At 39.2% G+C, this 131,089-nt stretch overlaps 2 protein-coding genes across 6 annotated transcripts; one reads left to right on the top strand and one right to left on the bottom strand.

The window, feature by feature from the left end:
- Window positions 1–17,698: 17,698 nt before the first annotated feature.
- On the bottom strand, window positions 17,699–89,637 carry LOC129775756 (GAS2-like protein pickled eggs). 5 transcript variants are annotated; one of them, XM_055780829.1, is made up of 12 exons: window positions 89,547–89,637; window positions 88,915–89,030; window positions 66,386–66,873; window positions 48,193–48,389; window positions 47,427–47,545; window positions 44,373–44,620; window positions 37,465–37,572; window positions 36,839–37,026; window positions 31,690–31,849; window positions 31,237–31,627; window positions 30,101–31,162; window positions 17,699–18,334 (listed from the first exon to the last, which is right to left on the bottom strand). In XM_055780829.1, the coding sequence occupies exons 3-11, from the start codon at window positions 66,557–66,559 to the stop codon at window positions 30,174–30,176; spliced, it is 2,574 nt and encodes an 857-aa protein (XP_055636804.1). In that variant the 5' UTR covers window positions 66,560–66,873; window positions 88,915–89,030; window positions 89,547–89,637; the 3' UTR covers window positions 17,699–18,334; window positions 30,101–30,173. The 5 variants fall into 5 exon arrangements, with proteins under 5 accessions (XP_055636804.1, XP_055636803.1, XP_055636805.1 ...); XM_055780828.1 differs by having other exon boundaries at window positions 88,915–89,108; window positions 89,547–89,628; XM_055780830.1 differs by having other exon boundaries at window positions 89,530–89,548.
- Window positions 27,701–28,243, top strand: LOC129773828 (uncharacterized). Its single transcript, XM_055777482.1, has one exon. The coding sequence runs from the start codon at window positions 27,701–27,703 to the stop codon at window positions 28,241–28,243; it is 543 nt and encodes a 180-aa protein (XP_055633457.1).
- Window positions 89,638–131,089: the final 41,452 nt, after the last annotated feature.

Here is a 131,089-nt window from a genome sequence, read left to right on the forward strand (position 1 = left end):
GATCTAGAATAATAAATATATATAATAAAATCATGATGGGGTTTTTCCACCTTTAGGGTATCCGTATACTAAGAGCCCCCGCATACTACAGACTTTCTGTCAACCAACAGTTTGGTCGGATAGGCCTTCTGGTGCAAAAACCGACCCAATTGAATCGGCGTAATGTGCGCACATGCATACCTCTCCGTACTGATTAAGAAGCCGAACAAACTATCGGCCGACAAATCAGTCTGCAGTCTGCGGGGGCTCTAATACACAGCATTTGACAGCGTCAAACAAGTCCGGGTCGCAAATGCAATTTGCGACCATAAAAAAATAATGAATTAAAATTTACTTTTATATTTCGAATATGTATTCTATGCAATACAGTATTACGTAATATTGAACTGGAATTGTGTCTGACGATAATTTTATATTATAATGGCGAGTTTTGTAAATGTTGTGTGCTGTGAAATATATAGCCAAATGGTTAAGAGAGCGTTTTGTTTTAAGTAATCGAATAACTTAAGAATATCCATTCAAATTTTAAGATTGCACAACTGCTTTCTTTAAATTTTCGCGAATTTGACGATTGTTTCGAGTTAAATATGATTAGCGAATGGGCGCACCTTGTTATATAGATCTGCCTTGAGCTCACCGAGTAGTTTGATAGTTGGGCAATGACAGCTAAATTTGCGACACATCTTGGCTCGAGGCAGGGGATAGTAACTTCAAGCAAAAAAGTGGGACCGATTCGAGATTGCTTTTATGTAAACAATGAACTTTTTTTACACTCTAAAAATCGCACCGACTTGCACTGACAACTGAATGATATTGTCAATTTGTGCGAGATGCCTCAAAACAGCTGGGAATAAATATTGTTTATATACAGTAAGTTACATTTAATTCGACGTTTAGATTATTGGACAGACCTGTAATGTGACACGTTTAATTGGACATTTTTGTAAACATCGAGTTCGGGGCCCAAATTATTACAGTTGCTACCAGACAGCCACATTACAGTTGCTACCAGACGTCGACACTGTACCACTCACATTGTCAATGTTCAATCACAGGCCAAAATCGCCTCCAAAGCGAAACTGAGTGGTGCATCGGCATGCCGTATTAAATTTAAATTACTGTATTATATTGTTATTAATTTTTGCATCATAAGCAACGAACACACATTTATTTTCCACTTGCAACAGTATTCACGATGATTGGATGGATGGATATACGACTTCTACATGCATATAGTACGACTATTGTCATGCGTATATACGATTTACTACAGACAACAACAAAAAAAAACCAATGGCGGAAAACGTTCTTGATAATTATGATGATTATTATAGATTTTTATAAATTCATGTATGTTTGGAATATTACGTTAAAAATTATTTTTAGGTCCAAATATTTCCGGTTTCAAGAAAAGTGAAAGTTAAAGATGCTTTTTTTTATTTTTAACTTTTAAGAACGAAAGATTATCTGTTTATCGGTCTTTTGCGTGTTGATAAGCATAGTTACAAAAATAAATTAGTTCAACTTCGTCATTCAATTGCACTTAACTCAAAACTGTAAACATGAAATTATGAACTTGACAAACCAAGCTGCCAAGTATGTCAACCCAACAAACATTAAATCGTATAACTATCGTATACAGAGCATCGAATATCTGATATTTTGGGTGGTATATGATGCGCCCAAATAGCATATACAGTAAGTTACCTCTAATCCTCGACATACCGAGGCACTACTCAGTGTCGCATTAGAGGTGATCAGTCTTCGGAAAGCAACGCGGTGCTGATGTGCAACTTTTTGTTTTTCACCCAGTTGAACTCTCACTCCTTGCGCACACCTGCGCCCGGACGAATCAACGCGCACCGAAACAAAGTTGAAATGTTTACTTTCAACACCGTTCGCTTTAGCGTAAGAACACACTGGACGGCTTCCCCGCGCGGATTTTGCAATGACAGACCGTCGTGGGGCCTCGATAATGGAATGTGAATGAGATAAAACACACAAGGCGGAGCGGGTACGGCCGGTTCTAAAGTCACTGTTGTAAGGTTCCTCATTCTCTGCGGTGGCTCGATGGAGATGATGCGCCGCAACGGTTTTGTGATAGTATTAGTGTTTATGCGGTGCACATGAAGCAAGGTAATAGTTAATGTACTATCGGTGAGCCAATACGTGAAAATCACTCTGCGGTCATGTAGCTGCGGATTCTCGAATACTACCCAAATTATCGAGAAATGCAATATTTCAGACGTGTGCGATCAACTTCTTTCTCCATCTCGCTCAGGTAAACATCCCTCTTCCGTTTTCCACCATTCTGTCTTTATATACCTTCCCTCTAATCCGCTTACTGTCCAAACAGTTGTACCTTGTACCATAGACTCGTCTTGCATCCGTCTATAAAAATATGATAATGGCCGCTATTGAAGCCGTCGAAAGCCGCTGAATGTGTTTTTCATCGAGCTCCTGCTGCGACTTGTCATTGCGAGAATCGCGCGGGAGAGCCGTCTAGTGTGTTTCCACGCTTAAAGTTCGAACATCCTTTCTGCACCGTATCCTTACACCGGTGTATATGTCCAAATTTAAACTACGCTCGAATCTTGTTTGTCTGCTTTGCTTTCTCTGTAGAGGCGGTTCGTATGGGGACGCGTTGTTATTTTTATGCTTTGATTAGAAGCGGGCGCTAGAATTTGATGTGTATGTGTGTGTGTGTATATAGAATGAGACGCGCATCACACAAATGAGAAGAAATGTTTAGTATCTGAGTTCTGCGCCGGGTACATTTTGCGCTGTCGTGCTTATTCTATTTTGGCTCTTCGCACCAAAATAGAATAAGAGTTTTCTTTGAGTGCGCGCTGATGAGAATTAAACTTAAGCCGGGTTCAGACGGTGCGAGTAAGCATACGAGTCGGTCTAGTCAGTTACTGCAGTGCAGCTACTCACACCGTGTGAACACATCATGCCAGTTATTGTCATGTGTGATCCGGCGTGCGAGCTACTTCAAAGTTTTTTGAATTTACTCGCACTTGCATGCTTCACAACGTCAAAAACAGAATTTAGCGTTCGAATCAGTGATGCCAAATGTAATGAAATGTCTCTATTTTTAAGATATTTGAAAATATGTGAAGATATTTATAGACTTGAAAATTATTGGAAAAACAAATAAAACCCTCATAGTTTCTAAACGAAATAATTGTTATTTCGTTTTGCACGCTGGCGGGGCACGCTTTCTTTTTGAGATAGTTTTCTTGAGAATCTCTAATATAGAATCATTATCAGATCACAACTTACAAAAAAAAGTATTGTTCTAAGAAACAGAATACATATTCGATTTAAAAAAGTACATTTTCATTCATTATTAAAATTTTTGAAGCGTATCTATTGCACCTGCAAATCGACTATCATTTTCATTTCACAAAATAAATAAAATTAAAAAAAAAAATCTTTTAGACTACCATTTATAACATCACATCCTTTCGGAATTATCTGAGCTATGGATGTTTTCGAGATTCTAAAAAATATCGACAACAATCCCAACGATATTCCAAAACAAAGGCACATCAATGTCATTTCTAATTTAACTCTTGCAGGTACAGCATCCCTCATGACTGTATCTTGGCGTTGTATTCGTGGAGCAATTAAATCCAACAGTTTTTTCACTTGTTCAGGTGTTATTACCAACACTGCTCTGTAATCTCGGGGATCCTCATCGTAGAGTTCCTTCAATATTGTATTTGTTGCTCCTTTTCTTTGCATCTAATTCCTGGCCCGAATCCTTTTCTCTTTCTGCTTTTTCGGATAGTACCTTCAGTTCAAAGAAATTCAGCACAAAGTATGTATTTTTAAACACGATCAGCGTTTGTTTTGCTATAAAATTGTGTGATGATACATTCAACTGAAAACCTAAGATGAAAACTGCCAATAAAGAAGTCGATTTTGGACCAATCATTTGACAAATTCGGACCTGATTGCTGTTTCTGACTATTTGATGGACATTTGAAAAGTCGCCTGGCATCCCTGGTAAACCCGTGCCGTAGTATCTAGTTTCTCGCCAGCAGCTCACACTGTGTGAACGGACAAGGCGAGTCAACCAATTGTCAAGCGAGTCCACCGGGTCAGTAGCTGCTCATTGTCAAGTCAGCTACTAGCAACGTATAAATGGGCCTTTAAGCCGGGTTCAGACGGTGCGAGTAAGCATACGAGTCGGTCTAGTCAGTTACTGCAGTGCAGCTACTCACACCGTGTGAACACATCATGCCAGTTATTGTCATGTGTGATCCGGCGTGCGAGCTACTTCAAAGTTTTTTGAATTTACTCGCACTTGCATGCTTCACAACGTCAAAAACAGAATTTAGCGTTCGAATCAGTGATGCCAAATGTAATGAAATGTCTCAATTTTTAAGATATTTGAAAATATGTGAAGATATTTATAGACTTGAAAATTATTGGAAAAACAAATAAAACCCTCATAGTTTCTAAACGAAATAATTGTTATTTCGTTTTGCACGCTGGCGGGGCACGCTTTCTTTTTGAGATAGTTTTCTTGAGAATCTCTAATATAGAATCATTATCAGATCACAACTTACAAAAAAAAGTATTGTTCTAAGAAACAGAATACATATTCGATTTAAAAAAGTACATTTTCATTCATTATTAAAATTTTTGAAGCGTATTTATTGCACCTGCAAATCGACTATCATTTTCATTTCACAAAATAAATAAAATTAAAAAAAAAATCTTTTAGACTACCATTTATAACATCACATCCTTTCGGAATTATCTGAGCTATGGATGTTTTCGAGATTCTAAAAAATATCGACAACAATCCCAACGATATTCCAAAACAAAGGCACATCAATGTCATTTCTAATTTAACTCTTGCAGGTACAGCATCCCTCATGACTGTATCTTGGCGTTGTATTCGTGGAGCAATTAAATCCAACAGTTTTTTCACTTGTTCAGGTGTTATTATCAACACTGCTCTGTAATCTCGGGGATCCTCATCGTAGAGTTCCTTCAATATTGTATTTGTTGCTCCTTTTCTTTGCATCTAATTCCTGGCCCGAATCCTTTTCTCTTTCTGCTTTTTCGGATAGTACCTTCAGTTCAAAGAAATTCAGCACAAAGTATGTATTTTTAAACACGATCAGCGTTTGTTTTGCTATAAAATTGTGTGATGATACATTCAACTGAAAACCTAAGATGAAAACTGCCAATAAAGAAGTCGATTTTGGACCAATCATTTGACAAATTCGGACCTGATTGCTGTTTCTGACTATTTGATGGACATTTGAAAAGTCGCCTGGCATCCCTGGTAAACCCGTGCCGTAGTATCTAGTTTCTCGCCAGCAGCTCACACTGTGTGAACGGACAAGGCGAGTCAACCAATTGTCAAGCGAGTCCACCGGGTCAGTAGCTGCTCATTGTCAAGTCAGCTACTAGCAACGTATAAATGGGCCTTTAAGCGCAGCGCTGAGTTTGTTTTCTGAAGACTGCAGGGTTGCGAGAACAATACACTAATTGGTCATATGTCGCAATTCGTTTCTTTATATCAATGCACGCATTGCACTGAGAGGCGTCTTCCGTGCACCACCATCAAAGACGAATGAACTCTCTGAGTTTCAAGTGTCTTTAATTCACAAGAAGAAGAAGAAGAAGTGCATCGCCATTAAACAAGCATCAAACACGCGTCTAACAGATGTGCACAGTTGCAGTGCTAAAAATGAAACATCGCGAGAATGACCGTTTATGAAAAATCGTTTCTCGACTCTCAACAAAGTTTCTAAGTTCAAAGTTTTGCGCAATGAAAACAAGCTACACACAAAAAACCAAACACTGATGTTTAGAAGCGACCTATAATCATTTGTACTCTCTTTTTTCGATTGCTTTGCCATAACTCAGATGATTGTGTTAATTGCAATGTCAGATGCACTTCAAGGGAAATATTCGCTAGCGTTCACAGCTCGAGGGGAAACATTAAACACAAAACGAGCAGAATAAGCGACTTTTGTTGTTTCGGGCACATAAATATTCTGAGAATTTTCCTAAGAGAAGATGCAATACTTATACGCTAGCGACAGCTTACTTACTATGCAAGGGTGGAGTTAATTTCTCTTTTTGCTATCCCCCTTCGTTGTTTCTGTTCTAGCGGCTGCATAAGTTACCCGTTATAGACTGCTCTGTTCGGGAAAGCACACAAATGGACAAAACAAATGTATGGAAAAATGGGAATGCTTCCAATTCAATTTCAATCATATACAGACTATGGGATTGTAATGCATAGCATATCAAACAAAAAAAATCTTAGAAAGTTTCCAATTCGATTGGTATACAAAACGTTGAAATCCGTTCGTAGCAAAAATAGTTATTAACGTTAACTTTATTTCATAAAAACGTGACCTGTTTTCTGATTTGGCACCCCTAATGTAAGACGTAGTCCTACGTCAAAAATCTAAAATTGGAGGTGATATATATACATCTAAGACACATTACTTGTATGATGTGTATAACTGGCATATACATATGAAATTGGAGGCCATATACATGTATATGGGGTATATGATGTAATATAAACGATAATTATACGATTTATTTTTTTCCATGATGTATGTATATCGCCTCCACGTTTGCATGTATGGGCTGGCTAGGCGCATCATATACATGTAATTTATATTAATCATACTTGTATGTTTGTGAATATAATCCTAAAAATAAAATCATTACACTAAACCTTCGTTTCAATCAACTTATACAGTAACCAAATCACGCAATAAACATCAACATCATAAACATCACTCTTATCAATATTTGTTTCAAATTTAAAAATGTGCTTAACTCCAGTTATGTTGACAACTTTTATGCATTCAATTAAATCGTTCGATAAATCATATATAAACATAAACATTCCTACCTTTCATCCTTCATTAAACACCTCGTAGTAGAAATCTGTCAATATGCATACACTCTACTACGAAACATAGTGGAAAAAATTATATTCGTCGATGTAAACAAGCGGTGAAAAAGGAGACACTTTTCGACGAGTGATTTGTATGAAGTTCCACTGCCGTGCTCGAGGATCATATCACGGCAGTGGAACTTCATACAAATCACTCGTCGAAAAGTGTCTCCTTTTTCACCGCTTGTTTACATCGACGAATATATTTTTTTCCACTATGTTTCGTAGGAGAGTGTATGCATATTGACAGATTTCTACTACGAGGTGTTTAATGAAGCATGAAAGGTGGGAATGTTTATGTTTATATATGATTCGTCGTATGATTTAATTGAATGCATAAAAGTTGTCAACAAAACTGGAGTTAAGCACATTTTTAAATTTGAACAAATATTGATAAGAGATTCCCAGCAATCCTTGATGTTTATTGCGTGATTTGATTACTGTATAAGTTCGAAATGAAGGTTTAATGTAATGTAATTTTATTTTGAAGATTATATTCACAAACATACAAGTATGATTAATATAAATTGCATGTATATGATGCGCCTAGCATGCAAACGTGGAGTCGATATACATACACCCTAGGAAAAAATAAATCGTATAGTTATCGTTTATATTACATCATATACCCCATATACATGTATATGGCCTCCAATTTCATATGCATATGCCAGTTATACACATCATACAAGTAATGTGTCTTGAATGTATGTATATCGCCTCCAATTTTATATTTTTGACGTAGGACTACGTCTTACATTAAGGGTGCCAAATCAAATAACAGGTCACGTTTTTATGAAGTAAAGTTAACGTTAATAACTATTTTTGCTACGAACGAATTTAAACGATTTGCATACCAATCGAATTGGAATTTTTCTAAGATTTGTTTGACTTTGATTACAATCCCATGGTCTGTCTATGGTTTTAATTGATGAAAATTGGAAGCATTCCCATTTTCCCATACATTTGTTCTGTCCATTTGTCTGCTTTCCCGAACAGAGCAGTCAATAACGGGTAACTTATGCAGCCGCTAGAATAGAAACAACGAAGGGGGATAGCGAAAAGAGAATATTTGCGAAGTAAACTCCATCCTTGCATAGTAAGTAAGCTGTCGCTAGCGTACAAGTATTGCATCTTCTCTGAAGAAAATTCTCAGAATCTTCCTGTGCCCGAAGCAACAAAGCTCGCATATTCAGCTCGTTTTGTGTTTTATGTTTCCCCTCTAGCTGTGAACGCTAGCGAATATTTCACTTGAAGTGCATTTGGCATTGCACTTAACACAACCATCCTTTTAGCCAACCAACCAACTTTTAGTTGCCATTCGTATTTGGTCTCGTGCGCATTGGCTCTGTCCTCCTAGCTTTGTTGACGGTTTTGACCGAGAATCGAGAAACGATTTTTCATAAACGGTGATTCTCGCGATGTTTCATTTTTAGCACTGCAACTGTGTGCATCTATTAGACGCGTGTGTGATGCTTGTTGAATGGCGATGCACTTCTTCTTCTTATTCTTCTTTTGAATTATAGAGACTTGAAACTCAGAGAGTTCATTCGTCTCTGATGGCGATGCACGGAAGATGCCTCTCGTTAATATTCAGTGCAATGCGTGCATTGATATAAAGAAACAAATTGCGACATATGACCAATTAGTGCATTATTCTCGCAAAGGCAAAAAAGGATCGTTGCTTATCGATGATTAATTCCTATTTGTACAAACATAAATGTTTATAAATGTTCTATATACATACAAAAATGGTGATTCCCCGGACTGAACATTTTACTTTAATATATTCCGCCATTTTTTTTATGTCAGTGATGAACCGTATATTCGTATGACAACAGACTTATTATGTTATTCGGTATTGCTCAATAACCTTGCATGCACAGTAAGTTACCTCTAATGCGACATTTAGTTAATTGGGATACAAATAATTGGACATTTTCATCTCTAATGGGATATTTTTGTAAACATCGAGTCTGGGACCCAAAGTATGGCCCAGATTGAAAGTCGCCACCAGACGTCGACATTGTCCCACTATCATCGTGAATGTCCAATTATAGGCCAATCACGTCTAATACGACACTGAGTAGTGCCTTGGTATGTCGAAGATTAGAGGTAACTTACTGTATATGCTTTTTGGGCGCATCATATACCACCCAAAATATCAGATATTCGATGCTCTATATACAATAGTTATACGATTTAATGTTTGTTGGGTTGGCATTCTTGGCAGCTTGGTTTGTCAAGTTCATAATCTCATGTTTACAGTTTTGAGTTAAGTGCAATTGAATGACGAAGTTGAACTAATTTATTTTTGTCACTATGTATATCAGAACGCAAAAGACCGGCAAACAGATAATCTTTCGTTTTTTTTTTTTTTTTTATCCAAAATATATATTTTTATTAAGGCTCATATGGCGTCAGCCTAACGGGGCCGGGAGTTCAATATTTCGACAATGTTTGCTTACAACTATGTTAGTAATATGTAACCGATTACTCGCGGTTGGCTCGAGGTTAGTATTACAAGTGTTCTCATAATTGGTATGTTGCAGTCTTCGATGCTCTGTACGTGTGCCCGACATGGGATACCTCCTATTGGGATGCAGCTGACCATTAATCAGCAACGCCCCCTAGTCTGTACCCCATATCTAGCGTGGTGCGTCTTTCTCGACTCGAGGAATCCAGGATAGAATGGTCACTAGCCGGCGCAATCATCAGCTCGTGTAGAGTTGTCATAAGCGGTACAACCTTTGGCTCTTGTTGAATGATCAGTGGACTGCACAACCTTTGGCCCGTGTATCTGTAAAGAGTGTGTGTATGTATTGCCGCGACTAAGTAAAAGTTTATCGTTTGGATAGGAGGGATATGAAACGGGGACACAACGAAGGAAACATCATTAAACGTTGACATCGGCGTTTCTGAGGAACAGGTACAGATGAAGCAGAAGATCAGGATCACAGCTACCTAAGATATCCCGGACGGGGATCTCCGATTGTCTGCCTTGTGCTCTCAGTGCTCTAGAGAGCTGAGCGCGAGCAGCATGGAACCGGATACACGACCAGACAATATGCTCGATGTCGTGGTAGCCATCGCCACAATCACAAAGATTGTTTGCTGCGAGCCCAATGCGATAGAGATGCGCGTTTAGGTTGTAGTGATTGGACATAAGCCGAGATATCACGCGAATGAAATCACGACCTACATTCAATCCCTTGAACCATGCATTCGTCGAGACCTTAGGGATAATCGTGTGAAACCAACGACCGAACTCATCAACACTCCACATGCGCTGCCAACTTACGAGCGTATACTGACGAGGAATGTGGAAAAATTCATTATAAGCAATTTGCCTTTCAAAAAGTGTGCCTTCTAAAGCGCCCACCTTAGCTAGCGAGTCCGCTTTCTCATTCCCCGGAATCGAGCAATGAGAGGGAACCCATGCTAAGGTAATCTTGAATAATTTTTCGACCAAAACACTCAATAGTTGTCTTATTCTTGTTAGGAAATAAGATGAGCATTTATCAACTTTCATTGAGCGGATTGCCTCTATTGAGCTGAGACTGTCTGAAAAAATAAAATAGTGGTCGATGGGCAATGTTTCAATGATCCCTAATTCGTAATATATCGCACCCAGTTCAGCGACATACACGGAACAAGGATCTTTGAGTTTGAAAGAGGCACTGGAATTTTCATTGAAGATGCCGAAGCCAGTGGACCCGTTTATGAATGAACCGTCAGTAAAGAACATTTTATCAGATCTAACTTTCCCATATTCTGCCGAAAATATCGGCGGAATAGAATCGGAGCGTAGGTGATCTGGGATTCCATGGATTTTTTGTCGCATGGACAGATCAAAAATGACAGATGAATTGCAGAAGTATGGGAAGCAAACTTGGTTGGAGATGCCTGGTGAAGGGTGCACGTCGTGGGTAAGGTACTCATGGTATAAAGACATAAAACTTGACTGAGGAGTCAGTTGGAGTAGATTTTCGAAGTTATCAATCACCAATGGATTCATGATCTTGCAACGGATGAGAAATCTGTAGGATAATTCTGTGAACCGAAGAGTAAGCGGGGGTACTCCTGCCAAAACTTCGAGACTCATCGTATGTGTCGAATGCAAACACCCCATGGCTATACGCAAGCAACGATATTGTATTCTCTCCAGCTTGAGAATATGAATCCTGGCAGCTGATCGGAAGCAAAAACTGCCATATTCTAACACTGATAATATCGTTGTTTTGTACAACTGAATGAGGTCTCCTGGATGGGCATCCCACCATGTTCCGGTAATTGTTTGGAGAAAATTGATTCTTTGCTGGCATTTCTGTTTCAAATACGCAATGTGTCTCCCCCAGGTACACTTAGAATCAAAATATACACCCAGGTATTTGAAAAACATAGAGTGTTGGATCGTTTTGCCGGTTAGGTGAAGCTGGAATTGGGCGGGTTCGTGCTTCCTAGAAAAAACGACCATTTCAGTTTTCTCCGTAGAGAATTCGATACCCAGCTTGAGGGCCCACGTGAACAGATTGTTCAGGGTATCTTGCAACGACTTTTGCAGAACGACGGGATTAGTACCCGTGATGGAAATAACTCCATCGTCTGCAAGTTGTCTCAGCGTGCAGTCTCTAGTTAGACAATCATCCATATCATTGACGTAAAAACTGTACAAGAGGGGGCTTAGGCAGGAGCCTTGTGGTAGGCCCATAAAACTGTAACGAGAAGATTTCGAGCTGCCATGAGAGAAAATCATGTGCTTTTCTGACAGTAAATTGTACAGGAAATTATTGAGAATTGGTGAAAGTCCACGATTATGAAGCTTCTCTGAGAGAATTTCCATGGAAACTGAATCAAATGCCCCTTTGATATCGAGAAAAACGGAAGCCATTTGTTCTTTGCGAGCAAATGCGATTTGGATTTCAGAAGATAGCAGCGCGAGACAATCATTTGTCCCTTTACCTCGGCGGAAGCCAAACTGCGTATTTGACAGCAAATTGTTCGTTTCGACCCACTTGTCCAAACGAAGTAGAATCATTTTCTCTAACAATTTACGAATACAGGATAACATTGCAATCGGCCTATATGAGTTGTGATCGCAAGCTGGCTTGTTGGGTTTCCGTATGGCTATCACTCTCACTTGTCTCCAGTCATGCGGGACAATAGTCAGCTCCAGAAACTTGTTGAACAAGTTCAGCAAACGCTGTTTTGCCAAGTCGGGAAGATTCTTCAACAAGTTGAATTTAATCTTGTCCGACTCCGGAGCTGAATTGTTACATGAGAGAAGAGCAATGGAGAATTCCACCATCGAAAAATTCTCATAATCGCTTTGAAGTGGAATGTCGCGTTCGACGTTTTGTGCAGGAACGGTGTCGGGGCAAACCTTCCTTGCAAAGTTAAAAATCCAACGGTCAGAGTATTCCTCACTTTCGTTTGTATGGTTCCAGCCACGCATTTTCCTAGCCGTATTCCAAAGAGTGCTCATAGCGGTCTCCCTTGACAAACCATTGACGAACTTCCGCCAATATCCACGCTTTTTTGCTTTAATCAAACGTTTTAGTTTGGCTTCTAGAGCTTGGTACTTTAGAAACCATTCCACTAATCCAGTTTTCCTGAATTTTTTGAAAGCGGATGATTTTTCAAGGTAGACCTTTGAACACTCCTTGTCCCACCAAAGTGATGGAGGACGACGTCGGAAAGTGATAGCCGGTACACGTTTCTTTTGAGCTTGAAGTGCGCTTTCGTAAATCAAACTCGATATAAAGTTATACTATTCGAGTGGAGGAAATTCATGCATTGAAACAATTGCTTCAGATATTATTTCCGCAAATGTTCTCCAGTCAATATTCTTCGTGAGGTCATACGAAATATTGACTGACTCACGAAAGCTTGATTCATTAGCGATCGATAAAATTATTGGTAGGTGATCACTACCGTGGGGATCTTGGATTACCTTCCACATGCAATCCAGGGATAACGAAGAAGAGCATAGAGATATGTCTAGCATGCTTGCCCGTGCAGGAGGGTTGGCTATTCTGGTTGCTTCCCCAGTATTCAAAACTGTCAATTTGAAGTTGTCGCACAGATCATAAATCAAAGTGGCACGGTTGTCATCGTAGAGTGATCCCCATGCTGTTCCATGGGAGTTGAAATCACCTAAAATTAACCGCGGCCCCGGCATTGCCTCCATAGTATCAAAGAACTGATGGCGGCCTACCGTAGTTCTGGGAGGGATATATATCGAAGCAATGCAGAGGTCTTTGCCATTGATTTGTGTCTGGCAAGCAACAGCTTCAATGCCTGTCATCGATGGGAGAGTGACTCTATAGAAGGAGTGACATTTTTTAATCCCCAATAGTACGCCACCAAACGAGTCATTTCGATCGAGGCGAATAATGTTGAAATCGTGGAAATTCAGCTCATTGGCTGAAGAAAGCCATGTTTCACAGAGAGAAAATACATCACAGTTAGAGCTGTGAACTAAAAATTTAAACTGATCTAGTTTAGGAATGATGCTTCTGCAATTCCACTGTATTACAGTGGTCAAATCCTTGACCTCTTGCCCTGAATCAGGCATCGAGGGAAATGAACGCTGCCAAAAAACCACATTTTTCTTTCAAAAATGTTCTCACAATCGGAAGCAAACATAATACTATGCTTTTAAGAGGGTCGTTTATATTTAAAGCATTTAAAATGTTGTCCACCAGGTCAGAAAGCGCAAGCAAGCCAGATTGTGGCTGTTGCCTCGACCGCGAAAAAGGAGCAGACGTGTTGGGTGCTGCTCCGGGAAGTGCTGAGGACCCCTGGTGCGTAGAAGAACCGCTTAAACCAGGAGGTACTTGCTTCGGTCTATTCTCAGCACGTTCGATTCGAGTTTTTATTCCAACTTGGGAAGTTTCGGTTTTCTTTCTGGGGAGTGATGGAAAAGAAGTAATTTTTCTTTTCCTGATGGCACCCTGCGATGTACCGGAACTTCCTGCATTGGGAGCGTCAGCAACAGGCTCGTCGTTCTGCAGAATGGAGTAGGGATTGTCCTGAGTCGTTGGAACGGGACTCTTAAGCATTTCTGCATAAGTCCGCTTGGAACGTTCTTTTAAGGAACGCTTGATTTTTTCCCCTCGTTGTATGTACACCGGGCATTGAGTAAGATCATGAGGAGTCCCGCCGCAATGAAGACACTTGCGCTCTTTCGGGCAAGGATTCTCATCATGGCTCTCTCCACAATCTGCGCAACGTTTTTTGTTGCAACAATAGGCGGCCGTGTGACCGAGTTGCATACATTTGTTGCATTTCATTACCCGGGGTACAAACAACCGAACAGGTAAACGAAGTGCACCTATTGCAACGTAGTTTGGAAGGGCGGAACCCTCAAATGTCACACGAAAAGAGTTTGTCCGATTGAGAACTCTTTTGTCATTTTTAAGTGACACAGATTTCAGTCGATCGCATGCAAGAATCTTCACACTTTTAAGTGAAGAGTTCTTGAAGCGACCGACACCATCGAGTATCTCTTTTCGAGTCAAACCCTTTTCGTTTATTACACCGTCTATTTCAACGTTGCAACAGGGTACGTATACGCGATACTCGATCGCAAAGAGATCACAGCGCGTTATTTCATTCGCTTGGGTTCTGCTGGAGACGACAACTCGTAATTTGTCTGGCCCCATCCGAGTAATCTCGGTAACTTCGGAAAATTTCTGTGTCAACTCTTTTGAGATGCGAATGACGTTAAGAGGTTTGGATTTTCGTCTAAAGTATACGCCTTTGGCGCCATCAGGGTATTCTTTTAGACGAAAATCCTGCTTCTCGTCTTTTTCCTCATCTTCAGAGCTTTCTATTTCGTATACAGAATTTTCCTCCTCATCTTCTGTTTCATCCTCCTGCTCTTCAGGAGGAGGTTCATTATCTGATATATTCTTTGGCGTGGGTGGGGGATCCTCCCCGCCCTCTGCCATATTAATAAAAACGAAGAAGTAGACAACTGTTCGATATGAACAGAATATAATAATTTGGAAAATATAAATTAGTTAAAAGAAATTATATTTCTATATTAGTTATTGTTGAAAATTTTATTTATTTCAATTTTTGTTATTATGTGTAATTTGAAAATGAAAAAAGTTCCAATAAAAGTTCAACGGTGATGTAAGAAATGAACACCCCTAATGCCAACGCTTGCCGATATGATAAACAATGGTATAAATCGAGCACAGAAGCTATACAGAATGATGGAAGAGGTAAGAGGAAAATAAACTTCTACTTGCCCCGCTGCTGTGTAGCGTGTGTGATGATGTGACTTGCTGCCGGATTGTCTCGATAGCGCACCACTTTTTATGAGCTTTACTCGCTCGCAGCGCACCAGATGAAAAAATACACACTAGAAACGGATGTAAAAAAACACTTGTATCGGATCAAATATAGGTTCGACCGATCTGCTTGCGAGTTGTCGAAGCAATCAATTAATCTTTCGTTTTTAAAAGTTAAAAATAAAAAATAGCAACTTTAACTTTCACTTTTCTCGAAACCGGAAATATTCGGACTTAAAAATATTTTTTAACGTAATATTCCAAACATACATGCATTTACAAAAATCTATAATAATTATTATAATTATCAGGAACGTTTTCCGCTATTGGTTTTTTTGGTTGTGTGTAGTAAATCGTATATACGCATGACAATAATCGTACTAGATACATGTATAAGTCGTATATTCATCCATCCAATCATCGTGAATACTGTTGCAAGTGGGAAATAAATGTGTGTTCGTTGCTAACGATGCGAACATAAATAACAATATAATACAGTAATTTAAATTTAATACGACATGCCGAGGCAGCGACTCAGTGTCGCTTTGGAAGCGATTTTGGCCTGTAATTGAACATTGGCGATGTGAGTGGTACAGTGTGAACGTCTGGTGGCAACTTTAATGTGACGCCATAATTTGGGCCCCAAACTCGATGTTTACAAAAATGTTCAATAAGAGATAAAAATGTCCAATTAAACGTGTCACATTACAGGTCTGTCCAATTATCTAAACGTCGCTTTAAATGTAACTTACTGTATATATAAACAATATTTATTCCCAGCTATTTTGAGGCATCTCGCACTAATTGACAATATCATTCAGTTGTCAGTGCAAGTCGGTGCAATTTTTAGAGTGTAAAAAAAGTTCACTGTTTACATAAAAGCAATCTCTAATCGGTCCCACTTTTTTGCTTGAAGTTACTATCCCCTGATCATATCCTCTTGGCCGGGGCCTGGTTTTTCGCATTTTATACGAATTTATATACATGATGTATACTTTGATCAACATTATATACGATTGTGATCCGATCCAATTATATACTACTTAAAGCTTGAGTCATTCATATACCACCCAGCAAACAATAAATCGTATAAATTTTGCACATGCTAGGTCGCATAGGGGAACTGGGGGGAATGTCACCCTAAGGAACATGCCCATTCCATTTCCGTTCTTCGAAGAATATTATAGCTCAACTTAATGAAGTTCAAGATAGTAAGCGGTTTTATTATGAAAATTGAAAATAGTACATTTTTCATTATTAGAAAAAAGGTTGAAAAATCGAACATTTGTTTAGTGAGGAGGTAGGAGGTAGTGAGGAGTGACCACTTTTTCCACCTGTGTGTTTCAATCATCATTGGAATAGTAGGTATATGTATGAAATTCACCTATTCACCTAGAATCGTAATTGAAATTTTCTCATACGTACAAAAACGTAGTAGGAAACACATAAGGCTTTTCAAAATGAGGCTTGGTTTTGGTTGGGTGGCATATTTTTCCTGGGTCAAAACCACAAAAGGGACCCCTTTAGAAGCAGAAGGTGATAAACTATATTAGCTTTTGAAAACAGAACATTTCCAGTAGTAATCCTCCACTGACCACTTTGCCCCCCAAACAACGAAATGCGAAATATGCTAAATGATCGCTGAAATTGAACAAAATAGCTGCTCACCTCCTCTAGAACATGTGAACAGTCGTCCAAATAGTTGATTTGTCGCAAATATCAGGTCAAATAAACTAAATTTTACTAGAAATTCCTTAAATTCGAAACGCACAAAACTACGGCCGAATGGCTACCGAGAGAGCGTTTTTTGTTTTTATTTATATCTTGCCATGCGACAGGTCCACTGTAGTACAGGCTGACTCAAAAGTCATGAAATTCTTCAAACATAAGATGACTATCAAAACGGTGTCAATAGTTATACTACCAAACAAGCAGTTGACCACTTTACCCCACGTGACCACATTACCCCCACTACCCCTATAAATTCATATCAAATCACAATAGTATGAAATATCAATCAAAGGATGCATTATGTGTATCCGAAATCGTATAAAACGCAAAAAAACGATTTTCTATATCATTGATGGATTAAGTCGTATATCGGTTTAACGATCACACTAGCATCGCGATATGCAGTGTTATATACGCACATTCTATTCATTTTTATATAGAATTGTCGGGTCAAATTGCATATCAGTGTAAAAAGTATCCATACCATACGGCTCTCTATATGCGTATAAAATATGGCATATACGTATATCGATATCGTGTATCTTTTGTGTGTATTAGCTAATTATATGCATCATATATCATCCAAATGTGTCTTGGATGTATGTTTATCGCCTCTAATTATGGCTATTCATACGATTTAATGTTGATGAGTTGTTTGTCACGAAAACCTGTTTTTCTCTTTTTGGAAGGACTTTCTTTCAATGAATGGTGCACATTTTCTGTAGCAGATAGTTTATTTCAATTTAGTATGTGTAGGATACAAACGCCCTTCGAAGGTTAAAAGTGATTTTTGCCATGTTAGGAATTTCTTTCCTATTTTTTTTCATACTGAAGTATTTGTTTGTAACTGTGACTATAAATATTTTTGGATTATATATGGCATTTTGTGTTCTTTGCATTCAAATTACACCAACGTGAATGATGTGGAATATAGTTTTATTTGTCTTCTATTGGTTTTCAAAGTTTTCTATGGAAGTGGATTATAAGAAATAGAGAGATGGAGAATATGTTCGTTTCGTTTAGTTGTTGAAAGTAAAATTGATTTTTTTTAGTGATATTGTTCTATCCAAAAATTTGTCGTCAACATAATTTGGTCGATAATCTTCTCGAACAGTTAGTAAGGAGCACCGTTAATAGTTTTTTTGTTTATAGACCTATAGAAGGAAATGCTTTTTTATTATATCAACTGAGGCACTATAACATAACGGTTTAGTATTCGTGTGTTTCTAAAGCTGCAAAGCATAACAATAATAAACATCGACTGTCTGGACCACAGTTGTAAGTTTTGTTTCCATTTTTTCATCATATTGCAATTGACCAAAGCGATGATCACTGGATAGCTTTTTGGAACCTGAAAAATAAACGAGTAAATTTATGTTTTTGTTTCCAAAAGAATTATTGAAATATTTGACTTGTTATGGCTTGTTAATGGTCAATTTTAGATGCCCGATACAGTAGTTATAAGGCTAAGTTTTGCGTGCTGTTGTTGAGGGTGCCAAAGAAAAATCACGTTTTTTTCGTACGGGACTTCCTGCGAAATGTTGATTTGCATGATAAAATGCACTATCCAAAACATTAGCTCAACCGGACCTTCATTTGTTAGTGTCGCAAACGTCAAAACTTGATTTTTTTGAAAACCGAAAAATCACCCAAGAGAGGAGAGTAGAGGAACCGCGGGTAGTATGGACAGGTGATTGATTTGTATAGTTACATTTTGAATTTCAGATTTCTGTTATTGAGAACACCTTCTACATGTTATTCTATATTATTTTAAGCCACAGTATATGGAATTGCAAGAAACTGCATCAAAGTTTTGGGAAACATGAGTTTCTAAAGATATAATTGAAGTTCTTCTTAACATGTCCGTTTTACCCTCACCTCCCCTACATCAAATCGAGGTTTTCAGAAAAAAAAAATTAAAATTGAAAAAAATGTCATAACATTGCTTGAAACGTCGAGAATTCGTCAGAAATCGACTTTTTGGTACTCGGTCGTTTTCCCATATGAAAAGTCGATTTTTGACAAAAAATTGTTTGAGATAACAGTAAATCTCGACATTTTATGTAATTTTAACATATTTGGTATCATCCATTATTTTAAAAACCCCGATTTAATGTACTCCCTTCCTCCTTGGGTGATTTTTCAGTTTTCAAAAATTTTATCAAACTTTTCGGTATTCCAGTCAATACTACGTAAAAGAAGATATTTCGTAGAACATTTTGCCATTTCAGTATCGTTGATTTATTTTTTAGAAAAACAAAAAAAGTTTTTTTTTCGTTCCTAAATGGATACTTCTAGGGTATGACATAATCCACTTGCGTAAATTTGTTTTACCGTGTTTCCTTCATCGATGCAACCAAGGCGGTATAATAAGGTGGAACGTTATGTCAGAATTGCTGTTCAGCCATTACTTGAGTTCGAATTGACAGCGGCCAAATGAACGGCTAGCGTTTCCGGGAAAGAGGATAACGAATGGCATGCAATGAAGAATGCATACCGCTATGTGTTTGTTTGTTTACGCTGTTGGCATCATTGTTGTGATTCTGTGACTGCTGCAAGTTATTGTCTTCATTGCTGTTTTACGGGACGTGAGGGCTGTTGCCGTTGCTGCTGGGATTGGCAATTCAGCGATTGCGGGAGCTGTGCTAGTGGGTATATGAAAGAGCCACTACCGGCGGGCTTGTATCGTACTGCTGCTAGTTCCATTCGCTTTGATCACACTAGTCGTTGACGACCCATTACGATTGAGTGAGCGCAACGGTACGGTTTGGATATCCAGGCATGTCGTTTCCCGACGACTGCTGCTTCAGCTGGAGACTCACCTGATCGTGCGGGACACAACAGCTAGTTCGATTGAAACCGGTCCAGCGTAGGTAATTGTTGGTGTGCAGAAAACGCTATGTAGCATAAAAATTGGACCTGGTTTGTTTATAAACAAAAATAGTCGCTGTCATTTTTCATCCCCTCTCGCATCTTCCATGCCTTATCCTCATACTGTCGAAAACGAACCACCTGTCAATTCCAGCTCCTTGGATGCAACCCTCGGTTTTGACAGCTGGTTCTTTACATCTGACACAGACATAATTTTCGTAGTTGTTTAGTCAACTTTTCGTGCATAGTGACGTGTTTTTGACGCTGAGGAAGCTTCCGGAAAATGGGTGAAAAGCAAATCTCAACGCAGGTCCGAAATATGATTGCGCGTGACTTCCAGTGTGAGAACTCTCAACGAAACATTGCTGGGACATATGGGATAAGACGTAGTGTGGTTCAGCTGATCATTCGGAAGCATCAGATGCTCGGCAGCGTGGCTGATCGAGTGGGAAGAGCACCGAACGTAAGACTGATGCAAGAACGGACACGCTAATCATCGAATCAGAAATTACCTAAGATTTGTTTGTTATGCTATATATTACAATTTTCTGGTGTGTAAACGGTTTAAATTGATGAAAACTTGAAGCATTTACATTTTCCCATACATTTGTTCTGTTCATTTGAGAGCTTCCCTATCCATGCCGTCAATAGCGAGCAACTTATCGCGCGAACAACGAAAGGGAATGATTCAAAGTCACCGTGAACAAAGAAAAGAAGAAGATTAAGAGCGAAGGAGAATATTTGCCTAGAGCATGAATATTGGATCTCGCTGAGGCAAATTTTCAGTATCGTTCAAGATACGAGACAATGAACATCGCTTTTTCTACTTTGTTTTGCGTCATCAGATGTCTTCGTTTTGGATTGAGCTGTGGACGCGATCAAATTACTTACTCGCTGATGTCTCTGGCGTTGCAATCATTACATCAAACTGATGCCATTCCATTAGGATTCTGAACTGAACAATTGTGTGGAGAGTCATGAAACTAAGCTATCATCGGCTCACAGCCACAAATTTGGAAAATGATTTTTATAAAAGTCCCCTATTGATCCGCAGTGACCAACGTGAGTCAGACGAAAAGTTCATCTTTGGTCCCCTAGCTCTGTCAGGGCTTAACGTTTTAAATAAGCCGGAAGAACTAGTGTATACTCGACAGGAAGAGGCAGAGTTGTTTGATGAAGTATCGTAAATGAAGCGCTGGGCGGTCTTACGGAACCTGAACCATGGCCGATGAAAAGATGTTTATCGGCGTGTTATTTTACTTTTTCGTGGCTTTGAGGGTCGTCTGTCTCTCTATTTTGGCCATTCGCCCAAAAGTTTTCTATCGGGCGCAGCTGAGGAATGTTGGGGAGGTTGGTGGTCTTCGCCACAATGTTTATCTCCAGCCGATCCATCCTCCAGTGATCTTTTGGCATAATGAGCTGATCCCAGGTTCGGCATAAAGACCACATCACCTTCCCAACTCCGACAAGCACTTCGTACTATATATCTCCCCATTCACCATATAACTAGAAAGAAGAGCGGCTTGGACATTCCCTTCAAGTCTGTCAGAGAAGGACCTTCTTCGAGAACTTGATGTGAATGATATATTCGACGTCATTGCTTACCTGGGGAACGTAAAGTACCCGGTCCCCTGCCATTCGTTGAATTCTAGAATCAAGTACGTCTCGTCTTTCATTATGAGTACGCAAAGAAGTTTTTCACTTATTTCGCCGGAAAGAAGAGTTCCACCAGCACCTCAAGCTACTCCGGTCTCGTCTGACGCTTCCGCATAAAAATGTCCATTTTGGCCAGATTCTTCTCCATCGTTTGGCCGGTTGTTTTGATCTCCCAGCTTAAGGAACGGCAAAGAGATGATATTGTAAATACCAGATCGGCTATATCTGGCGGACACAAGGTACCTCAGGATGTCCAACTCCTTCGCTGTGGGGTGGAGCTTGCAGTATGGAAAAATCATCAAGTTGCTTGACAGCCTTGAATCATTTTTGTTGTAGACTTAATAAACGTAAGATTTAAAGAAAATTTGTTCCTATAAATTATCTTTCATCGCTATTCGAAATTAGTTCATTTTTTTGATTGCATACGTCAACCCTAAAAACGATGAAAACTGAATTGGAATTTTCGAGTATTCCATTCGGTAATTTGTAGAAAATTGTAGAATTTGAATCGTGTTTGCCAGGCGTAAATACTCTGATTGAGCGAGTGATTTTCCGGCGTAAACAAAATCTAAACTACCGAAAAATCACAACTACGTGCCGATGATCAGAAAGAAATGATACTGATCAGTTTAGACTCGCTAAACTATGGTTTATGTTCACATAACGTATATACATAACGTTTTTTTGTGTCCCGCGTTAGACCTCTGACCATCTGGTCACTTCACCTATGTACAAATAGCATCTTCGCTACGCTGAAACCCCATTTGTATCTGCTCCTGCTATGATGGACGATTGTTTGGTGGTGCAAATTATGCAGCCGCGATAATAAATATAAACAAAGAGGGAGATATCGGAAGAGGAATATTTGCGTTGTTAACACTAGGTTTACTGGACGCGTCATTTTGACGTATTTCGAATTTTATAAGGAAAATTATGAGGTGTACCGGTAAGTTTCTTCGGTTTTACAAATGGCGTAACTTGATTATTATTCCACGCATAACCGCTAACAGGTCATGAGTAGTGATCCCCGATTTTTGAAATTAATCGTTCATCAGCTAATCGAATAGTTTTCAGCAGTTTGTTATTCGATACGATTAATCACCCCAAATAATCGATTAATCGATTAATCGTCAGACTGAGAGAAAGAATTAGTTAGACTAATATTTCCATTTGCTAGAAAGCTATATGGAACCAAAAAGTGTTCATTCCGCCTGAAAATCAATTATTATCTTTTACGCTCCCCTAAAGTCGTAAACGAAGCTTAATTCGCGTTGACGCCATTGAGCATCGTTTACGAACTTAGGGGAGCATGAAAGATAATGATTAATTTTCAGGATAAAACTGCAGCGGCCGTACGTTTTTTTCTCTCTGGGTTTGGATCGACTAATCAACGTAAATTATTCGTTCGCTTCGATTATTGGTTGTGCAGTATTCGTTCGATTAATAATCGATTTCTGTAGAAAATATTCGATTAATCGATTAATCGAATGATTATCGGGGATCACTAGTCATGGGTCCAGCCCGAGCCCCACGATAGATTTGAGATTCAGTTCGGCGTCGTTTTTTGTTTCGGAAAGTACGCCTGAACGCGAGCGGGAAAAGTTTGTTCCACGAAAGTTTTTTCGATTTATGACGCGATGGAATTGGCACGAATGGCAAAACTGACCAACTCAAATTATGAGTCATGGTCATTTTACCGGGAAAATCTGTGGAAACACGTCGATCCGGGAACTCCCCCGAATCTAGTCACGGTGGAATGGACTGTCGGGGATGAAAGGGCCTTGACCACGATCCAGTTGCTGGTGGAGGAAAGCCAGTTTCACATCATCCGTGAGAAGGAGACGGCGAAGCAGACGTGGGACGCGCTGAAGACGCATCACAGTAAGGTGGCGCTCGGGCAGAAAGTGACAACGGTAATACAGATCGGCAATCAAAAGTTCAGGACAGGCGACAGCATGGAGGCGTATCTCGAAACCATTGAGAAGTTATACACGCGGCTGGATAATTCCGGGCTGGAGGTGCAAGAGTGCATCAAAGTGGCACTCATTTTTCGGGGGCTTCCGCCATCGTTTCGGCCGCTAATCATGGCGGTAGAGGCGCGTGATGAGGCAAATCTCACGCTGGCGATGATGAAGGAGAAGCTGATCGACGAGACAGATAATCTTCACCAAGCACATAAGTCGGACAAGCAGGCTATGAAAGTGAATTCCAAATCGAAGATGCTCGTCTGTTATCACTGCGGAAAACCGGGTCATCGCAAAGTAGATTGCAAAGAGGCCGAGAAAGAGAGCGCAAAGAAGAGCGCGAAGAAAAAGCAAAACGAAAAGGCAAAACAAGTGGGCGAAAACGACCGTAATGGTTCGTTCACGTTTATGGTGAAAAGTGAACAATGCGGGCCGAGTTCTTGGGTCATAGATTCGGGCGCGACGTCTCATTTGACCAGTGATCGGAGTGTTTTCGTGCGGTTGGACAGTACTGTACGCCCAGTGATGTCAACAGCGGACGGAAAAGTGTTGCACACGTTGATTGTGGACAAAACATCAAAATCACCCTCAATGACGTGATTTTCGCCCCAGGACTGGAGGGCAGCTTGTTGTCCATAGGAAAACTGGCGACAAAAGGCGTACAAGCGAAGTTCGTCGGAGAAAAGTGTGAGTTAATGTTTGAAAACAGGGTGATAGTGACAGCGGACAAACTTTCTGGTCTCTATCGGCTAAACCGGGCAACCTGGCAAAATTCCTACTTGTGGAATAACATAAGCACAGCGATGAGTGCCTTCACACCTGGCACCGGAGACTGGGACATCGGGATCCGGAGGTGATCTCGAAAATAGTGTGCAAAGATCTTGCTTCCGGAATTCAAGTGAAATAGTACGGACTTCATGTGACGTGTGAATGCTGCGTTGAGGGAAAAATGTCACGTCCACCGTTTGTGGCCAATATAGAAAAACGATCCAAGAATGTGCTCGACATCGTGCACAGCGACATTTGTGGTCCCATGACGACAACTCCGGTTGGCTGCAAGTATTATATGACGATGATAGATGACCACAGCCGTTACAGCGTCGTGTACTTCCTCAAAGTAAAATCCGAAGCTGAGGAAAAAAATAGTATGTTCGCTTCGTGCAGAACCAGTTCGGAAGAAAACCGAAAATTATTTGTTCGGATCGTGGCGGGGAGTACACGTTTGAACACCGCCTCAAAAAGCGAGAAAAGCTAGACGTGAAATCTGATAAAATTATGTTCGTCGGGTACTCATCTGAGCACAAGGCGTACAGACTGCTGAACCCGAAATCCGGCAAGATTGTGGTGAGCCGGGATGTTAAATTCTCGGAGTTGATCACATGGAAAACACAGGATGACAAAACAGCTGATGCAGGACAAGCGATGGTGGAAGAGGAAACGATTCGCCTACAATCTACTAACGACGAATCCGATGATGAGTTCTACGGATTTGATGAGGATTTTGATGACGATGAGCCAGTCAAAGAGTCGGTTGAAAGGGTACGCGATCAAGAGCAGCAATCTGGAGAGGCGCTGCTTAGGAGGAGCAGCGCCTCCTCCTGAGGATAATTCGCCGGAATTACCAATTCCGGGTGGTACTAGACGTTTGACCAGATTAGGACGAGGCATTCCCGTAAGAAAAATATGAAGGTTCCATCGGAGTCCTGTGGATTCATCAGCAGAGCCGCGAACTTTTGCCGAGGCAGCGAGTAGCGTGGAAAGTACGCAGTGGAAGGCTGCCATGGAAGAGGAGATAACCGCCCATCAAAAGAACGGTACCTGGAAGCTAACCCTATTGCCACCAAACCGTCAGGAGTTCAGGATTGATTATGACCAGGTATACGCCCCAGTCGCGAAACAAATCACATTACGAGCTACGCTCACCCTAGCTAGCAAGAGACAGATGCTAGTGCGGCACATCGATATCAGAACGGATTACCTGTACGGCGAGTTGCAAGAAGAACTGTACATGCAGGAGCCTCCAGGGTACTGCACTGGTGAAGTAAAAGTTGTATACCGACTAATAAAGAGCTTGTACGGCCTCAAGCAGGCGTTCACGTTTGGAACAACCGCATCGACTAGGCGCTGAGGGGCATGGGTCTCAAGCGCTCGTGTTTATCAATGCGATCAATGTTTATATACCAGTGGTACGGTATGTGTGTGTCTTAATTTATGTTGATGACATTATCGTTGTATGTCATAATCTGAAAGAAAATGAATCGATCGTAAAGTTGCTGCGTCGGAGTTTCAAAGTTGTCGAACTCGATGGCATTAAATTCTTCTTGGGAATTCACGGAGGATAGCCACTACGTTCTGAGTCAGAAGTCGTACATTTCGGAAGTTTTTTTTCTCTATTATAGTGACTTTCAACACATTTTGGCTGGTTCGTCACTTTCACTTCCATTTTTGGAAGAATGTCGAGAGTGAGAATTGATCTCGTGACCTTGAGCGTGAGCGTGATCTCGAAAATAGTGTGCAAAGATCTTGCTTCCGGAATTCAAGTGAAATAGTACGGACTTCATGTGACGTGTGAATGCTGCGTTGAGGGAAAAATGTCACGTCCACCGTTTGTGGCCAATATAGAAAAACGATCCAAGAATGTGCTCGACATCGTGCACAGCGACATTTGTGGTCCCATGACGACAACTCCGGTTGGCTGCAAGTATTACATGACGATGATAGATGACCACAGCCGTTACAGCGTCGTGTACTTCCTCAAAGTAAAATCCGAAGCTGAGGAAAAAATTAGTATGTTCGCTTCGTGCAGAACCAGTTCGGAAGAAAACCGAAAATTATTTGTTCGGATCGTGGCGGGGAGTACACGTTTGAACACCGCCTCAAACACCGAGAAAAGCTAGACGTGAAATCTGATAAAATTATGTTCGCGGGTACTCATCTGAGCACAAGGCGTACAGACTGCTGAACCCGAAATCCGGCAAGATTGTGGTGAGCCGGGATGTTAAATTCTCGGAGTTGATCACATGGAAAACACAGGATGACAAAACAGCTGATGCAGGACAAGCGATGGTGGAAGAGGAAACGATTCGCCTACAATCTACTAACGACGAATCCGACGATGAGTTCTACGGATTTGATGAGGATTTTGATGACGATGAGCCAGTCAAAGAGTCGGTTGAAAGGGTACGCGATCAAGAGCAGCAATCTGGAGAGGCGCTGCTTAGGAGGAGCCTTTGGATGAGGATAATTCGCCGGAATTACCAATTCCGGGTGGTACTAGACGTTTGACCAGATTAGGACGAGGCATTCCCGTAAGAAAAATATGAAGGTTCCATCGGAGTCCTGTGGATTCATCAGCAGAGCCGCGAACTTTTGCCGAGGCAGCGAGTAGCGTGGAAAGTACGCAGTGGAAGGCTGCCATGGAAGAGGAGATAACCGCCCATCAAAAGAACGGTACCTGGAAGCTAACCCTATTGCCACCAAACCGTCAGGAGTTCAGGATTGATTATGACCAGGTATACGCCCCAGTCGCGAAACAAATCACATTACGAGCTGCGCTCACCCTAGCTAGACAGATGCTAGTGCGGCACATCGATATCAGAACGGATTACTTGTACGGCGAGTTGCAAGAAGAACTGTACATGCAGGAGCCTCCAGGGTACTGCACTGGCGAAGTAAAAGTTGTATACCGACTAATAAAGAGCTTGTAAGGTCTCAAGCAGGCGTTCACGTTTGGAACAACCGCATCGACTAGGCGCTGAGGGGCATGGGTCTCAAGCGCTCGTGTTTATCAATGCGATCAATGTTTATATACCAGAGGTACGGTATGTGTGTGTCTTAATTTATGTTGATGACAATATCGTTGTATGACATAATCTGAAAGAAAATTAATCGATCGTAAAGTTGCTGCGTCGGAGTTTCAAAGTTGTCGAACTCGATAGCATTAAATTCTTCTTGGGAATTCACGTAAGGAAGGAGGATAGCCACTAAGTTCTGAGTCAGAAGTCGTACATTTCGGAAGTTTTTTTTCTCTATTATAGTGACTTTCAACACATTTTGGCTGGTTCGTCACTTTCACTTCCATTTTTGGAAGAATGTCGAGAGTGAGAATTGAACTCGTGACCTTGAGCGTGAGAGGTACGGATGTTACCACTATGCCAGATTGACTCCACATTTCGAAAGTCCTGGCTCGATTTGGGATAACTCAGTGCAAGACATCGAAGATCCCGATGGCTACTAGCTTTCTACAACAACAGGAAGAGAAGAGTGAGACTTTTTCTAATACAGCTCTGTTTCAGAGTCTCATTGGAGCGTTGTTGTATATCGCTGTGAACACACGCCCGGATATTGCTATTGCAACGTTTATTCTCGAACGACGTGTAACGAAAGAAACATTAGAGGACTGGACCGAAAGAAACAAGGTGTTGCGCTACCTAAAAGGAACTATGAACTATGAGTTGCACCTAGACAGCGGAGAACAATTGAAATTCAAGTGCTTCGTTGATGCTGATGGGGCAGGCGAAGCTACTGATCGTAAGTCCAACACTGGTTTCATTTTCAAGCTGAGTGGCGGACATCTTGGATGTAGTTGCAGGAAGCAGAAACTAGTGGCGTTATCCAGCACCGAAGCAGAGTACGTGGCACTTGCGGAGCGTCTCCAGGAGCTTTTGTGGCTAGGCAAACTGATGGTGGATCTTTCGGAACCACTGCCGCAACCGATTGTGGTTTATGAGGACAACCAGAGCTGCATTGCATCTCACAGCAGCCGATAGGATTTCCCGCAGGTCGAAGCACATCGACACCAAATCTTGCTTTGTTAAGGACTTGGTTGCAGGAGGAATTGTTAAAATCAAATACTGCCCGACGGACCAAATGGAAGCTGACTTACTGACCAGCTACGATCGGCGATCGGTATGAAGTGCAACAACGTTGAGGAGTGTTGACTGCAGCACGCACCTGTAGTGAACAACCTTGTCGCATACAATGTTATTACATTGTCAACATAGCTGTTAAATAATGATATCTAGATCAACATGTCAAAAGGGTCAATGTAGATGAAGAGAATCGATCAAAGAAGATAGACCCTTTTGACATGTTGTTCTAGATATAATAAAATCCATTCCTAGTGATGTCTAAATTTTTCATTTATTCGATTATCGATTAATCGTTGGAACATTTTTCAATATTCGATTCATTCGAATAATTGTCTTTCAATATCCGATTAATCGAGCGAATATTTATTTCTTGTAATAATCACGTATCACGTTATCATACTGGTCGCGTGGTCTATCGGGTTGTCGATGTTAGATGGTTGCATAATCTGAAAATGCATTAACCTTGAGAAAGATTCCTTCTTCCATTAATCGCGATTACAGTGATAATTATTCATGTATTCATATTTTGATTTTAAATTATTCGATACAAACAAAATTACTCGATTATAATTTCAGATGTTCGATTATTCAAATTAATCGAACGATTAACCGACGTCTCTATCCATTCCAAGTTTTACGGTATAGAACAGTGATTTTCAACCGGTGGGGAATTCCCCCCTAGTGGGAAATTTGGTCATTAAAAGGGGGAATTGTGCAAGGGAATATTGCACATTTACTTCGCTTTGAAGATGGCAATGACTAGCAAAAATTGCTACAAAAACTTTATTGGATGCGTTAAAATTTGCGATCCTCGGCAAACATTTCATAATCTTAAATGTAATGTTCAATTGAACAACTTCGCAATGTTTGAAAGACTTTCGTCAGTGAATGGTGATGGAACAGACGACTAAACAGTTCGGAAGACCATAAAAAGGAAATTATACATCATTTTTCAAGAGTTTTTACAATAAGTTAAACTTGAAACATATTTTCATTGTATTGAAGAAACAGATATGAGCATGGTTTGAAATCCGTTCCGACTGGAAGTGACGAATGTTTCGGACCGATTTCAGAACAAACTCATCGATTTCAAACGATCGATTCTTAAACTGATATGCGGAATAAGCATCACGAGTGTTGTTGTCTTTTGCGTATTATTTATATGAATCTGGATTTCCTCCAATGCTTCTGATAGCAACACAACACCGTAACGGAATGGATATAGAAGATGACATGAGGTGTGCTTTTCTACAACGCCCTCAAGAATTACGATTTTGGCGGAAAACGTTCAAGCGCGGATGCGATACTAACATGACAGTTTTTTATATCTTTTTTGTAATCAGATACAAGTATAAAGTCAAAATTGTTGCAAATATAACTTGAAAACCGTTTGTATTCTATTCTATTTTTATTCTATTTTACTGATATACTACAGACTATCTTCCGAAATACTGATAGGGGGGAAGCACTGGGATTAATTTTCGTAAAGCGGGGATGTAGCACAAAAGGTTGAAAATCACTGGTATAGAAGATACGACCTTTTATTAGCTTTCCCTCAATCTATTACTGGCACGCATAACCGCTAACACTAATAACCTACTTTTACGTAGTATTGACTGGAATACCGAAAAAAAATTAAAAAACTTTAAATATTGGAACACTTTGATTTCAAATAGGGGTGATTTTTTTGTGCGTCTCCATAAATTATATATCATTTTTTCTCCGTAGAACACAAAACTATAGATATATACATACCTTATTATAATAATGATTGCACATATCAGCCATGTTTAGTGTTATGTATATTTAACGACTGATTGCGTCTATGTCAGTACAATCCTGTGTTGGAACGAACTGGTGCTGGAATTTTGGACATGCCTTTTTCCCGCCGTGGCGAGATTACCGACGGTATTTCCTTGCAATTGGCTCCTTCCGATGTGGTTGATACCGTAGAACTTCGCTTTGATTGAAGTTTGGGCGAACTGTTCGTGTTATGATCAACGATTCCATTGTTGTTCACCCAGGCAGTGGTGAAATCATCGTATTGATTTGTGATGCATGATGGCTGCTGCTGCTGTGGCTGCTGCTGTTGGTTGTCCGAATACTTGGACAGTAATTGCTTTACTTTTTCTATCATTTGCACATCGTTTTGGGCACCGGATGCTGCTTCCATCAATTGTTGAGCTAAGGCCGACGTGTAGCTACCTTTATTTGGTGATGTGTTCACCGAAGTGCTAACCGGTTTAATTCTTCTGCCATTTTTGTCACATTGTGGCGTTCTTGCCGGAGAGTTGCGAGATAATGTTGCTCCTGGTGGAACGGTTTTATTATCAAATGTTTCACTCGTGACTAACGGTTTTTGCTTTGCAGTCCTACCACTCCAAGTATTACTGTCTCTTTGATCGGACGTTTGATTATTTTTCCGCACGGATCGATAAGTCGGAATCTTCCGTGTCAAAGTGGATGCTTTATCATTTGTATTCACATTTTCAACATTTTTACGTCTTGGTGGTGTGGGGGACATTGGAATTTTACAAGCCACGCTTGATTTGGGCGTGGTGACTTCATTTGAATCGTACAAATTTTCAGAAAATTCAGTCTTTCTAAGTCCTGTACTGTTGGTAACATCGATTGTGATTTCATCATCTGTTATATACACACCCGACTTGCTAAAATTTGTTTCAACTGCTTGCGGCTCTACCTTCAATGCGGTGTCCTTTTCAGTGTCATCCGATTTTGTGGTCATTTCATCTGAGATGGTTGTCAAATCGTCGGTAGGCGTCGCTTGCGACTCGGAAGAATTTTGTTCGAGATGCGCTGAGCACGGAAAATGAAATGAAATGAAAGTTATTATTTTTTGTTCTGTTACTTTGATGAATACTTTCGCTTACCGCTAATTTCAGCATCTTCATTAGAAGCTTGGCTATGGAGCGATATACGCTTTTGAGTTTGAACAGCACCATTCGATTGCACTAAACCCAAACTGCGATATCCTTCATCGCTAATTTCGCTTCCATTATCACTAATGTTCTCATACTTATTACTTTTATCCTCACCAGTATACTCAGACTTTGCATCGGTTACAATAGCACCGTATCGATCACATTCAAAATGGACTGTGGCTTGCTGTAAAGTATTACTAGGGTTATTAGCGCCAACTTGTGCGCTAACTGAACCTGAATCCAATGAGTTTTGTTTTTTCTTCATTTCCAAACGACGGGGACTAGGCGACATAGAGCGACGTATTAACCTTGGAGAAGCGAGGTAACCCTTTTCTAACGTCTGAAAATATCGAAGCATTTAGTTCAAATTATCTCTCTCTCTTCGTGTTAGTAGCAACTTACGTTAGCTGGAGTTTCAGAGTTGTGGTTAATTTTCCGTTGAGTACTTGGACTACGACTACGGCTTCGAGTGTAGCCTTGCGGAGATAAAGTGCTACCAGTGCTCTCCACATATGGTGTTTGTCCGCCGTGTGCGGTTGATTTCCACGACGGAGTTGGTGATCTTTAATTGGAAGCATTATCGTTATTATTCATTATTATTATTTTGTGCGATTTTTAATTAAAAAAACAGGAAGTGGGTTATATCTATGGTATAACCGCAAGGGTGACGTAGGACTATCGTTGATTTAGAGATCATTTGTATGAAGTTGAATCTGAATTCATTCTGAATGAATGAATATTTGGAGAACTTCGAAAACGAGAGCGTTACGTTGGAGGCACAAGGTTTTATGCATCCAATATTGGATACGGAAATATCCTACTGATGGGGAAGAATAATCTTCAGAAGCTATCCTGTTGATTGCGATTGATTGAAAAATCACAAAACCTAATGTATTTGGTCATAGTGTTACATGGATAGAAAACATTAAAATAAACTCTTTCATATGAATGTAATTTTAAATTCCCAGAGGAACTGGCAGATTATTTTCAGTAACGATTAGATATTTCCACATTTTCCTCGATACTGGAAGCCCACCAGTGGTTAATGCTAACTCGATAACCATCTGTTAATAGCACTTGATTGAAACATATTTGGTCACAGTGTTACATGGATAGAAAACATTCAAATAAACTCTTTCACATGAATGTATTTTTAAATTCCTAGAGGAACTGGCAGATTATTTTCCGGATCTTTCTCGATCCAAACGGAAAGAATTCCGTGCGTGTATGTGTGTGTGTAGCGGCTGCTTCGAGATCTTCCCGGGGAACCGTTTGTAGCATCACTCTCCTCCTGATGGATTCCCTTCTGGCCTAAGGTGCACAAACAGGCTCTTGGTGACACCGTTCATCCGCGCTTTCATGATAAATGAAGAGCTTCACCACAACAGCGACAACATGCTCCAATCGCTATTCAATTAGAACTGAGTGGATTTCCGAGCGCCGCTCGCTTATATACCGATTGGTGATTTCAATAGCCTATTTTGAAAGCAAATTTAAGACTATTGAAACAAGTTTTTGGATCAGAAAGTAACAAGTATAGAACGCGTAGACATTTTATCTTTCGAATGAAGTGTTTATCATACCATTTCGTTCAGTTGTTTAGGAGCTATTAACACTCAAAATCTCGGTCTCCGGCGTAACGCTTTCGTTTTCGAAACTTTGATTTTACACCCCGGTATAGAAATGAAAGACGTAGTCCTACGTCAAAAAAACAAATGCAAATTGTTCTGGCGCTTCTCACCATCTGCCCCTCAAACTTCGGAACACGAGTAGAAGTTTTGTCGTGAGATCGATCTCACGGTCATGCAAGGCCTTTGGCTCGTGATTGAGATTCTTTTGAATCGTTTTATCCATATGTTGATGAAACTCATACTAGAACGGTTCTTTTCGATATTCATACCCAAGGTTGCAAAATCTCATAATCATTTTACTGACAGTGCAAGATGTCGACATAACATCGTATTCAATAATTTATCCACCTCAGTTCATGACAAATGAAACAAACAAAATTTCATGAAGTCGACATTCCCTCACGTTCAATCATTTCATTTTTGCATTATTTCTCACACTCATTCGTAAATTGATTCACTGATAATGAACACCCGAAATATTCGCATTCGTCTGATCAGTTGTAAGTGATTGAAACAAAAATTCATTCAGAGAAATATCATGCTAATGATATCGCATCAGATGTGTATACGCACGTTCCTATAGATGTGAGAATAAAACTCGTTTATTATTTTTATTTTTATGAAGATTTAATGCAACAAAATTGGATGACAATTACCATTTGATTTTTGGTCATCTGCCTAAATCAATCTTTTTTTTAAATTTCTTTCCAATTATAGGCTGAGCAAATAGCTTGTGGGAACGCTTTGTTCAGCTTGACCAACAAGATGTTTGTCAAGGTGTCCTCTGCAAGTTATGGTCGACGGTTGGATAGTACTAGACCAAGTACACTTAAGGCTTTCTCTATGGAGACTTGGTTTGATGGAGGAGACAACACAGCCATGGCCACTGCATAAAACTCTGAATGCGTTGTCTTACGGCTCACCCACTGATCCCAAACTTTATATTATGCTGTCAAAAAAAGTCCTGCGATATTTTTTTTGAATTTTCATTTGTTCATAAAATTAGTTACAATCATCTGTTTTAAGTCAAATATGCGCTGTTTTGTTCGATGACTTGTTCCCAACGAGATGCCAACTTCATAATACCCCTGTTATAGAAGCTCGCTTCCTTATTGGCAAAAAACTCAGATAGCCAATTTTCATAGGCCTCTTTTGTGGCTAACTTCTGTCTACCTAGCTCGTTCGCCATGGACAAAAACAGGTGGTAGTCACTTGGTGCAAGGTCCGGACTATACGGCGGATGCAAAAGAACCTCCCATCCGAGCTCCCGGAGCTTCTGGCGCGTCACCAAAGAAGTGTGTGGCCTGGCGTTGTCCTGATGGAAGACAATGCGGCCTCTGTTTATCAAAGATGTCCTCTTCTTCATGAGTGCTACCTTCAAGCGGTCCAGTTGTTGGCAGTACAGGTCCGAATCCGCAATTTTCGACGACAGGCCTTCCGGAGCGTGGCGCATCTTCGACGACCTCTGCACCAGAACGAAAACGTTGAAACCATCGTTGTGCGGTGGAAATGGAAACTGTATCGGGTCCATAGACTGCACAAATTTTATTGGCAGCTCGAGATGCATTTTTGCCTTTGTCATAGTAGTACTGTAAAATATGTCGGATTTTCTCTTTATTTTGCTCCCTATTTGCGACATTATAACTCACGAACGACTTAACCAAACAAGACACTGTCAAGGACTATATTATAGCGCGCAAAAATACCTTTCCAACAAGCTATAGTATGACTCGATACAATGAATACAACTAGAACTACGCGCGTACAACGACACCTCGCGGAAATACCGCAGGACTTTTTTGACAGCCTAATATTTGTGACTTTGACGTGGTTCTAAATCCAGCAACTGAAGCAGTTGTAAATATTTTGTTTGAGAAGGTTTGATGTCCACAGATCCACCGAACATCTCGGTAAGATATTCATCAAAATCATCGATACTGTGGCGTACGTCACACATGATCGAATATTATATGTTCACTATTATGTAAGACATCTGTATCACATGTCACACACAGACAATAATAACACATAATGAACTCCTATTGCCATTCCCATTGTAAATATATTTAGTTATGATAATACCACCAAACCGAACGGTTTATATTTTCTCCAATCCGAACAATACTGATTATCCGTTAGCGCGTTTACGCATTTCTTGGGGTAGAAGTACCCCACAACTGGTGATCCCGGCAAACGAAATATTGTGCGCTTACGCGAAATTTCTGAAACAGAATCGTGAACGCGATATATTCCTCCGAGAAGCAAGATCACCATGGTGAACAAACTCGGAAATGCGATAGGTAAAAGGTAAAAGGAGATAATCCAAATGTCAAGGGTATTTTTTTCGACGGAAATATCGAGGTGTACACTCGACCAAAGGAAAATTAAATCATAGTAGTAGTTTTGAAGATCAAGACCCAATAAGCAGCAAACACACACTTCTCTAGAAGACCAGCAGCAGCCCGAACCATTCCGCAAACATCCAACGAATTCACATTTACGACCTGAAGATATCTAATCGATACCTTATCGAAACCGGAGCAGACGTCTCTGTTATCCCAACGTCATCAAGAGAACGTTTCACACCAACATTGTCACACCAGCTTTTCGCCGCGAACGGTACTCGAATACAAACATTCGGTACCAAGCGCCTAACGGTTGATCTCGGCCTACGAAGATCATTTGTATGAGTATTTGTCATCGCCGACGTAAAACCACCGATCATCGGAGCCGATTTTCTCAAGCACTATGATTTACTCGTAGACCTTCGGAGAAACAAACTTATAGATAACCCGGAAAACTTCGTCCCGCCCAAAATTTGTTTTTTGTTATCAATACCTTCAAACATTAACGTTTTCTTACTATGAGCAAGTTCATGGGTCCAATCGCAGAACTGTTCATTGATTGATCTTCTATTCGACCCCCGTTGGATTTACCTTTTACTATAAAATTCCTAGTATTTCTAACAAAACTCATCATTATATTTAGACACAATTCTCGTTCAAGATTTTTCAACCACTTGCAAATATTTAACATGTTTCTCCGTTACATGGAATAAATTTTTTATACAGAAAATATGATAGAATTAAGACAGCCCTTAATCGGACAATTCTTTGCTCGAGTTCTGCTCTTATCAACACATTCGGCGTTACTCTTTTATTGGTATAGATAGAAGAAGATATAGGAGTGCGTTTCATCACATTAAAATCAATTTTCAATTTCGAACAAAGATCCATTTCGCTAGCGCAAACATCAAATGGACTAACAGCACTTGTCACTATGTAATTGTAGAACACGTGGGAATTTATTTTCCGAATTTTCCCTTTTTCCTTCAGAGTTTTCCGCAAATTTACAATTGTCATGTTTGGGTTGAATATTTTTGGTTGAAATATGTGTAATATTTTTATGAGACCCCCTTTCCATTCCAGAGGAGGGAGGGGTGTCATACCATTTTAGAAACATTTCTCATACTCAGAAACCCTCACATCTCAAATTGTGCTTGATTAGTTCTCGAGTTATGCAGAAGTTTGTGTTTCGTTTGTATGTTACGAAGTGCATATCGCACTAACCATCTTTTAATTGATTCCACTCTTTCGACACCGTTGTTGTAATGAGGAGTCCAAACTGCTGAACCATACTCTAAAATGGAACGAGATAGAGAGCAGTAGGGGTCTTTAAGGCAGTAGATGTCCGTGAAGTTTTTAGCAATCCTGAAAATGAACCCCAGAGTTCTGGACGCTTTATTAACCATGAACGAGATGTGCTGACCTAAACGCAATGTTTCAGTAAGCTTCCCGATGGTCGCTGGCACTTCAAATCGCATTTCTTAAGGGATACTGAAGCGGAGTTCATGGGCAGAGACACATATTCATCACATTGTAACAACAAAATAAAATATTATATCACTTAAGAGTATTTACCTATCATAAACCACTTGAGCCTTGTGCAGCTCGATACCGTTGTTAACATTGGTAGTTTTGGTTATCAGTCTCGCCGCTACCGATGAACGATGTTGTGCTTTGCATCGACAGGGATCATGTTTATCCAAATAATGTGCAAGCGTGTCCCATCCACCACCGACTCTAACCATCACGTGCGACCTAAGAATCTACAGTAACAAAGATGAAATACATACAACGTTAATAAGAAATGATGCTCATTGTAGGATAACCATGTATATTGTGAAGAAGAAGACGAATAGAATAATAAGTTTTTTTAATGAGTGATTTTACATTTTCTTCGTTTTCTAAACTCAAAAACGTTCAATTTCAAAATGAAAATTAGCAGCTTTCTCGCCGGTTGGATACCTGTTACGGCTCCTTCAGTCGAATAAACCGTGAATTATGACTTACGGCGAGCAGCGTTCTACAAGTGGACTGCTTTGTCTTATTCAAAGCTGATCCATTAGCCAGTATGATTGGTTACCATGGAGCGTAAATGAATGGCGCAACAGCCCTTAAAGTTGCAGTGGAGAACATTCCATATTTATTCAGTTGATGTGATATTTGTTTTTTGTGTTATAGTGTATGAGACATACGATACTTACCCTTACAAAAATCAATACTTTTGTATCACCAATGCGATATTTTCCCTCAGAAACTCGTATCATGGGGAACTGTGACGGGCACGTGCACTTTTCTACCAGATCTCGAACCTGTGGTGATAAATAAGAAATGAACGTATCTGTAGTATACCCAGTAATGTGAAAACTGTGTCTTATGTCAATTTTTTAGATCAATGATGGTCATTCTGAGGCCTGCGGGCCTTCTGAGGACGGAGGGCCGCCGTTGTTCATGTGACCCGTAGCCAAATATGGTGGAGGAAGAAACATGTCCCAACACGTTTCAAGGTTTCTTGTTCTGCTTCTATTATGGTATTAATTTAATGTGCGCTGTTTCACGGACAAAAAATACTCTCTTCTTCTCTCTGCTGGGCCGTTATGCCAGCTGACAGAAGAATCACAAAAGGTGGAGGGAATGAATTCGCGATGCAATATTTCTCTTCTCTTCAGGGACTGAACATACATATTTTCTGTAAATATTACCAATGATTGATACATTTTGCTACGCGGTATCGGTAACTTTGACGATTGTCATTACTGGCAACCGCAAAGAAAATGTAAACATAACATTATTAATCCAATTGTCGAGCTGATAATTGAGTCGAGTGAGACTACTTTTCTATATTGATTTCTCCACAGAAGAAGGTCGAATTAACCAAGATTCAGGATAGCAATCATCAAGACGAAGGTTCCGTTTCCACTGACGCTCCAACTCATTGTTGCAACGGTTGCATAGACCTGGTCTCACTTAATGCCGCCTGCACTGAAATTAATTTTCGTATAGATAGCACAGAATGACGCTCGAATGATACTAATTGACATCCACTAAATTCAATGGCAATGTACATTATTCTTATATGTGATGCTATGGAATACATATGGTTTTAATTTACAACTATTTTTTTGTGAGAATAGATTCTCAGTGTGTTTGTCCTTGTTATGACAGCCATTCGTGTTTAAAGAAGGCAGTGTCCTATTCCAGAAGACGAGACGAGCAAACGAGCGCTCGTCTCGTTTGTTTTCATATTCCAGAAGCCGAGCTCGACTAAAAATAGACGAGTAGCTCGTCTGGCTCGACGACCGTATGGCTGCGCTCGCCGAGGAATCAGTCGAATCGTCTAGTTTGTTTGATGTGTTTGTTCACCTTGTTGATTTAAAGTGACGGTATTCTTCTGTTCCGCCTTTATCTTCAAAAAACTGTTTCATGGCTAAACTAGTATTGCATAAGCAATGTATGTTTTCAACTGCAATCATCGAATTCAATTTAGTAATTGCAAGATTTTACTGATTTTCAAATGTGCCTTTTCCAAACAACACAACCAAATGTAAGCATTGAACTCATATCCTGGGATGTTAAATGACTGTTTTGAATATATTTAAACGTCACGTCACGAAATATTGAACGAAAATGAGTAATACAAAACAACTACTTTATTGGAAATACATACATGCATATAGGTTTCAAACTTTTCTTGATAAATCGTTGATTAGGTGAACAAACATTGTCCCCAAGAGATCCATAATAACAAAACGTCTGAGGGATGAAACTATATGCTCGAGAAAAAAATAGCAATAAAATCAAAAGATATATGAGGGGCTTAGAATGAAAGGGGTGTAAGTGATTTGATCGATTTCTCTACATCGACTCTCTCTTTTGGTCATAACTTAGCTACAAATACATTCCGAGCTGTATTTGAAAATGTGGAAGATAACTCAGAACCTCATCTATCGGATTGTATAGCAAACTTAAATTGAAACGTTTTTGCAGTTGAGTTAATAAGTAAATAAAAAGTTGATGAAGAGAAATCGATCAAGCCACTTACACCTCTTGCATTCTGAGCCCCTCATATGAAACTTATTCCTTTTTGTTGTTTTTTTTATATTTTGGCACAGAGAAGAAGTATCGATTGATTAATCTTAAAAATGTGTGTTTTTTTCTCAAAATAAAAACATCACATCACTGATCATACATACATTTCAATGAAACTCGTGTACCGGAATAGGATATTGTGCTCGTCTCGACGGTGAATGAAGCCGAGACGAGACGAATTGCTCGTCTCGTTTTCTGGAATACGGCCCATACTCTTCAAATTCCCAAGCTTTCAGCAGAGCTGTTACAGCTTTTCGAAGATTACTTTATTTCGAGCTCTGTAGTTTTGTTTTTAGTTAATTTATTTAAAAAACCATCAATACTCATCAGCCCGTGGTTACAGTGCATCGACTCTCGGGACCATAACAAAAAACGAACTTGTAAAAGATTTATCCGAATCCCCACTGATTATAGATGTCAATGAAATCTTCCAATAGATTTTCACATGGCAAGCAAGATACCGTAAGTTTACTTTTTTAGTTCCTCGAAATTACTACATGAAGCGGCCACTGTGTAACATTAATTCATTTGGTTCGAACCAGTTCTACTGGAAAACTCCATCGCTCTTGGAAAGAAGTAACACGGGAGAATTCTCTAACCAAAGTCAGAAACAGCTTGTAGGTATAATAACAGAATATAATCTAAGCCTTGGAATCAAAACTACGGAAAATCTATTAGACGAATACGCCTCATCAATTGTACATCTTTTCAAACATGAAAAAAGGTAACTAACAAACAAAAATGCATCAATTGCATAACAACAATCAACCTGCATGTTGAACCTTTTAATAAGGATGGACTGCTCATTTTCCGCACGAAGATCAAATGTTAAGTAACCATTTTGGTGATTCTTTCAGTAATCATATTTTATCCCGCGGTGTGGTGACAACCCGTCAACCCGTCTCGGATAAACAGATAAACAGGATTACATGTATCAGCTCAAAAGTAGTATAAAATATTCAAATAATATTCGCAAATGTTCATAAGTAATGTTTGTCAATGACGTCCGAATGTTATATTCTGCACAGAATAAGGGACTAAGCCACTATAATTCGAGTATACTCTATCTGAATGTATTACTTGTCCTTGAATCATAAGGATAACCATTCGTTGAAATTGGTGTCCTTGCTTAAACGGACTGATAACTCCAAAGGTAAATGTTCAAAAGTACTAAGAACTCACACGAAATGTATTGTTTGGAACATAAATCGTTTGTTATTTCTGTACAAATGCTCGATTTTGAGTGACGTACGAAGCGATATTCGTACCCCTTGCGGAACTTATCTTATACTATTGTAAAATCAATCTAAAATATTTACTCATATTCAGAAGATGCTATTTGCTTTTATCGTTTCTTCATCTTTCTCTTTCGATAATCACTGCCTTGCAGTAAGAATTTGCACTATTTTGCAATATCTACTAAAACAGGATCATTTGCACAAACTCTTAAAATACAAGGAATAAGAACACCAGAGGAATCTATTAATGCAGAACCACACAAGATGCAGGAATTTAAAAAAAACAAGCCCATTTATTTACATTTTACCATTAATTTACATAGTTAGAGTAATCTCAGTAGGACGGATGTCAGAAAAATAAAAAAAATGTATGTTCATAATATCATAAACAAACTTCTGTTCCGAAAGTCTAATGAATTATCATTAATGGAAAATGAAGATGATAAGGTATTAGTGATTATTGTATTAAGAGTAATATGTTATCTAGTTTAATAATAAATGTATCATGACATGCATTTTTGTATCTCTCTCGAATAACACGAGTAGGGAAGAAAAATGTTTCGGTTTTTTTACTTACTATAAAGGGTGTGTCACATCAAATTGCATCACGGAAAAAACGCTGTAGAAATTCGCCCAGTAGACCGATCCTTTTGAAAATTTTAGACGGTAAAATAAAAACTATTTAACAACTTTTGGCATTTTCTTTTTATTCATACTTCGAGCCCAAGCCCGTTTGCTCGCACCTTCCTCTTTACCCCGTCCATAAGGTTCTGTACAACGTCAGGTTGTAGTTTTTTTTGAACAGAAATCCATTTTCTCTTGAAGTCCGCCTCCGATTTGACAACTTTTGGGCTCTTCCGGAAGGCCTGCTTCATAATCGCTCCAACACGTCCTTTGAATAGTGGCACGAAACGAGATCCGGCCAGAAGATGGTCGGGCCCTCGTGCTGCTTCAATAGTGGTAGTAAGCGCTTCTGTAGGCACTCCTTAAGGTAAACCTGCCCGTTTACCGTGCCGGTCATCACGAACGGGGCGCTCCGCTTTCCGCAAGAGCAGATCGCTTGCCACACCATGTACTTTTTGGCAAACTTGGATAGTTTCTGCTTGCGAATCTCCTCCGGAACGCTGAATTTGTCCTCTGCGGAGAAGAACAACAGGCCCGGCAGCTGACGAAAGTCCGCTTTGACGTAGGTTTCGTCGTCCATTACCAGGCAATGCGGCTTCGTCAGCATTTCGGTGTACAGCTTCCGGGCTCGCGTCTTCCCCACCATGTTTTGCCTTTCGTCGCGGTTAGGAGCCTTCTACCTTGTATGTACGCAGGCCCTCCCGCTGCTTGGTCCGCTGGACGAATGAACTTGACAAATTCAGCTTATTGCCGACATCCCGGACCGAACTTCTCGGATCACGTCTAAACTGCTTAACTACGCGCTTGTGATCTTTTTCACTGACGGAGCATCCATTTTTGCCGTTCTTCACCTTCCGGTCGATGGTTAGGTTCTCGAAGTATCGTTTTAGTACTCTGCTGACCGTGGATTGGACGATTCCCAGCATTTTACCGATGTCCCGATGTGACAACTCCGGATTCTCGAAATGAGTGCACAGGATTAATTCACGACGCTCTTTTCCGTTCGACGACATTTTTCCAAATTTAAGAAAAATTGACAGTGAAGCATGGCCAACGTGATCTATACACTCTTATCTGATTATAAGCGAAAGCTGAAGATATAATTCCTAAAAATTAAATTTCTACAGCGTTTTTTCCATGATGCAATTTGATGTGACACACCCTTTAATCAGAGAAGTGAATAAGGTACACAATATTCATATAACTTCTGACGATAATAATATTTTGAGTTTCATGAAATAAAAAGAATCCGTTTTGAGTACGTGTAAGTAAATGAATCCATTATTATATGCAACCGCACATAAAATTTAATTCCATGAGCAAGATTAATGTAACTCATACGCGCGGCTAGATTGCAAAAATATATGTGTCATACAGATAAATCTGATATGAATTTTTTTTTCGGTGTGGATTTCGTCAGCTTCGTGGTATTTCCCGAATTTGTTTGGCTGATTTGGCTGATACACGCTGATCCTGGGAGAGAATAATCTATCGTCTATCGTAGCTGTTTGTAGTAATCATGGAGTACTTTTTCCTAATATGTAGCCGCGGATTAGACTCAATCGATGCAGGATCAGATGTCGGGCGGTACAATAGCCATGTCACAAGTTAATATGCAATGTACGAGGTCTGTACTCATATATATCACTTATGCTGACAAGTACGGCAATTTTGAATGTTCAGTTAGTTTTTGACAACTGCTTTCCTTACACGTGTTTTGGTTCATCTTTGATTTTTGCCTATTGCCTATCTCTAGAGAAATCCCTTCGTAGTGCTGAAGCAAAATCGGCTATGGCCTTGGAAATGCTTAATGGAATGGGATAGAGTGGACCACTCTATCTACAAGAGATGTCCAAAAGTATCAAGATTTTTGTATATACACGGATTACTTACATTCGATTTCAGTTGTTGACGTGCTCGGGCTCGGGCTTATTCAGGGGGTCGATTCAGGACCGCCCTTCCCCTAATAATACTTAATGTACTTCATAAAGCTAGTTTCAAATTCCAGTTCGCAGAAATTTGATTCCATAAAACCAAAATCGTTTTACTAGCATCCATCGCTTTCTGCGATGGATTAAAACCTTATCTAACTCGGATTAATGCATCCTATATTGTAACGATATGAATGCGTTAATCCGAATTAATGCAATCGTATCGTTACAATATAGAAGAACTGTTCCGACTCGCATAACTACAATCACTGTTGTATTCAATATATAGAAATACGAGTATTAAATAATCTTGTTACTAATCAATCAGAATAACAATTTATTCCAGAATAACAACATTCACCTACTGGATTTAGTGAAAATATTTCATACTAGCTATAACTGTCCAGACATGTTTGCAAATTACCTTTAGTTAATATATGCGTTTATCCATACATGGACGGGGGCCTGAAATAGCAAATACGCATGACCGCAACTGATCGAGCAGTTGCGTCAATTCTAAAATAGACTGCCTATAAACAGTTAATAAAATACAACTTACAACAATAACAACGTCATCCGTTTACATCAGTCTGGGTGGGTTTCGGTTTCGATTTTTGCTGAGTCTAGCTGAAATCTTATGAATAATTCATAATGTCGCAGACTATATCAGTGCGCGATTTTTATTGCAAAACTAAGCTAAGAGTAACGGCGTCAAAAGTGAACTCATATGAGGAAAGTAAGATAATGGCTGAAGCACAACTCGTCATCTATTGACCACTCACTTAATTTACATATTCGCTGCTAAAGCGAATGCGATTTTATAACCGATTTTGTAATATCAATGCGGAAACAATTGCGAATGAAAGCCTCATTACTAATAGCATTGGATTTCAATAAAAAAAATGTATTCAGTGGTTGAAGACAAACTTTAAAAAATACGAAATCCACTAAATTGATGTGGTACTCCAGAATGGAAGTTGATGCTCAAAGGTCCGCAATGCCTTCCGTGATAAAGGACATCTGGTTCCATTTGATGGATGAAAAGCGAAAGATCTTTCTCTCAACAACCAATAAAATAACGCATATACAACGTTATTGTAGTAAAAGCTGACCATACCCAATGTTGACTTGGTTCTATGGATTCATTTTGCAGAATACCATTTCCTGTACGGATATTTTTATTTACATCAATCTTATGTGTGTATTTACTTGCAAATTACTTGTACTCACCATTTCGTCCAAACTTTTCAAATCGTTGGTGACTATCTGTGGCTGTGGCCCATACATCATCATCGGTCCGTTTGGATCGTCTTCGTCCTCGCTGTCGGATTCGAACAGATTATCCTCGACACCAATCGCAACGGAATGAACATTGCCGTCGGTCTGGGTTCCACAGCCAATGCCATTCGCTTTGTTATCGGCAGCGATTTCCTTGTCGATTTGTCTCTCCATTTGCACCAGCATCGGGGCAAGCATGCCTGTTCAAATAATGATATTCTTCAAAAATCCATAATCAACAAACACAAATTGTAGTACATATTACTAGTTTGTTTAGATAATTTAGAAAATTAATCAAATAGGAACTGATTTCGAAGATTTTTTTGCAAACTTTTGGCGTTATCTGATTCTTAACCGTCCTGTACTCTCGCATACGGTTTCACAGGCCGATAATCAATAATTTTGTTTTGAGAAGGCTGAATTAAATGACTATTAAAACTGAATGAAGTTAAAAAAAAGTATTTTTTGACGTTTTTTCATTCAACTAGGGAAAGGGTGGTGAAGACGGACACCTTAAGTAAAAGTTGAACAAAAAACTTCGCAAAATTGATGTGTCCGGCATCTTTGAAAAAATGAGAAGAAGTCGGGAAAGACGGATACTCGAAAGGAAAGATGGACACTAACTGAAAAGTTATATTTTGAAATTCAAATTGATGTACTCAACAGGTTTTTGAGGTCTTCAAATAGGCCTTACAAATGATTGAACAAAAAGGCTTGATTAAAATCACCTAGAAGTTGTTGGTGATTTGGGATGTTGCAATTTAACGCAGTTGTGTTCACGAGGACCATCCCTTAACAGTTTTCTCCCATCCGCTGGTTCGTTCATGAATTCTGGTTGCCCTTTTGAACGTTGTTAGTGGCCAACTGTTAAAAAAGGAGGGGACAATCAAATTGTTTTCAAAACAACATGTTCGTCTTTCCCATCGGTGGAGTGTGCTTCTTTCCTGACTTGATTAGATAACAATATTTCTGGAGAAAAATCGAGAAAAATTACCACTGATTCGATAAAAAAGCAAGGAAAGTGATGGTGAAACACTCACGTAACGAAAACTACCCAAAAATACTTGTTAACAACAAGAACCTCATTTTCTGCAGACGAAAATTCACATCGAACCATTCTTTGCAGATCATTTTATGTTTCTATTTACAATTTAACAGAAGGCCAGCTAGGTGCACAAAGTTAGTGTCAAAAGTATTGATTGACATTGTTTTGCAAATTTGTACATCCTTCGAATTCCAAATAAAAATGTATTATTTATCAATAATACATGAGTGTCCGTCTTTCCCGACTTTCCCCTATACGTTTTTCTTGAAGGGGGTATTCTAGTGTAGAGACACGAATTTCGGAGGTTTTTCGAGATACGTAAAAATAAAATAAAGAATATTTTTGCTATCCATTACATAATTATTTGTTCATCAATCTTTTAACAATAAAATAAAAATTAGCGGAGAAAAAATATTCATAAATAGAATACTTAAGAGCTGATAAAGTGAGAGTGCTCAAAAAAAAGTTGTATCATGATGTACATGATTCCAGCCCTTCTGGTTATCTGAAACAAAAAATAATCGGACAGATTCTGAATCAGTACACCTATCGCTATCGCATGAACCTCGTACAAAACAAAACAAACAACAACAAAATGGCGGCCGTTTGAAAAACGAAATGTGATAATAACGCCTAAAAATACACGATAGCAATAGCTGTGACACCGTGCGCGAGTATACGAGTTATGATTTTGCGCGCGAATACAGAAGGGTTTATATGTTTATCAATCACATGCAAATATTGCACTTACACATCAATTGTATGATGAGGTGGATGGGTTATGTCTACGATATAACCGCGAGGTTGACGTGAGACTACCATTGGCTTAGTAATCATTTGTTTGTTTTGATCAAATTATTGATTGAATGAAACAATTTTCGAATTCAATTGTATTCAGCTTTGTATGTAAAGAATTTGAACAAATACCATATAAAATCACTTCATTCATTGTGTAGATTATGTTATTCGTTACAAGTAAATTTAATGACCGTCCTTTCACGTTTGGTATGATACGAAAATATGTGAACGGAAGAATTGTCAAACGAACATTGTATTTTACATTTCCTTATGCAATTATTGTCCTTGTTAGGGAAACACATTTCGGTGTGAACGCAAACGCCCCCGACTCGCATGTACTCTGGATTCTTTTTTACGCGATTTTTTGTGCGTTGTTTTATTCTGCGCGAGAGCGTTTGCGAGTTAGTTTGTGACGAGCGCGTGCCGGTGATGGAGCAATCTTTTTTTACGTGGTTCTCTCGAAATTATACGATTTTTATTCACGCGATTTGCTCGAAATTACGTGATTTTTTTGAAAGCGATTTCATTTTTTGCGCGCACGCATCAGTCGCGTGAAAAAGAATTCACTGTATTTGCAATATCGTTTTCCCAAGGCACCTTGGTTTTGAAGTCCGTGTTAGGAAAACACATTCCGGTGGGAACTAAAGTACCCCCAACTTGCATGTATTTGCAATGCCGATTTCCCCAGGCTCATTGGTTTTTAAGTCTGTGTTGGAGAAACCGTAAATCGGAACAATCAAAATGTGGCAGTTAGGGCGTTCAGATAACACTTGACATTTCAGAATTATTCAACTGTTTATCTCATGAAAATAACATTTTATCAATTGTGATGGATGCGTGAAATATTTCCGATTCATTGATGCAAACGATCTTTCCGATCTATTAAGAAATGTTCGAGTTATAAGCATTCATAATCTTTCATTTTTCATGCACGTTCTGTGTGTAGGTTTTCATTTTACCCTCCATAGATTCCGGTTAGACGTAGTTCCACATCAAAAAGACGGTAGCTTTGAGCCACCCTATATTTGTTATTTACACTGGTTGGTCCGTCAGTTCCATTTTATTTGAGATTCAAAATTTCCGCTACCATAGACATCAACCGTGAATTTGAATCCAAATTTGACCATAGTTTCTACAGTCATAATTTCCGAGCACAAACTTACCAAATTTAGCTCCCCGTCGAGCAACTTCCAAGAGACAAAGGATAACGTGTTTTTCGTTTTTTCGCATTATTAAATCGTCGGTTTCGAAAAGTAAACATTCGAATATTTGTAGACTTTTCCTGTAAATAAATGAATAAAAAGAGATTTTGTAATATGGGTGAAATTTTTGCTGTCGTGCTGTCGGACTATGTCCGCGATGACCCAAATTTGCTTCAGAGGGTCATAACTGGTGTGAATCATGGGTTCATGGGTTTATGGTTTATGGTTATGTTTATGTGGAAACTAAAGTTCAATTATAGAATTATCGAAGACGACCAAAACACGTTAAAGCAAAGCAGCTGTCAAAAATTAACTGAACGTTCAAAATGGCCTAAATTGTCGCCACGAAGAGTATACCCGCGGGATTTCAAAAGTCGCAATACTTTTTTCTTCGTTGTATGTTAATTATCGATTTGTATAAAGTTTTCTTAAGCCGAAATTTTCACCGAAAAAATCATTGGCAGTGGAAAACATCTGAGATTGTTTACGAGATGTGGACGACTACAAACAGTTATATTTCTGTACATTTGACTCGTCAAAACAAGGACTACGGCGAACGGTTCTAGTACGATTCCAAAGAAGGAAAGTACCGGATTTTCAAAGAGCAAACCCCACTATCTACAGCTTGGAATATACATAGATGAGCTAGATTATTTGAAAAACGAATAGAGTTTTGGATTACCTCTGAAGTGTTCATGACTTATTTCAATTTGGTATATATACCTACCGACACCATGCTATGAAATTCGAAACATTATCTCTGGCGAAGAATGTACCACTTTTGGCCGCTGGTAAAAAATGGACATTACCCATACTCAATATGGGGCCAGCCAGACCGGACGTCATCGATTTTGTCATGGATTTATTTCGTGCTTGTCTTCGTAAAAGATATTCTTCCGCTGCTCGCCGGACATTATTCGCGTGCTGTAATTATAAAAAAAGTAAGCAAAGAATTAAATATGTATAGTCAAATATATTTTCGAAATATTAATAAAGCACTATGAATGCTTGATCTAGGCACGCGATGTATACGAGGGCGATTCGATAAGTACTGAGCCTCACCGTCCGATGGTGTCTGTATCGCAAGAGAGATTACTTATCGTGTAGTATATTCTCGTAAACGGCTTGTTTTGATCGTGTATGGAAGCGTCCGCAGATTTCAGAAAAATTGAAAAAATGGAAACTCCACCGTAGCCACGGCCAAATTGGTCGAATTGCACTACTAACTGCTGCCCCATCCACCGTATTCTCCAGATTTGGCAACGTGCGTCTTTTTTTTTTGTTTCCAAACATGAAAAAGTCACTCGCCAGGCAGAAATTTGGGTCGAATGAGGAGGTCATCGCCGCCACGGAGGCCTAATTTGCAGACCTCAAGAAAACGTATTTTTCAGATAGATTAAAGAAGTTGGAGCATCGCTGGGTCAAGTGTATCGAGCTAAAAGGAGAGTGTGATGAGAAATAAATCGCCACGTTTCCAATTTTTCCACGTCCAAAAAAAAGAATGTTAGTATGATATTCACAGCCTGAAATGTCACCTCTATAGCGTGGTTTTCCTGTGGACCCATAACGGAATCCCGAAAATCGAATGTATTCAAAATCGTCGACCATACAGGTCGACGATTATTTGCGTGATCTATTGTGCGTCAAACGCTATCTTATCACGTACTTTTTAGTTCTTGATATATTTCACTACCTGTGGGCTCCATGGGCTGCCAGAAAGGGCAACCGGAAAGCACCTGTGCAACGGAACAAACCTACAATATATTTTGTGATTTATCGCATAGCGAATACTCAAATATTTCATAAATATCATCCCGACAATTTACCAATTTATGTGCCCTGATCCGAAGTGATACGTCTCACAGTAAGTGCGCTCAGCATCAGCGCACAATACCACATGCGCTGGGGTGAGTGGTCCAAAATCGATTTTTGTTCCCCACTGACAATTGAGAAGTATGTAGTTTCAATATTTTTGACGTAGAACTACGTCTCTCAGGAAGGGTGCCAAATCAGGAGACAGGTCACGTTTTTATGAAATAAAGGTAACGTTAACTATTTTCACTGTGAACGAATTCTCATGGTTTGCATACCAATCGAATCGGAAATTCTCTGAGATTTGTTTGATATGCTGTACATTACGATTCGCTAATCTCTTCCTTTTCTCATACATTTGTTCTGCCGATTTGTGTTCTGCTAACCCTACCCGTATTTCGAATGCTTATAACTCGAACTTTTCTCAACAGATCAGAAAGATGTTTACAACAATTGAATAACTGTAAAATATCAAGCGTTATCTAAACGCCCTAACTGCCAAGTTTTGTTTGGCCCGATTTACGGTTTCCCCAACACAAATCGATGTACCTGTGGAAATCCGCTTTGCAAATATACATGCAAGTCGGGGGCTTTTTTGTTCCCAACGAGCTATGTTTCCCTAACACGGACTTCAAAATTAATGTGCCTCGGGAGAATCCGCTTTGGACAATTCTTCCTTTCACATATTTTGGTAGTCCTAGGCATCATATAAAACGTAAAAGGACGTTCATCAAATTTATTTGTAACGAAGAACATAATCTATTACAAAAATTTTGATGCATTCTAAAATAATATTCGAAGTGGTGAACAAGTGGATTGTATAATTTTATTTTATTTATTTTTGAGACTTTCAGCCTCCTGGGCTGGTTCGTCTGGATTGTATAATGTTATTGCGTAGTTCTACGTCGAAAATATGCAGTAGTGTCCTAGATACAACCCAGTAAGATAATATGAATAAATAAAACAACATACAGTGGAACCCCGATTATCCGCGAGCGGATGATCAGCGGTATGGATTAGGCGACTTATTACTTTAGATTACTTTAGCGACTTATATAGTCATTCTATAAACTGTTTTTGGGAGGTCTGAATCTCATTAATTAAAACAAGTTCTCATTTGAAACATTCAATATACTGTATAAGTTGTGTTACGTGAACCATCTTGTTTTAAGAATGACTAATTTTGTAGTAGAAGCTATTATTGTTGTAATTCGTATTAATAATTATTATGATTTTCTTTATTGAATATTATGTCTATTTATTGTTGAGAAAATGATTTAAAATTTATTCACTTTGACTCAATCAAATGCAATGTTTTTGAATTTGTTAAGTATTTTGTATCAATAAGATAAAGATAAAATTTTCAAAGTAATTTGGTATCACTTGATTCTGGAAAAGGGTTCTCTTTGCCCAAATAGTTCGGGAATCGCTGGCTGAATCGGATTCTGGTTGTTGTTTGAGGCCTCGGTGACTACCACCTGTCCATGGCGAACGAGCTAGGTAGTCAGAAGTTAGCCACAAAAGAGGCCTGTGAAAATATTGGATATCCCAGTTTTTTTTGCCAATAAGGAAGCGAGCTTCTATAACAGGGGTATTATGAAGTTGGCATCTCGTTGGGAACAAGTCATCGAACAAAACGGCGCATATTTGACTTAAAACAGATGATTGTAACTAATTTTATGAACAAATGAAAATTCAAAAAAAAATACTGCAGGACTTTTTTGACAGCCTAATATAATCGAGTCATTATATAATCGAGTCCGACCTGTATTTATCTATTGTAACACTAGTAGATGCTTGTAGCCTTCTCATAGATGAATTCGCCGCACCATGCATTCATTCAGCATTCAGTTTTTCGCCAAATCATAATCCGAGATTTTGGGATCAGTCTTCGCTTTTCGAAATATGTTCATCCGCAGTTGACGATCAAGGATTCCACTCTGATGTTTGATTTGCACTTCGCGAGCAGTTGTGAGAGTTTTACTTTTTAATCACTTGCATTACATTACTTTTAAAATAATCCAGCAGTTTTTCAAGCTCCTGAGCGTGATGCCGATGGAATTAGGAGATGATTGCGCACAATTATTTTTCTTTTTTTTTCCTGCATGATGAATTCTAAATGATCTAAACTTCACAATGTCAATGTCTTCTAGACGAACTACTAAGGAATCAACAGCACAAAAAACTAAAATTACATTCTGGAATTACTACCAGAATAAAAGGATTCAGAATGTGGTTCAGCGAGATTGAGACTGCGTATGGGTAAACGTATCTCACTCCGTTATCCGTTTACCATTTACTCTACAACGAAAAATAAGACCACAACTCTTCGACGGCTTGCACACCGGAGCAATGAGCAACTAGCAAGCAGCAATACGCAATTGGCGATCTAACGTACAAATCTACACCTAGGCGGCGTTGCGGTGAAAGTGAAGTTGGTTTTGAATTTTGCTATGTGAGTTTATGGAAGATTTGTAGTTCTTTCCATGAATTACAATGTTATAACCATAAAAGACTATTTGACTGCGATAGGTTTGGAAGAAATTGAATTCTGCGCAATTTTATATATAGAGTTGGGGAAAAAGAAATGTCGTATTTCTGATCGAAATTCGATTTTGAATGCAACTTCATTATCCCTCCCCTTATAAACCACAACCTCCCCCCCCCTCCTTATTTGCAAAAAACTCTGACAGCCAGTTTTCGCAAGCATCTTTTGAGGCCAACTTAGTATCACCGAGAGCGTTTTGCATGGACCGGAAGAGATGATAATTGCTTGGAGCCAGGTCCGGACCAGGTCGGGTATAGGGTGCAATAGCTTCTGGCGGGTTATCAAAGATGTGTGAGGACGAGCGTTGTCCTGGTGGAAAACAACACTATTCCATCCATGATCATTTCTGGCCGCTTCTGGTCAATCGCCTGCTTTAAATGGTCAAGCTGCTCACAGTAGAGAACCGAGTTTAGGGTCTGGCCATAGTTGAGCAGCTCATAGTGGATGATTCCCTTCCAATCTCACCAAACACACAGCAAAACCTTTCTGGCCGTTGATCCGGGCTTAGCGATGGTTTGGGCCGGCTCACCGCGCTTCGACCACGACTTTTTTTGCTTTAGGTTGTCGTACGTGATCCACATTTAATCACCAGTCACCATCTTCTTCAAAAATGGGTCAAGTTCGTTCCGTTTCAGCAGTGCATCGCAGGCGTTGATTCGGTGTAAAAGATTTTTTTGCGTCAATTCGTGTGGCACCCATACATCCAGCATTTTTTGGAATCCAATCTTCTGCAAATGGTTCCAAACGGTTTTATGGTCTATACCTAGTTGGCCAATCGAGCGAGTGCTCACATGCCGGTCAACTTGGGTGATTAGAAATACTTTGGAAAGCCCGGAAGTAGAATATACGTAAATATTTTTTTTAGATAACTGTAAATCTCAACGTGACATTTAACACAATTTTTTTTTGAAAACCCCGATTTCCGGTGATTTTTAGGTTTTCAAAAAACTCAAATTTTGACGCCTACTACACAAGTAAATGAAATCTGAATGAGCTAATATTTTGCATAGGGTATATTATCGTGCAAATCAACATTTCGCAGCAAGTTCCGAATGAAAAATCTAGATATCTATTTTATTGGCGCCCAAAATCATACGTTTTGCCTCGTATTCCGAAAAAACTAAGTCCCAGATTGTCGATTTTTGACAAAAAAATGTTCGTGATGGCACTAGATGTCGACGTTTCATTCGCAATATTAAGACATTTGTCATCAAACTTTTTTTTTCGAAACCCCCGATTTCCTTTACTCCCCCCTTGTGTGATTTTTAGATTTTCAAAAAACTCAAACTTTGACCGCTTTGCGCCACTCTCCCCTAAGTCCGATTGAGCTGGAAATTCGCAATGGGTGTTTTTTCGAGGTGGTGAATGTTGGGTATAGAGTAACTATTTTTGAACTCCGCCTGCGAATGAAGGATCTCAATAATAGCATGTCCGAAAAAGAACCTGAAATTATTGAGAAACCAGAGCAGTGGGTCCAAAGCTCCAGAAAAGGAAGATGGTTGTAATAGCTGCCATGATTATTATGGAAAGGAAGTAATGGATAAACCTCTAAACCAAGGTGTGACGCGACCCGTGCCAAGGGATGAATGGTAGGGAGGTTTAAACCTTGCCGTTAACGAAGCCTGTGGAGCACCAGGGCACCCTCCACACTATCGTCTTCCCTTGCTGCATTAAGCCGGTCACTGATGCAGTGGACCTTCTTTACCACGAGACTCGTGGGACTTCTATGAATAATCCACATCCAAATAAACAAAACAAGCGGTCGAAAATAACGCAGAACACTGAGGTAAAATCTCCAAATAAATCACAAATAAATCTCCATCACGCTAAAACAGCGTCGAGCGTGCTGTCTAGGAGGTTCACTGGAGAAGCTATGGATTTAGCTTTAATTCAAGAGCCTTGGGTCCACAAAGGAAGAATACTTGGTATTCATACTGGTTCATGCAAGTTATTCTACGATGACAAGCATGACTCCCCAAGAACTGCTGTTCTAGTAAAAGCAAATATTAAATGCTTTCCTATAACAGAGTTCATTCAACGGGACATCGTCACGATCAGAGTTGAGATACCAACCGCAAAGGGAAGATCGGACATAATAATTGCGTCGGCTTATTTCCATGGCGACGTACCTGAGGCACTTCCCCAAGAGGTTGCGGCGTTCGTAAATTATAGCAGAGAAATCAAAGAAGACTTCATCATCGGCTGTGATGCCAACTCTCATCACACTTTGTGGGGTAGTACTGACATAAACAGTCGAGGTGAATGTCTAGAATTTCTCTCTTCAAACAACATTGACATAGCCATTATAGTCAATGAACCAACGTTTATAAACGCTATCAGACAAGAAGTCCTGGACCTAACACTGTGCAGTCCGGTAATTTCTTCGAAAATACACAACTGGTACGTTTCGGAAGAGGCGTCTTTGTCTGATCACATTATCTTCGTGGCTTGACAGTACAGAGAGAATATCGTGATCCAAGAAAAACCAACTTGAACTCGAGTCAAAAATTTTTAATACAAGGATAAGGTAGATTCAACAGATTGAATCAACTTCAAAAGAATTAAATGATACGATAGTTTCTGTCTATAACAGTGATTGTCCACTAAAGAGAGTTTCTTCGACAAGAAAGTTCCGTGGTGGAAAAAAAGGCTTGAGTGGCTTCGTAAAACAGCACGGAAGCTGTTCAACAGAGCTAAAATCAATTCGGATTGGGCTCAATATAAGAGCGCCCTAACCGAATATAACAGAGAACTAAGACGATCTAAACAAAAATCTTGGGTAAATAACTGCGAAAGCATTGAAAGTACCCCAATCGTTGCAAGACTAAGCAAGACTCTCGCAAAAGACCACTCGAACGGGCTAGGTTCCCTCAAAAAGGACGACGGTTCTCCCTCAGAAGTATTAGACTTACTGATGAAAACTCACTTCCCTTGATCTACATCGGTTCATTCTGATACCAGTCCTAGCTATAACCGCGACTTAAAATGCTCTCGAAGGTATCATGAAAGTGCAAAGGAAGTCGCAAACATAGTTGCTGAATTGGTTTTCACGAGGGCCAGAATAGAAAGCGCGGTGAGATCCTTTCAACCATACAAATCCGTAGGTGCAGATGGAATTTTTCCAGCCCTGATTTAAAAAAGGAGAATCTAAGCTGATTCCATCTCTAATCGAGATTTTTAAGGCAAGTCTGACACTAGATCACATTCCTTCCACATGGAGACTCGTTAAAAAGCTTTACATTCCAAAAGCTGAGAAACGTGACAAATCACTTCCAAAATCATGCAGACCAATAAGTTTATCACCAATACTGTTGAAAACTATGGAGAAAGCCCTACATGAATACATAGAACATGTCTAAAATGATAGGCAGAACATGGAGCCTTAAACCAAAAATGGTTACACACCAATTGTGCGGCCTAGGATAACCTATGCCTCACTAGTATGGTGGTCAAAGACTAAGGAGACAGTAGCTACAAAAAAGCTAAACAAACTCCAACGACTGGCATGCGTTGCTGTAAGGCCAGGCGCATATTGAGACGCGTATAGCGCAGAAATAGTGCAGCGCTCGTGAGAGGCGACTCGCGTGACGCTGTGGCTGAACCACAGTTTCTCGTGCTTGTCGTGCAGGCTGTGGTGGATGTGTTGGTGAACAATCATATAGCACCGTGAGTCTGGCACTGTATGGTTGTGCCGTTTGGGTAGTTGTGTTAGTAAATAAATATATCGCGCAACTCTGTGTGAATCAGACATTGTATGCAAGTGGCACGTTATTCACAGCAAACTGCGACTCAATATGCGCACCACCGCGCTACATTTGTGGTACATATGAGTCGTGTTGGTCGTCTTGTGCCAGCTCACGAGCGTTATACGCTTCTCAATTTGCGCTTAGCCTAACAAGAGCAATGCGAAGCACACCCTCAAAGGCATTGGAGGCTATCCTTCACCTGTTACCTTTGGGTCAACATGTTCAGCTGGAGGCTAATAGAAGCGCTCTAAAGCTAAAAAGATATAAAAAAATATTATACGGGGACAAAACTGGTCACTTGAGCATCCTGAATCTCTTACCCTCAGAGATGAACAGTGATTGGGTGGAACCTAGGACAAATTATGACATTCAGTACAGAGTGATCGAACTTTCTCGTTCAGTATGGGATGTGGGTGGACCCATTGTTCGTTATGGTTCAATCCTGTTCTATACCGATGGGTCAAAAATGGGAAACAGAACAGGTGCTGGAGTGTATGGTCCCAGAATAAAAATTTCTGTAGCTATGGGGAACTAGCCAACAGTTTTCCAGGCAGAAGTAGCTGCAATAATAGAATGTATAAATGTATGCCTTAAAAGAAATTATAGACATGCTAACATTTGCATCTTCTCAGACAGTCAAGCGCGCGTCAGGTTGGAGGGCACTACCTAATCGGCACGTCGATGGGAAGAGAAATCCTGCGAGGGTGACTGTGACGGGGCGCGCATCAAGGTGGAGGGCGCTACCTAATCGGTTCACGTCTCGACAGGTAAACGGATGCTGATTGGACAACAACGACGGAGTGAGTGTCAAGGAGGGCGTCTTCAAACTGGTGTATACCCCACGAGAGCTGCTGTGACGGAGTGCGCGTCATGTTCGAGGGCACTACCTAATCGGCGCTCCGCTGGGAAGAGAAATCCTGCGAGGGTGGCTGTGACGGGTTGCGCGTCAAGTTGGAGGGCAATTCCTAATCGGTTCACGTCTCGATGGGTAAATGGATGCCTGCGAAATGGACATAAGCGCAGTGGAAAGAAATGGAGAAAAAAAATATTGAGAAAAAGGAAGGATAACGCTATTCAGCGTTGTAAACTCGAGGAGTGCATGAGCACAGCCGCCCCCTGAAGTAGTCGCCTAGATGTGGTCCCAGGGGGAATGAGGCAACGAGTAGAGGGCTTGGTTTTTGTGGGTGCGATCCCCACTCGACGTCTGGGTTAACCCTTCCCAGGTAAGGCTGGTAGAGCGTTCCTCACCTCTATAAAAAAAGACAGCCAAGCAGCACTTAACCCCTTCCCGTATAAGTTGATTTTCAAAAGAACGGACCAAATGCAAACGCTTCGATGGGTCACGCATCGAGTAATAATACCACTCTGCTGAGCGTCTTAGCGCCTTGTGATATCCAAGCGCGCCACGAGAGAGACTCGATATTGTACGTTTTGGCACAATCATTTCATATCGAGTGAGACTCGATGTTGTACGTGAAAGGGTTAAAGCCCTCAATGCTTTCAAGTGCTATTCAAAAATTGTCTGGGAATGCATTTGCCTTTTACAGCAATTATGTCAGAAAAATTTCGGTACAACTGTACTGGACTCCTGGCCATTGCGGTATAGAGGGAAATGAACAAGCAGATGAACTCGCAATAAGCGGCTCAAGCTCACCCTTCACTGGTTCAGAACCATTCTGTGGATTTTCTGAATGTGTGTTGAAGAGTGAGCTGAAGAAATGAGAAGACCGGGAAGTAACGGCCAACTGGATTGCTGTACAACTTAACCAGTCGAAAGAATTATCACGCCGAGTATTAAAATTACTCAATAATTGCTGAGTCTTCATAAGAAAGACTTCAGCACATTCACTTCATTCACATTCACATTATAACAGGACACTGTCCGAGTAAATACCATCTCAAAAACATAGGTTTAGTGCAAGATGATATTTGTTGCTTTTGTAATGCCGAAAGTGATATCTGGGAACATTTGCTCTGCAAATGCGGAGCATTAATAAGACGCAGACTTCAGCACCTTGATAAGGCTTTTTTGGAGCCCAATAAAGTTTGGTCTGTGTCGCCGATCAGGACTATAAATTTTATCAAACAGATTATTCCTGATTGGCACATATCTCGCTATAGCTTTCAGTCTACTTCTTCATCAATAAGCAGTAGATAAGTTTGAAGCGTAGTATGAAAAATGGGGCATACCACAATAGTTCAAAATAATGGACGCAGTGGTTCACACCCAACAAGGGAAAAAAATATTTTTAATTTTAGGGTTGATTTTTCCCATACTAGCGTTCATAAATACATTTGTTCATTACGTTGACCGATTTGTGATTTTGATACATCGTTTCACCTTACCTGATTGCATTGGTAATGTGTTTTTCTCGAAGTTCTCTTCTTTTATGTATTCAGAGCACGACTTATCGTAAAAAATAACAAAAATAATACAATACACAGATCACAAAGCGGTATCAAATAAAAGCCAAATGTACCATGAATTTTGATTCCCTAGTAAATCGTCAATCACTCAACGACCGTTCCGAACTATTTATACCACTCGAATGGCTGTGAATTTCGCTCTTGAATGCATTAGAAATTGAGATTTTTTTGTTTGAGAATTAGTTCGTTCTTCCAAATAAGAAAAAAGTGCATTAGGCCTGCTGAAAGTGTGACATGAAATTTTTGTACTTGAACCGACTTATTCGATCTGGATCTACAAACAATACATGATTGGACAGTTATGAATAGAATATCAACATGGGATAATTGAGTTTAATGTTGTTTTTTAAAAGTTGGGAATCAACTATGTTTTTTGTGTTTTTCCGTAAGATTATGCATAAAAACAACGTTTTATGAAGAAAAGTGAAAATCGTCAAAAAGTAACATGGGACAATTATGCGTAGAAGGGCAGTATACTACTTACTAAAACTTACTAGACGTTGATGATTTTTTATGCCAAATGTCGATAATAGTTGTGCCAAATTAACGTGATAAGAATCTTCTAAATAATTCTAGAAACAAATGGCAAGTACTTTCTAAAATCTCATTAATCATATAACATGAATGTTAAAATTTATCATTTCATTTTCTCCCCTTGATATGTAACGCTCATATCACTGAACGGGCTGTATTGTTGGTACAAATTCAAGACGATTGTTCTGTGCGCGTATCAACTACACACCAATAATGAATTCTCTTAAGTTAATATTGATATGCTCACGGTTTGGATGCGATTTACAAAGATCAAACATATTTCGAAAAACATGTGTGATCCCTGAGTGGTTTGCTGTATTTTGAGTGAAGTTGTTAATTGGCGATTTTGTGGAACATAGTTAACGAATGAAGAACTAACAGCGTTTTTCATTTCCTTTTTCAGCTTGTACTTAACTTGTGACTGGCCTTTTTTGCCGGTTATTGCCGTGATCATTGGCCGTGAGGAACGCTTGTCACTGGCGGTGATCAATTTGGTGCAATCGTTTATTTTGTATAATTATTTGTTATTGAGTTTTGCAGCAGTGTGCAACATCGTCGACTGCTGTGAAGGACAGTTGTTCATCACGCAGCGAAACTGTTTCGAAACGGTATTGAAGTGGATATCTATCAGAACTATAACTTAGTTTCCGCCCGCAAATGTTAGATGGTGATGTAAACAGAGCTAGTAGTCATTACCAACGCAACGGTATTTCTTGCAGTTTGAAATGCGCTACACATACAACGTCCGTCACCGTGAAGTCAACGTAAAGGAATGAAATGTCAAATATAATACCATGCAAATCGTATGCTTCACAAACACAATCATCGGTAACTTTGACATCCGCAAAATAAGTCCAAGAGAATAGTTGACGGGACGGTGACGGTGACGCTGTTTGTGAAGCGCACTTAAGGGGGATGAATATTCCTACCAGATACAGTAGAACCCCGATTATCCGCAGAATTGTCTGGCAAGGTCATTGTGGATTACGAAAATCGCGGATAAAGCTTTAAATGCCTAAAAATGAGGTGCAAACAGGAAAAAAATATATCAGCATGAAAACTATGTTTCATCAATACAGCAATCATTTGACTATCCATTTGTATGGACATGTACACCAGTGGTCAGATACTGTGAAAGCCATGACCAAAACAAAAGAGTGGAATCCTACTACTGATTGACGAAATTCGGGAAGGTAATAGAATTACTATGGAACTCGCTCTCTCGAATAACACGCGGATAATCGAGGTTCAACTGTAAACCAAAAAGCTCGTAGATACCGACTAAAAGCAGCTACAGGCAATTGCAATGAACAAGGGTTACCGTACTAAAGAAGAAATCCTGAAATTGATCATCGCCTTTGGAGTCAATTGAAATTTCACTACCGTACGAATATGAGATTGAGTCAATTTTCATACATTCGCTAATCTATAAACATTTATTTAAGAAATGAAAAGCATCTTCCTTATTTTCGACTTTCAAAATTTGTGAAAAGATCTGCATGGTGGTGTTCGAATTCAAGTTGGTATCACTGTATAAAAACAGGAAGTGGGTTATATCTATGGTATAACCGCAAGGGTGACGTAGGACTATCGTTGATTTAGAGATCATTTGTATGAAGTTGAATCTGAATTCATTCTGAATGAATGAATATTTGGAGAACTTCGAAAACGAGAGCGTTACGTTGGAGGCACAAGGTTTTATGCATCCAATATTGGATACGGAAATATCCTACTGATGGGGAAGAATAATCTTCAGAAGCTATCCTGTTGATTGCGATTGATTGAAAAATCACAAAACCTAATGTATTTGGTCGCAGTGTTACATGGATAGAAAACATTAAAATAAACTTTTTCACATGAATATATTTTGAAAATTCCCAAAGGAACTGGTAGATTATTTTCAGTAACGATTAGATATTTCCACATTTTCCTCGATACTGGAAGCCCACCAGTGGTTAATGCCAACTCGATAACCACCTGTTAATAGCACTTGATTGAAACATATTTGGTCACAGTGTTACATGGATAGAAAACATTCAATTAAACTCTTTCACATGAATATATTTTGAAAATTCCTAGAGGAACTGGCAGATTATTTTCATTAACGATTAGTTATTTCCACATTTTCCTCGATACTGGAAGCCCACCAGTGGTTAATGCCAACTCGATAACCACCTGTTAATAGCACTTGATTGAAACATATTTGGTCACAGTGTAACATGGATAGAAAACATTCAATTAAACTCTTTCACATGAATATATTTTGAAAATTCCCAAAGGAACTGGCAGATTATTTTCCAGCAATGATTAGATCTTTCCGGAACTTTCTCGATGCTGAATGGCATCCTAACGGAAAGAGTTCTGCGCGTGTATGTGTCGATCCTTCGCCATCCACCTCCTCCAGCACGTTAGGCAACGATGTTGTCTTGTCGATGTCCTCACGAAAAATGAATGTGTCTCACCACCAGAATATCGCTTAAGTATGCTTTTTGTGTGTGATTGAATCGAGAGAAGGTGTGGTTTACGATGGCAATTTGGAAGGCAAACTAGAGGGGAATGAACTCTCTGAGCTCGGAACTTTCGGCGACTGAGCAATAATCGATTGCGGGCGCATACAATATTGGATACGGAAATATCCTACTGATGGGGAAGAATAATCTTCTGAAGCTATCCTGTTAATTGCGATTGATTGAAAAACCACAAAACCAAATGTATTTGGTCACAGTGTTACATGGATAGAAAACATTCAATTAAACTCTTTCACATGAATATATTTTGAAAATTCCCAGAGGAACTGGCAGATTATTTTCAGTAACGATTAGTTATTTCCACATTTTCCTCGATACTGGAAGCCCACCAGTGGTTAATGCCAACTCGATAACCACCTGTTAATAGCACTTGATTGAAACATATTTTGTCACAGTGTAACATGGATAGAAAACATTCAATTAAACTCTTTCACATGAATATATTTTGAAAATTCCCAGAGGAACTGGCAGATTATTTTCAGTAACGATTAGTTATTTCCACATTTTCCTCGATACTGGAAGCCCACAAGTGGTTAATGCCAACTCGATAACCACCTGTTAATAGCCGCGCGTGTATGTGTGTGTAGCGATGTCTTCCCAGGGAACCGTTTGTGGCATCACTCTCCTCCTGATAGATTCCCTTCTGGCCTAGGGTGCACAAACAGGCTCTTGGTGACACCGTTCATCCGCGCTATCATGAAAAAATAAAGAGCTTCACCGCAACAGCGACAACATGCTCCAATCGCTGTTCAATTAGAACTGAGTGGATTTCCGAGCGCCGCTCGCTTATATACCGATTGGTGATTTCAATAGCCTGTTTTGAAAGCAATTTTAAGACTATTGAAACAAGTTTTTGGATCAAAAAGTAACAAGTATATAACGCGTAGACATTTTATCTTTCGAATGAAGTGTTATCATACCATTTCGTTCAGTTGTTTAGGAGCTATTAACGCTCAAAATCTCGGTCTCCGGCGTAACGCTTTCGTTTTCGAAACTTTGATTTTACACCCCGGTATAGAAATGAAAGACGTAGTCCTACGTCAAAACCGAAGATGAAAAATCACTAGCATTATCGCATGAACAATTTTGAAGGACTTAAAAACAAGCTAGATATCTTTGTATCAATTTTTTTTCCAAATGATAGTGTAGTGTGTTGATGGTGGGCTATCTAAACTAGGCCATTTTGAGAAAATTCTCCCAGAACCATAAAAATCCCAAATCCAAAGCTGGAGGTCCAAAAGCTAATGTGGAAGCTAATCCCATGGGTTTCCCTATTTCAGGAGAGCTTCTCTGATAAAAAGAAATTCAACTTGAATAGAATATCTTCATACTGGAAGGACTTACGGAACGTGTCATGTAATTTTTCAACTCGTAACTTTGCAGGCGGCAGTTTGAAGGTTTGAAGAAAGTATTTTCGAAAAGGCCTGGTTCAGATAGCTTTTCAATAACACGAATGCACAGTCAGAAGGGCAATGAAATATTTTAGAATCACTTTTGTTTTTGCACCAAAAACACCGTGATAATTGAGTAATTTGGTACCCTATCAAGAACTTATGAGGAGTGATCGTACGAATAGTAGATGCAGCTTACAAGTAATATGAGTGATTTTGAGAGCTTAAACGAGCATTACCCTCTTCGTAGAACGAAATACACACTATAACATAGCGCAGCTTGGTCGAAACCACCCCAAATGGGTTATTTGAACTGATTGAGAACTAAGGATGACCTACGAATTAGGAACATATTGTAATTCATGTGAAATTGACGTTAATTCTGTGAAGGAGTGAGGGTTTTTCCATCTGGTTCTATAGATATGAAGATTACGTCGGCGGCTGTTTATATTAAGACAGCCTGACAGCGAAGTGCAGTCGATGTTGCCTTAGAGCAGATCCCCAATGAAGCATGCCATCGCGATATTACGTCTCGCCTCCAGTAGTTCCGGATGTATGAGCATACATCGGCTTTCGTAGCTGGGTGAGTTGTGGATGTTATTCCAAGGAAGATACCTCAGATCGAATCGGATAAACTTCCGTTGAATACCTTCGATGCGGCTTATCTCGTACACACCACACTACAGCTGAATATTCCAGGATAGGTCTCACGAAAGAACAGTACAAAGCTTTCAGACAATATGTATCACTGAGATCTCTAAGAATTAGCGATAACTTTAGCGGGATTATAAACCCGAACCTGAATGAAGCTTTTGATATGATAGACATGATCCTTGAATGTATGTATGAGCATACATCGGCTTTCGTAGCTGGGTGAGTTGTGGATGTTATTCCAATGAAGATACCTCAGATCGAATCGGATAAACTTCCGTTGAATACCTTCGATGCGGCTTATCTCGTGCACACCACACTACAGCCGAATATTCCAGGATAGGTCTCACAAAAGAACAGTACAAAGCTTTTAGACAATATGTATCTCTGAGATCTCTAAGAATTAGCGATAACTTTAGCGAGATTATAAACCCGAGCCTGAATTAAGCTTTTGATATGATAGACATGATCCTTGAATGTAAGCTCGGAGTTAATGAGTAATCCGAGATCCTTGACAGTTGATTCCCGTTTAAATTTGTCCATTTCGACACATAAATCCGTTTTTCTGTATGTTTTGTTTTCACAAAATTGAATTCGGAGACAAGATTTTGTTAAGAATTCCTCCCAAGCTGCACGCTTTTTACTAATACTAATGCGAGGACCTTTATAGCGTACCTGGTAACTGTCTAAATTCGTTGGTTTGAGTTCACTGTGGGTAAACAATGAAACCGTCCATTAATTGTGTAACTACTTTTTTGCATCAAAAATCAAGTTTTCATTTTACTTTATATGGTCGTTAAAATAAAATTGTGTATGCGGGTAACGAGATTCATGTCAGGGGAAGCAGTAGTGTGGATTGAAGTGGATGAAGAGGCAGATTTTTATTCATTGGTCACGTCAATTAGAATGACCATTTGCCAGAATAGTTCATCAGTCCTCCTCGCTTCTAACGCTCGTCAATTCTTTTCTAGTCAATTCAAGGCATGTTGACGGCGAATGCCGAAGTAGTACCAGTCGAAGCGAAGCGACTGATAAGAGTGTCGATTTTCATTTTTCATCTTCGAAGATTTCGGCACCTGCTGAGGAGTTGAACAAAATTCTTTTAATGTTTGAATAGAAATATTAAATTTGTATTCCCTGTTCGAAGAAAAGAAGGTACTCATATAGAATAAGTAGATACATTGGAAAAAAATTATCTTGATTTTTCAAAGATCAATTCGGCAAAGATCGATTCTCTGATACCGATTTAGTTGGTGAATCGAACTCTAGGTCGTTTAGGAAGTTATTCGTTATTCGTCAAGATCGTTTTCTCATAAAGATCGCCCAATCCAGGACTCAACGAGTTAAATAATTAATTTTCTTATTATACGGGAAGACAGAAAACTGTCAAGTGATGCTTTTGAACGGCCTGAAATTAACTCAATTGTTTCACCTTTGCATTCGATTGAATTCACGAAACCGTAAATCGGAACACAACGCATAAGATTGCTCAACTATTCTGGGAATGAGGATGCGGAAAGTCATTTGTGGTGCAACTCAAAGATGTTTTCTACCGTTCAGCATAATGTAGATAAAAATAGATGTTTTTTGCAACATTTGTTAGTTTTATAGTACGAACAATGCACACTGGCTTAGTAATTTACGTGCTATTCAACCATTACCTAATATTTGTCGCAGGCGGTAGTGCAATAGTCCCACATATACACAGTCGAAGCATATTATGCAAATTCCCATGGCATCAAGTGTGTGCTTGATATGAGAACATATGTATTGATGTTGTTGCACTACATCATTTTCATTCCCCGCATCGACACAGTTTTTGATTCCCAGCGTTGAGACTAGGAGCACCCATTAAAATATATTTAAGTTGCATTATCTAATCCCATCAAACAAGAAGATTCATTTCAACGGCTGTTTGTTTCTGAGCATCGAAATATATGTTGACTGGTTTGAATTAACGTAAATCAGAGAATAAAATCCAACGTATTTATTTTCAAATGAGCTGCATCCCAAATGCTTGTCGAGACGCAACGGAAATATTTTTAGACCTGCTCAAGACATAACACGATGCAACCAAGGAAGAAACGTATTCTCGCCAACATATAACTTCTTCTTTTTCTTCATTACATTCACTTTAATTCGATTATATATATCCGAAATGTGACGACGTGGGTGCAGGTTTCTGTTCGTCTAATTTTTTTGTCAGCTCGTTCTATCAAAGATCGATGTGGAATTTTCTACTTTTCCAGAAGCATCATCCATCTGTGATATCCAATTGTTTTTAGTTTTCTATAATTCTTTACTGTTTTCATATTCTAAACCAAATTTGAACGAATCATAGTTTAAAGTTGTTTGCGTTGGCATAAAAAACATGTTTGCATTCGTGCGAATTTTATTTCCAATCAACATAGCATAGGAAATATGCAATATATATTATTTCCGAATGTTAGTTGAACTTCTGTATGACCACCCTGATTCTATGTCGTTGCAACAATCAATCAATTCCGTTCAAAAGAGTTGTTTGTTTATTTATTGTGCTTAAATATGATAATTTCAACTGTCAAGTTTCTATAAAACCATTTCAAAATTCATAAGTATTTTCAATGAAAAATTCAAAACGATCGGCTGATTTAAATGCCAATAATTGGTAACCTTGCTATATCGGATAATAACTAGGAAAATTAGTGTTGGAATACTATTTACCAAATTCTGCTGAACGGATTTCTCGATATTTTTCCATGTTTCCAAAATTGACATTGAGCTTTTCAATCGTTGTACCGCTTTCCCTCAGTGTAGATTCTGCGTACAAGGATCCCCCTAACATTTTCAACAGGATTCAAGTCTGGAGAGCAAGCCGGCTAGTAAAAAAAATAGGTTTTTGGTCCTTAATCCAATGCCCACATGACTTCTATTTTATATGAAAAAAATTTAAAAAATTAAAAAAAATTCAAATTGAAAAAGACAACACATTAAAAATGTTTTTTTCAAATATCTCGGGAATGGCTGTATTTAGAAGAAGATTTATGAAGAGCTTTTTTTATTTTAAATCACATCAGGATTCATAATTTGTGGCTAACAATGATTGTTAACATATAAAAAGTCTACGTTTCGAAAATTCATAAAAATTCGATGTTCCAGTTTGTCAAAAATAGTTTTACCATCTTGTACCTATTTTTTAAATTTTCTACATGACTTCTTTTTACTATTAAAAAAAAATTTCATTTGGAATTGCACTATATGCGAGAACACTCTGAAACATAAATGAAGTAGTAATATCACTCACCTTGCATAGCGCCACACCTGTGTCGAGACGATCCATGAAATTATCTACGTTGACGCGTAATTCTGGATACATCGTGTTCAACCATTCCGCCAAATCCTCTCGCATAGCATACAGATATTCTTCGCTGGATTTGAACGGCCGATAAGGACGGGCTTCAAGCAGGACAGACGACATTTTCGGACGATTTCTGTGCTGGTTCTCGTCGAAGTCGTCGAAATTCAGTGCGATATTGCGAACACACAACGTCTGATGTAATGAAACCGGAGCGTTAAAAGAGAACGCTTGTCTTTGTTTGCGGAATGCTTGATAATTTTTTTTAAATGTCACAGATGCGTTTACAATTCTACAGAACCATGGCTTATCAATAACGATGGTTGAATCTAGTGACTGCCCTCTTTCCTATTATTGACTCGGTTGATAATTATACCCATTGCTGCGCTTTCTCCTTTTTGTAGCGTTTAATCGAGTTGACATTTGTATGGGGAGATCTGAAATTAAATAATCAAAACAAAAAATATTTACATTATGAGTAACAACAGGAAACGAGTTCGCAAACCAATTAGATTGATTAGATGGCTGATCCGGCTGCCTTTACGGTATAATTAAACTGATTTAAGGAGGTCGTAGAAAATGTATTGAATTAAAATTAAACCATGACTATATGTATACATGGACTATAAGCGAACATGAATCGGAATCCTTCGGGATTCAGAAAGTTTGTAAAATCTCAGCTTCTGGTGGCTTTTTCGCCAATTTCCGAAAAGATATCACCCGTCCCAAACGGTTCATGACTTCAAGCCTGCCTTGTTTGGACTAAGAAAACGCTTGATGTCCGCTTGAACCAAAACCAAAACCCGCGTACAAACAGAAATTTAAGCCATGTGATTTTTGAAAAGCGTGATTCAGATATTTAACATACTATACTTGTTCACTCCTTTCTATTTTCTCTTATATTTTCATAAATTCAACAAATCTCTTCTTCCTTTTCTCTCCCTTTCTATTTGTTTTCAATTCATTTACCAATCATGGCCATGGTACTTATTCTAGCGTACCTGCTCGCAGGGTTTTGCTCTCAATTGTCATTATCCAGATCTGCTCCAAAACTGGCGGACGTGCTGGCCTTCGGAACTTGGTGGAGTAAGAGTGGTCTGCAATTAGTGATCCTTCTACAAGTTTGCAGTGCGTTAGACTCAGTGCATCTCAGTGCATCGCAGGACACTGCGAATACACCGAGTATCGGTCGGACATTCGGGTTGATTCTTGCCGGAATTCAATCGCCCAGTACTAGAATCTGCCAGCAAGGTACTATACAAGCCACCTGATGAACAGACTTTACTTTGCTATTTTTACGCCGTGATATAATAGAACGGAACACTATGATATTGTTACAAATTTAAACAATGCCGCAAACGTGATATGCACCTAGGCACGTTCCTTTCACTGACCGCATCTCAAAAAAAATCGCCGAGAAACCCCTTATGCGGTTTAATCATACATCTGGGCAGGGTCCAACATTTTAGAAGATGAACATTGAAAATCGACTCTTCTCTCAGCCGTTTTGTTTCGACTAGGACTCAGCCCCGTTCTAGGCGGCCATGTTTTTGGTGCTAACATCTCGAGGATGAAAGAGCTGAGATTTATACGATTACCCTACTGACAGCTCTGTCAGCTGAAGTATAGGCACTTTTAAAGTTTCGAACCCTGAGATGTTGGCACCATCCGAGTACGTAGCGTTAAGAGCAATGATGACTGACGATCTATTCTAGCAATAGGTTATTCTAGTTGACGTGACGAATGAATGAAATCAACCTCTTCATTCAACCTGTCTTCAATTCATCACTACTACAAGCCCTGACATTAGTCTCGTTGTCCGCGTACACAATCTTATTTTAACGTCAATTTGAAGTGAAATGAAAACTTGATTTCTGATGCAAAAAAATAGTTACTTCATGAATGGACCAGGGGTACGACTAAAACGTCAAATCCCTCATATTGCCAGTGTACCCAATATTGCTGCGGTTCACTGACATTTCGGTTCAATCAATTACTGTTGTTTACAACTCGGTCCGGTTATATAGTCGAATAGTGGCTAACTTTAAACTCCATGTTAAATGTGAACACCTCCATGTGAAACCGAAATATGGAAATCGCTCATGCAGTTAGAATAAAACAGCGCATTTTTCGATTTCAATCCTCGTAAATGATATGTTGATAAACAAATGACGCCATATTGATTTTGATTTTGGGTAGCCTATATTCAATTGATGTTTAACCCCTGGAATGGACAGCTCCATTGTTTACCCACCGTTAACTCAAACATCGATACATACACAAAGTAAATAAAATGCCAGGTATATTACTCCCCGCTTTTTTGATGTAGTGGTAGGCATAGAAAAAAAAGCAAAACAATTATTTCAACATGACAATTGTTTTTTTTTAAATTAGCTTCTTTATCATGAAGAGTGTGTGTACCACAAAAGCGAAGTAATATACCTAGTATTCTATTTACGTTGATACATGCATGCATGATACACGAGAGATAGAAACGAATTCAGAGTGAATGCGATCTGGCGTAGTGGTAACATCCATACCTCTCACGCAGAGATCATGAGTTAAATTCTCACTCCCGATATTCTTCCAAAAATGGAAGTGACGTGACGAACCAGTCGAAATTTGTTGAAGGTCACTATAATAGAGACAAAAAAAAACGGATTTAGTGTGACATGTGCCTCGTTGCTAGCGTACTCATAATAAATAATAAATAATAAATACTCAATTTCATTCTAACGTCCATATGAAGTGGAACGAAAACTTAATTTTTGATGCAAAAAAGTAGTTACACCATTAATGGACGGCTCCGTTGTTTACCCACCATGAACTCAAACATCGATACATGTGAGAGAGAAACGAATTCAGCCTGGGGGAGTCACTTCAATATGCAACGAAGTCCATTTGAGTGGAATGAATGAAATGAGATAGTCGAGTCGTAGAGGGAGAGGGAGGAACTAAACGCCTGAATGACTGTTGAATCATGTTGACGGATAAACTGTTAGAAGAAGCACTTATTTCCAATTGAACGCAAAGGCAGATTTCTTCATGGTTATCTGGCGTAGTGGTTAACATTCGTACCTCTCACGCTAAAGGTCACGAGTTCAATGCTCACTCCCGTCATTCTTTTTTCGGACAGGATGAAAAGCCGTGGTTCGAGTGGCGAAACAGCCAAAAACGTTGAAAGTCACTATAATACAGAAAAAAGTGACTCTAAATAGATTTCGACCGTAATATCCGTTTTATACAACAGACATTTACTGGAATCCAAAGCTCTCTGTAAGCGAGTCTGTTCTAACCCTCGCCATATTCAACGGCCACCCTCAAGTGGGAACACCACATCTTTTATAGCATATATTTGTTTTGTTATATTTTTTTCCCTTCAATTTAATTTTTGTTCAACAAACGTTTAAAATTGGAACCTGATTTGTTGATTGGGTCAATTAGAGCAGCTTACGGGAGATTGATGTCGTTCGACGGTATGCACTGAAAGCATCAAGTATACATTAGGTATGCGGTTTCATTGGTAACGGTTCGGCGAATATACAGGTCGGTCGCTTCGGCAATTGAATTTTAAGTCCTTTCATCGAGTTTCACATTAGACGGTATTTTTGGACTCGCCTTCGTTGACTTTATATAGGTAACAATGTCTCTGGAGGCTCTACTTTTTCACATCGTCCACATCAACACTGGTGTGTTGACGAAGCTCGCATGGTGTATTATGCGGGCGTGCATTCACAATAGCTTCAGCTTGCATACCTACGGAATACTGTGCCCAGCTTTCGCATGTAAGGCTGCTCATTGCAGTTTTGATAGATCTCCCATGAGCTCCCATGCACCGCCCACGGGGGGAACGGGGGAAACATTTGACATTGGTGAAGACAACTGCTGAATCCTCATGAATCCGTTTAGCCTGATACTTCAGGATACGCTCGGCTCCGATGAAGTTTCTCCCATTAACGGAATAGACCACTTCGTCTACCTATGAAGCGTCGGATGCAGCAGTGGCGTATCCCTTCTCCTGGTACTCGCGGGTCTGACGATGAAGGTTCTCATTCAGTGCTTCTTCTCGTTGCATGCACAGCTATGATGTTGCAGAGCTGTGGGAAAGCTGTCCGCGAGATCCACCTGATCATATAGGGTTGGGGAAAAAGAAATGTCGTATTTCTGATCGATATTTGACGCTTTATTCAACACCCGGCTGCGAACCGCCCAAAATTTGTTTTTTTTGTTATCAATAACATTCATGTTTTCTTACTAAGCCCAAGTTCATGAGTCCAATCGCAGAACTGTTCATTGATTGATCTTATAATCGACCCCGTTGAATTTACCTTTTACTAAAAAAAATCCTAGTACTTCTACCAAAACTCATTACTATAATATCAGATTATTTTCAGACACAATTCTCGTTCAAGATTTTTCAACCACTTGCAAACAATTGTTTCTCCGTTACATGGAATAAATGTTTGATACAGAAAATATGATAGAATGAAGACAGATCCCTCCCCTCTTTTCCCCTTAGAGAGGGGGGAGGAGTGTCTATTCACCATAGAAACGTTTCGTGACACCTAAAATCTTCACATGCCAAATTTGATATTTTCTTGATTAGTTTTCGAGTCATGCAGAAATTTGTTTTTCATTTGAACGGCAGCTCCCTCTTAGAGAGGGGATGGAGTGTCTAACCACCGTGAAAACATTTATTGCGCCCTAAAACCTCCATATACCTAATTGAAACAAAAAGAATTGAAAATCGTTTGCTTGATTAATTCTCGAACAATGCAGAAATTTGTGTTTCATTTGTATGGCAGTCCCCCACCCCCCGCCGCCATCCCTTAGAATGGAAGAAGGAGTATCTAACCACCATAGAATCATTTATTGCACCCTAAAATTTCACATGCCAAATTTGGTTTCGATAAATTCTCGAGTAATGCAGAAATTTGTGTTTCATTTGTATGGCAGCCCTCCTTAGAGAGGGGGGTGGGCTGTCTAACCACAATAGAAACATTTATTGCACCCTACAACCTTAACATGCCAAATTTCGCTTCATTTGCTTGATTAATTCTCGAGTAATGCAGAAATTTGTGTTCTATTTGTATGGCAGTGTGTCTAACTACCATAGAAACATTTATTGCACCCTAAAACCTCTAGATGCCTAATTTGGTTGCATTTTCTTGATTTATTCTTGAGTAATGTAGAAATTTGTGTTTCATTTGTATGGCAGCATCCCCTTAGAGGGGGGGAGGGGTCTCAAACTATCACGAAAACCTTCCCCGGCCCCAAAAACCCCTACATACCAATTTTCATGTCGATCGGTTCAGTAGTTTCCGAGTCCATAAGAATCAGACAGACAGACAGACGAAAAAGACGGGTGGGTAATGTCGGGGACATAACCGGAGTGACGTAGGACTATACAAAGGGGACAGCTTTTGTTAAATATATATTTCAAATATATTGTTTTATTTTCTTCTCCTACGTGAATACCTACCTATCTACCTGAAAAATTGATTAGTTTACTGTTTAATCACTCGATATCCCCATCTTGTTCGGTTAAACCTTCCTGTTTAGCTTTTGCGTTTGCCACTCGCCACAGCTTTCACAGTTGGAAAATTTCTTCCCATCCAGCTTGTGACATGTTGGTCAGTAAATTAAATTTAATGCGACGTGCCGGAGAAACACTCAGTGTCACATTTGAGGCGATTTAAACCTGTAATCGAACATTTCCGATGACAGTGGTACAGTGTCGACTTTCAATGTGGGGTCATAATTCGGACCCCGAACTCTATGTTTACAAAAATGTCGCATTACAGATCCATCCAATTAGTTCAATGTCGAGCTAAATATAAATTACTGTACTTTCAATCTAGAAGCAAATTAAGAATTGGTGAAAATTGGATAATCGGGAAAGTCCCCAACCATCAATAAGCTCAGAACAACTGCCAAATTCACATACTCATCATATCCTGGCAAACAAATTATAAAAAAATCAATTTGTGTTTTATTATTATTTTGGATATTATTTTAGAATGCATTGAACTGTATTCCGTAAACTCTTTTTTGGAAGGTTTAATGGCCCTGATAAGCGCCGTGTTTTATGGAATGGTTCCAATTTAGAAAACTTAGTACTCGTGGTTTAAAAAAAAACCATTTCGAACGCCCTCGATGCCGCCTTGTTCTGGATTTGCCGCCAAAGCAGTTTGTATAAAGAACAAACTTTTTTCTTTTGCTACCTGATGCCGTTTTGCGATTGCGTTTGCCACTCGCCACTCGCTGCAACTGCCTGTTGTCTTGATGTCCACTGAACCGAATGTGTTCTGTTCCGAATGCGGGTTTTCTTATCGTCGCGAGCAGCTTTGCCAGCTAACTCGATCACTTCGGCGGCCGAAGCTATATAACGCCGGCTAGGTGGACTGGTACACTGGTACTAACGCGCTCGGCCTAGCTACCCTTGCGGGGAACTCCAGATCAACACGGTTCGAGCGGGATTTTGCCTTTCCCTTCACTTTTCCTCCTTTACCATGTCCAGGCATGGCTGCTTGGGTTGGTTTGTTGATGTGTTGTGATGCGAACCGATGTGGTGTACGGTTTGGATGAGAATGATCCTTTCGGCAGCGGAGCGGGGATTTTTAAGCTGACTGGCTGGCTCGAGAATTACGCATGTGTGAGACTGCGACCAATGTTTCCCTCATTTTTTTCTTTTTCCTTTCCAATCGTGCTTCATTCTATTTCGCTGCTGCTCTGGTTGCCCGTTTTTGGTCGGTACGATTTGAGGAGTACAAAATGGACCAATCAAAAATGGGCACATAGTGCATTAGGACAATGCTTGATATTTCACAATTATTCAATTATTTATCTCAAGAAAAATGAAATGTTATTCGTTATGATAGATGCGTAGATATATTTCCTATCAATTGATGCAAAAACCTTTGCGATCTATTGAGAAATGCTCGAGTTATAAGCGTTCCAAATCTTGCATTTTTTCCTACTTGTTCAGTGCCTAGATTTCCATTTCACCCCCTATATCTTCCGGTTAGACGTAGTCCCACGTCAAAACCATTTTTATATACATAGATACTTAAAATTATCCAATTTAAGTCAAATATGCGCCGTTTTGTTCGCAAACTTGTTGCCATTTAGAAGGCAACTTCATTATCCCCCCCCTTATAAACCCCCCCCCCCCCCTCCCTCCTTATTTGAAAAAAAACTCAGACAGTCGGTTTTCGCAAGCCTTTTTTGAGGCCCACATAGTATCACCAAGAGCGTTTTGCATGGACAGGAAGAGATGATAATCACTTGGAGCCAGGTCCGGACTATACGGTGGGTGCAATAGGACATCCCATCCGAGCTCCCGTAGCTTCTGGCGGGTCATCAAAGATGTGTGAGGACGAGCGTTGTCCTGGTGGAAAACAACACCATTCCTATTGATCATTTCTGGCCGCTTCTGGTCAATCGCCTGCTTCGAACGGTCAAGATGCTCACAGTAGGTAGAGAACCGAGTTGAGGGTCTGGCCATAGTTGAGCAGCTCATAGTGGATAATTCCCTTCTAATCTCGCCAAACACACAGCAAAACCTTCCTGGCTGTCAATCCGGGCTTGGCGATGGTTTGGGCCGGCTCATCGCGTTTCGACCACGACTTTTTTCGCTTTAGGTTGTCGTACGTGATCCACTTTTCATTACCAGTCACCATCTTCTTCAAAAATGGGTCGAGTTCGTTCCGTTTCAGCAGTGCATTGCAGGAGTTGATTCGGTCTAAAAGATTTTTTTGCGTCAACTCGTGTGGCACCCATACATCCAGCTTTTTTAGTAATCCAATCTTCTGCAAATGGTTCCAAACGGTTTTATGGTTTATACCCAGTTCCTGGACAATCGAGCGAGTACTCACATGCCGGTCTACTTGGATGATTGTAACGATTTTATCGGTTTCCACGACGATTGGCCTGCCAGTGCAGGGTGTATCTTTGACAGCCACTACACCAGACAAAATCGATCAAACCAACGCTGTGCTGTGCGAATCGTTACAGTATCGGGTCCATAAACTACACGATTTTTTCCGGCCGCCTTCGTTGCAGTTTTACCTCGCAGGTAGTAAAAACGTAAAATATGGCGAATTTCTTGCTTGGTGGACTCCATCTTTGACGCGCTATAACTTGAGACTGAAAAGGACAATCACAACACTGTCATAACGACACTTGTAGCACAGATTGTCATCTTTAAATAGCCTTATAGTATGACCCGATGCGATAAGTATAACACAAGATATGTTTAAGTGTTGCCATATATTGACAATATACGACATTTCTTTTTCCCCAACCCAATATCACCAGATTAGAATCATTCACTCCGACACACGAGTAGAGCCATCATTTCTCACACTTGTCGCAAGTCTATATTAATAAAAATGGGAGGGAAAATGGGTTGGTAAGCGTGGAACCAGAGGAAAGAATGGAGGAATTTGAGCTGTCTTTATTTTGTTGTGTTCGTTTCTTCCTGTAGATCAATACGGCGGAGAGAAAATCGGAAAATTTTCGGAAAGACCCGAGATTCCTATCTATCGTCCAATTTAACTGTCTTGTTGTATTCCTTTTTTATGTGTCAAATATGTATAATTTTGGGCGGGACGAAGTTGGTGATTTTGAGTAATTTTGTAATTTATTTAGAAATATACGTAAATCGAGCACACATGCTTGTAGAAGAAGGACAAAAACAAATAGCAAATTGAAGTACAAATCAGAATCATGTATTTATTTTTCAGCATAGACACCGAGCATAACACATCTCTCCCAATGTGTTTTTTCATACCGTTACTAAAAATTCTACCGACTTCTCCAGAACTCAGAACGTGATAGCTGCTTTCACCTTATTGCCCGAGCTGTAATGATTATCCTTAAGGTCTATCTTGAGATTAGGGAAAAAATTCCAGACCCAAAGTCGGGAAAATACGGAGCAGTAATTAAAAATTTGATAACAGCGCGTTGTTTAATTCGCGTTTACATAGCATCAGAAAACAACGCTATTTTCCACAACTCGAAACAAACTGAATAAAAGTCATGCCTTAAAAATGCGCAGGCGTGTAGAGGAGAAATAGTACTTCCACATGCCACCAGGCGCGCTTCCGAAATTTATTTAGTTCGTCTTCTACAAGCATGAGGGTATTACCAGGGATGGTAAAAAATCACATTCAACGATCAATGAATAAGTATATTCCTCTAGTCGGATGTTTTTAAATCACCCCCAGCAGGCGAGGCTCTTTTATTCTTCATATGTACACAAAGAGAATACTTGGAACGGTGAGCTACCAAGATCTCAAAAAAGCAATATGAAAGCGGAATCCCCACTGCTTGCACTCTCGAAGCATTACTTCTACTACTCAAGTTTTATCGTGAGTGCAAGCCACAAACGATTAATCCTATTCCATAGAGCGGATGATGAGTTCTTGATCAGAAAGTGTAACAAGAGACGATCAACTGAAATCTTACGACACTCATCGAGGGATTTTTAATTCTCTATTGTACTGACCGCAGTGAGTGACTGACTCAGTCTCGTGTCGACTTTATTTTGCTGTCGTCTCCCGCCCGATAAACAGCAGACGGGTAATGTATGCAATTGATTAATTTTATTACCAGCAGATTTGGGCGAATCTCATCCCGCCCAAAATCGTTTTTTAGATTCCAATAATTCTGAACATTCACATTTCTCTCCAAATATTTTTTCCAATAGTAATTTAATTAGTGACTTCACGAAACACCTTTCGAATTCGATTGAATTTCAGACCCTTTTTTATTTTGTAGATAAAACGGATCACATATTTGATTAATTCAATTAATTGTGGTTACGTTCTTCGTTGCGAATAAATGTAATGACTTAGTATGGACGTATGTTATTCATATATCGTGGACTTCCGACATATGTGGCAGTAGATTTATCGAACGACTAATGTTTTTTTTATATAAACTTGTTGCATCTCTCAAGTGTACATACTGCTTTGACCGCAGATTTGCATGGTTGAATCTTGTTGGTTGTCGAATGAATACTGTTGGAACAATACGTATCGCAGCAAATGATTATCAACATCCTACCTTATCATCAAACGGTATGCGAATAATTTCAGTGAACCGACGGCATTGGAATATATGCTTTGTGAGGACCACACAATTATTATCAGAGCGAATAAACGTCCGACTGGAAGTCATGAACATCAATTCAATGTGCCCAAGATAAATTCATCCTTTGAAGGTCATTAACCTTTCTAAAGATGATCAGATGGAATATATTTCAATGTCGTCTGGAATACCCTGTCCAACACCTTATGATCGTAATATTGTTTTTGCTATTATTCTGATGTTTCATAACACGGCACTCTATTGATTATTCGCCGAAAATGAATAAAAAATATCCTTGAAGTTAGCCTACGGTTTTAGTAGCAGTGCAATATGGTGAGCCAGTCTCAGGATAAGAAAACATTTAAAAATAAAGCTTTTTTTTTAATGAATCAATAGTAAAACAAATCGTCAAAAAATTCCTCAGCTTTGTGATAGCAGATAATCATTATCCATTTGAGTTGTATGAGTATTCCATCCCCCCACAAACTGTGGATAGTCTATCTGCATACAAATTATGTAGAGTTCCACAATCCAAAAAAATTATGAGCAAATATTTACGTGCTTACACAAAAAAAACACATGTTGACATATTTGCGCTAATTTATGTTTTTTGATTAATTCAAGGTAATCAAGGTCTTTTCTAGACACCAGTTTACTCGGCCCCGAAAAAAGTGGACTGTATTTGGGCTGGCGGAAAAATATATCTCGCAAGACCACGTGTTCGATGTCGTAATAGCCTTGGCCAATAACGCATTTACATTAACTCATAAAATTAGTGATTTGAGGGGGATTATTGTTTAATTGATTAATTTAATTGATTAATTGATTAATTTAATCACCATCTGAGAAATCCTCTGTGAAACATGAAACATTAAAGTCGTCCTATCTGCTGTAGCGCATTTTTTTATTTTACCCAGTTTCATCGAAGTAAACGCGCTCGGAAAGGAAAATTGAACGCCCGGACGAGAGAGCGAGAATCGTAAAGCGTACGTTATAGAGACACTCATTCCCATGGAGCAAATTCTTGTTAGGAGTTGAAAATAAAACGAGGAAGGAGAGTAATTCAATTATTCGAACTAGTTTCAGTCTAGCAATGCTTTGGTCAACTCAGAGTTACCAAGAGAAAATCATTTGGTTATGATGGGTGAGGATTAATAGTTAGTCGCAGTTTGCACAGATTGCGATCTGTGCAGTTTGCGATTAATCGTAAATCACATCATGCTCCCTTGTTTTCCATCCTTGGGTATTACCTATCAACATATCCTCGTAATCATGATTTCTGTACTGCGCACCTAGTATTTGTAATTTAAAGAAATATATTTGGATTGATAGTATCTTAAAAAGTGGGAAAATTTCATGTAAAAAAATGCATGGGTGGATAAGAGAAAAATGTTCGGAATGGGAGAAGTACTTTAATAAAACAAATAAAGCAAATCATTAGTAATCCTTTATATCTTGGAAGTTTTAAGACAATTCAATAAAATGCGTAATTTTGATAAGCAGTTTTATGTGTATAATTTCCAGCGAATACACTCTTCAGAAAACGAATGTGGGACGTAGAAGATGTTCACTCTTATTCCACAATCGGATCGGATTCATTCTTTCAAATAAAATAAAATAAATACCGTTTTGTCTCAAATTCCGAACACCTCATTTTTAAATGTAAATTTACTGAACTTTAATATTTTCAATAATTGAATAATCAATACCCCGACATTCTTTGTGGTGTAGGCTTCACTTTAACATCATTCACAGGTATCGATACTTTATATAACTTAAAATATTAAGTATATGCAAAAAAGTGACTGTCAAAACCAGCGATAAAATGTTTACGTTAGCAAATTCGGAATTTGAATCAAGTTTCGAAGCACAATATCCAAAATTTTGGGAGTGTTATATTTTTTTATAAGAATAAGAAGAGTAGCTAATTCGCTTTGATTTGATATATCGATCATCTGGATCGGTCTAGTAGCTCAAAAGTTATGATTTTAAAAAAAATTTGCATTTTGGGTGTTCAGAATTTGAGACAAATGTAATCAAACATATTTTTAGTTTTTCATCATGAATATGAATTTGTAAATTAATTTTATGGTAGCCAAATGAAAGAAAAGGCTCTATTGTATCTAAAAACCACATTAATTTCGCGGAAAAGTACCATTTTGAGTAATGAGACACTGTTCAATGGCCAAAAAAGCTTAAGTGTTCGGAATTCGAGACAAAACGGCATCGTAAATAAAGAGACGATTCCAACAGTTCCAATCAGACCCAATGGCTCTGCCACATGATGACTAATTTACGACGCAAAACAGACGTCAATATAATTCGATGTCGAACGGATTGCGGAAAGCACCTGATTTCTTATCAAATCTTACTCAAATTAAGTCGATCGGTTTGCATGATCCAAATAGCGTATCTTTCGGATAATTTTGACTCGATCAGATTTCAGAACAAGGGTGGTCATGTCTCAAATGTCGAAGTAATTCCGCATATATTTTGCGTACATCATCTTGAAAAATCTCTTAGGCCTCTAGTTTACCAGCATGAGCTAATATAACACAGCCATATAATCAATTGTTGTTGAATGATAACACAAAAAACGAATTGCTAATCAGGCCAAGACTTCTGTTCGTGATCTGCAATGTCTAATTTTATATGTCAGAACCACTTGTTGTGAGCCCATTTGTATGAGCCTCGGGAGATGCGAGGTAATCAGTAGCAATAATCGAATGAACGAAAGGTCTTTGACATTACGTTATGTAAAAGTGACTACTCTTGAAGGGTTCACGTAAAGAATACCAATTCAATTTCACGATTGCCTTCACATAGTAGTTTCAATGCATACTCATACATCCAAATGTTTCGGACAGTGTACAGCATAGAATCACATAAAACGAAGCAAACGCCATCCTGCCGATCAGTGTGTATATTGAAACTATTTCACGCTCCCCTGAAGTAATGCCTGATTCGGTTCAAGAGCGCAATCTGATGGATCGGTTTCATATGTATTGTTTCAACTATATAAATTTTTATCAGTTAGCAGTAGTGTTATCATAAACTTCGATAAGCGTTCGAAGTTTCAGTTGTATTTTTCTTCGAAATGGGACGCAAAATTACTAACTCCCACAAACGCTGCTATCAACAACCGAATCGTTCTAATTCTATCATTTTGAGGAAGAAAACACTTAACAATCACTTTCGATTGGAACCTTAATGAAACTCATTCGAGCAAGCAACAATGATTCATACAGTATTTTCATGCACACATAAAAGAAGACGCTCTTTGTTGATTTAATATAACCAGCAAACAAAAATTTAAAGCTCAAAAATTAAGGTAATATCCAGAAAACTGTAAAAAGTTCAGAAAACTGAAACACGATTTTTCTATTGATCTTGAAAAGAAGTAAATGGTAAATGAAGAAGAAAGTGGTCAAATGATCAGGGACATACTTTGTTTTTTTTTAACAAATTTTATGTTCTAGGTTCGACATTTAATTTACGTTTTGGAATTCTAGAGCGGTTGAATCAGTGGTCCCCTGATTTACTACGGAAAGTACTACAGCCTCCGAACCACTTGTAGTATAAGAGGGTGGAAAAAGTGGAGAGGGTCAAACCCAATTTTTTTTAAATATCGTATGGTGCTATTGAAGGACATTAATGATTTCCGTTTATAGGCGCAATGCATTCCTTAGGAATAGAATAAACAGACTTTTTACAGTCCATCTCACCCTCATTGGCAACTTCCATTTCACCTCACCAGTACAATTATTTCAATAACTTAAATTTTTCACTCACAAATGAGTTCACTTTTGCGTACATACCAATTATTGCTCCTTTCTCAACTCGCAAACCTAAATATAACCATCAGTGAATTGAATTTTGAAATTAAACAACTTTTCCAGTTTTGATTAGTATTCATTGTCATAGGGTGGTTTAAATATTATAGAATAGCATGTAGAAGGGGTTCTCATTAACAGAATTTTGAATTGGATAATGTAACTATGTAACTGGTTTGTAAACAGAGACACATCTTGCATCGAAGTGGCCTAGGATGATTGGAAAAATTTGTACCAAATCATCTTTGAACTTGCTGCCCCAAAACAACGTGTTAATAAAACCGGTCACTTCTGCTAACATACTTTAATCGACGACGTCGTTTAGAGCACGGCTTTGATCAGACGATTGGCGAAATAAGGTCAACATATAATAATGCACTGAGAGTACTTCAGGTTTCTCTTTGTGGCGCACGAATGAAAATATTCGTAGCAAAAATCACTAATATTGATTTTTACCCATGCAGTCTTCCTGTCTAGACGAATGCTAACGTAACCAAACTACCGATCTCGTGATGGAAATGTAAGCAGCAATTCAAGTTTCAGCGAATCTCGATGAGATTATCATTTATCAGATTAATATTAAGAAATATGTTTCTAGAAGTTCAATACATATAACATGAACTCGTTTAGTGTTCATAATTTCCCCGATTACCAGGTGTATAAATATGAAACCGGAAGTTTTTCATTAAAAATACAATTTTAATATTCACAAACGATTTAAAATATTTTATTCGAAGTAATGGCCATGGGAAAATACACCTTCCCATCTGTCAATGAATTCATGAATGCCTCGCCGAAAAAACCATCGGGCCTTTTTGCACATTTTCACAATAACTGAAGTGCGGATCAGCGAGTGCGCGTCCCATCGATGAAAACAAATGGCAATCAGAATGAGCTTAATATCGTAATAAAATGAGCGGCATACGGTGGTTAATCCCAATTGAGTAACTCAACAGATTCCCTGCCCGATCTAGTTCGGTGTGACGAGGCATTGGCATCAGGGAAAATCACTTTGTGTTGTCTTTTCTGATATACCGGTCGTTTTTGGAACAGACCCATGACATTGCGATTTGCCAAGATTGCCAATTGGTTTACCGCAAGCTCACATCACAATTCTATGTCAATCGGAAACTGTTTTTCATAATACGCGTGAGCCCACATTTTCGGTTATTAATTTTCAGCAAATCAATATCCTTTCGCGGCTTCGTCTAAGCGCACAACGCGATCTCTCCTAACGAACGTACATTTAGTGCCGTTCATTCACAGTGGCAGGCATGGAAAAGCCCACCTTTCATTTGATAGAATTTTATTGAATTGTTTGTTAACTATTACTTTTTCAAGTAATTAACAGGTTTTGCTTTTTTTTTCTATCAGATTTTGTTTACTCCCTTACATGACAGTGTTGCATACATACATTGAACATACATTGCATACATTGAACAAATATGCGTTGACAAAAATAAAAGCCCAACCCCAAAAAATTATATTAAAATTCCTCAAAACCCTTAAGTAACCTCTTGTTTCTTCATGTTGTGACAGTTAGAGCTGTGTGGTATTGTTAGTAATCGATATTGCAGTGTATCATTGTATTAAAAACAGCATTAGATAACGATTTTCTGAATTTTGTTTGAATATAAAACAGTTTTGTTAAGTAAAAATAGCAATTTCATTTTAAATTATTACATTTCATTACATGTAATAATTACATTTCATTATAAAAACAATATTTTTCATTGCATTTTCATCATATTTATTTCATTTCATTTAAACCAAACGTTTTATTTCAATGGCAAGCAAAATAAAAAAAAAGGAAAACAAGTATAAAGGCCTGGGTTCGAGAAATAACAAATCACACAATAAAAGCAAAAAAGTTGAAAGCATCATTTAGGCCTCCTGAAGCTTCAATTACCTGCTATCGATCAAGTTTGGGAGATGCTGAGGGTCGATTTCGTTCCACCCCTTCTGGAGAGCCGTGAAATAAGTGTCCTTATCAGTGACTCTTCTTAGCAGTATGCTTCCGGTCGTTGTCCTGTTAGAAAACGAAGCTGTTTCGTAGGCCAGTTTTTCGAAGCGATTCCTTCAGGTTGTCCTTAAGGATGTCAATGTAAACATCTGCTGTCCTGATTCCGTGAATTCGCACCAGATTTCCAACACTGTCCAGGAAAAGTATCCACACACCATAACATTGCCTCCTCCGTGCTTGACTGTAGACTGCAAATGACGTTCATGCAATCATTCTTCCGCCACACTCTTTCCATTGTTTCAGTTTTCCTTCTAACTAACTTACTATATTTTGGACGATCCTTGGCGGATTGATTATGGTCATACTTAACTTGGAACGGAATAAAAAGTTTAAGCTCTTAAAAACAGCCTCCAACGAAAGCCATCTTATTGTGTTTAATTTTTTTCATAAATCAATGTATCTATGTATGCGCTATAATAAAATCAATATTTAAAATTGAATTAGAAAAAAATCTGTAAATTCTGAATTTTTGTTGAAAATTTGTAATTCTGTATATACAGATTCTGTATACAGTAATAAATACAGAATATTCTGTATATGTGACAACCCTGTCCCAGAGGTAACGCAAGCTTCGCTTTTAAGCCCACAAGCGCAGATCGCTTGCGGGACAAAAGATTTTTTGGGAAACTTAGATTTCTTCTTGATTTTACATTCTTCCGGTTAATAGAGGTAGAAAATTCCTGCACAGGAATTCGATCGAAAACTGCCAGACAGTACGTTTCGACGCCTATAAACACGCAACCATGTTTCCTTAAGAGCATCGGGTACTGTTTGAAAAAAAAAACTCACTACATTCGCGAGTGTTTTGGGATTCGTCGGATTGCCGGTCTTCTACATCCTAGTTTCCGGGCGAAGGTCAGACTTTCTATGAACCGTTTCAAAATATTACACAACGTGGGTTTCGGAAATTCCCAAAGTTTTGCTGGCGAATAGACAATGCTTTTCACTTCGAGCAGTAACGAATCACGACGCGCTTACTTCGGTGTAGCCATGATATAGCCACGGAAGTGGGGAATGGAGACAATGTATTTCTGATCGTTCAATTGGTTCCATTGAAGCGGATCGGTATGTAAAACAATGCTCTTCTGATCCTACTCTCGTCTTGCCTCAACATTCTAAGACAAACTACTAAGAAAAATTTTCACCAAGCAAATACTCTTTTTTCACTTTTGTGTACAGTACGCAAAAAAGACAAATTTATACTAAATTGGAGCTCAGGAGTTGCAAACTGATCGTTTTAAATTTGAATATTATTAAAATTCCGCAATTGTGTAATTGGGAATATCTAATGAACGAGTGTTACATCTCTTTATCCCATTTGTTTATTTATTTAGGCTCATTAGCATTTCAACTGTAACATAGCCGGATTTAATCGTATACATGTTACATGTATTATCGTATGTATACATCTGAAAAATAACACAATAGCCATTTCGGAGTAAGAGTTCTTCTGTTTTGAGTTTCCAATTTCTACTGATTTTGAGGCGGGAAGTAATCGTCCTGGAGTTTGAACCATCGATACTCATCAGTTCATTGACAAGCTCGGATTCTAGCGAAGGAAATAAGACTATTGTTTCTGTTCCTGGAGAAGCGAGACCGTCGTCATCTACGTTTTGATCTACGTGGACAACGCACTATTTGCGAGCAACTCAGTAGAACCGATCCAAGTTTGAAGTTTGAAAAGATATTATCAGCTGAATTCGAAATAAAGGACCTGCAAGAAGCCCGGGACACATAGCGGTTGAACATCTGTCGTGATCTTAAGACGGGACTGATGATCATTGGGCAGAAGGTGCACATTGACGCTGTACTCGAGCGATTTGGCATGGATAGCTGTAAGCCGCCACCAATGTCTATGGACCCCCACCTGTGACTCGAGAAGGGGAACAATCCGAAGCATTTCACGGACAAGCCGAGCCGCGAATTGATCGGGTGTCTAATGTATCTTACCGTGACATCCAGACCAGACATCTACACGGCAATCAATTAATTTGGCTTCCAGAGTTTCGTGACGAAAGAACATTGGGCATTTTGAAGAAGATCTTGCACACGGCGGATCATTGGTCGAAAGCATAACCTCTTACGGTATTCGCTGACGCGGGATATCAGGGAAAAACATTAAAAACGGCCGAAGTGGACTCAAGAACATATTGATAAGACAATTAATTACTGGAAGTAGATAATTCGGTAAGATGAGATTTAAGTAATTTTATTCGGGCGACGAATCGGCAAAAGTTTAATGAATCATTGCAACTTCATAATTTGCAAAGTGGTTCAATTTTTTTTTCTCCATTTCTTGTGCATGTCATGATTTGGGGCCCGATAGCATCATGTGGCGACAGAGAATACAAATTCACTGTTGGGATGATGACAAAAGAGGTTTATCTGGATATAATGGAGCGAAAACTTTCTCTGAATTGTAGCAGATTCTAAGTAGAAACCTTCAGATATTGGCTCAATTCCAATTCAGTCAATGATCTTGTAACTATAATTATTTCAATGCCAATGCGTATATGATCATTGTTTATGTTCTTTCAAAGTTTTTGCCTATTTATAATGTTCTATTAATGGAAATTTATGCCTGCGAGAAGGCGAGCTTGCTTTGATATTTTTAAACGCTGGTTTCTTGATATGTTTAACACTTAGACGGCCATTGTGCCAAAAAGTTCGTAAAAACCTGGAGGGCCCAATGGTTGATTCTTATACTAGATGGAACCAGGAATCCATCTAGCATAAAATTTCATTTCCATCTGGCATATAAGGGTAAAAACTACCCGTGTGCAGTGCTGCGCACGCGGCCCCAACTCATGATAAACAAGTAAAATATCGATAAAAATTATTATAAAACATTTTTTTTCTAAATTACATTTTTTATAACAGTATTTCAAACTCGTAAAATGTCTTCTATTAAAACAATCCAGGCATAAAAACTTTTCGGAGCATTTCGGGCAGTGATAAATTGTAATTGGTAGAATAATACAAGCAGTGATGCCATACTATGATATCGAAGTGTCCTACTATGTATTGAGGCCAGCAGAAAACGAAAAACACATTAGTTTTAACGTAAAACATGTATTGTAGCGCACATGTATGAAACTTTGGCACGCGAAATCGTGTGCAGTGCTGTACTCATGGCCCCAGCGGAATAATTTTTGAGTGCAGTACGGCACTCATGGCCGTCTTAGTGTTAAACATAAATATTATCCATAAGATAAATCGTCCTGCTGAGGTGAGCTATCTCTATAATCTTTTTTTTTAAATACTAAGCCCGATTAAAGTGAATAAAACGGATATACATTTTGCCTTATTTTCACTGTTATTTCAGACATCTGATCTCAAATGTTATTGTTCTTTTCATATCACATAAGTATGATTTGAATTTTCTTTACCGATAGAAAAATAAGACGAATTTCATGCCAACTTGACTGGCCATTGGTAGCAACATCTCAGATTGTAGTGAAACGCTGTGGGTGTGAAGACATTGGTCATTTAAGCAACTTTGCATACATAAAATCTTCAAAAAAGAATTAGATTACTTTTTGAAAAGGGCCGAATTTTTCTCCTATTTTTTTACAAAAAATTATAACTCAAAAACTGTAATACCTACAAAATACTGATCAGAGGATTAAATGTAGTTAATTGCTCAATTTTTCATAAAAAAATCTTTTTTTTTCAAACTACACTAAAAAAATTATTTTAATTTTAAATTGTTTTCCTCAAAAAACTTTTTTTTCAATTTTTCAAAAAAGATATACAAATAGCTCTTACACTGTCCAGAAAATTACCCTTACATCGTAAGATAGGCGCTTTTACATGGAAAAAAGTTTTTCTAACAACAACATGTTATTGACATGTTTCTAAATAGAAAAAAGATTGAATAGCCCTTACAATTTCCAACAAGTCACTCATACATCGGAAGATGGACACCTTTACAGGGAAAGAGTTTTTCTAATAACAACTTGTTCATGTTTTCTTTGAAAAAATATTATTAACTAGCTGACCCGGCAAACTTCGTCCCGTCCAAAATTTAGTTTTCGTTACCACATCCACGTTTTCTTACTAAGCGCACGTTCATTAGTCCAATCGCAAAACTGTTTATTGATTGATCTTCTAATCTACCCTTTAAAATTATTTTTTCACTATAAAATCTCAGTACTTCTACCGAAACTCGACATTATAATATCAGATTATTTTCAGACACAATTCTCGTGCAAGATTTGTTCGTTACATGGAATAAATGTTTGATACAAAAAATATGATACAATGAAAACAGCTCAAAATCGGAAAATTCCTTTTTCGAGATTTGCTCTTATCAACACATTCGGCGATCCATTTTTATTTATATAGATAGAAGACGATATAGGAGTGCGTTTTATCACATTAAAATCCATTTCCACTTTCGAACGAAGATCAATTTCGTTACCGCAAACATCAAATGGACTAACAACGCTTGTCGATATGTAATTGCTGAATGCGAATTGAACTTTTCGAATTTTCCCATTTTCCTTCCAAGTTTTCCGTAGATTTTCAATTGTCATGTGGAATATGTTTAATTGAAATATGTACATTATTTTTATGGGACCCCTTCTTATTTCCAGAGGAGAAAGGGATGTCATAGAAACATTTCTCGTACCCAAAACACTCACCTCCCAAATTTGGCTCCATTTGCTTGATCAGTTCTCGAGTTATGCAGAAGCTTATGTTTCATTTGTATGGCAACCTCCATGCCCTTAGAGAGAGGGTAGGTGTGTCGAACCACCATGGAAACGTTTCGTGCCCCCTAAAACCTCCACATGCCCAATATCGCTCAATTTGCTTGATTAGTTCTCGAGTTATGCAGAATTCTTTGTTTCATTTGTATGGGAGCCCCCCCTTTAGAAAAGGGGGAGGTATGTCGAACTACCATAAAAACGTTTATCGAACCCAAAAACATCTATATGCTAAGATTGGTTCCATTTGCTTGATTAGTTCTCGAGTTATGCAGAGATTTGTATTTCATTTCTATGGCAGCCCCCCTTAGAAAGGTAGGAGGAGTGTTGAACCACCTTAGAAATGTTTTTTGCCCCTCAAAACCTCCATATGCCAAATTTGGTTCCGTTTGATTGATTAGTTCTTGAATTATGCATAAATGTATGGTTCATTCGCATGACAGTAATTACGAGTAAAACATTATTTTTTCAAGAATCTTCATACAAAAATACCGACAAACGTATCCGACAAAAGTTCATATTTTAATGAGATCTAAAACTTTGTCGAATACACTATATCTTGCTTTTAAACAAAATTTGGATTAGTTGTTATTTTTCCAAAGGAAACACGAAAAAGTTATTGTTAGAAGAACTTTTTCCCTGTAAGAGTGCCCACCTTCCGATGTATGACTTGGTGACTTGTTGGAAATTTTAAGGGCTATTTGTATTTTTTTTCAGAATACGAAAAATTACGTTTTTGGAATTTCAGTGGGATTATTTTTTCATGAAAACTTGAGCACTTCACTGTATTTTATCATTTGACCAAAATTTTGTAGGTAAAGTAGTCTTATTCTTTTTTGAAGATTTTTAGTATGTAAAGTTGCTTAAGTGACCTATGTATTAACACCCGTGTCGTTTCACTGCCATCTGAAATTGTGCTGGCAACTCCTAATACGAGTTGGCATGAAATTCGTCATAAACATTTTTATATACTGTGTTGCATTATTTTGATGGATTATTTTGAAGAAATTTGAAAAATTGCCCATACATACTACACCTATTTCCGTTCATAAGTGCATGGTTTGGTTATTTTTAAAGATGTTATTTTATCAACAGTCAATTATCAAAAAAAAATTCATAAAACAGTTGACTTGAGTATTTTTTTGAAAAAAATAGTAATTAGAATCAATTAAAATAATAAAAACCGAGAGCAGTGCAGTAATTAATAATGCAAACTTTCAAAAAAAAAATTATATAAAAGGTGTCATTTTTCGAAAGTACTTGGTTGAGATTTTGGTGTCAAATAAAACATCTAGAATGTATTTTGTGTGACAAGTTCAAAGAGATGCGTGTGCTTTTGGGAGACAGGGTTAAATCAGGTTAAATGGAAATTAAACCCTACATTAAAACAACTGCAATTGCATGGATATCACTAACCACTCGAGAGCAAAAAAATCAATGATATTTTGTTCTCTGTTCCACCATTCTTAATTATTATTCTTTTTGACTGTATTCACTGATATAAAAAATACATTGGAAAGAGAAAAAGACAAAAATCATATGAAAGAAGTTCGATTGGTTACGTTCGGAATTTAACTATTAGTGTTAAACTATATTTGACAGTTACAGATTCCATTGTGAAGAAAATTATCTTTTGAATTGGAGTTCACATCAGTGATGCAGTGATCAAAATAAAAGAAAACAAAACTGAGACACCGAACAGATAACTACACTTAGTGCTGACTAAGAAATGTACAATCAACGCAAACAATACTGTCGAGAATGGTAAAGAGGATATGAGCAATCAATGTATGGGAAAGAACGAGTTAACTGACTCACCTTTTTTGTTAGCTTCCGCCTACTCACTGCTACGAATTATTCCACACTTGAGTTGTTTCGTCCTTATCGGCTAACGTGAAATCGAGTATTTGAACATTTACCTAACAATTCCAACACTAAAGAGTTTACGATAAACATAGGAACGAAGGAATAGGCAAGTGCGAGACAGATTCTAGTTATTGCTACTGGATAACCTTCAAAACATACGAAAATTGATAAATACTCTCACACCATCATAATTGTGAGGCACATATCGCAGTTTTACTCCCCGTCCGTCAGAATGTGTTCACTGTTTTCTAGCACTTTTTATTCATTGTGAAACGCAAATAACAGATCACCAATATTTAACAACAACAAAAAAATACCGAATATATTATTCTTTAGTTCACTTTAAAACACGATACTTCATCGATATAACCAGACAACAAATCATATTATCTCACTGAGAATACGGTGAGTTAGAACTTGTCCTGCGCCTAAGACAAAGTTGTCGCGTATACACACACCAAACCTTTTTTATAAAGGCTTCGAGGCACCAAGGTCACTGTTTTCATGAACGTGGTATATTTTCACAGATATTCAAATGATAATATAAATTGTAATTTAAATATTGACCAGCCTGAAAAGCATACCAGCACTCGGCAGAATATATTAGAAAACACGAGGGAAACGCGCAAACGCGAGAACTACACGTCCTATGACCACAAGGCATATATAAAAACTGAACGACAACGAATTCAAATGTTGGCTTATGTTTCATGTTATGCGTTAAGTTGGCTCTCTCCAGAAATGCACATTCGCTCTCAATGAGAGAATGATCAACAGCTGAGAGCAACAGTGCAAAAAAACTGAGAATATATACCATGTGCTCGATGTCCGCAATATTGTTAGCTGCAGTCGCATGTAAACAAAGCAAAATGTGAATCATTCTCGACTAAGTCTCGTATTGATGCAAAAAAAATCTCATGTACATCGTAACATTCCTGAGTTCTCATAAATTCATTCATTTCGTTGCGAGATCACCTTACGTTCGTGTCGCTATTCAATTGCAGCTATAACCAGGCAGCGCGTTTTTTTGGAAAATTATGCCTTTAGATAAAATCTTATGATTACCCGATCTCATGTAAATTGAACTTACGACATTAACTCCCAACGTCAATACATGTTACATGCATGATAAGCGAACTATGCGGCAATTCAATTATAGTATCATTTACCAGATTTCGTCATTTTTGTTCTGCATACTATTGAAATTTTGGTTTCAAAAATTTACACATTTAAAAATAAAATCAGAGCATAATATTTATATGAGACAATATGTAACACCTATGAAAAATCCGTATGTGAAATACATTAAAATGTTCATGAAAAGGAACACACATGTTCAATCTTCAACAGTCAAATTGTCACCTTCAACGCAACGAGTTTTAGTTATTTGGCATCAATCTGCCCGTGACTAATCTGAGAATATAATCCTAATTCTGAACAATCTGGACAATCTGGAGTGAGTGGTCTCAGCTAGGATTGAACGATCTTTTAAGGAAGATTATTTTTACTAAACAGGTTGAGGATAAATCGGTACCAGAGAATAGATCTTTGCCGAATCGATCTTTGAAAAATCAAGAGCCTTTTTACCAGTTTATCTACTTATTCTATATTCGTGTTGACTTTTTTAAAGCAGGGAATGAAAATTTAATATTTCTATTCAATTTTGTTATGTTCCTCGTTATGTATTCATTTTGTTATGTTCCTCGGCATGAAGCTCACAAAAAACGTTAACGCATTTTTCAAGGTGGTAACGGTGGTACCCCGATGTATTTGTGACATCGTGAACTCATTTAATTATACATATCAATTGGATAAGTTTTCCCAATAGCAATGCTGTCTTGTATACGGAAATTGTTGGAGAAAATGATCTTGTTTCGCCTTGATCGATGGGTTGAAACGAATGGCCTACTCTCAGATACACAATATGGGTTCCGCAGGGGCAAGGGGACGAATGATTGTCTTGCGTTGCTTTCTTCAGAAATTCAAATGGCTTACGCCGGAAAAAAACAAATGGCTTCAGTATTCTTGGACATAAAGGGGGCCTTTGATTCTGTTTCAATAGAGGTTTTGACAGACAAATTACACTCTCGGGGTCTGCCGCCTCTATTGAATAATATGTTATATAACTTGCTGTGTGAGAAGCATTTAAACTTTTCTCACGGAGATTCAGCAGTAAGTCGGGTCTCTTACATGGGCCTCCCCCAGGGCTCATGTTTAAGCCCCCTTTTGTACAACTTCTATGTAAGCGACATCGACAATTGCCTTACACAAAATTGCAGCCTAAGACAACTTGCAGATGATGGAGTGGTCTCTGTCGTAGGATCAACAGAATCCGACCTACAAGAACCCTTACAAGATACTTTGAACAATTTTTCAACCTGGGCCATTGGGCTAGGGATCGAATTCTCCACGGAGAAAACAGAGATGGTGGTTTTTTCTAGGAAGCATAGACCAGCAAAACCAAAGCTTCAACTTTTGGGTAAACCGATCACTCATGCTATGTCATTCAAGTATCTTGGGGTCTGGTTCGACTCCAAATGTACTTGGGGGGCCCATATTAGGTATCTGAGTAAAAAATGCCAACAAAGAATAAATTTTCTCCGTACAATTACCGGCACCTGGTGGGGAGCCCATCCCGAAGATCTTATAATGTTGTATAGAACAACTATTCTCTCAGTGATGGAGTATGGCAGTTTCTGTTTTCAATCAGCTGCCAAAACACACTTAATTAAACTCGAGCGAATTCAGTATCTTTGTCTCCGTATTGCGTTGGGATGTATGCCCTCAACGCATACCATGAGTCTCGAGGTTTTGGCAGGCCTACTCCCACTAAAAGATCGCTTCAATTTATTATCTCTTCGGCTCTTCATCCGGTGTAAGGTCATGAACCTATTGGTGATCGGAAATTTTGAGCGGCTGATCGAGCTAAATTTTCACTCCGGATTCATGAGTTCATATCATGAATTCATCTCCATGCAGGTTGATTCTTCTTCGTATATTCCCAACCGTGTTTGTTTCCCTGACTACATCAATTCCTCTGTGCATTTTGATCTGTCCATGAAGCAAGATATCCATGGATATTCAGATTACCAACGATCGAGGATCGCTCCAACGATCTTCGATGAAAAATATAGGGGTATCAATTGTGATAATATGTACTTTACTGATGGGTCCACTATAAATGAGTCCACAGGATTTGGAGTGTTCAACGAATTTTTTAGCACCTCACACAGTCTTCAGAATCCTTGCTCAGTGTATATTGCTGAATTGGCAGCAATTCATTGGGCGCTGGACAGCGTCGCCTCACGACCTGTTGAACACTATTACATTGTAACGGATAGTCTCAGCTCTGTCGAAGCTATCCGTTCAGTGAGGCCGGAAAAGCACTCGCCGTACTTCCTTGAGAGAATACGAAAAATTTTGAGTGCTTTATCCAGACGCTGTTATGTCATTACCTTTGTGTGGGTCCCTTCTCATTGCTCAATTCCGGGTAATGAGAGGGCTGACTCATTAGCAAAGGTAGGTGCGATTGAAGGCGATATTTATCAGCGTCAAATCGCCTTCAATGAATTTTACTCTTTAGTCCGTAAAAATACCATCGCTAACTGGCAACGCAAATGGAACGAAGATGAATTGGGCCGGTGGCTTCACTCGATTATCCCTAAGGTTAGCCTCAAACCATGGTTCAAAAGTCTGGACTTGAGTCGGGACTTTATTCGCACCTTCTCCCGACTCATGTCCAATCACTGTTCGTTAGACGCGCTACTCTTTCGTTTCAATCTGGCCGGCAGCAATATCTGCGTTTGTGGCCGAGGTTACCACGACATCGAACACGTTGTTTGGTCGTGTGAGGTGTATCTTGTTGCCAGATCGAATTTAGAGAACTCCCTTCGGGCTAGAGGAAGGCAGCCCAATGTGCCGGTGAGAGATGTGTTGGCTCGGTTAGACCTTGATTACATGTCCCAAATATATGTTTTCCTTAAATCTATCGATGTTCGTGTGTGATTATCCTTATATCCTTATACCCTCCATTTCTTCCTTTGTAAGTAATTGGTCCGCTTGCTATAAACAGAAGAATGAAATGTAAATTCACAACTGATGTACGAATAGATTTAAGAATTGAGTGTGTGTGATTATCAACATTGTAATAATTTCCTTATACCCCATCCTTTTCCTGAGAAAATGTCACCCTTTTAATCTCGAGTCCACCACGAGTAATCGGTTTCCCACATTACTAACCATAGATTTAAGAAAATTGTTCATATATATAGTTTTAAAAATATATTTAAGATTTCGGCTCCTTTAAACTTATGTAACTGAGCCTGTAAAAATAAACGAATTTATAAAAAAAAAAAAAAAAATGGATAAGTAATTTTTAATTCAACAACTAGTATCTGCCCAGGACTCAGCTGAAAACGGCCCCATGAAAGTCATCCGTGCTATACGCCAGAACTTTTGTTGGAGCCCTTTCTTGGTTTTAGCGGTAGTTATATAAAATAACTTTTCGGCTGGAGCTGATGTCATCATCCAGATCAAAGATCGTATGAGCCACTGGTTGCAGTCATTTTTACGAAAGTAAGTCGCAGAAGGATCAGACTGACTTTGTAGCAAACTTGATGGAGTGATCAAAATGTTTATGTCATGTTTATAAAATTTGTCTCAAATTTTACCAAAGATAAATTTATCAAAAGATCGAAAAAATTAGAAGAAAAAAATCGATTTTCGCGATTTTTTCGAGTACAAAGAATGATAGATCACACCATCGAGCAACTTCGATTGAATGATGCCTGGATGATAGCTCAGGATTTTAGAATGTGGCTTGCACTGGAGAATTAAAGAACACCTGGAATCTTCTAAATAACGGATGGATTTATTGGCGATCTTTCACACTTGAAAGCAGCGTTGCCAATGTTCCAGTTTAAACTGGATTCTTCCAGTTTGTTTTCCTCGATCCATTCATCCAGTTAAACCCTAAAATCATCCAGTTTTGTTGGATATCCGTCCCAGTCACCTGTTCCAGTCATTCTATCACCTGTACATATACTACAGGTGAGCTGGATTTGTTTGTATCGTACACGAAAATTATTCAAACATATAAAATAGCGTGCAGTGTTGTGCCCAGAAACACTGACAAATTTGTGATTTTTTTTATATAAACCCGTTTTTCTGTTTGTTTTTTTCACAAAAATTAACTCGGAGACGACTTGGAGATTCTTTCCAAACTGCACGCTATTTACTAATACTAACGCGAGAACCTTTATAGCATACCTGGTAACTGGCTAAGTTCGTTCGTTTCAGTTCACGGTGAGTAAACGGCCATTTTCCGGGAAAAAAATATTTTTTAACATTGTGGTTTCTTTAGCACCAATAGTCAAGACTACAACAATATTGATGTTACACGAAGAAAAAATTCCATAAAAAAGAAATATTTCCTAGAGATTTTCCTATAGATTTTGATAAAGAATTGATAACATCGGAAGCATATTGTGTACAATCCTGGAAGATTACAACACGTACTTCAAACCAAAACAACTACGGCTATGGTAGTTTGGTTTCCAAAACGCAAGTTCAATCACTTCCTACATTGCACTAGAAGGATAGCATCTTTCATGCTATTTGTGGGACAAGAACATTTATGTAAATTATTAAGTATTTTGGTGCTCATTTATTGGTGCATACTAAACATACAGTTAATCGCAAAATTGAGTATACAACTCGTGCTGGTTTGTTATTGTTGAGTTTTTCGGTATTAAAAATAAATAATAAAATGCGACTAATATTCATCGTAAAAACGATCCATTTTACTCTCATGTAGTGATAAGAAAAAAATCGAAATGGTTACAATTCTACTTCATGTTTAAAATACAAACAAAAAATCTCCAATTAAGACGTTGCAAAATTGAGTGTACAGTTCAAGTTTTTCTTAAAACAAAAATTGAAATCAGTTCAGAAATGTTAATAAATATCAAATATCAATCCCCTAGTATTTGATATGGCCCCCTCTGGCGTCCAGCACTTCCTGCGAGCACCGAGGCGAAATGTCTGGTCACTGTAGACGAAAGTACCTCCCAGATCTCCGTAAGCGTCGTTTTGAGTTTCGCTTCGTTCCCTGGATTTTGATGGATGGATGGTTCTTGATTTCTCACCATATATACTCAATAGTGTTCAAGTTCGGTGATATCGGAGGTGTTTTGAGTTGATTGGGACATAATAGAGCAGGCATTCCAGCACCACGAAGTCAGTTTGCTTCGGGTCATTATTCTGTTGAAAGTAGTAATCACGAGGGAGACCGAATTTCTGAACGGGAGACTGCAGGTTACGTTTCTGGAAGATCAATTAAGCCATCATTAAGCCCAAGCAATGGTTAAGTGTTGACACCAATCACTGATGAAAAAAGTACGCTAACTCGCAAAGAAACAGGCTTACAAGACTAGTTTGGAGAAATTGAGGCTGTACACTCAATTTTGCGATGCCTAGAATAGAGATTGTTTTCAATTTTTAGGAATAAACAATTAGCAGAAAACTTTTCTCGGAATTTTATTGCACGTACAGCTAGTTAAATGTGTGAGTAATAAGTATGCATCAACAGAATCAATGTATTCAAAATATTTTATACTAAATAAATGGAAAGTATCGTCAAGTAGCATTTGTACACTCAATTTTGCGATAGACTGTAGTGGCTTGGTAGTTGAAACATACAGATTGTTTTCGATTCCGTTTTATCGCTTTTGTCGCTCCGAACCCGAAAGTTTGAATTAATCATGCCCGCGCAGATCACTTACCTCTGTTAAGATATTTAGAAACGGGTTTCAGTGATCCTCTCGGCATATGGAAATTCTGTATGAAGCGAACAGGAGCAACTACAAATGCAGCCGGTAAATGCTAGTCGCAGCAGAATATTGCACCTCTCGAAAATGAACTTAAATGGAGTTGAAAGAATAAGCGCATTGAACGTCGTGCATAGCGTATCATTATTTTACTTCCTATCAATGACTTATTCCGTAATATTTTATATCCGCTATCGAACTTAGTGGATCATTTGCACCAATGTCAATGGCGATGCCGTTTTAGCATCTATATAAGGCAAATTCTAGATTTCACGATTAATTTATGAACCAGTATGCAGAACATGTAGCTCAACACAATGGCATACTATATGAGGTACGTTACATCAAAAAATTCACGACCACTTTACTCTATACCACCTAACATAACTAACATTGATATTTCAACTCATGATTGGTTTCTGCCCTCCAGCGTTTGCGGTAGTGTTAAATGTAGAGTTGTACTTTGCAAATATGCCTTTAGTAATGAATCTCATATTTTAATCGATGGATAATGATTCCTTGTTCAAAATAAAGGAAAAGAATCATTTGAGGATAGGATGTAAGATATCAATACTTTATATATTATTTTTTGAATCTTGATTCTGTTCTTCTAATATTATTAGTATTTGTTAGAAATGCGTTGATGAATTCATTACCAGAGTCTTCATCTGCTTATTATTTTGTTGCGAAAATTTTAGTGCAAAAGTATTCTCGTTATGCCTCTATTCTGAGTTGTATTGACGTGGGACTACGTCTAACCGGAATATATGGAGGGTAAAATGAAAACCTAAACACAGAACATGCAGGAAAAAATGAAAGATTTCGAATGCTTATAGCTCGAACATTTCGTACTGGATAGGAGAGATGTTTGCATCACTTGATTTCTACGCATCTATCGCAACTAACAAAATTTTGTTTTCCATTAGATAAACAATTGAATAACTGTAAAATATTAGGCGTTATCTAAACGCCCTAACTGCATCGTTTTGATTGGCCCGATTTACGGTTTCCCTAACACAGCCATCAAAACCAAGCAGCCTTGGGGAGATCGGCATTGCAAATACATGAAAGTAGGGGGACTTTTGTTCTCATCGAAAAATGTTCCCTAACACAGACTTTAAAACCAAGCAGCGAAATCGGCATTGCAAGCACACGAAAGAGCCTAGAGGCGAGTGAACAGAAAAGTTTAAACCCTCTTAAAGCCAAAAAGAAGAAAAAGAACACACGAAAGTAGGGGGAGCTTTTATTCCCACCGAAATGTGTTCCCTAATAGAGATTTCTAAACTAAGGTGCCTGGAGAAATCGGTATTTCAAATTCATGCAAGTCGGGGGTATTTTTGTTCCGACTGGAATGTGTTTCCCTAACACAGACTTCAAATCCATGAAGCGTGGGGAAATCGGCATTGCGAATTCATACAAATCGTTCCGATTGAAATGTGCTTCCCTAACACAGACTTCAAAACCGAGGTTTCTGGGGAAATCGGCTCTGCAAATAAATGCAAACTGCGAGTACTTTTGTCCTCGCTTGCCTTTGTGCAGAGTGGAATATGTCTGTCCTAACATGATCTTCTAAACTTAGGAACCTGGGAAAATCGTGCAGACACTAGAAGCGAATGAACTTCCCAGTTTCAAGCAAATTCGAGATTCGAGAAGTATGTACACTTTTGGGATGTAAACTTCAGAGGGAAATGTAAAATAAAATAATCGTTTGATAATTTTTTTTGTCTTTATTGGAAAGCTTTTCAGCCTTAGGCTGGTTCATCAAACGTTTGATAATTCTTCCGTACATATATTTTGTTCTAGTCATCATACCAAACGTAAAAGGTCCGTCATTAAATTTACTTTTAACGAAGAACAATCAATCACAATAAATGAATTGACTTTACACGGCATTTGTTCTTTTTTTTCACTCACAGAGCAAATATATTGAACTCAATTGAATTTGGAAACTGTTTCATTCAATCAAGAATTTAATCAATACAAACGAATGATTGCTAAGCTAAGGTAGTTCCACGTGAACCTTGCGGTTATATCATAGATATATCCCACTAATTTTTTTTAAAATTGTTTTTGAAATTGCTTCATGATGATTCTGTTTATTCTAAACTCGTTAACAGCCAATCGAATAAGCTTTGCAAGGTTATTTTAATTTTTTTTAATTTCATGTTTTAGAAGTAAAATAAAAAATGGATAACGGAAGAAGTACAGTGTCACCGATTCTTAATCATTTTTCAAACACATTTTTCCACAAGAATTCTAGAATCCGACATCAACATCGTTTAACACGTTAAGCCCCGGATTGTTCTCGCTGTGCTTTCCATTCAGTCCGCATCAAAAGCATTTGCCTTTGCGGAACTCTCGAAGAAGCAGTAATCGGAGATGAAGTGTGAGACTGGAGCTTCAGCAGGATGTGGTGACCAATTCGATCGAAAACGGCTTTTATGTCAGTATAGATAGTCATTTGTAATGGTGAGATATAGCTCTTAACCTCGAAGAAGGCAAGGAGTGCTTCCACGCACCTGGAAAGATCCCTTGATCCAGTGAAGCTGCGTCAAGGCAAGTGTTTAATTCATAACTGTAGCACAGCGATGAAAAAATATTGCTGGAACGCCATCTGGACCAGGAACTGTTGAACATTTCAACTCTGCTACGCCCTTCTCAACCATCTGTGGAGTAACAACGAATTACCACAAAACTATTAAAGTATCCGGAACGTTAGTTGCAACACTTTCGACTTCAGACGGGGTGGCTGTATCAGCGACATACACTGAAACAAATTGATTTGAGAATGAATCACGCGTTTCAGGAACTTAGGATGACTTCCGATCACCCGAGAACACATCAGTAGGATATCTGCAGTTATCCACTTCGAATTGACAAAACTTCAGAAACGCCGTGGATTCCTGCACAAGTCTGTCTGAACACGAAGCTCGTGTGGTTGGATAGAGCAGCGTTAAGGCTGCGGTATGCTTTATTAGCGAGTCGAAATTATTGAGTTTCAACAGTTTGTCGACGGCACAATTTGCGTTAGCAGGATTTTTGTCGCCCCATGGGACGCGAAGAGGTGGAGTGCTCCAAGCTGGAGAAATGGGAGGGTTCTTTTGTGGAGTATTCGTTACGAGTCAGCTGCAAACGATTCCACAAAAACGTGTCACCGTGTCATTAATGTCCTGACCAAGGGTTTGTAGTAGTAGAGTTTTATACCGCGGGACCCTGGACTTGCACTGGGACAATATCATGACAGGGTTAATGAAACGCGCACGGTACAATAAATAAAAACAAACTTTATTCACGACATGACTAAACGATACATTTCACTATGGACGATAAACAATGACTCTGTCCACAACAATAACAATGTAAACAACAACAAGTGACAACCACATTAAAAACACATATATGCGCATCTCCAGCATCGCTCAGTGACAGTCATGCTGTCGCACGCGAGCCCTGCGGTCTGAGCTGCGTCGGATGAATAACGTATCCGAGCGCGGCAAAATAGGGTTGTCCACAACATAGAGACACACATCTGTTCCAAAGAGCATCCATCCCCCGTTGAAACCACCACAGCAGTGAAGCGACGAGCTACTGCGATGAGAATTTCACTAAATCTGGACTTGGAGATGTTGGAAAGCCTACGCTCGCAGTGAAAAACGTTAAACTCGCCTCCTGCAGGAGTTGATGCTGTCGTCAGGTCTGGTTTCAATCAACATGATGATAGTTGCACCATTTTCGTCCACAGTCCGCGCACGTTCTGACAGTATAGTCATATAACATTGGTAACATTCTCCAGACTCAAAAACATTACCGGGACGGTTCTTCTGACGCTAGGCTCGACTGAGTGGACGGGCTAGGTGCTTCCATGATGCCGTTATTCGTGCGTCCCGGTGGTCAAAGCTTATCATCAAGCTGATCGGTCCATGTAATTGGCTGGAAGTTCGAACGGACTGAGGCAGCTACGAACGATCACAAATTGCCTTCTTGCCTGAAGAGTCAGGTTGGGAGACTCTTCCCCATAATCCGACCACAGGACCGGGATGACTCGACTGGATCGGAGTAGTTGAGAGCTGCCATGGTACTTTGTTCAATGCATCTCGGTTGTACGAATGTTAATGATTGTTGCTGATATGACACGCTGAATATGTTAAATGTTGGTGAATACGTCTTGATTTAGCATTTAGCAGTTCGATACATTTAGAATCCGAAATCAAAATTTTCCCAAACTGCAGATAATTTATTGTTCTTTTAGAACAAAATGTTGAAAAAAATTGTAAGGGGTTGTATCTAGGACATATTTTCGACGTAGAACTACGCAATTACATTATGCAATCCTTGTTTACCACTTCGAATATTATTTTAGAATGCATCGAAATTTTTGTAATAGATTATGTTCTTCGTTACAAATAAATCTGATGAACGTCCTTTTACGTTTGATATGTTGCCTAGGACTACCAAAATATGTGAACGGAAGAATTGTCTCGATCATTGTATTTTACATTTCCCTCTGAAATTATTGCACATCTCATGTTTACGTAGTTCTCGTGATTCATTCACCTCTAGTATCCGAAATGACGAGACTTCTCAGTTTAATAGTACGTTTTGGGGAAACATATTCCGGTTTGCACAACGACAAGTGAGTACAAAAGTACTCAACACCAAAAAACACCACCGACTTGCATTAGGGAAACACAGCTCGTTGGGAAAAAAATACCCCCGACTTGTATGTTTTGATAAAGCAATGTGCCCCCAGGCACATTGATTTTGAAGTCCGTGTTGGGGAAACACAGCTCGGTGGGCACAAAAAGTCGGGGGTACTTGCATGTAAATTTCAAGAACGAATTTCCACAGGTACGTCGATTTTAAAGTCTGTGTTGGGGAAACCGTAAATCGAGCCAATCAAAACTTGGCAGTTAGGACGTTTAGATAACGCTTGACATTTTACAGTTATTCAATTGTTCATCTAATGAAAAATAAAATTTTATTAATTGTGATAGACGCGTAGAAATATTTCCTATCAATTGATGCAAACATCTTTCCAATCTGTTAAGAAATGTTCGATTTATAAGCATTCGTAATACGGGTAGGGTTAGCACACAAATCGGCAGAACAAATGTATGGGGAAAAAGGAAGTTCTTCCAGTTTTCATGAATTTAAATCGTTTAGAGATTAGCGAATTGTAATGTATAGCATATCAAACAAATCTTAGAGAATTTCCGATTCGATTGCTATGCAAATCAAAAGAATTCGTTTACAGTGAAAATAGTTATTAACGTTAACTTTATTTCATAAAAACGTGACCTGTTTTCTGATTTGGCACCCTTCCTGAAAGACGTAGTTCTACGTCAAAAATATTGCGTTACAGTTTTGATGAATTTTCGTACACAGTGCATTCAAAAAGTTCCGGGACAATTTTTTAAAACAAACAAAAACGAGATACTCAAAAGATTAGATATTAGTTTTCTACATATAGGCCTTATCTTTTCACACAAAGTTTTGAACGTTCGTAGAGGTGTCGGAAGGCGCGTTTAAACTGCTCAGCTGGTATGGAGTTCATAATACGCGTCACATTTCGTTGAATGTCTGGAACATCGTCACGTGCCGTTGTGTGTGGGAAACAAGAAAAAGTCTGCCGGGGCGAGGTCCGGAAAATAGGGGGGATGGGTGATGACAGTCACCTTTCGTTTGTCTAGAAACTACGCTAGCAAAATCGCGGTGTACGCGGGCGCATTGTCATGAAGCAAAAGCCATTCTCCAGATCGGTACCCTGCATTCAAGCTCTTTCCGTACTGTCAATAATTCCAGATGATTATCACGAAAGCCAAATTGATCTTCATCGCTTGCAGTGATTTTTAATGAGAACGTGTTTTATTTCCATATTTAGAAATAAAGACCGGACCAGGGATTCGGAAAAGGCAACATTATGGGTTTCGTTGAGCGTTGACCGTTGTGCGTCGGTGAGCGGTTGAGCGGCCAAAATAGCACGATATTACGATATTTAATAATTGTATTCCGATTGCCCATATGATTGGGGATGTATGTCTTTTCGGACAATCGGTAGTAGATTCATAAAACAAAGTCAAAAAGTTATACTATACATTTCAATGCCGAAGTCACCAAAAACAAGAATTTTTTGTGATGAATGGCCTTCCCTTACCATAACCGATTTCACTTTCAATTGGTTGACGTTGAATTCTATGCTTTGATTTTCCCTAACACGAGATCTTCAATTTCGACGTTTTGAATATCATGAAGACGCAAATGAAAAATGAACTTCATGGCAAGTTCGTGTTCATTGATAGTGTTGTTTCATATTTATCGATTCTCGCTTGACCAGTAGGTTATCAATACAAGGTAGGGTGAAATTCGCCGTATTTGAATGTCGTGAACGTAAATATTTTCGGCATTGGTGAATATGGACACAAGATTGCGGGAAAATCATGAATTGAAGAATTGCACATCCGAAGAATTTCAATGTTCAAATTGTAATAAAATTAAAAACCGAAACTACGAGAGGAAGAAAAAACAGGTGGACTTCTCTATTTAGCCATCCAACAAAGGGGCATATATAAGATATTATGTACTATATATGAATGTGTCTGGAATACAAAGACACTTCGACGAAATAGAAATTTTGTTATCCAACGAAAAACCGGAATTACTAATTATGGTTGAAACACATTTAACGGAATCAACTGATCTGAATGGATTCAATGTAGTTGGATACACAATGGTTAACTGCTTGTCGAGATCTGTCCATACTGGAGGCGTATCTATGTACATTTCGAACCTTTTAAATCTCAAAGAGATTTTCAACGAGATATACGGGGACAAATGGTTTCTAGCTGTAGAAGTCAGGAAATGCAAAATGTCGGGAATCTACGCTGGAATATACCATTCGCCTAGTAGTAGCGACAAACACTTCTTAGAATTCATGGAAGATGTATGGCTACAGCACATACAAGTACATGAACAAAAAGGAATTATCATTACTGGCGATTTTAATATTGATTAGACCGAGCATAGAAAATCTTCTGAAGTACGAGCAAATCACTCAAGCCACTGGATTCAAACAAAGAATTAATGATCACACTAGAATAATAAGAACATCTTCGACGACCATTGACTTTTATGAGCCTAAGACTAAGACGGAAGAAGACGTTTCTGCCGGTACTCCTCCCTATACATTTTCGAGTCCATTGTCTTGTTTGTGACGAGAACCTTGGGTGTCTGTCCACAGCTGCAAATCCCTTACAAAATCAAGAACTTCCTGGCAAATTTAACAGCGAGAACGAACATATATTTGCTGGAGACATCTGCTCTGAAATGGCCTTAAAGAATTTCAGGCCTGGGAGCTGTCCAAAGTCCATCGGCATACATTTTTCGTACTTCATCGAAACCTTTCAGTACATTTTTCGAGTGTTTTTTTTGCCACCAGTTTTTGCTTCAACGACCTGTTTGGTTGCTCGCAGGCACGGAGATTACGACAGCCTTCTTGCACACGGATTCTCCGAAAGGTACTTTGGTTAGAAGAAGCCAGGAAGTTCTGGAGCACATCAGTGTTTTTTGGCGATGTCGTAACCCGTGAGTCCCGGGTTTACCTTTGTTGTTTTCAATACCTTCAACCTCAGCTTCCGACCGTAAGTTCCACTACGATGCGTCCTCTGACTCATCCGAGCAACAGTTGCACGTTTATGGAAACGTTTCAGCATACCATCGCTTTTGCCACTTCCACCGATTTCGATTTCGCCGGACATTAAATGTGGGTGTCCAAAATCAATTTTTTCCCTCCGCTCTCATTCTGCACAACTTTTTCAAAACAAAACGGATCAACGTGAAATTTTAACTGTCGAAAGATACCGGTTTTCCAAACAATTTAATGTCAGAAGATTTCGGATACGCCTACTACGACCGCTACTATAATATGAACAGTAATTCCGAATTCTAACTAAACCAAGCCTTACTTGACTAAATAAATGTTACTCGGATCCACACGAAAATGGCACAAAACCAGTTAGAGTTCGAATAACCCTTTGTCTGAGGTAGAGGTCAATTACAAAAACATCACTAATTACCAACCAACCTAACTCATTTTCAATCCTGTGCATGTTGAGTTATGGTTCGAGACTCAATTACATTATTCGAGGAACTCGAATTTCTGATAAAGGGGGTTTATTATAATTTAAAACGAAATTTTCTAGCATGTATACAAAAAACTAATTGTAGGACATCCCATTTAAAGGTAAATCCAAAGCATGCATCAAAACTGACCAGCACCTATTCTTGATCTTAACCCAATAGAACAAATAATCTATTTTGAAAACTAAGGCTCAAGAATATGATCCTACATGCATTCACCAATTGTAAAGAGCATTTATAACCGAATTAGACAAAACTGCAGTAGAAATGACTATTATGTAGCCATAGGGAACTCATTTCAGGAGTGAAGCGAATATTCTTCAGTTTTAGCAACTGGAAAATCTACCATACATATTTTTATCCTATGACCACTTATTTGCCGATAGATAAATAGACTTAATATTGATAAAACCCATTTCATTTGTTTGGTTGATATTTTGAAGAAAATAACCACATATTGAGTAATTCCTTTTTAGACAGATTATTGTAAAACCAACACGACTAAGCAAAATCCAGCATTCATGATTTAGTATTATTCACAATTAAATACCTTTTTGTGATAGGAAATATACTTTATAAACCAAATTATGCACGTAAAATCGAATTCCTAATATAGTATAAAAGACAATAAAGCTTTAAACTCTCTTGAGAGAGCCTCTAAGCGTATTATGCTATTTTAAGTTTTCGATGATGTTTCTCTTTATTAATCTTAATCATCGGTATTTCTTTAGCTTCGTACCGTTGCAAATAACAGATTAAATCCATTCATTATGTACTGACCGACACCCAGAATACAGATAAACATAACGAACGGATTGTAAATAATAACAAAATTTCAGACGAATCCGTACATGGACATCACGCCTGAACTGTTTTTATCGACACAGGAAGTAGGGACAAGCGTTAACCTTTCTTAAAGAAATATTCGAACGACCTTAGCAGAAACTGCTGTTTTTATCTTCCCAACAAGTATCGCCTTTTTTGGAAGACGATACGATGGCAACTTCATACATCGACCGCAGAGAAATATCTGTTGAAAGTCAAGTTTATTATTTTATACGCTAGAGTTCAACGCTACACACAGTGTACGCTAAAGAGAGTTCAACAAATGTTTATGAACTTAAATACATTAATACGATACGAAAAGTGATACTTTCTAGAACAGTATGGGTTTTTAATATTCTACGAAAGGAATAATGGTATTTAATTATTGTTCTTGTCATCTTGCATACTAATTTAGCAATGTTTATTAGCATTGCACACGCGATACAAGATTTTCGAATGACATTCTTTTGTTCATTATCCAGGTTATTCGTGTGACTGATCTCATGTTTTATATTGCCAGAAAAAGATTGTTTGCTAGTTATGTCATTCGTTAATAGTGCTTTCATTGATTAGATCATTGATTGTGCACAGTGATATCTGTTGATGATCTACATTACACTAAATCATCGAGAGCGCAGAAAAATTTTTAAAATTATAATAACTCACATCAATTGTTTTTCGTTGAAACATGACACTCCCTCTTCTTCTTTGTTTTTAAGAGGCTTTAAACTTTCCAGTTCATTCGCCTCTAATGATGACACTCGTTTCTCACTTGAACAGGACACTCCACCACTAAATATCTCAAATATTGATAATGAAGCTGATTGGAAGATATTTCGAATATTGAATTGAAAAACTTTCGCTTTGTTCGATTATTCATCCAAAATCCAAAATTTTTCCTCTGATTGGACTGGTGAATATGTATACTGTAAGGATACAGATTCTACAAAATCTTGTTACATTCAGTCTTTTTATTCGCTCATTCTTTTCGAATTTTCATATTGGAAACGTTTCAGTCGAAATTTAATTTTGCTACTATTTTGATTGCGTTTAAGTATTTTTTTTCGTTCTCTTATGCTTAATATCAACAGAATCTAACATTCATTGCAAGTTGTAAAGGATGTAGCATGCTCACCATAAATAATCACAAGTAAAAGATACATATCTTCGACACTTTTTTTTAATAAAACAGTGCAAATAGTAATGAAGAAACCTTAACTTTTCCGCCTGAGAAAAAGCGTTCATTTGAATTTGGACTCACAGGTTTTCTTGAGAGAAGGAAAATACTTCCTCGCAAATGCTTGTTTAGTACTATGACGAATCTTCTAAAGACGGATCTAAAAACGTTCAAAGATAAAAGGTTATTTCCAAGTGAATGACTTACTCACACGTGATCAGCGGTGTACCTCGTTGTCCTACTAACGTTTTCTAACAACCAATGAAAAAATGCTTTGAAGTTGCAACCAGCAATAAAGATTTTGGATTTGGAAATGAAATTCTTAGAACACAAAATACACGAGGGGAAGAACTGTGTATTTAAAGCAGGAAAAATATATTCAGTAGTGTATGTGACACAGTACAAAGACTGATAGATGACAATTCTACCGAAAGCATCCGAACACGTGTTCCCTTTTTAGAGGATAGGAAAGCTTTATCTGGGATGGACTCATCACCCACTTAAACGGAATTCTTTACTCCTATGTAGCCCGAGTCCGCCAGGGGTCACATCAAGACGACTACTTGGAGGGCTGAGGTACTCATGCACTTCAGGTGAGGAGGCGATCTGACGTAGTGGTAACATCCATACCTCTCACGTCGAGATCACGAGTTCAATTCGCACTCGCGACATTCTTCCAAAAAATGGAAGTGCCGCTGTGCCGAACCAGCCGAAATGTGTTGAAAGTCACTCTAATAGAGAAAAAATGCACTTCAGGTGTTTATAGCCTTTTTATTCGTTTATCCGTCGGACGTGTACCGATTGGGAATTGCCCTCTAATTCGACGCACAATCCGTCACAGTCACCATCTCAGCGACCAAGACGTCTCGTAGTATCGATGAGGAAACACTAACTAGAAGCTGCATCTTGCTGCTGCTTGTCCAGAAATGTTGGGCATGATTCTGGCCAGTGGCACAGTGCCTCGCAAGCGCAGTCGACGTGGTTGTTCAAGTGCGATCGATCATCAATTAGCACCTCAGATTTTTCAGTACACGCTTCGAAGTTATCAAGAGCTCTCCAATTGGTATTTCCACCCGTTTCACCGCCTTGCGGTTACTGACCATCAGCATTTCCGTCTTGTAATGGGCTATCTGCAATTCCATATTTTACATCCAGCATCCGATCATGTCTATAGACTCGGTCGCCAGTAATTCAACTCGTTCCAATGACTCTCCATCACCAGGATATCGCGAAAGCAATAATCGTTACGCCTCTATGCAGATTACGCTTCAGAACCACAATATTATCTCTAGAAGTTTCTCAAGAGTGAACAACAGGTATATTGGTCTATACGATATATATTCCTTGGTTTTTGTAACAGTACTAGTTTCTGTAGCTTCTATCGATCCGAAAAGTAGTACTCGCCTATACACTTCTACATTGAATATATCAAGGGCCTGATTCTCGAATACACTTCACGGTGGAAACGAAATAAACGGCACGCCATTGAACTACGTTTTACGAGTTAGTGAAGTGTCGAAGATAATAATGAGTTTTCAGGCAGAATGAGCACTTTTCAAATAAAAAATCATTAATGAAAATTAACTTCTTCGTACCAAACTGGTATTTAATGTGAGTGGAAAACTTTGTTTTCTTCATGTTATATAATAATCTCATACAAAAATTTTATCTGAAGATAATTTGATATTAAAATGATAAGTTTAGTGGGAAACTAATCTCGTATCCAGATGTCGACACCGTACCGTTGTCCCCGCGGATACGTTTCATTCCGTTTCCATCGTGAAGTGTATTCGAGAATCAGGCCCCAAGTAATGCCAGGAGTTTCGATTTTAGAGCCACATTAGGAATTTCATTTGGACCGTTATTCGTTTTGAGCCTTTTCACAGCTGCTATTAGCACATCATTATATAGGGTTGGGGAAAAAGAAATGTCGTATTTCTGATCGAAATTTGACGTTTTATTTAACATACTTAAAACTATCCTATTTGAGTCAAATATGCGCCGTTTTGTTCGCAAACTTGTTGCCATTAGAAGGCAACTTCTAAACAATAGAGAAGGCAACTGCTCACAATAGGGAACCAAGTAGAGGGTCTGGTCATAGTTGAGCAGCTCATAGTGGATGATTCTCTTCCAATCCCACCAAACACACAGCAAAACCTTCCTGGCCGTCAATCCGGGCTTGACGATGGTTTGGGCCGGCTCACCGCGCTTCGACCACGACTTTTTTCGCTTTATGTTGTCGTTCATGATCCACTTTTCATCACCAGTCACCATCTTCTTCAAAAATGGGTCGAATTCGTTCCGTTTCAGCAGTGCATCGCAGGAGTTGATTCGGTCTAATAGTTTTTTTTGCGTCAACTCGTGTGGCACCCATACATCCAACTTTTTTTGGAATCCAATCTTCTGCAAATGGTTCCAAACGGTTTTATGGTTTATACCCGGTTTCTGGCCAAGCGAGCGAGTGCTCACATGCCGGTCTTGTGAGCTGAATGATTTCAACGATTTTATCGGTTTCCACGACGTTTAGCCTACCAGTACGGGGTGTATCTTCGACAGCCACAGAACGAAATCGATCAAACCAACACTGTGATGTACGAATCGTTACAGTATCGGGTTCATAAACTACTCGAATTTTTTCGGCCACCTTCGTTGCTGTTTTACCTCGCAGGTAGTAAAAAAGTAAAATATGGTGAATTTCTTGCTTGGTGGACTCCATCTTTGACGCGCTATAACTTGAGACTGAAGAGGACAATCACAACACTGTCAAAACGTCACTTGTAGCATAGATTGTCGTCTTTAAATAGCCGTATAGTATAAGCCGATGCGATAAGTACAACACAAGATATGTTTAAGTGTTGCCATATATTGATAAAATACGCCATTTCTTTTCCCCAACCCAATATGTATCCTTTTGCATTTCTGCATTTTTTCTATAATATCTAAAATCCGGTGTAGACTTAATTACGACATATGAAGGATTTCATGGCAACTAGTCTTAGCAGTTGGCAACAGCATCTCAGATATCAGTGAAACGTTGTGGGTGTAAAGACATTGGTCATTTAAGTTAACTTGAAATCTTTGAAAAAGAATTAGACTACTTTTTAAAAAAGGTCAAAATGTTTTCATTAGTTTTCACAAAAAAAGACGGGTGGGTAATGTCGGGAACATAACCGGAGTGACGTAGGACTATACAAAGGGGACAGCTTTTGTTAAATATATATTTTAAATATATTGTTTCATTTTCATCTCCTACGTGAATATCTATCTACCTATCTAAAGACTGTGTCACCTCAAATTGCATCACGGAAAAAACGCTGTAGAAATTTAATTTTTAGGAATTATATCTTCAGCTTTCGCTTATATTCAGATAAGAGTGTATAGATCACGTTGGCCATGCTTCACTGTCAATTTTTCGTAAATTTGGAAAAATGTCGTCGAACGAAAAAGAGCGTCGTGAATTAATCCTGTGCACTCATTTCGAGAATCCGGAGTTGTCACATCGGGACATCGGTAAGATGCTGGGAATCGTCCAATCCACGGTCAGCAGAGTACTAAAACGATACTTCGAGAACCTAACCATCGACCGGAAGGTGAAGAACGGCAAAAATGGATACTCCGTCAGTGAAAAAGATCACAAGCGCGTAGTTAAGCAGTTTAGACGTGCTCCGAGAAGTTCGGTCCGGGATGTCGGCAATAAGCTGAATTTGTCAAGTTCATTCGTCCAGCGGACCATGCAGCGGGAGGGCCTGCGTACATACAAGGTTCAGAAGGCTCCTAACCGCGACGAAAGGCAAAACATGGTGGGGAAGACGCGAGCCCGGATGCTGTACACCGAAATGCTGACGAAGCCGCATTGCCTGGTAATGGACGACGAAACCTACGTCAAAGCGGACTTTCGTCAGCTGCCGGGCCTGTTGTTCTTCTCCGCAGAGGACAAATTCAGCGTTCCGGAGGAGATTCGCAAGCAGAAACTATCCAAGTTTGCCAAAAAGTACATGGTGTGGCAAGCGATCTGCTCTTGCGGAAAGCGGGGCGCCCCCTTCGTGATGACCGGCACGGTAAACGGGCAGGTTTACCTTAAGGAGTGCCTACAGAAGCGCTTACTACCACTATTGAAGCAGCACGAGGGCCCGACCATCTTCTGGCCGGATCTCGATTCGTGCCACTATTCAAAGGACGTGTTGGAGTGGTACGAAGCCAACGAGGTCACCTTCGTGCCAAAGGAAATGAACCCGCCCAACGCGCCGGAGCTTCGCCCAATAGAGAAATATTGGGCGATTATGAAGCAGGCCCTCCGGAAGAACCCAAAAGTTGTCAAATCGGAGGCGGACTTCAAGAGAAAATGGATTTCTGTTCAAAAAAAACTACAACCTGACGTTGTACAGAACCTTATGGACGGGGTAAAGAGGAAGGTGCGAGCATACGGGCTTGGGCTCGAAGTATGAATAAAAAGAAAATGCCAAAAGTTGTTTAATAGTTTTTATTTTACTGTCTAAAATTTTCAAAAGGATCGGTCTACTGGGCGAATTTCTACAGCGTTTTTTCCGTGATGCAATTTGATGTGACACACCCTTTACCTGAAAAATGGATTAGTTCACTGTTTACTCTTTATGAATATGTTGATGGTTCTGAAAAGAACCTTTGGTGTTGTGTTTTTGTTATCACTCGATATTCCCATCTTGTTCGGTTAAACCTTCCTGTTTAGCTATTGCGTTTGCCACTCGCCACAGCTTTCACAGTTGGAAAATTTCTTCCCATCCAGCTTGTGACATATTGTTCAGTAAATTACATTTAATGCGACGTGCCGGAGAAACACTTTGCCACTCACTGAAACTAATTGTTGCCTTGATGAGCGCCGAACCGAAGCTGCTCTGTTCTTGATGCGGGTTTTCTGATTGTCGTGAGCAGCTTTGCAAGCCAACTCGAGCACTCCGACGGCCGAAACTCTATAATCGCTGTTAGGTATACTGGTGCTCCGGCACCAATCCGTTCGGCCTAGTTACCCTTGCGGAGCAATCATTGAATGCGACCAACAGGGAACTGGAGACCTGCACGGTTCGAGTGAGACTTTGCCTTTCCCTTAACTTGTCCTCCTTTGTTACGTCCACGATGCCGATGCCGTACAACCACACGGGTTTACGGTTTGAAAGAAAATAAGATATTTTTTTGGGGTCCGCGTGTTTTATACTCTAGCGGTACACACTCACAGGATAGAGACAAATCGGCAGACTCAGCCAGAGGGGCGAGTCCAACGAGACGAACGAATGAGCGTTAAAAGGGAGCGATGGCAAAAAAATACATTCATTACGATTTGTTCGCTCGTTGGATTCACATGCAGGCTAAAAAGGGTCCTTTTCAAGATCACAAAATTATCTTCAATGTAAAGAGTTTATTGTTTTGTTATCACTCGATATGCCCATCTTGTTCGGCTAAACCTTCCTGTTTAGCGATTTGTTGCCACTCGCCACAGCTTTCACAGTTGGAAAATTTCTTCCCATCCAGCTTTGTGATATGTTGTACAGTAAATTACATTCAATGCGACGTGCCGAAGCGCCACTCAGTGTCGCATTGGAGGCGATTTTAACCTGTAATTGAACATTTGCGATGACAGTGGTACAGTGACGACTTTCAATGTGGGGTCATAATTTGGATCTCTATGTTTACAAAAATGTCCAACTAAATAAGTCGCATTACATGTCCGTCCAATTAGCTAAATGTCGAACTAATTGTAGATTACTGTACTTTCAATCTGGAAACAATTTAAGAATTGGTGAAAATTGAATAATCAGGAAAGTCCCCAACTATCAATAAGCTCAGAACAACTGCCAAATTCACATACTCATCAGATCCTGGCAAACAAATTATGAAAAAATCAATTTATGTTTTATTATTATTTTGGATAATGTTTTAGAAAGCATTAAACTGTATTTTCTAAACTCTTTTTTGGAAGGTTTAATGGCCCTGAAAAGCGCCTTGTTTTATGGAATGGTTCCAATTTAGAAAACTTAGTACTCGTGGTTTTGAAAAAAACCATTTCGAACGCCCTCGATGCCGCTTTGTTCTGGATTTGCCACCAAAGCAGTTTGTATAAAGAACAAACATTTTTCTTCTGCTACCTGATGCCGTTTTGCGATTGCGTTTGCCACTCGCCACTCGCTGCAACTGCCTGTTGTCTTGATGTCCACTGAACCGAATGTGTTCTGTTCCGAATGCGGGTTTTCTTATCGTCGCGAGCAGCTTTGCCAGCTAACTCGATCACTTCGGCGGCCGAAACTATATAACGCCGGCTAGGTGGACTGGTACTAACGCGCTCGGCCTAGCTACCCTTGCGGGAAACTCCAGATCAACACGGTTCGAGCGGGATTTTGCCTTTCCCTTCACTTTTCCTCCTTTACCATGTCCAGACATGGCTGCTTGGGTTGGTTTGTTGATGTGTTGTGATGCGAACCGCTGTGGTACGGTTTGAATGAGAATGATCGTTACGGCAGCGGAGCGGGGATTTTTAAGCTGACTGGCTGGCTCGAGAATTACGCATGTGTGAGACTGCGACCAATGTTTCGTTCATTTTTTGACGTAGGACTACGTCTAACCGGAAGATATAGGGGGTGAAATAAAAATCTAGGCACTGAACAAGTAGGAAAAAATGCAAGATTTAGAACGTTTATAACTCGAGCATTTCTCAATAGATCGCAAAGGTGTTTGCATCAATTGATAGGACATATATCTACGCATCTATCATAACGAATAACATTTCATTTTTCTTGAGATAAATAATTGAATAATTGTGAAATATCAAGCATTGTCCAAATGCACTATGTGCCCATTTCTGATTGGTCCATTTTGTGCTCCTCAAATCGTACCGACCAAAACGGGCAACCAGAGCAGCAGCGAAATACAACGAAGCACGATTGGAAAGGAAAAAGAAAAAATATGAACGAAACATTGGTCGCAGTCTCACACATGCGTAATTCTCGAGCCAGCCTGTCAGCTTAAAATCCCCGCTCCGCTGCCGTAACGATCATTCTTTGTGTGGACACCGACTGGACAACTGGATGAGCTGGACGGCGAGGGATCGAGTGCCTTTCTCAAGGCAAGAGGGCGGAGGTGGTAGCGCTGGAGTAGAGTAATAGAGTAGAGTAGAGTTTTCAAAGGGCCTTTCTCAAGGCTAGAGACGAATGAACTGCAAAAGTTTAAAGTCTCTATAATACAAGACCTTCCTTCCTTCCGTAACGATCATTCTTTGTGTGGACACCGACTGGATAACATCGTTGCTGGACGAGCTGGACGGCGAGGGACCGAGTGCCTTTCTCAAGGCAAGAGGGCGGAGGTGGTAGCGCTGGAGTAAAGTAGAGTAGAGTTTTCAAAGGGCCTTTCTCAAGGCTAGAGACGAATGAACTGCAAAAGTTTAAAGTCTCTATAATACAAGACCTTCCTTCCTTCCTTCCGTAACGATCATTCTCATCCAAACCGTACACCACATCGTTTCGCGTCACATCACATCAACAAACCAACACAAGCAGCCATGTCTGGACATGGCAAAGGAGGAAAAGTGAAGGGAAAGGAAAAATCTCGCTCGAACCGTGTAGGTGTATTCGCCAATTGCTCTGCAAGGGTAGCTAGGCCGAGCGCGTTAGTAACAGTGCACCAGTCCACCTAGCCGCCGTTATATAGTTTCGGCCGCCGAAGTGATCGAGTTGGCTGGCAAAGCTGCTCGCGACGATAAGAAAACCCGCATTCAGAACAGACCACATTCGGTTCGGTGGACATCAAGACAACAACAGGCAGTTGCAGCGAGTGACGAGTGGCAAACGCAATCGCAAAACGGCAGCAGGTAGCAGACGAAAAAAGTTTGTTCTTTATACAAACTGCTTTGGTGGCAAATCCAGAACAAGGCGGCATCGAGGGCATTCGAAATGGTTTTTTTTTTCAAAACCACGAGTACTAAGTTTTCTAAATTGGAACCATTCCATAAAACATGGCGCTTTTCAGTGCCATTAAACCTTCCATAAAAGAGTTTACGAAATACAGTTTTCTTTCTAAAACAATATCCCAAATAATAATAAAACACAAATTGATTTTTTCATAATTTGTTTGCCAGGATATGGTTAGAATGAGAATTTGGCAGTTGTTCTGAGCTTATTGATGGTTGGGGACTTCCCCGATTATTCAATTTTCACCAATCCTTAAATTGTTTCCAGATTGAAAGTACAGTAATTTACATTTAGCTCGACATTTAGCTAATTGGACGGACCTGTAATGCGATATATTTATTTGGACTTTTTGTAAACAGAGTGCGGGGTCCAAATTATGACACCACATTGAAAGTCGACACTGTACCACTGTCATCGCAAATGTTCAGTTACAGGTTAAAATCGCCTCCAATGGGACCCTTTTTAGCCTGCATGTGAATCCAACGAGCGAACAAATCGTAATGAATGTATTTTTTTTTGCCATCACTGCCTTCTAACGCTCATTCGTTCGTCTCGTTGGACTCGCCCCTTTGGCTGAGTCTGCCGATTTGTCTCTATCCTGTGAGCGTGTAGCGCTAAAGTACAAAACGCGCGGATCCGCTGAAAAATATATCATTCTCTTTCAAACCGTAATCAGTGTGGTTGTATGGCATCGTTTCACATCACATCGCATCAACGGATTGGTGCCGGAGCACCAGTATACCTAATAGCGGTTATAGAATTTCGGCTGCCGGAGTGCTCGAGTTGGCTTGCAAAGCTGCTCACGACAATAAGAAAACCAGCCTACAGAACAGAGCACATTCGGTTCGGTGGCAACAACTAGTTTCAGCGAGTGGCAAGCGCAATCGCAAAACGGCAGCAGGTAGAAGAAGGAAAAAGTTTGTTTATACTGACTGTTTTGGTGGCAAAACCAGCCACCGTAAAACACGACGCTTTTCAGGGCCATTAAACCTTTCAAAGAAGAGTTATTAAAAGTTTTTCACAATATCAATGCATTCTAAAGTGACATAATATGACATATAATATAAACTGATGTATTTTGTTTATGCTTGTTCTTGAACTTATTGGTGGTTGGGGTCTTTTAAATTGATCATTCAGTTTTCACAAACCCATGCATGGTTTCCGAACTAAAGGTGGCTTCAAATTACAACACATTGTATGCAGAATGGCATTAACGAATTTTCTCGGTAGCAAGAAATGCTTTCTTTGGTTGATAACTGTTGTCGAAAATTGACTGACGTTACATCTGCATTGTATAGAAAAATAACTAAGGAGCAACATGATGAGATATGTATTTCCTGCTGCTATGTTCTTATTTTAAAGGACTTTAATCCGAAGGTCATTCGTCCCTGTATTCACTGTTGGTTTTTCAGAACGCTTATAGCTCGTTTGCTTCTCGACAGATCGTAGAGTTCGTCTCCAAAACCTCAGTTTTTTCATTTTTAATTACTTTGTTTGCGGAAACTACAAATCTTACAATTCATTCGTCTCCGAAATCACAGTTTAAGGTACGGTAATGTGCTCAATAGTGAAATATATGATAATGAATGAGCTGATGACCACCTATGCATTCCCTATCACAGCCATCATTTTGATTGTACGATATGAGCATACGCCAAAAGATGCCCGGCGTTGAACATTAAATGAGTACAAAGCCTTCAGAAAAAAAATCAAAAATCAACTATAAGATAGTGAAAAAAATTGAGAAAGTTTGTAAAAAAAGCAAAAACACAACACCAAAGGTTCTCCGAAACCCCAACATGTTCGTAAAGAGTAAACAGTAAACTAATCCATTTTCAGGTAGATAGGTAGGTATTCACGTAGGGGAAGAAAATAAAACAATATATTTTAAATATACATTTAGCAAAAGCTGTCCCCTTTGTATAGTCCTACGTCACTCCGGTTATGTCCCCGACATTACCCACCCGTCTTTTTCTTTTTCCTTTCCAATCGTGCTTCATTCTATTTCGCTGCTGCTCTGGTTGCCCGTTTTGGTCGGTACGATTTGAGGAGCACAAAATGGACCAATCAAAAATGGGCACATAGTGCATTTTGACAATGCTTGATATTTCACAATTATTCAATTATTTATCTCAAGAAAAATGAAATGTTATTCGTTATGATAGATGCGTAGATATATTTCCTATCAATTGATGCAAAAACCTTTGCGATCTATTGAGAAATGCTCGAATTATAAGCGTTCCAAATCTTGCATTTTTTTCCTACTTGTTCAGTGCCTAGATTTCCATTTCACCCCCTATATCTTCCGGTTAGACGTAGTCCTACGTCAAAATATAACGCAAAAACTATAATATCTACAAAGTTTTGATCAAAGGATAAAATATAGGAAACTGTTTAAATTTTCAAAAAATCAAAAAAATTTCAAACGCAAATTACACTGAAAAAAATTATTTTAAAAACTAAAATTCATTATTCTCAAAAACGCTTTTTGTTTAAATTCTAAAAAAAAAATACTACTAATCCTAAATTTGTTTAAAGTCAAGATAGCGATATAGCGTATTTGACAAAGTTTTAGATCTTTTTGAAATATGAACTTTTGTTGGAGACATCAACTTTCTATCTTTCTTAATTTCTGGAATAAATGGCATTTATGTATGGTTGCATGGATGTTCTTGGCATGTTTCTAAATAGAAAAAAGTTTGTAGAACATGTAAGTCGCGATAATTTAATAGTAATTTTAAAAAAAATTAAAAAGTTGTTGTTGGAAAAACCATTTCCCTGTAAAAGTGCCCATCTTCCGATGTATGAGTGAATTATTGGAAAGGAAGGCATACCTCCAAGCGATGAATTATTGGAAAGGAAGGCATACCTCCAAGCGATAAAAATGATCGTGTAGGGTTCAAGAATACTGATTATTGCGGAATGGAGTGATTGTTGCTACAATTGTCATTACTGATAATGTCAATGCTACTGATCGTGTAAGAGCCGCTTAAGGGCTATTCATATAATTTTTTTTCAGAATTCAAAAAACGTATTTTTGAGGAAAACGAGTTTAAATTTCCAAAATATTTTTTTGAAGAGATTTTGTTTTAATAATTTGCTTGATATTTTCTAATGAAAACATAAGTAATTTCCTACATTTCATTTTCTAGCCAACATTTTGTAGACCTTATAGTTAATATTTTTCGAAAAAAGTTGAAAAAAAATCAAAATTTAATAAGTTTTATTTTTTCACATGAAAATAAAACCTACAAAATGTTGGTTAAAGAATGAAATGTAGAAAATTATTTATATTTTCATTAAAAAAAACATCGAGGAAATTAAAAAAAAAATGATTGAAAAAAATATTTTTAAAATTAATATTAGTTTTTCTCAAAAACATGTTTTTTTTTAATTCTGAAAAAATAGATATGAATAGCCCTTAGAGTTTCCAACAAGTCACCCATACATCGGAAGATAGCAGTTTTACATGGAAAAAGTTTTTCCAACAACATCTTTTACATTTTTTTTTAAAATTACTATTAATGTTGCACTCGTAACCTTTTATGTATAAATTATCACGATTTACATGTTCTGAAAACATTTTTTCTATTTACAAAAAACGCGAGAATTTACACACATAAACGTTATGAGTAAAACATTACATTTTCCGGAGTCTCCATACGAAAATGCCATGTATTCCAGAAACCATGAAAGATAAAAAGTTGACATCTTTGACAAAAGTTATAATTTCAATAAAATCTAAAACTTTGTCAACTACACTATATCACTATCTTGACTTTAAACAAAATTATGATTAGTAGTATTTTTTTCAAAAAAAATTGTTGTTAGAAAACTTTTTCCGTGTAAAAGTGCCCATCTTCTAATGTATGAGTGACTTGTTGGAAATTCTAAGGGCAATTTAATTTTTTTAGAATTAAAAAGAGAAAAATTAATTTCAATTTTTGAAATAGTCAAAAAGTGTAATTTTTCTTTTAAAATTTTTGGTATATTAACGTAAAGTTTATTTTTTCAAATGAATTGAAAAGACACAGCTCAAAGCGAAAAGACGGGATTAAAACAATTAAGGAAATATTGAAGCTCGAACCTTCAATGGTTCGCTGAATTTTCCCGCAACAAAATTGCTCTCACTGGAATCCATCGTTGAAAATAACCTAGAAAGATTCAACTATGACCGAAATCTAAAAATGAAAGTAAGTGTGTATCAAACATTTTACTGTTTCTTGAACTACTTTTTGCTATTGATTGTGGAATTGAACAAAACAAGCTGAAACGCCAGAATTCACTCAGAATAATTCGGAAGCCAGAACACTTTCGGCTTTATTCCCGTTTCCACTTCACGGTGAGAACGAAATGCAGTGTACCCATGGTGACAACGGTACGGTGTCGACATCTGGATACGAACTTAGTTTTCCACTAAAACTTGTCATTATAAAAAATAATCTTCACATACAATTTTTGTAATAGATTATTTTACCACATGAAGAAAACAAAGTTTTCCATTCACATTGAATACTAATTTGATACGAAGAAGTTAATTTTCATTCATAATTTCCAATTTGAAGGTGTTTATTCTGCCTGAAAATCCATTATTATCTTTGACGCTTCACTAACTCGTAAAACGTAGTTCAATGGCGTGCCGTTCATTTCGATTTCACCGTGAAGTGGAAACAGGAATAAAGGCATTTATCTTTTTTTTTTTTTTTTATTAAATCGTTTATTTTTACAGGGTCAGTTACATAAGTTTAAAGGAGCCAAACTCCTATCTGTATAGTTACAAGTATATATAAACATTTTTTATTAATGCTAATGTTAATGAAGTAGAGAACCGATTACTCGCGGCTTGCTCGAGTTTAGAAGGGTGACATTTTGTTTCAGGAAAAGGATGGGATATAAGGATATGTTGACAATGTTCACACTCACATTCGCACTCACATTCATCATACTCAATTCTTAAGCCTATCTTATATCTAACATGTATTTACATTTCACCTTATTCTATTGTTAGTAAGAAGGGATTTGATTTCTCGCGAAGGAAAAGGAAAAGGAGAATATAAGGATATAAGGACACACACACGAAGATCGATAGCTTTTAGGAAGACATATATTTGGGACATGTAATCAAGGTCTAACCGAGCCAACACATCTCTCACCGGCACATTGGGCTGCCTTCCTCTAGCCCGAAGAGAGTTTTCTAAATTCGATCTGGCAACAAGATACTCCTCGCACGACCAAACAACGTGTTCGATGTCGTGGTAACTATGGCCACAAGCACAGATATTGCCATCGGCAAGATTAAAACGAAAGAGTAGCGCGTCTAACGAACAGTGATTGGACATGAGTCGGGAGAAGGTGCGAATAAAGTCCCGACTCAAGTCCAGACTTTTGAACCATGGTTTGAGGCTAACCTTAGGGATAATCGAGTGAAACCACCGGCCCAATTCATCTTCGTTCCATTTACGTTGCCAGTTAGCGATGGTATTTTTACGGACTAAAGAATAAAATTCATTGAAAGCGATTTGACGCTGATAAATATCGCCTTCAATTGCACCTACCTTTGCCAATGAGTCAGCCCTCTCGTTACCCGGAATTGAGCAATGTGAAGGGACCCAGACAAAGGTAATGACATAACAGCGTCTGGTTAAAGCACTCAAATTTTCTCGTATTCTCTCAAGGAAGTACGGCGAGTGCTTTTCCGGCCTCACTGAACGGATAGCTTCGACAGAGCTAAGACTATCCGTTACAACGTAATAGTGTTCAACAGGTCGTGAGGCGACGCTGTCCAGCGCCCAATGTATTGCTGCCAATTCAGCAATATACACAGAGCAAGGATTCTGAAGACTGTGGGAGGTGCTAAAAATTTCGTTGAACACTCCAAATCCTGTGGACTCATTCATAGAGGACCCATCAGTAAAGTACATATTATCACAATTGACACGCCCATACTTTGCATTGAAGATCGTAGGAACGATCCCCGATCGATGATAATCTGGAATTCCATGGATTTTCTCCTTCATGAACAGATCAAAATGTACAGAGGAATTGATGTAGTCAGGAAAACAAACACGGTTGGGAGTATACGAAGAAGGATCAACCTGCATGGAGATGAATTCATAATATGAGCTCATGAATCCTGAATGAAAATTTAGCTCGATAAGCTGCTCAAAATTTCCGATCACCAATGGGTTCATAACCTTACACCGGATGAGGAACCGAAGAGATAATAAATTGAAGCGATCTTTTAGTGGGAGTACGCCTGCCAAAACCTCGAGACTCATGGTATGCGTTGAGGGCATACATCCCAACGCAATACGGAGACAAAGATACTGAATTCGCTCGAGTTTAATGAGGTGTGTTTTGGCAGCTGATTGAAAACAGAAACTGCCATACTCCATCACTGAGAGAATAGTTGTTCGATACAACATTATAAGATCTTCGGGATGGGCTCCCCACCAGGTGCCGGTAATTGTACGGAGAAAGTTTATTCTTTGTTGGCATTTTTTACTCAGATACCTAATATGGGCCCCCCAAGTACATTTGGAGTCGAACCAGACCCCAAGATACTTGAATGACATAGCATGAGTGATCGGTTTACCCAAAAGTTGAAGCTTTGGTTTTGCTGGTCTATGCTTCCTAGAAAAAAACACCATCTCTGTTTTCTCCGTGGAGAATTCGATCCCTAGCCCAATGGCCCAGGTTGAAAAATTGTTCAAAGTATCTTGTAAGGGACCTTGCAGGTCGGATTCGTTTGATCCTACGACAGACACCACTCCATCATCTGCAAGTTGTCTTAGGCTGCAATTTTGTGTAAGACAATTGTCGATGTCGTTTACATAGAAGTTGTACAAAAGGGGGCTTAAACATGAGCCCTGGGGGAGGCCCATGTAGGAGACCCGATTTACTGTCGAATCCCCGTGAGAAAAATTCAACTGTTTCTCACAAAGCAAGTTATATAACATATTATTCAACAGAGGTGGCAGACCCCGAGAGTGTAATTTGTCTGACAAAACCTCTATTGAAACTGAATCAAAGGCCCCCTTTATGTCCAAGAATACTGAAGCCATTTGTTTTTTTTCGGCGTAAGCCATTTGAATTTCTGAAGAAAGCAACGCAAGACAATCATTCGTCCCCTTGCCCCTGCGGAACCCATATTGTGTATCTGAGAGGAGGCCATTCGTTTCAACCCATTGATCAAGGCGAAACAAGATTATTTTCTCCAACAATTTCCGTATACAAGACAGCATTGCTATTGGGCGGTACGAATTGAAGTCGGACGCGGGTTTTCCGGGTTTTTGAATAGCTATAATTCGCACTTGTCTCCAATCATCTGGAACAATATTATGCTCCAGAAACCGATTGAATAAATTCAACAAGCGATGTTTCGCCACATCAGGGAGGTTTTTTAATAAGTTGAACTTAATTCTATCCGTTCCTGGAGCAGAATTGTTACAAGAAAGGAGAGCAAGAGAGAATTCTACCATCGAAAACTCGGAATCAAGATCGCACCTATCTTGTGGTATATCTCGAACAATTTTTTGCACAGGAGCGGAATCGGGACAAACCTTCCGTGCAAAATTAAAAATCCATCGATGTGAATATTCTTCGCTTTCATTCGATGAAGAGCGATTTCTCATGTTTCGAGCCACTTTCCATAATTTTTTCATTGACGTTTCTCGTGACAAACCTCCCACGAAATTTCGCCAATAAGCACGTTTTTTCCCTTTGATCAAGTTTTTAAATTGATTTTCAAGGTCCAAATACGTTTGAAAATTCTCAATGGTTCCACGTTTCCGAAAAGCTTTAAATGCGTTCGATTTATCCTGATAAAGCTTGGAACATTGGCTATCCCACCATGGATTGGGAGGCCTTCGACGAATAGTGGAACCTGGGATGGGTTTCGTTTGAGCGCGAACCGCGCTGTCATATATCAAACGAGAAAGGAAGTTATACTCCTCCAATGGAGGTAAACCATCTCTGGAATTGATGGCTAGAGTAATCGCGTCCGCATATTTTTTCCAGTCAATGTGTCTTGTGAGGTCATATGCCAAATTTATAGATTCAGAAGAATTCGACCCAGTGGTGATGGAAATTTTGATTGGCAAGTGATCACTACCGTTGGGGTCCTGGATTACATTCCACTTGCAATCTAACGATAGTGAATTCGAGCAAAGCGAGAGGTCAAGAGCACTTGGGTTAGCAGGAGGTTTAGGTACACGTGTTGTTTCCCCAGTGTTCAAAACGGTCATATTGAAGCTGTTACAAAGGTCATATATCAACAATGAACGATTGTCGTCGTACTGTTCCCCCCAGGCAGTTCCGTGAGAGTTGAAGTCTCCCAAGATCAAACGTGGCTCAGGAAGGAGTGAGCACATGTCAACAAGTTGATTGCGGCTAACCGCAGCTCTCGGAGGCCAATACAAGCTGACAATACAGAGGTCTTTGCCTCTGATGTTTGCATGACAAGCAACAGCTTCGATCCCTCCAATAGGTGGAAGGTCAATTCGAAAAAATGAGTGGCACTTATTGATACCCAATAGCACCCCTCCGTATCTGTCATCACGGTCCAAGCGTATGATATTAAAATCGTGGAAAGAGAGATCATCTCGCGAAGAAAGCCAAGTTTCGGACAGAGCAAAAACATCACAATTGAAGTTATGAATTAAAAATTTGAATGTATCCAATTTAGGGATAAGACTACGACAGTTCCACTGTAAAACAGTGATGTCTCCGACCTCTCTATTTAAATTAGACATCAAGAGAGATAATCATTGCAAGGAGGGGCCATGTTTGCATCAATTGTTGCAAAATTGTCTTTAATACTGGAAGCATTGAAATGACAATGGTTCTGATGGAGTCGGAAACATTAAAACACTTGAAGATTTGGTCCAAAAGGTCAGACAACTTTATAAATCCCGATTGGGAAGTTGAACTGGACGGAAAAACAGGGACAGTTGGGGTTTTTGATGTCCCCTCGAGTGCTGGGCCATTCGAAGGTGAATTATTCCTACGGAATCCAGGAGGAACCTGATTTTGCTTGTCCGCTGCACTCGATTTTTTAGGCATGCTAACAGGGGGTATCACCGGAGGGGCTTGTCCTTGAACTTTGGGAGTGGTCACATTTTTGCGCCGGGGATTCCCTTGGAAAATGAACGGTGTGCCCCCGTTAGCTGTGTCCGCTTCTATTTCGTCAACGGGCAACGTGGCGAAGACATTTTGTGTGTTGATTGGTTGTTGTTGTTGGGCCCGTGGAGAAGCGCCCTTTAAAATATCCGCAAAAGTGCGTTTCGAGCGTTCCTTCAAAGAGCGCTTCTGTTTCTCCCAGCGACTCTTGTAAGTTTCACACACTGAGAGCTCGTGTGGGGATCCCCCGCAATATGGACATTTATGCTCAGTCGCACTGCAGGATTTCCCCTCATGTTGCTCTTCGCAAGTGGCACAGCGCTCCTTGTTGGCACAATAATCTGAAGTGTGACCAACTGACTTGCATTTTTGGCAAGTCATGGGCTTTGGCACGAAGAGTCGCACAGGCAATCTCAATTTGCCCACCATGACGTAGTCAGGTAGAGCGGAACCAGCAAAAGTTACTCGAAATGAGTCTGACGTCGTGAATTTAGTTTTTCCCTCTTCCTGGGATACTTTTCCTAGTTGGCGGCTGTCCAAAATTTTAACACCCACCAACGGGAGTCTTTTAAATTTACCAACTCCTTCTTTTATCATTTCGCACGTCAGACCAGTTTCAGTTACCACCCCCGAGATTTCTACGTCATGGGAGGGCACGTAGACGCGATACTCTAGGGAGAATCTCTCGTCGATCACAATTGCATTCGCGTGTTTCCGATCACTCACGACAACACGCAGTTTGTTCGGTCTAACCTTAGAGATTTCGACCACGGAGGAATATAATCTTGCCAGATCTTTCGAAACCTGAATGACATTAATTGACTTTCCTTTTGGTTTAGGCCGGAAAAAAACAACCCATGGACCAGCTCCAAGTGCATCGTCTGGATAGACCTTGACACGAGGAGAGGAAACAACTGAGGGGGAGGACGAGGTCGATTGTTGAACGGGAGCGGGATCAGTAGGGCTGGGAGGCAAGTTCGGTAGTAGAGCGGAAGCGGGAGCGGGAGATTGAGGGGGCGAGGAGGAAAAGTTTGCCAATTTTCTTGAGGGGGGCTTGTTAAGGTAGATTACCTCTTTCTCTGAAGAGACGTCTTCTGAGGGGGGAACGCGTTTAAGCGACTTCCCAGCCCCCGTTGTAGCTAGTGAGGAGGAAATAGTAGTTTCAATCTCCATGTCAACATGACATTCTGTCATTACGGCAGTTATAAAATAATATAATTTTTATTTCTAAACCTAACATATATTATACCTAAATCGCACACCAATGCGAATGAATTGAAACGGTGTCCCAATCGAACCGCGTGGCAATCGCTCGGCACAGATGCAACGGTATATCGCACCACAACACGATGATGGAATCGATGACGATGCTAAAGCACACACAGCGATGATACGGCACACGCACCGCGTCCGCCGTGGAGGACTTCTTCCTCACGCTGGTAGTGATTGCTGCTCTCCTCACTCGCGCAATAAAGAGAACCCCGTTAGGGCGAAATAACTTCACCAGCCACGAACTGATAACGGTATAATCTCCACTCTATAATAGACGCGAACAAATTTGCGACCGATGTCTTCGGACTGCGCGAGCTGAATGGCATTTATCTTACTTTCTTAATTAATGTATGTCAAGAATAATACATCAGTTCGTGTTCTGCTCTCTTAGGATACGGACGTATTCCTCTCGTGCGCTGCCATTGTTGGGAAGTATCTGTTTTTCATATATTGTTACCTGTGGCACTTCACTAATCCTTTTTTTTCTTTGTACTACCTGCTGGGTCGTGCGAGCTCTTCTTCAGGGGAATTCCCGACAGACAACATTCCATCTAGAGGTCGATCAAGTGTAGTAGGAATTGCACTTCCGTGTAAACTCGGAGCAGCAGCATCAAATATCTCGGATTCGATAAAGGACACAATAACGTCAAGTATGTTTAAATAGTTATAATTTTCTAATAATGGACGAGGATATTCCTCTTGACCCGTCTATTGAAATGATAAATCCCCTATCCCCCGCTCCCCTTCATGCTGAATCCCCTTCCCCTACTATTCTTCAAGAAAATGCCCCATCTTTATCCTCTGATATAGATGCCCCACCGATTGATGCCATTAAAATAGCGAAAACACTTTTTCTGCAGTTGTCGAGATTACTAAGGTTAATCGAGAAAAACTGCGAGTAGTTGTCGTGAGCCTTGCCCAAGTAAACGATATTGTTAGGTATGAAGGCTTTAAAAATGACTATCGTGTCAACATTCCCTGTCGGGAAGTTGAAATCGACGGAGTGATCACCGAACCGCAAGGAGAAGGTCGCCTCAAAGACCCTTTCATCAAGTCTGTGAAGATTCTGGAATTCACGAAATTGCATTCCGTAGCTATCAAAAACTCGAAGAAAGTGTATACTCCGTCTGACTCGATTCGGTTCACTTTTGTCAGCTCAGCTCTTCCCGATATTGTAGCCATTGATAAAATTCGTTTACCAGTGCGCCTTTTTATCCCGCGCCCCATGAACTGTCTTAAATGCAAGCAATTTGGACACACGATGTCCTTTTGCAGTAATAAAATACGTGGTAAATGCGGACAGGAACATGCTGATGATAAGTGCCCGAAACTGCTAATTAAATGTATTCATTGCGGTGAAGCTCCACATGACCTATCCGTATGCCCAGCATACAAACAGCGTGCGGAACATATTAAGCGTTCTTTGAAAGAACGTTCTGAGCAGTCCTACGCTGATATTTTGAAAAAGTCTCTTCCTAAGACACAGGGAAATTATTTTCCAATTATGCGCAACGACGTACCTGTTGCAAACGCTCCTAACGCCGGAAGCTTTTGGGTTACACAAGGAAACCCTGCAAAAAGACAAAGACAGTCCATCCCATCTGAGTCCTTTAATACATTAGTGACCCCCCAAACTAGAACGCCAATTTCGAAGAAACGCGTGACAATTGAACAGAGGCCACCTCCTGGTCTACGCGCTTTCTCTTTTAACCTGAGGCCCTCGGTACCCCCTACTATCCAAAGTCCTGAATTGAACCAACCTGCCCAAACTAATTCCAGCAGTAATACCCAATTTTCTCAATCTGATCAACAGCCTCGAACTGGGATGTTGGCGTTTTCAGTTCTTGTAAATAGCATTTTGAATGCTCTAAACGTTAGTGAGCCTCTTTAGACCCTCATTGTATGCCTACTCCCGGCAGTAAAGACCTTCTTGAAAGAAAAATTAGCTTTTCTTGCTGCGTTTATATCTTTCGATGGATAATGCAGCACAACACGCCAAGGATTCAATCACTGTTATACAGTGGAATTGCAGAAGCCTGTTGCCTAAATTAGAACCATTTAAATTCTTGATTCATTGTTTCAAGTGTGATGTATTCGCCCTTTGTGAAACGTTGCTCTCTCCAGAGAGTGAATTGAACTTCTTCGATTTCAACATAATTCGTCTAGATCGTAATGACACGTATGGTGGTGTATTTTTGGGGATCCGAAATGCTACTCCTTTTATAGAGTCCACTTCTCTCCGATGACAGGAATTGAGGTTGTCGCATGTCAGACAAAAATCAATGGCAGAGACCTCTGTATTGCTTCAATTTATATTCCTCCTAGAACTGCAGTTTACCGTCAACAGCTCAGAGATATTGTCGAAGCCCTACCAGGTCCTCGTTGATTTTGGGTGATTTCAACTCGCATGGAATGGGTTGGGGATCACTATATGATGATCCCTGTGCCTCATTGATTTATGATCTGTGCGATAATTTAAACATGATGACTCTAAACACTGGAGAGGCTACTAGGATAACAAATCCCCCCGCACGAGATAGTGTTCTAGACCTCTCAATTTGCTCCTCTTCTTTATTATTGGATTGCGTATGGAAGGTAATCCAAGATCCCCATAGTAGTGATCATCTTCCTGTACATTTATCTATTGCCAATGACTCATATCCATGTGAGACAGTTGATATTCCGTATGACTTAACGAAAAATATCGACTGGATGGAATTTCGAGAAATAATCTCTGAATCTGTTGACTCGGTTCATGAATTACCTCCTCTCGAAGAATATAATTTCATTTCTGCCTTGATTTATGAGAGCGCTCTACAAGCCCAAACAAAACGTGTTCCTACCACTCAATTTCGACGCCGTCTTCCATCCCCATGGTGGGATAAAGAATGCCCCAAAGCCCTGATGCCCTTAAAAAATCGACTGCGTTCAAGGAATTCAGAAAACACGGGACGATGGACAGTTTCCGAACTTACATAGCCCTGGAACGCAAACTTAAGAATTTGACTAGAGCAAAGAAACGTGGGTACTGGCGAGAGTACGTCAATGGCCTGTCGAGACAGACCGCTATGAGCACTCTTTGGGAAACGGCTAGGAGAATGCGGGGTCGGAGCCACAATAACGAAAGTGGGGAATACTCTGATCGTTGCATCTACAGTTTTGCGAGGAAGGTTTGCCCAGATTCCGTTCCAGCATGCTGAACTTGTTCAACAAATTTCTAGAGCTAAACATTGTTCCGCGCGACTGGAGACAAGTTATAGTATAGAGTTATAGCCATACGAACACCCAACAAGCCAGCAAGCGACCACAATTCATATAGGCCAATCTCAATGCTATCCTGCATTCGTAAATTGCTGGAGAAAATGATTCTTTTTCGTTTAGACAAATGGGTTGAAACGAACAATTTACTTTCAGATACGCAGTTTGGGTTCAGAAGAGGTAAAGGAACGAATGATTGCCCACATTCCGTTTTGCCTGCCAAGATCGGGTCGATGAAATGTCAACAATCGACCTCAAATGCTGCCACCTTGCAATCGAGTTATCGACCTTTCATATGCATTCATCGAACAACTTGACGCCACTTTTTCGCCAACATGTGCAAGGCGTCGACCTGCTTGCAGCGCTGCTTCCAGCGCTGCTTCCAGCGCTGCTTCCAGCACTGCTTGCTGCTTGTTTGTATTGGTTTGTTATTAAAATGAAATGAAATATTAAAAGGAAAATACATAATCAATTTTAGTCATTTTATTACTCGAAAAAATACGTATTACAAAACAATATGTGTTTGTGATATACAAATAACCACAATACAGCGAAATTTTTAAATCCGGGGTTTCCGGATTGACGATTCGAGTCTAGCTGAGCTCGTTGATAAATACCTCCTGCGTTGATAGTTTTTATTTCCTTGATACACATTTGTGCCCGAGGATTCGATTCTGCTGTTGCCGCTGTTGTTGCTGTCCCCGGCATGGGTTTGGAGGATACTGCTGATTGGAATTGCAGATGTTGTTGGCTCCTGTGACAACGGTGAAAATCTGCACTGTTGTTCTTGTTGTTTGGCGACTGGTAATGGGGGAAATCATCTTCCGGCTAGTTTCTATTGATGGCTATAGAAAAGCCAGATGTTTTCACATCATAGTCTGAAAGAAAATGAAATAATTAATGAAAGAAAAAGCGATAACAGTTTCCTTAATCACCAGTTATATGGTCCATTTGTTTTTGTTTGAGATGACAGTTTAGCGGACTACCAGTGATACCATTTGGTTTTTTAATTATTCCGTATTTTCGACCAATGAACTATACACTCTTAGGAAAAATTGGTATATATGACGATTTTTGGGTAAATATTACCAATGATTAGTTGATTTTTGCGATATGAATTAAGTGCGCTACATATACAACATCACCGTCATCGTCCCGTCAAATATTCTCTTGGACTTATTCTGCCGACGTCACAATTTCCGGTGATGATGTATGTGAATGTTACCATACGATTTCCATGGGAGAATATTTGACATTTCATTCCTTCACGTTGACTTCACAGTGACGGGACGTTGTATGTGCAGCGCACTTTATTCGTACATATTAGGCGATAACATTAGTAAACAAATGTAAAACCAGCCAGTATAACAGTAATTTTTTAACTATTGTATGCAATTTTAGTCATTTGTTGAACTATCTAAATGCGGTATAAACCACATTACAATGCACATTAACTCGAGGCATGGCCATTGCAGCGTCCAATATCTGATCCTGCATCGATTGAGTTTGATTCTCGGCTACAAATACAGAATGGTTACTACAAACAGCTACGATAGACTACATCAAAGAGCCAGTTCTATGCCCCTTTTCAAAATTGAGTTGAAGCGCAGCGTCAGTGGAAACGGAACCTTCGTTTTGACGATTTCGAAAACATCCAATTGATCGAACCACCGATCACAATCGTCGGAAAATAGTTTATGAAGTTGCCCTTGACCAAATCCGACAATATAGCGGTGGAATTAAAGCTCAACTAGGCTCGTTTTAGTGTCTCGAATTACCCAGATTCCTCATTATTGAAGTAATGTCTTCACTTTCTCCCGCAACAGATGAGCATGGATCATTATTTGGCTGTCCAATATGTATCAATGTTGATTAAAGAACATAAATTGAATTAATTTTCAAGAACGTCACTCACCTGTCTGGGTAAATTCAACCTTTTTCTATGGAGAAACAATATCGAAAAGTAGTTCCGCTCAACTCAATTATCAGCTAGACAATTAGGTTAATAATGTTCTGTTTACATTTCTTTCACGGTTTCCAGCAATGACAATCGTCAAAGTTACCGATACCGCTTAGTAAAATGTACCAATCATTGGCAGGGATGTATATTGCATCTAACATTGATTTTACATACAGTTGATTAATATTTACAGAAAATATGTACATTCTACTAATGTTTGCCTCACAAAAGATTTGGCATATTTTAGTAATCTGTTTTCTGGGTGTAGGCAAGACGGAGAAGTCACAGCATTTCGGCCAATGTTAGGTCGATATTTTGTTCGTCGACTGGATTGTGGGTGTCTAGCGTTGCTCTCGCCTTAAATTCAAATAGCATTTGCTCGTAAAGAACAAATGGCTTCGATTTTCCTTGATATCAAAGGGGCTTTTGATTCTGTTTCTATTGATATATTATCAGATAAACTTCATAATTGTGGACTCTCGCCAACTTTAAATAATTATTTGTATAATTTGCTGTCAGAAAAACACATGAGTTTTGCTCATGGAAATTTGGCAGTCTCCCGACTAAGCTATATGGGCCTTCCACAAGGTTCATGTTTGAGCCCCCTATTATATAACTTTTATGTTTTTTATCCAAAATATATATTTTTATTAAGGCTCATATGGCGTCAACCTGACGGGACCGGGAGTTCAATATTTCGACAATGTTTGCCTTATAACTATGTTAGCAATATGTAACCGATTACTCGCGGGGATCTTTTATGTTAATGACATCGATAATTGCCTTTGGAGACATTGCACGCTACGTCAACTTGCAGATGATGGAGTGGTTTCCATTAGAGGATCCTCCTCCGCCGATCTGCAAAGACCATTACAGGATACTTTGGACAATTTGTCCACATGGGCTATCAAGCTGGGTATCGAACTCTCTACGGAGAAAACAGAGATGATAGTTTTTTTTCTAAAAAGCACAAACCCGCAAAATTTCCGCTTCATTTTTTCGGCAAAACAATAACCCACTCTATGAATTTCAAATATCTTGGTGTCTATTTCGATTCTAGATGTACCTGGGGGAAACATATTGCGTTTCTGAAACAGATATGTCTACAGAGAATCAACTTCTTCAAGACGATAACTGGTACATGGTGGAATGCCCATCCAGGAGACCTCGTAAGTTTATACAAAACAACGATATTATCGGTCCTCGAGTACGGTAGTTTTTGCTTCCGAACGGCAGCTAAGACTCATATTCTAAAGATGGAGCGGATACAATATCGTTGCTTGCGTATTGCTTTAGGTTGCATGCAATCAACTCATACGATGAGTCTAGAGGTTCTGGCTGGAGTACTTCCTCTGCCTCTTCGATTTATAGAATTATCATACAGATATCTCATTCGCTCTAAGATTTTGAACCCATTGGTAATTGATAATTTCGAAGAACTTCTTCAATTGAATCCAGAGTCAAGGTTCACCACCTTATATGTTGAGTTCCGTACACAAGAATTGCAACCTTCGTCAAGCATCATAAACCAAGACTGTCTATCGTATTTCTGTGATTCCGTTGTAACGAAAACTTCAGTGCCTATTATAGGTTGAGAAATCCCTGCTCGGTGTACGTTGTG

The sequence above is a fragment of the Toxorhynchites rutilus genome, chromosome 3 (genome assembly GCF_029784135.1).
Source record: "Toxorhynchites rutilus septentrionalis strain SRP chromosome 3, ASM2978413v1, whole genome shotgun sequence".
NCBI classification, from domain to species: domain Eukaryota; kingdom Metazoa; phylum Arthropoda; class Insecta; order Diptera; family Culicidae; genus Toxorhynchites; species Toxorhynchites rutilus.

What these genes read in the sequence shown, in the direction of transcription:
- LOC129773828 (XM_055777482.1), top strand. Translation starts at nt 27,701, where the DNA reads ATGGCTACTAGCTTTCTACAACAACAGGAAGAGAAGAGTGAGACTTTT.
- LOC129775756 (XM_055780829.1), bottom strand. Translation starts at nt 66,559, where the DNA reads ATGTCGTCTGTCCTGCTTGAAGCCCGTCCTTATCGGCCGTTCAAATCC. An exon ending in AAGTATTGATTTTTGTAAGG is followed by an intron (nt 37,027 to 37,464) that starts GTAAGTATCGTA and finishes TTGTTACTGTAG; the next exon opens with ATTCTTAGGTCGCACGTGAT. An exon ending in ACTCTGAAACTCCAGCTAAC is followed by an intron (nt 31,628 to 31,689) that starts GTAAGTTGCTAC and finishes CGATATTTTCAG; the next exon opens with ACGTTAGAAAAGGGTTACCT.